This window comes from Acartia tonsa, chromosome 1 (assembly GCF_053477335.1).
Source record: "Acartia tonsa isolate MP-2025a chromosome 1, ASM5347733v1, whole genome shotgun sequence".
NCBI lineage: Eukaryota > Metazoa > Arthropoda > Copepoda > Calanoida > Acartiidae > Acartia > Acartia tonsa.
The window spans coordinates 25,033,299-25,175,890 of NC_137260.1; the positions used below are offsets into that span (position 1 = coordinate 25,033,299).

Consider the following 142,592-nt stretch of genomic DNA (forward strand, 5'->3'; position numbering starts at 1 on the left):
TATTGAAAAAATTGATTTTTTTAAACCCACGAGAATAAAAACTTTGAACTTAATTTTATCATTACACAGGTATAAAAAATATGGGTTCATATATACCTTTAGAATCAGAAAAATATTACGAATCCATTGTAAACAAAATTGAAAAAAAGTAAAAAAATAAAAAATGGCCTAATATATTATTTTGTACAAGCAACACTTTCTTCATCCCCTCTTTACCCCGTCTTTACCCCCTTCCCATTTTTATTCTCAAAATTAGAAATAAGATGGTTGCCTGTATAATATAACATAATATTTTTATATAATTCCTTTTATTGTAGTTTATATACTATAGTGTAAACTTTTTATTTCAATTTTGCTTAGAATGGATTTGTAATATTTTTCTCATTCTAACAGTATATATAACGCCTATTTCTTATGCCTGGGTAATGATAAAATTAAGTTCAAAGTTTTTATTCTTGTGGGTTAAAAAAATCGATTTTTTCAATAATTACCTGACAGAATTTAAAAAGTAAGGTGTCAAATTAAAGATTTTACCATTTTTGTTCATAATGGCCATTTTCTTTTTTTTTTTTTTGTTGCATTTTAGTACCTTAAAATCGACTTAATTTTTATAAAAAAAAATTACATTACTTTAAAAATAAGAGTTCTACAAAAAAAACGATTGCATATCTGAATTCTATGGAAAAATTTACATCTACTACTTACTAAAAGCACCTGCTAGCTATAAAAATAAAAGTAAATACACCTTCTTTGGTGCCACCTAACCGACTTTGACCGGACGCCATGACCGACACAGACTAGATATCCTTATAAGATTAACTCTTGCCGACATATAATTACTAAACTTAAAAAGTCATGAAGTCACAACTCTCTATCTTACCTACAAAAAAATGACATTGAAAAAAATAGAGGGGGGGGGGGTCAATATGACCCCCCCCCCCTGATCTGTAAGGGTTAATAGATAATTATACTTCTTAATATGAGAGTGTTGACAAAAAGTTACTGCTGTATATCTTGAATAGGAGATGAGATAATCATATTCTCTACATTTTTGTCTTTGAAGGACAAAATGACCGATAGACAAACATTTGGATCTAAAGAGTAGCTTCACTACTAAAAATTATTTACCCCTTCATCAAATGTTGGTAAAGATTTTATTGTGAGGGTAATAAATTTTTTTTTTTTTCAAAGCATTTTTAGGAAGATAAACAACCATCCCTCCCCCCCCCCCTTCCCCACATATTTTGACGTCCTCACTTTTGTACAAAAATCTGCACAATTTTTAACCAATAATATGGCCGAATTATTGCTACATTGTTTTCCTATTGGCTGCATTAGAAAATGTGTATCTAAATGTCCTATATCTATTCAATTAAGGCAGGTTCCTAAAATCTAAAATTTTAAAAATAACAATACTAATAAGATTGGGAACATAAATGTAATTACATAACAAATTTAATTGAGAGAATGCAACTTTGTACTTCTCTTTTTAAAAGCGAAGCTTTTCTATAATAAGGGTAAGTCCGTCCATCTGTATCTGATAGCTCATATTATTAATTTAGGCATATAAGAATTATCCTATCAATTTCAAATAATGTTTCCTGTAATAGTTAGATACGATTTAGCAACTCTATAATCGTTATCCAAATGCCCACATGTTCATTTTAAACATACTGATTTTTAAAACTTTTTTTATAAAAACTTTAATTATTTAGTTATCCTATTCATCTTGATCTTATATTTGAAATAATGATTCCTAAAAAATGTGTGTATGTCATTATGCTGCATTTAATCAATTTTACATTATAATTGTTTACAAATTTAGAGCTTCGCTTTTATTGATGTTGTCATTCTTGTTTAGCAACTCTCTAATAAGAAAGGAAAAATGCAAAGAGTACATCCAATAGACAAATTCATGCAAATAGATTGTTAATTTTTTTTCTGTTGTAGTAAAGTTAAATTTAATCTACAATATGTTTTGTTAAAAAAATGTATCAAATTGTCTAGCTAAGAAAGAATTTCATTCATTATTATTTAAATAAAATAAGGAAAGCCTTATTTATTCTTAGGGTATCCTATCTTTTACAGAAAAGATAGGAAGAGTTTTTATAAATCAGCTAAACAAATGTTATCTTTAAAGTATTAAAAACAAGATTAAGGGAGAAAAGAAATAAAATGCTATCTTTAAAGTAGCAAAAACTAGATTAAGATTAATGGGAAAAAAGGAAAAAAACGTAAGATACAAATGTACAGCCTCAATCATGATAACTTTTAAACCCAAAATGAAGAACACTAAGGGGGGGAGGTGGGGGGGAGGATTAGCCTAGTGAGTGTTAACACAAAATTAAGGTACACTTATTGGGGGGAATCGGTTGAAAAGGGTAGATATAAACAATTGGGGGGAAAAGAGAAGCAGTAAGTAAAGTAAAAGAGAGAGGGGAAAAATACATTGGTGGTGCAGCCTTATAATGTCATGAGGAAAACTAATAAGAGTTAAGACAACATCTTTTCCAATATCATTTTTAAGCATATTTTCATTTAATGTTGAAATTAAAATGAAGATAAAAGATAAAATAAATTGTTTTCAAATCAATCAAAACCTTTTCTATTAAAAGCAATTGAACCAAAATGGCTTTCTCAAATATTAAATTTCCCCTAAATGTTCAGATGGACAGACATAAATTCATACTATATAGTAACTTTGCTAATAAAAATCTTTTAAATCCACGATATTAGTAGAAAAAGGTTTAAAATATTTTTTTAACAATTTAATATCAAAATTTTATAACAAAAGTTAATTAATCTTCTTTAAATTCTTTTAGTTTGGAAAGAGGTGCAACAACAATATGGTTTAGCACAGCAAAAATGGCCAGGCCTACTGATTTTGTCCATTCTTAAATTCCCTTGATTCCCCTCTTTTACTTTTTTCTCTTTGCCTTTATGAACTTTTAATCATACAAAGAGTTCATTTCTACAATTCTATTCTTACAAATAATGCAAAGAGAACTGTAATTTATTTATGAAATACTTTTTTTTAAATCCACTTTATTTTACATAAACAAATACATAAAGGATAAGTTAAGAAAGATTTTAAAATATTCCTATTTTTTATTGCAAGTTGATGTAATAAGGAAGGTTTAGTACAGGCTTATGTACACTTGTTTATGAGAGGTTTATGTAAGGCTAAAGTATGCCTATCAAAATCTTTACTTAAGCTTGACATTACTAAATTTAAGGGTAGCCTATCTCCCCCAAACTAAAGTAAAGCTTAAGATACCCTTATTTTTAAAGGGTCCCTAATAAACCGTTTGTGATTAGCTCTAATATTCTTAAGTATCTTTTACTGTCCGGTCAGACTGATACAAAAGCCTGCTTTAGAGTTATATAAAATTTAAGTATTAATTTGAACTTTCTAAATTGAATGAGTAAAATTGTTTGTAGATTAACCTATCCGTATATCCCTGCATAAAATGAAGGTCCTAGGTACACTTGCTGTGAATCTAATGTATATAGATTTTTTTTGTATATATTATCAAGCTACTTTATAATTTTTTAATGTTTTGTTTGAGGTTTGAGAATAAGAAATCAATAACTACATATTTAAAAGCAAGGGTATCCAAGAGTTTTTATCTTTTTATTTTGAAGGGGAGGGGCTTAAAAATCACCCGTATCTTTTTTTTTAGGATGGGGGTTTACGGTTTTTACAGGTACAGGAGAGTAAATTTTAACTTATTTCCAATAATTTGGGGGGTTTAAACCCCTTTATCCCCCTCCGTGTCCTTGTTTACAAGTCTTGTCCTATGCAAAATGCATAACCAAACAGTGTTAATTATTTGTATTAAACGGTTTAAATTAATGGTAATATACTGTGTGATTCAGTTCTGCACGTAATAAAATCACTAGAGCCGAATATTAATACAAGAGCACAATCTTTTTAATTTTGCTACGCTATCCCTTGTATATTATATTCTTGTTTTTCTCTTTAGAAGATTTTGGAAGGCTGACAATTAAAAAATTTTGTTATTTGTAATTCTTACTCATAACAAGGGCTTAAGTGAATCTCTATTTTTTATATCTAATAATTTTTAAAAAACTTATTCTTTTATTTAAAAATCAAATTTTAATGCATTTTTATTTGCTTCTGATATTTTTTAACGAGTATTCTTGAATGCTTTTTTGCAAAGGCAATTCATTTGTATACGGTTCTTATTCAATGTAAATTGTATTTTAAATTATCTGTTTTCTTTATTTTTATTGTATTTATTGTTAACTAAATTGATCTCGAATTTTGAATAATTGTTGTAAATCTTAATATTGTAAGTACCTATTAATAAATATTATTTTCATTACTTTTTAGTTCTTTTTATCATTTCTTAATTACACAGAAACTATCATTATAGTATAGTACTTTTTATTGACAAAACCCGCGGCGGTGCAGTGGCCTAATTGATGTCTGGGAGGTGTCGGGTTCGAGTCTAGTTAATACGTCAAATAAGAGACGTTTAAAACGTACCTACTGCTGTTATATCTGGGACGTGACACTGCTACCTAGAGTAGAATGCCTTGGCCCTTAAACAGACGCAACCCATTACAACGCACAGTTAGGACTTCTAGACAAAGGTCGTGCAATCACAGAGATGATGCTCTTGCTTCTCTAAATGAATGCTATATATCGAAGGAGAAAAACGAGGTATTTGACTTAACAAATAATTCCAATTTTCAAATGTATTTATAATATAATATATCATATATGTACATTTATTACTAGATCAATACAGGGGAAAAATTATAATTATAAAGCAACATTTACTTATATAGAAAAACTCCTCATAAAAAATGTGAGGATAAAGATTGCAATGATCACAGTATTACAATAATAAACAAGAACGATCACGTGCAATAGTAGCTATTACATGGAATTATTCAAATTATTATATAGGATAGTTTCTAAAAAAAAGTCTTTAAGGCAAAACATATTTTTGGAAATGTAAAAATTTAAGTTTTTAAATTTAATCAAATTTGTATTGACTTCAAGGAGGGAGGGGGGGGGGATAAGAAAAGAGGAGGACAAAGGGAAAGGAGTGCAAAAGGAAACTATAATAAAGGATAGGTTATAATTATTTAAACCGACAGACACAACCGACTTGTTGATAAGCTTCGCTTTAAAAAATATTCAACAGTTATATCATAATATTAATAATATATAATATTTAGGTTTTTGGAATACAATACATATATATATAATAATGATTAATTATTATCAGCAAAATGCTAATAGATTGACCAATAATGCTTTCTTGGATTTTTATAATACTTAAATCTTTGGCACTTTGGAATCATGATCATTTAGTAAAAAATTAATTGAATAAAACTAAATAATTTCAGCTTGATGTTATTTTATATGCAGGTATTTCAATTTAATTGGTAACTTAAACATCACTTTTAACAAGTATTAATAGAATGACTTTATCATTGTTAAAATTGAGATTCAGATCTGATTTGTGAAATTATTAGAGAAATGGTAAGATGTTGTGAAAAAAAATATTACAAAAGAATCAAAATATAGTTTAATAATTAGTTTTAAATAGTCTAAATTAATGCATAACAATAATTTAGGTAACATATCTTTATTCAAACAGGGAAAAATTGATAAGTAAATTAGCACATGAAGAACAAATTTTTCAGGATAGAAGGGGACGTTAGACTTTACTTTATCATATTTGTTGACTCAAAAAATTTGGTAACTTTTATTGATTTTTGATTAGTTTATTTCAAAACTTGTCAGTCAATAAGTTTAATCCAAAACGTTGTATTTTTTATCATTGTAAGGGATTGTTAATTATAAGTCCAGTGTCTTATCCCTAAGATCCCAGATTTTTTCAAACTTTTCACCAAACCAAATAACTTTTATCACTAAGGCTACCAAAGACAAGTTTAGCTAATTTAATCATTGATTAATCTCTGATTAAATAAAATACATGAATGTTTTTTGACGTCAATGAAACTAAATACCCTACTTAAAAAGATTAAACTTTTACCTCATTTCTTTCATTTAATAAGAACATTAAAAACTGAATATAATTTATATCTTAAGATACAATTTGCAACTATAACATTTAGTATTGTTTCAAGTTGAATATTTCTATTAGTAAAATTTAGTATACAAGTATGGTGTGTCGATAAATTTTATTATTAAATGTGCGATATGAGGTCATATTTTTCAATCAGTTTATTTTTTTTATTTTATTTATTAGGTTACATTTTAGAGATTACTTTTTTCTATATAATGAGCAAAAATGAGCTTTTTTTTATAAGAAATAATAGTTTTACATCATATTTATGATTTTTTTTATAGATAATGAAAATAAAGAACATATTTTAACAGAATGAATTGATAAGTTGTGCATAATAAATGATACATAATCAATAATTAATGAAAGAACGAAAATTACACTTTAAAAAATATTTTGTTACAAAAGTTTGATTTCCATTTAAATAACAGTGAAATTCAACATATCTACTTTTTCAAAATTTTATTACATTGAACTGAAGCTCATTATAGTGCCTATAAAAATGACGTCATACAATGCAAATGACCAATACACAGACTAAATTAACATTGGCAGGCCAGTATACATCCTAATTGACCGATGGCAGGTCAGTAAAATCATTTTTTAAAGGCAATATAAAAAGCGTCCACTAAACTTAATTCAATGTCTATTTATAAGGAATTAAAAAAACCTGAAAATGTAAAAAATCTCATGTGAGATTAATTTTTATAGTTAACAGATTAAAAGTATTGCTCAAATATTACTTGTTTCATTTGATTAAATTTACAGATACAAATAACAAAGAGCACATGAAACCTATAATTCTACAATTTTATTATTTGATATGTAGAAAAATAAATTTTATTTCATACAATTAAAAATTTTTATGGTCTTTTTTGTCAATAAAATCTGCGAAAAAGGGTTTTCTTAGTAAGAATTCTTTTTCTTAGTTTTCTTTTTTAAATTTGAGACAATAAAGATAAGTTTCCATTTATTCACAAAAAGAGAAATAGGGTTATAGCACAATGTCATACGATTTTTTTTTCATTTCAAAAAATAATTTCAGTCAAAATTAAATATTTTATTAATTTTTGAAAAAAGTAAAGTTTTTTTTCTTCATATTAACAGAAAATATCAAGACATCACGAAATAAATTCTTCGTTTTTTTTATACAGAATGAAAGTTCTTTAAAAAGATTATACTTAGATAAAAAATTTTAAATTAAGAAATATCAGGTGGAGCATATGATTTCTATCATTTATGCACAATAACATATTAAAGCAACAATTTTTATAATACAATAAGCTTAATTATCAATAATGTTTATAATTATGCAATTTTCACAGCTTTAGTAGTTGGGTTTCGTAGTTTATTTTTATGCGATATTTTTGACGTCTGTCAATAATACGTAGGAATGTTAGTTTTGTTTACTTTCTCTGCCGATATGAGAAAGCTTTGTTCTTGTGTTATACCGATATTTCACCAGTTGTGGGCGTGTATACTTCGCCGCCGGCGCCGGTAACTGGACGAATACTCCTTGCGGCGGAACTCATCGACGAGCTTCCGCTCGATGATGCCGAAGAGCCCATTTTACTGCTATTTCCATTTCGATCCCGCACACCGACATTGGCGTAGCTTGACGGCGGCGGTGGTAAGATTGGCGGGGGCGGAGAACACGCCGACATGCGTAGCTGAGCAGGGTTAAGCGGTAGCGCATGATCTTTGTAGGGGTGAGGTGGAGGGGGAATTGGGGGAGGTGGCGGCCCGGGGTAGGGTCGTGGAGGTGGGGGGATACCCTCCATGTCTAGAGTGTCACTCAGTGTGGGAGAGGAGGGGGGAAGCAGTGGCTCCGTGGATTTAGATTCTGTGACAAGTTCAGGTGAATGGTGGCTGCTTCCTTGCGAGCTGCGCCGTCCTACTGGCGGCTTTCCAGAGCACCTTAAAGCACGAAAAATAAAAATCTAGCTTATATGTTTGAGATTCATTTCGATACTAGTCCCGTGATATAATCCATTTTGGAAGGTTTATAGAAAAGAAATAGTCATATTAGATTTTTAGCAGGTAAGGTAAACTTTCCAATAATTAAATTTAGCTGATTTTCAAATTTATGTATCAAACCTTGAAGTAAACCAACTATTGCTGCTAAATAATAAAATTTTGTTTACCTTGCTGAATGTATTCTTCCATTTCTTGCTATTTGTGAGCCACCCTGCATGACATGAGATATGGGCGGGTGGACTCCAATTGTCTGGGGAACAGTAAAGCTTGTCTCCTTCTGTAGGAGAGGCATGGTGAGGGAGTCAGGTGGACAGCGGCCTCCAAGATTACTGGAGCCTCCTGCGGAGCTATTGCTTAGTAAGGTTTGTTCAGGTACGGGGCAAGCACTTGTGTTCGGGACTAAAATGAAATAAATTATATAAATATACAAAAGTTTCAAAGATTTTAAATAAATGTTTAGTAACAAAGCTACTAAGCAAATGGGTAAGTGTCTGTTAACTGGCTACTTATCATTTTACCATATAATGCTCATCGAAAATGTTGTATGATTTTATTTACTCCTCGAGCTAACTATAGATATTATTGTTCTTATTTCTTTTAAATATATTATAACACCCCAATTAAACATAAATTAGAAAAAACTTCATAATTAGCAAATAATAATAAACAAATATTTACAAAAATGATAAATACATATATTTAGTGGCGTGCAGATGGTGTGTCAACACCATTTCAAAACAAGTTCTAAGGAAGAATTTTATTCCTTTTTTTCACCTCTTTAATGTTTAACATCCCCTACTAATTATAATTTTATACACCTAAGTAAGGCATATTAAGAATTTGAATAGGCCCAATAGAGTTAAAAGTTAATGATTATGAAATGTTAATAGAAGAAAGGCTATTGTGAAAATACGACGAAACCCACAACTTCGTTCCTTCCATGATCCTAAAATTTTAACTTCACTTACTCATATAATCTGTGTGACTGAGTGAATTTTGTTGAGTGACCGCAGTGCCTATGCTCACACTTCCACCAGATCCAGAATTTCCAGATGAATTACCTGAAGTACAAAAAAACAGGTAAAATTGGTTGCAGCTAATACTAATACTAATACAGCTATAAGTATTTTGTTGTAAACGTATGGTGCAAACAATTTTAGGAAAGCTTAGAAGTTAGACTAATTAGAGGGACTGGCAGAGGGTGGCCCCCTTGTAATTATTCATACTCAATTTGTTTTCAGTTTCCGATTTTCTGAAATTGAATTGACACTAAGCATAGGTAGGTATCAAATTTATAGAGATGGTAGTTCAATTAAATAGTCTATGACGTGTCTTACCTTCCGCAAGATCCCTTCTAGAAGAAGCAATACTGCTGGAAGTGTCCAGAGGCCTGTGGAATACTGGCAGGGGAGCCATAACCACCTCAGGATCCTGTGAAAATAATATATCAGCTATTCAACTTAAGGATATGGGAAAAGATTAATAATGTCAAATAAAATTGAGGGTCATGGAAAGAAAACGAAGTAGCGGGTTTCGTCATGTTGTCACAGTATCTTTTGATAGGTTATTTAAGATTAGGTTAGGTAAATATTATTTATTGTCCCGCAGGATTAGGAAATAGGCCCCGTAGGGTTATAGCCCCCCGCAGTGGCTAGAAATAGGACTCGAGAAATCCTACTACGAAAATACGACGCAATCCGCTACTCCGTTTTCTTTCCATGATTCAAATAGAAAATTCTGTATATTTATTTAGCCAGTAGATATTTGGAAAATGATTAAATTTCCACCTGAAGACAGTATCCTAGTCTCTCCATGATTGTGTGGAAGTTTGGTCTCTCCTCTGGTATAGGATGCCAACATTGGGACATCAAGCCATATAAGGGACCTGAAATTTTTTAAAAAGTTGACTGAAAGAGGTTTCAAATATCGTCTGCTCAACTTTGGGTCTTTTACTTGTAATTAAAAGTCAAATTAGGAATTTCGTAACATTAAACATAAAACTTAATATGGTTTTTTAAAGTAAAACATTCAAGTTAATGAATAAAATTTTAATCCTTATATAAAGTCCTTTTCAATCTAGCTTTTTATAGATCCTTGGAAGTTTTGTGGCTATTTAAAGGAAGGGTACCACCACCCTCCAAAGAGAAATCTTTTTAATTTTCATTTTTAAAACTAAACTGAAAATAAAGGTGGTCGACATCCCCCCTCACTCACCTCATGTACCCTCTAGGGGGTGTAGCTAGTAACAAATAAGATACCTGGACAATAATTAGGAGGCTCAAGCCTGCCACCATTAGTGACCAGCTGCATCACCTCCTGGTTGCCTCTGCCTGGGTAGGGCATGTAGCCCAGGGACATCACCTCCCACAGCAGGATTCCAAATGACCAGATGTCAGTTTTGGAGGTGAATATTCCGTCCAGGAAAGCTTCTGGAGGCATCCACTTCACTGGCAACATTGCCTTCCCTCCTTTCCTGCAATTAAAAATATATTTAATGAATGAATATAAAGTATACGTGGATATTATGACAGGGGAAAATTGTCGTGGGCATGGACGTGGATATAACTTATTGGTTAGTTCGTTCAATCAGTAGGAGCGGAGGGAATTCGGTAAGGGGATGATGGGGGTTGATCGTTATTTTAGCCAGCTACAAGTTTCACTTCATTAGAGTACATGATAATATGGTGTAAGATCCAAGTAATAATAAATCCTTTATTAAATTTTTAGCAGAAAACTATACTATTAGTATATTTAAAGAATAAGTAGTTAAAAACTCTAGTTTGATTAGTTAATAATCATTTTACTCATTTTATTCATTGTATTTAAACCTTTTAGTACAGATAATTTAAATATTCTAACTGCTAATACTTATGAAGTATTCGACTGTTCATAATTTAAAATAAAATTAATATTCAAACAGTTCTGTAAATAGGTATGATATTTCTCGTATTCATTCGAATCCGGTGGATAGGAACCGGTTCTCATCCATACGAAAAAACTATGTCTAGCATCGTATTATATTCAGCTTTCTACGAATATAAAAAATGTACAATCATAAGATTAAAACCAGTTTTTTTAGCCGGTGCCTTCGGCACCACGGGGCTAAAAAAACTAGTTTTAATCTCATAATTGTACATTCTATATCCGCGGAAAGCCGTTTATAATACGATGCGAGAAATAATTATTACTATATATTTAAACTATTTTAAAAAAATCACTAGAGCGCATTATACGTTCATTCATTCTATTTTTACTCGGCATAATATCTTTCATGTACCAAATATCTTATAAATATATAAAATTCAGGGATAAGACAATGGACAATAAATTGAAACACATGACTAATGATGATAAATAAAATTTCCCCTGTTTATGATTAAAATTATAGTTTGAATTGTTTGTACACTAATAGTTTGGAACCAACCAATCAAAATTCAATGTGGAACCCAAAGATTTTAAGCTAACCATTAGTTATAAAACTTTGGGTACCAGATTAATTTACCGTCCAATGCCCCCCTCCCTCCCTGATATAATTTTTCTTCCTTTCCAAATACTTATGAAAAAAACTTTTCTAAGATATCTTTTGAATATTGTAATTAAAATAATTTATATCCAAAGATCTCTAGAGCATACTGTAGTTGAACAAAAACAAAATATGTGAAGACATGAAATATTATATGTAAATATAAAACTCTCTATTATTTTTATTTATAAAGTAAATTCTCTATATTTATGATATTTATATTTAATGTTTATGTATATTTTATATCTAATAAAATCTATAAATATTAAGATATTCATAAAATATACAATCACACACGAAACAATGAATAAGAAAAAAATATATTTTTTTTGAAATGGAAATTATTCCTTTTTTAAAATATATATGCGATCCTTTCTATTAAAACATGGTAAGACAATTGACGATTAATTGATATACATTATACATTGATAAAAATTAAACGTACTCCTTATGTAGAGGAAAATTATTGGCTAAAAGATTGGACACAACTAGTTGGGAACCAATTAATCAAAATTCAATAAAAAAACCTAAGTTTTTTAGCCAACAAATGAGAATGCATGATAATAAAACTTCGGGTACAATTGTAATTTACAGTTCAATGTCCCCTACCTCCATGAGAAAATCCTATTTGTTATTAAAGTGTAATATAAAAGTTCTTATGTGACTCTTTTTGATCATAAAATAATATAAAACTTTCTTTTAAGACCAACTAATGCAGATTTTAAATTTATAGCTGATTATAGATATTTAGAAAGAATTTAATACATTTAGTTTAGGATTAAATTAGCGTTCTTTGCCCTTTCCCTGTTTGCCTGTGTTTAACTGTATAACTGAGGTATAAGATTACCACGAAATTGACAGAATAATTGATAAATTCACACAAACTTTCAAAGCCAGCACATCACAGGACATCACTAGGGGTTTCACAGAATTCAGTGAAATACACAACTTTATACAAATACAGAGTGACACAGAAAAATTAATTGCAATAGTTGTTTAAATGTTTAGCTGTTAATTTATTTAATCTCAAAAAGCATTTTATTTAAAAATTCCTTTTTATTTTTGGATATTCAAGCAACTAAATTAGTGTGAAAATGTACAGACAATCAAAATTCTATTTTTATTCGCTCTCAAATATCAATATATATTAGAAGCCAAACGAATATTTTGGTGGGTCATACTGTAATTAAGATGAATTTATTTATTTACATATGTTGTTTACGCGAAAATCTAGTTTCAAATGAGATTTATTCATAGGAACTATATTCATTACAAATTATGATATTATTTGACTTCATAATATTTACATTTCTGTGTAAGATAGGAGATTTGTCATCACTTGACCTATCCTTTATTCCTGTATCAACAACAAAAAAACAGTAAAAATATACTGGGTTTTAAAGTAAAAAATAGATTATTTTTTTGTTTGAAGTAGTTTTATATCAATACAATAGTAGCCTAGGTGTATTTATTGATGCCGTAGAGTCGACATAATGCTTATTTAGGCAGACATATTAAACATTTTCAATAAATAATTGAAAACATATGTGAGTGTAACTGTATCGTGTATGTATGGCTGGAATTGAGGATTTATTTGAAAGTTTGAGAGGTATTGAATAGACTGCAGTACAGATGTTTACCAAAAGCCACAGAACAATAAAAATGCATAAAAATAATTTTATTTCTAAACCATCAAAACTATAAAAAGTTGAGCAGGAATTTAATTATGTTTTGTGGGGGGAAATGGTGGTAAATTTACGCCTTATTGCCATAACTCAAGACAAGGTGGTTGTTTGTACCTCTTTAAATAGCCTAAAACATGCTCAGAAATAGCTTTTCAGAAAGTTGCTAAATGATCAGTACACCCTTTTTTGAGATCTTATTGGACTTTCAGATATAAAGCATTCTTAAATGTGGCTCTTTCTCAATAATTATTCAAGCAACTTTTAGAAAATTGTGTGATTTTGATGTTACACCTCAAAACGATCTATTATTTACATACAAAGGATCAAAGGTGGTGGGAAAAGGATAGTTGCAGGCAAATGAGTGGTCACTAGACAATAGCTGTTCCAGATATAATAAAAATAGGAGGAGAGGATATTTGCAGGCAAGTGGTTGGTCACCAGACAATAGTTGTTCCAGATATAATATAAATATAAGAAGAGGGTAGTTGCAGGCAAATGGTTGGTCACTAGACAACAGCTGTTCCAGGTATAATATAAAAATGAGAAGAGGAAAGTTGCAGGCAAGTGTGTGGTCACTTGACAAGAGCTGTTACATGTATAATATGAATATTAGAAGAGGGTAGTTGCAGGCAAGTCGGTGGTCACTAGACAAGAGCTGTTCCAGGTATCATATAAATTGAGAAGAGGGTAGTTGCATGCAAGTGGATGGTCACTAGACAACAGCTGTTCCAGGTGTAATATAAATATGAGAATTGTGAAGATGCAGACAAGTGGGTGGTCACTGAACAAGAGATGTTCCAAGTATAATATGAATATGGCATTCAATAAAAAAAAACTTCGTACCAACAATTATCTGCTGGTCAAAATTAGAAAAACTCAATAACATAGATTGCATGTTATTTGTATCATTCTTGGTAGGCAATCCGCAGCCACGGACACCACAGCCGCAGCCGCGGCTTCCAACCCCTAGAATCCAGCTCAGTATGTATAATGTATATGTATTCAGACATTTAGTTTTATCTCCAGGGGATTTAAACTCATTCTGTTAAGTAATTCTAAACTTTTCCAAAATACATTTAATTTAATATAGGGTGCTACAAAATTTTAAATTAAATTTTTACAATATTTTTAAAAGATATTTGTTTCTTTCTTTGTGTTACCAATTATTTTTTTTTCATTTATCTAAACTAAATTTCAAAGATAATTTTTATTTTACTGAAATCCTTTTTATTATCTTAAAACTTATTACTAACAGATTGCTAATATAATTAAATTTCTATGAATATAACGTGTTAAAACTAAAGTTAATTAAAGCACTAACTATTTAGGAGATTACGATTATAACGTTATTAGGAAAATTATAATATATTAGATTATAAAAGTTTTCTTGTTCAGATCCATAATCTATTTAAAAAGTATGCTTTCTATGAATATAACGTGTTAAAACTAAAGTTAATTAAAGCACTAACTATTTAGGAGATTACGATTATAACGTTATTAGGAAAATTATAATATATTAGATTATAAAAGTTTTCTTGTTCAGATCCATAATCTATTTAAAAAGTATGCTTTAGCTTAAAATGAGGTAATCCTGTAGAGCTTCAGCATATTCAAAAGATCGGAGATTTAATATTATACTATTACCCAAACTTTTATAATCGCAAAGAAAAAAGTCATTAAAATAGACTTCAATTTGTATTAATATTGGCTCAGTATATTAAATGTAATCCTAAAATATTAGTCATTTGCTTTATGTTTGTTAAATTCTTGCATTTAAATTAATCTTAAAGCCTACCTGTAATAATCAGCTCTGTAAATATCCCGTGCCATACCAAAATCGGCTATTTTCACCACTCTTCCAGGACCCTTCGTTGTCAACAAACAATTTCTGAATCAAAAATAATATTTGGTCAACTGGAAGATAATTTATTCTACATCCGAATTTAAAGATAAAGTTCCAAATTTTATTATATTTTAATAAAATTACTCCATTCTGAAAATAAATATTAAAATCCTGACAAAACAGCAATATATTTTTATATCATCTTTAGGAAGACACAGTCCTCTGGCTCTAACTCAAACCAGTCACCTTACTGACAACCAGCCCTTTTGCAGCTTTTGTATTCCAAAAAAATTTTCTGGTTAATTAAAGTATAAAATCCTTACCTAGCTGCTATATCTCTGTGTATAAAATGATTCTCTTCAAGATAACTACAACCCTAAATATAAAAAATATCATTTAGATTAAACAAAATAATATGGGATCATCTTTTTCTTTCGAAAAAATTCATTGACAAATGTACTATTTAATGTCAGAGATAGTTTTAGTCCTCCTAGATGCCAAAGCCGCTTAAATTAGCCACTCAGGCAATCCGCTCGTCGTTGGGGAGGCGATGAGTTCTAATCACGGCTAAACACCGTGTTAAAACTAAAGACGTTAAAAATAGTTTCTAATGTCAAATGCGCGAAATTAATAGACAGAGTAGGGGAAATGCCTTGACCCAAAACAGGCCCAACTTATGCACAGTTAAGACTCTCAGACAAAGGTCGAGCTATCAAAAAGTAGGTTATCTGTTGTAAGTGTTACTTCACCTAATATCCAGGATGTTTAGACAAATAAGGAGAGAATGGCCCTTGGTTGTTGGACCTGACGTTAAAGTGCAACGGACATCAGCTTTGCCCATATGAGGTACTTGATAGAATTTTCATTTATTCTCCAAAAACATTAAGATTATGAATGTAGAATATATATGGATATTATGACGGGGGAAAAATTGTCGTCAATTTAACTTGCTACCATGGATTTATTGGTCAGCTCGTTCATCAAGTTTGAGGGCAGGGGATGGGGTAAGAGGGTGGAATGGAGGAATTGTTATTTTAGCCTGCTGCGTGTTTCACTTGTTTATTAGAGAGGATGAAAATCTGGTGTAATATCCAATTGATAATATATCCATTATTAAAATTTTATTTTACCTTACAAACATCGATGGCAGCAGAAAGTAGGTCTCTCATTGTTAAAGAACTCGGACGATCCTTAAAAATATTTGTTTAGGCATTTACAGGAAAAAATTTAATATCAAATTTAATAAACACCCTCATAAAAATATATGAAAAATGTAATTTAAATGCAATTGATTTTTAACTAACTAAATAAACAATTAGAAATCAAATACTGATAGCTAGAATTTTCTGGTGTCAAACTTTAATCATAATATGCAATTAATTCTGTATGAATAACAATTTATAAGACAGAACCACATAATAAATAAATAAATTCTATTATAACAAAACAAATTAAAAGAATCTTTATTTTGCAGAGCTTTTTGTTCTATTTCATAAAAATACGAGGCAAACAGCCTTATCCAACGTAAGGTTATTTTAGGCGTTTTAACTAAACCTAGATATGAAATGTATTACCGGTTTAGGTCTTGACTCTCTCAAGAAGGTTTTGAGGTCACCTCCGGCTAACAGTTCCAAGATAATATACCTGCAACAAAATAAAGTATTAGAAAGTGTGTGTGTGTAATCAAGATCTCATTGACGGCTCATTTATATTTTATTTATGATTGAGTCTGCAGTTTCACTATTTTTAAGGGGTATAATAATATAAATTGCCCCTCTAAAAAATTTAATCAGAAAATTAATCATATAAAAAAAAAAGAAACTGTAAAATTATTGCTAGGAATATACATTTTTTTCCATTCGTACTTCCTTCCCCTAAGTTTGCTTGCTAATCCTTGTTTTTGCGAATAATATGATGAAACAATATGCCTATTTGTTATCTAATATGACATTAAAGTATGTACAAATTGCAGTTGACCTAAATTAGAAATTCAAAGTTAAAATTTCAACTCATCAAATAAGATTCTATTTGATTTAATTTATTTTATTTCTAAGAACTAAAATGATTTCATCAAGGAAATTTTTAATGCAATGTCACTTATTTAATTATATATTAATATAGAATAAAGTTGAAGCGCTGGAAAGTGTCATGTGTGACGTCATAAAAATACATCTAAAAAGGAGGGAAGAAAGGAGAAGTGGTCTAGGAAACATCTAAAAAATAGATGAATTTAGACGTTTCAGAGCTCGACGAGTCACTTTGATGGAAAATTAGTCAAAAAAGACATAAAGAATTATTTTCTTACAAAGCATAGCTCCTCAATGACTATTACTAACCTTGGATGTTTGTCGAAGCAGACTCCAATGAATTGAACAATATTTGAATGGTTGAATTTACTCATTATCAACGCTTCCATTAGGAAATCCATTTCAGCTAAAAATAAAATATTTTTCAACATAGGTATAAAACATGTGAAATTTTATTAATTTTTGTAAAAGCTTTATCACCAAAAATAGATTAAATATAAAGTTTTAATTTGTTTTATAATTTTATTGAAATTCAATAAAAATATTCTTTTTATTTTTGTCAATGAAATTTAAAAAGACACATAATTAAAAGATTAACTTGATCTACTTCCCCACCCCTTTTATTAGAACTATTACATACTATATTCAATAATAGTTATTTCTCGCATCGTATTATAAACGGCTTTCCGCGGATATAGAATGTACAATTATAAGATTAAAATCAGTTTTTTAGCCCCTAGGTGCCGAAGGCACGGGCTAAAAAAAGCTGGTTTTAATTTTATGATTGTACATTTCTATATTCGTAGAAAGCTGGATATAATACGATGCGAGACATAGTTTTTTCGTATGGATGAGAACCGGTTCCTATCCACCGGATTCGAATGAATACGAGAAATTATATTATAAGCAAATATCTTGAGATCTTTAATGGCACGCATGATAAGCCCATGCGTCAAAGCGCGGTTTCCATTTTTTACTTAAAATATTGTTAGCTTGTTTTTGTTTCTCTACTAAGGACAAGATAGTGTTACGGGCTACCAAAGTATAAATTGTGAAGCAAATGCAAAATTTTCGCCACTATTAAAAGCTTTTGTTATTGTTATTCTTATAAATAGCTCTACCTTGGTTAGTTGAGAGTTCAGTAAGAGTTTTAACGGCCACAGCTGTTTCGCTGGAATCTGTGGAAGATTTCCTGTAATGCCCCTGGTATACTTCACCAAATGCGCCCTGGCCCAGAGCCCTGCAAAATTAACAAGGAAGTTAAAATTCCAGAATCGATTTTTTATACATCATAATATTTTTAAGAACTTAAAATGGCAAAAATAACAGAGAAGAAGGTGCATTGGGCCGTTTATTGAACTAATCCTATTTTTAATATAACTGTTACTTATTCGCTAGCCAATAACTTTAGGCACTATTATTGAATTTAATGGTTGGTTCAACCGTTTCAGCCATCAATTGTAAACTACTGAAATTGTAGTTTTGTGTATCATTATTGGGGATGTACATCAATTTATCAACCATTGTCTTATTCCTTTAGATCCCTGCAAAAACAATCACATAAAGAGTCATAATTTTATGATGAAAAAGTTAATAACAAAAAGTAGCTTTAATTAAATGTATTTGAAATTGTGAATGATCTATGTTATAAAAGTAAATTTAAAGTTTAATTTGATAATTTAATTTGCAATTGTAAAATATAGCATGCTTTACATACAGGGCGAGGGAAACGAAGCTTTATAAAAAAAAACATGTTTTGAGTTTTAAAAATTAAAAATTCTTACTTGACTAATCTTATCTTATCACGTTCAACTTCTTTAAGATCCATAAGGCTACAGGCGCCTCCACCAAACTCGTAGTTGGGATTATATTCAGTCATCATTATCCCGTTACTGTTGCGTAGCATGCTCAGTTGTCCGTCAGGGCCTCGCAGCTTGCTACGCATTAATCTCCTTCGCTGGTACTGGGTGTCTAAACATAAAAAATAGTTTATTGTCAAAACTTTCAAGCTAGTAGAATAACAGGATTTTGTACTCGAAGAGGAATTTAAAAGAAAGATAGTTTAATATTTCTAAAATTGAGACAAATTAATTGTTTTTTCTTTATGCACTGCACAATTGCATTCAGAATAATTAAACTCCTTATGATATATATTTTTATGTTGAATATTCTGCTTATCACATTTTAAATTTGACCAATTAAAAAAACTTACTTTGAAATAGAAAAACTAAAAGTAAAACAATATGAATAAATTTAAATAAATGCAGAAAAATTGAGAAAAATAAGAGACTATGGATTTTATGTACTCAACATTGTAAAGATTTGTCCAAAACAAGTCCAACACACAGAAAAATAATGCAAAACAAGATTTACAATTCTTTTCTTACGAGAATAAAAAACATTTTTTTCTTATTTTACGTAGCGTAGCAACTAGATAAATTTTAAGTGGTGGTTTGTTTAAATGTTGGTTTGTAATTTTTGTTCCACTATAGCCTTCTTTTTTCCCTCTTCCTTTTTCTTTTGGAGAATTGTCTTGACCGCTAAGACCGGTAAACTCAAAGATATATATACAGGGTGTCCCTCGTAAACTGTTTTTTTTAAAACGCTTATTACTCTCTTAATATTTGAGCTTTCATTGTAAAATAAAAAGTATTTGGCAGCCTGCTACTGACCATTTTATGGGATCATGATAAAAAAATCCACAAATAAACAGGAAAAAATCTACGAGGTAGTAAATAAGAGTTTCATTTTATCGAATTTAGACTAACCCAGAAGAAAATATTTGCTTTGTGAACTTTAGGATGAGTTAGGGGCCAAACGGCTGGTCGCTCAAACTTTCTAAGCACACCAATAGAACTGACTTGACATGACAAACCAAAAATTCTCAATATTTAAGAATCTGAAGTGTAATATAAGTGAACAATATGCGAAAATAAGCATAATATTGATCTTCTGCGTAAATTTTTCATGTGAGCTCGCTTAAATGCACACAAGAACCTGAAATATACCAGATTAGTTAATTATACTACAATACCAGTTCTTATAATGTCTGGAGTAAGTCTTTGTGATCCACAGTTTGACCACTAGCTGCTGTAAAAGTTAACTAAGGCATATTTTTAATGTGGATTAGTCTAATATTCACTAAAATCAGCCTTTTACGTATTACCTTGTAGATTTTTTTCTGTTAACTTTGCGGATTTTTCATCACTATATCATAAAATGGTCAATAGTAGGCTGCAAAATACTTTTTATTTTACTAAGATAGCTCAAATATTAAGGGAGTAATAAGCGTTTAAAAAAAACAGTTTACAAGGGACACCCTGTACAACAATGCCAGAAAACAAGTCAAAATTCAAAATTATTTATCAATTATTTAATTTTCTCAAAGGTGATTGCTCCACTACTATCGGATGCAAGCTTTCTTGTTGTTATTCTGTAAATTGAATTTGCTCGAATATAATAAATTTTTGTTTTGAAGAAAAAGTTTAGCTCGGCTTCAACCTACACAATATAATCTACCAGGGATAAAGGGAGAAGATTAAAATTTCAACATAAAATGTGACATGCTCTGAAGTTGTTCTGATGTTCCATCAGGTTTATATTTTAACAATGTGAATAAATGTCATTTAATTAAAAATTATACATATAAGTAACAAGATGTCTGTCTATCTACTTCCATTCCAAAGGTGTATTCCGTCCTCCCAAAAAAATCGACCCCTTTTTTCTTTTTTAAAAATAAAATTGAATGTGGATGGTCGACGCCACCTTCCTCCTTCCCTATATTGTCCGTAGACGCCCATAAAGGAGTAGCCGCAGTCGCTAGTAAGAAATAAAGAAATATCTAAAAAAATGTAAATCTGTTGCAAAATTATTAAAATCTTAATATGAAGGAGCTTATTAATCAAAGAGGCTACGATATAACATTGGTCATAATCCTCCTTCGAATCCCGATTTCCAAAATAAAAATATTTGGACAATTTCATTAATTTTGTTAAATTTAAATCAACCACAATCAAGCTTTTAAGTCCATTGTCTATTCCCCAAAGTTCAGAGCTAACACACTTTTATAAAGATGTATGCACAAAGTTTATAATTAAATTTTATATCTTCTACAATTTTAGAGATGGAGCAAACCAAATTTTATATTTCTTTGGAGCTATTCAAGTTGTGTCTAACAGCAAATATAATCAACCTTTTTAAACTTTAAATAGAAAACTACAGCATTAGGTTAAACTCCCTTGTTTAACCTAACGCAGAGGCACAGTCCCGACCCGATAAGCTAGCACAGAGACAACCATTTGAAGAATCTTGGAAACAAAGGCTATTTCGGAAGTTTATTATGTAGAAGGATCAGTAACTGGTAACCAAAAAAATTGGCCTGTTTGTACGTGAAGTGTTGTTTTTAGGGAAAAGAAAACTATTCATTTTCCTATTTTTAAATTTTAGTAGCTAAAATCCACTGCAAAACAATTAAATAAAGTAGATGGTAATCGAGTTTCATTCTATGTTCTAAACCGATTCAATAACGCTGAGTAATTCAAGCTTTTGACAAACATATTCATGTAGACGTAATCTAATTTAAAGTATATGCTATTAAAATTACACTATAAAGTTTATCCTCTTTCAAAACAACATGTAATCATCATATTTTAACGTCATTAAAAGGAAATTATGAATTAATATGATGCATTTTATGAATGATACAAATATTTGACAAATTTCTAGTGTCTCATTAGAAAGTTTAAATATCATAAATAAGGTTAAATATTTGCTTCTAAGAAAACGATGGTATTAAATTATTATACTTAAGTCATTCTTGTTTATTACAAAATGTGTTTTACTAAGTAATAATACTAAATAAACAGAAAGTCAGTGTGTATGTATATCCGCAAATATATCTCGCAAACGCCTGTACCGATGGTCCCACAATTTTTATGGATGTTTTACAAATTCCAAGGATAGTTTTAGGATTTGAGGCTGTGGGACACCGCTCTAAGGGCAAAGCAAGAAATATATTTTATCGAATTCTTTTTCACGTTTTAATCTAAGTTACGATTAACGATACAGACAAATAGGTAGCAGTGCTACTTTATAACTGATCTTACTTAGTCGCGAATATTAAACAGCCATACAGACATAATACATTATTAAGCTGCAACACTACTCTATAATTAATACTTACATAGGCACATACAGATAAGCCCAGAGATGGCAGCCACCACGATACAACCAATCACAAGCAAAATCATGTAGAAGGTCGGAATTTCTAAACAAAAGAGTACATAGTCCTAGGAATCATCATTTCTAACTGAAAATGACCTCTATAGTAATTCAAATACGTGGGGGATTAAGAATGTTTTCGCAACTAACCCATGCTTTTTATGAAGTTTAATATAGAAAGTAAACTTATTTATGTGTTGAAAAAGATGTATTGGAAAAAAATTCAATTTTCAATACGTTTTATGGAATAGAGAATAGAGCTCGATTAAAAATATTTAAAAACTAACATAAAACATTTAAGTTATAAGAAAGTTGATATTTCTATAGCCCTACGAAATAATTAGGCAAAGAAATAGAGATCTCTAATATCAGTAAAAATATTGCATATTGTAATTATATTTTTAATATTTTAAATCACTGACTAATTATTTTCTGTTCACATTACTACAGTATTACAGTATATTGTACTATTTTCTTATAAGATGCTTATGTCTTAAAATTAATGCGATTATAATGTACATAATTACCGTGTTAATAAAAACAATTATTTTAAAGATAAAAAAATCGCATAATTTTTTAAGAATAACTTTACAATAAAACTCTTACCTTTAACACACGGAACATTAACATCCACAATTTTACCATTTTTACAGTAACAAGTCACTGCTGTAACTCCTGAAAATTATTTCTTTTTTTATATTAAATATCTCTTCAAACCTAGGCTTTACATTTCATGTTTGTTTCTTTTATATATACTAGCATCTATGGGCTCTGTATTCAAAGATTTTAAAAATAGCCTAAAACCACCCTATAATTTAAATCTAAAACCAAAAAGCCTAAAACCATCCATGGACCTTTGTAAAGCTACTCCAAAATTGGCTTCAGACAAAAAAAAAAGTAAGCCTTACTACTTTATGTATAAGGATTTGGCATATATTAAAGACTTTTGTTAAGTCAAACTTACACAAAATTACGAAAATCAGTAAGAGTCATAATTGGGTTGCAAATGGTTATTACATGATTACTAGAATTATACTGTGACAGATGAACGAAAAATAACGACACATTTGTTGTATAATTGTTATTAATCATATGTACCATATTAAGTAACTAGCGGCTACGCTTCTAGAGGTCTCTAGGGGCACATGAGGTGGGAGGGGGGGGGGTGTAGTTTCGACTAACCATTATTTTAAATTTAAAAAGAAAAAGTAAAAAAATTGGGGGTAGGGTAAGGGGGTAGTTGACCACACACCCCATTTTAATTTTCATCTTTAAAAAATTTTGAGGAACCTAGTAATAGTGTCTAACTTTTATCTTAGTGACGTAACAAAAATCGAAGGATGAGAGGGGAGGTGGGAAAGGAAACCCATAAAAAAGAGATGGATTTTTGTTACGTCACAAAGATAAAAAGTTAGACACTATTACTAGGTTCAATTTTGAGGGGGAGGGGTGAATTTTTTCTTGGGGCGATTTCTCTTGGAAGGGTGGTGGTATTTTCCCCAAAATAGTTTTCAACCTTCCTTGGACCTTTGAGAAGCTAACCTTTAAAGAAGAATCATATCGGTTCAGATATTGGCGAGATCATTCGGTAAAAACAGACAGACAAACATACAGACATCTTGATAATTTATTAGAAAGATTAATGCTCGAATTGAGTGAAGCTGAGCTACTCTATAACTAGTGTTACCTTCATTCAATGGCATACAGAGCGAGTCTGGATCATAGCAGCGGCACTGAGATAGGTTCTTCGTATCTCCAAGGTCAGGTATAATAAACACTTCTCCAGGACCTACAAACGATCATACTATTACTTTGGATTTCATTTCCTGTTTTTTTTTCCTGTTTCTTAATTTGAAAAAGAAATAAAAAATAAAATTACTATAATTATCAATATTTAATTTTAAATTATGAACGTAAATTTGAAAGAGTAAAAAGTTGAAATAGTAATTAAATTTATTGATAATCTAATAAAGTTAAAGCTATTATCTAAATTTTTAAAGAATCTAGAATAAAAATTTTCCAATTTTAATAGAAATTTTTTAAAGACTAATAAATTATTAAAATCTTTTTCTTATCTTCAATTTAACAATCAATTTTTTCAGTAAAAATTTAATAAGAGTACCCAAAGTTTTTCAGCCATTTATTGATAGAGCATGTTTATTTTTTGGTACTAGATATTTTACAGTCCCTGTACATTATTAATATAAAAGAAATATGAACACAAACAGAAAATGATAAATATTTAAACAATTCTCACACATATTAGTAAGTATGTCATGTGTGTGGGGGATGAGTAATGCAAGGGCAAAAAAATCAGAGAGAGAGGGAACAATGGGCTGTTTATTACACTAGTCACCAAATTTTTATAATAACGTTTTCTTATTCGTTGACTGAACAACTTTGGGGACTTTTGAATTTTAATTGATGGATTTATTAATTTATGTGTTTAAACGTTCCTACCTCTTATTATTTTATAGCAGGGGTAATTTTGTGTTTCATGATAGGGAATGTACATCAATTTAGCGGCCATTGTCTTATCCCTTTAGATCCCTGCGAATGGTACCTGTATGCTTGCCAAGGCTCTGCTCCAACCAAATAACAGTCTCCGGATCATAATAGGACACTCCGCCGTAACCGTTTTCTGACCCGTTGGTGCCGCCGAGGCCGCCGATAAAGCCGCCACCTCCTCCACCGCCGTTGCAACCGCCTCCACCGCCGCCAAAACCACCGAATCTTGCGATGTTTACATTGCCCTCGGTGAAATTGGTTGCCCTGAAATTAAAGAATTGAATATTCTATTATTTAGAGTTGTAAGTCTAGGTATGGTTTTCAGCCATTTTTCTACCCCTTTAAAATGCAGAAAGTAATCAACTTATCTCTTTTTCTTCTTCCGGATATCTGGGATTGGTTGTAGTCTATTTTATTTCTAAATTAAAGTCTATAAATACTGGTTTTTTTCTAAGTTTTTTCCTTCAAATGAGTAGTCCCTTGATGCTAGGGGCAAAGCAATAAATACAAACATGATTCAATATAATAAATATCTGTCTTCTAAACAATTTTATTCAAATGTATTTTTTAAACTTTAGTTTCTGCAATGAAAAAATAGTTTCTATTGACGTAAACACGTTCACTGAATGGGTAAAATTGATAGGTAATGATTTTCTTTTAATTAAAAATATTCCGGAACCATGAATTTGAAAAGTTTCCTGTAAAATCAAGAATAATTTGAGAAAAAATTTTCCAACACAAAAAAGTTATACGGATAATTTTTACGCTAAGTGATATAAATACTTAATACAAACTTTAAAGTGTAATTATTAAAATTTTTTTCTCATATACCTAACACTTTGCGATCAAAACTGATAAAGCTTTTGGTAAATTGAAAATGAGCTGATACAAGTTTTTTTGGTAAGAATTCACGTCAACAAGTTATTTGGTACAGTCCAATAATATGTACGTAGAACACAAATAACCGCACCACCATTTTAAAATCAAGTTAGAGCCCCTGTGGGTGTGGGGAGCTAAAACAAAGAGATATTTGGTTAACTGCAATCTCTTTCAGGAAGAAACCATTGAAACCATTGGAAAATTGTACATCATATTATATGCAATCTATTTCAGAATTTTTTTTTATTCCAATCTTTTTCAGAAACCTTGAAACTATAATTATTACTAATTGTATTTCATATTAACTAAATATTAAATACTAGCGGCTACGCCCCTAGAGGCCTCTAGTGGCACTTTGAATGTTTTTTTTTATTTAAAATATCTAATTAGAGAAATAATTGGTTTATGTTTCGTTCAAGTCCCTTTTTCGGGAGGGGTAATTTTTTCTAGGGGCGATTTCTCTTGGGAGGGTGGTGGTACCCTCCCCCAAAATAGTTATAAACCTTCCCGGGACCTATGTGAAGCTACCCTGTTAAGGAGAACCCGATCGGTTCAGCGGTTAGCGAGATCCTTCGGTACAAACACACAGACAAACACACAGACATCCTGTTACTTTAGTATAAGGATTAAAAAACCTGTACCTTTTTGGAAAATAAACTATTTCTATTTCTATAAAGCCCTGGGCAAGCCCTAACCTAACTATATTAAAAAGGAATAAACAATATTTTTTTAAATTTCAGTATTTTAGGCTCGGGTTATTAATTATCCAGCTGCATTTTAGTGGATGGTTCCACTTATTTTCTTTGAATCATTAACTAATGGTTTTTTTTTGTGTATATATAAATATTAATATTCCTTTAAGTGTATTCTTAAGTTTATTAGATTATACTTCAGTTAATAACATAAAAAAAATTTATTTTAATTAAACGATTTTCTTCGAGATGGGCATTACTAATGAATTATATTGAACAATTTAAAATGTTCTTAACAGCGTAAATAAGAATACCTTTTAAGGCTGTTATAAATTTGAAAAGAGGAAGTTTTATAAATGGATAAATAAAGGCAAAAATGAAATAAGGAATATTTTGCTGACTAACCTTCTATAGTTGCATGGATATCCACCAAGCCAAGCTTCGATCTCGCTACCACCAGAGGCGGAATGTAATCCCTAAAAAGTAAAATACACGTCAATTCTAATTTAAAACTAATTGTTTAAGTTTAGGAAATTTCTTGGCCCATAAACAGGCGCAACTTACAACAATTCAAAGTTTTGACTTCCAGGCAAAGGTCGTGCAATCAAAAGCCCTCACGATATATATCTCTATAAAGCTAAATTGGATTAAGCATTTCTATGACAGAAACTATTTGGTTCAAGTTTAAAACTGAAAGAAAAGTTTATATTTTGGTTTACTTAACGTACTTTATTTAAAGAGAAAACTCAAAAACTAATTTTGAAGATTCCCATTCATTCGATGTTCTATTTTATTTTGAGATTTGTATGTCTGTTATTTTTTTTCGGGATTAAAAAAACAATTCAAGGTTAGGTAATGTTCATTTGCCAGGCTTTCTGATTTACTAAGCTCCACTGTTTTGAGTGTGTTGTCATCAGGAATTAAAATTGGCTTTTTATTTGGGGTAGGTGGTTTGGGGCATGATAGACATCCCTTAGACAAAGACCTTTCCAACTTAGTTGTAAATAATGAAAAGTTTCAAAATTGTAAAATTTACTTTTACAAAAAAAATATGTTAGAAACTTTATTTCAAATTGTCAATTCAGCACTTTTGTGATTTCGATTATGTGACTTTTTATGAGGCTAATAAAGAACAAACTAAAAGTAATCATTTTTACATTTAATTTTCTTTTTAGTAGCGAATCTAACCTAAGAAACATGATAGTTGTCCGTCCATTTTTTGGTATGTCGGTGAGATAAAAGTTTATTTACTCGGCTATTATGACTATTTTAATTTATTTAATGAATATTTTTCCATTTTGAAATGCCAAAAGTAAAAAAAATATTGTTGGAAAAGTTTAAACAAGGTTTGTACAACCCATCAAGAATTAAATCCCCAAGATTCCAAACCAACGAATGTGAGAACGCGAGAACTAAGAATCAAAAAAGTATTATTTACAGTCAATTTTCCCTCCCCTCCCCGAAGAAAAGTAACAGAGGGGTGTGAACTTTTGGCGGATGTGAATAATAAAAGGCCGTCTAAACAAAATTTCCGCAACCTCTGCCGTTGAAATCTTGTTCAAAAGAATCGAACATCCTTATTTTGTTGTTGTGTGTGGTTGTGTTTGTGTGTTTGTGGTTGTGTGTGTGTGTTTGGTTTTGTGTGTGTGTGTGTTTGTGGTTGTGTGTTGGGTGTACACAGGTGTTTGTCTGCAGGGATTTAAAGGAATAAGACAATGGCCGATAAATTTATGTATATCCCTTAAAATGATTCACAAAATTACCCTTTACATAGATTACAAATTTTGGTTGAAGCGTTAGGACATTCAATTTCCCATTCACATTCAAGTCCCCAAAGTTGTCAAACCAACGAATAACAAAACGTAATTTAAAAACTTTGGGGACTAGTGTAATAAACAGGCCAATGACCTCTCCCTCCCTGGTTTGTGTGTGTATCTGTGTGTGAGCATCCTGATTAGAATATACAAAGCAAAGGAAATTGAGCACAGAATACAAAATAAAAATGTTTTGAGAAAATTTTTTTTAGGGAGGCAGGGATATGCAAATGGCATAAAGTTACAATTTATGGGCGAAGCTACTTTATTACCATTTCAGCGTTTATTATTTCCCTTCCTTAACGTTTAATTTCTCTTTTTTTCTTTCTTTTAATTTAACTATTCATTTTAACCCTGACCTTTCTTTACATTCTAAATTTATTCTATTCCCTTATTTATTAGTTCTATTCTCTTATAAAATAGCGAAGCTACTTTATTTGTGTTTATGTCTTTCTGTCCACTTGTAATGTTTCTTGACTAACCCTCGACTGCAAACAGAGAAAATTGAAAAAATATCTACTCAGATTCTATGTGATTTTTTATCCCCTCTATCATTTTACTTTAATAATAGTTAATATTTATTTAAATTTTAATTTTCTTTTTCTGTTTTCCTTTTCTTCTTTCCATAACTCTCACAATGTTTTGAATTTTTGTATTGCTTATATACTTTCATACAGCTTCGTTAATATTGTATGTTTTCGTTCTTGTTTCTTCTAGAAGTTACTTTTGTACGTAATTATGATTTTGTCTTAGGCTTGTCTCAGGCACCATTTCTTTTACATGTATTCTATTCATATGTTTCATTTACATATCGTTGCATCAACAAATATTTGTTTAAAGAAAAATATGAAGGTAATATCGATATCGTAATGGTTTTGGGTAGGATCATTAGCCAATGACAAAAATTAGGAAATGTTTAAGATTTTAAATAGGTTGGGCAAGACTTTCATTTAGTTGAACTCCACCTTATGTTAAAATTTATTTTTGTAAATGTGTTAATTTATGTATTTTTGCTAAGCAGCTTACCACCTCAATAACATAATGTTTCTTAAACGGCCATCTTTAAATAAATGTATGGTTAGGTTTTCTGCTAGATTTTTGACTTGGAATATGAAGTTATTTTGCTTAGGTTTTTCTTGTGTCCAAATTATTAAGAAATTGGATCATTTGCTGATTGATCAGTTTCTTTGAAAACGTAACGATTACACCTTTGGTGGAAAAAATACACATTTTCATAATCAGAAATAGGTTTGAAGAAAGAAAAAAAATAAAGAAAATGAATATGCTATAACGTCGAGCTGCAAAATTTTGACTCAAATTTGTAGTTAAAAATAAGACACTGTAAAGATCTTTATATTCCGTTCATAAAAAAATATGGATCATGGAAAGAAAACAAAGTAGCGGGTTTCGTCTTTTTCTCACAGTAGCTTTAGGTAGGTTATTTTATGTTAGGTAAATATAAATGATTGCTATGGCCAGAAATAGGAGAAAAGCTATTGTGAAAATACGACGAAACCCGCTACCTTGTTGTTTTGTTTCCATGATACAAAAATATGTTTAGAATATAAAACATGCACTACTGACATACAGACATATTGAGCGGGAGAAACTTTGTAGAATCAAATACTCATCTTACCATATCAATGTAGTAAGACATTCTATCAGATGAGAATGTCGTATTCCATCCGCCTCCATATCCACCTTGGCTGGCTTCCATACTAAAATAAACAAAAGTCAATTTAATCAAATATTTGAGTCAAAATATATTTTTTTCATAAACTTATAACCAACTTTTTACTGTATTATTTTTCATTTATATATAATTCATAAATAGGATCCATGTATTTCGTAGTTTAAAATTATCTAAAGTACAATTATCTAATTTAAAGAAAAAAGAAAGAACATTTTTTTTTATTTCCTAATGTATTTTGACATTAGAAAAGGAATCGATCATATACTACAAAATCAATCAGTTTGTGTAATTTTAATTTTTTGCCCAAAAAAGTTTTAATATAGAATTATTGGGTAAAGTCCCTTTCGTGGCAAGGGATTCGTCGTATTTTCAAAATGGCTTTTAATAGGTTATTTTAGATAAGGTTATGTTATATTGGGTTATGTAATTTCTCCGCAGGGTTTGGCAATTGGCCCCGCAGGTTTAAAGCCCTCCGCAATGGCTAGGAATGGGAGAAAACCTACTGTGAAAATACGAAGAAACGCCCCTTAAGGGGCGTTGCCACGAAAGGAACTAATCCCGAATTTTTTATCATTTATTTTTATAACTACTCTTTATTTCATCATCTGTTCATTAAAATTCGTCTAAAAATGATTATATGACTTTTAAAATTGTCTGAAATGAAAATACAAGCTCTATAAAAATGAATGACTCATTGACTATCTTAAATTTTTTGTTTTTTTGTACTTTTATATTAGACTTTAGCAAAGTATAAAATATACTTTCGGAATAAATTCAATATTCTTTAAAAATTAAACTTTTATGAAACAAACGTAAAACATCTTATTCATATTTTACAGTGTTGTTAATAATTCAAACATTTAAAACTCTTAAAACCACTGAGATCAAAAAAGGACGATAACTTCCAAATATGCCTAAGTTAATTGTTAAACATTTATCCATATATAAAAGTACCAGGATGTTTTTTTCTGTCTGTTTGTACCTCGCTAACCACTGAACCGATATGATTCTTTTTTTAAATGTAGCCTCTCATAGGTCCTGGGTAGGTTTTTAACTATTTTAGGGGAGGGTACAAAATCGCTTGTAACATAGAATAAAAGAAAGAGAAAAAAGCTATTAAAAAAGAAAAGAAAAAATGAAGAAAAAACTAGTAAATGATTGTGTATGTCTGAAGGAAAGCCCCACACCTACTACATATATAATTTTTAGAGTTACTACGCCACTTAAAAAGCCTGAAGATAATTCTGACATCACGCGTGCAAAAGAATATTTAATAGAAAACAGGAAAAATACAATTTCTTTATGTCAAGATAAAATGATTAGATGTGTTGGATTTTATAAAAGCAGGACTTTTCTACAAGATACTATGTCTCACTGTATGTTTTTTTTCTCCCATTAAATTAAATTTTGTCCCCCAGTTACAATAAAACTAATTTTGTTGTGATTTTACAGTTGGGGAGTTGAATCCATTTTTATAGAAGCAGAAATATAATCTATCAAGAGAGGCAAAATTGGAATGGTAGATACAAAAATCATATCGGCGTTGATGATATCATCACCAAGAGAGGGGAAAGTGGAATGGTAGATTACGTTTTTTAGAGGGTCAAAACCGTAATCATAGATTATATTTCTGCTTCTATAAAAATGGATTTAACTCTCCAACTGTTTTAGCATAATTGGTAATCTGTTTGTCCTATTTTTAACTTTTGAGCGTTATCATCCTTGTCTTGTTGTGTGTGTGTGTTTTTGTGTGTGTATTTTTATGTGTGTGTGTGTGTGTGTGAGGGAGTGTGTGTGCGCGTTTAGAGAAGAAACTTACAATTGAAAATAATCTAAAAAGAATTACAAACATCTAATTCTATTTATCTTAAATAAAGTTTATTTCTTCATGTTTTTTTTTTCTTTTATATAGAACAATTTGTATATTTTTTATTAAAAACAAAAATAATTGTATGTTTAAAGTAGAAACTAAAAAATATGTAAGATTTTAAAAGATATAAAGTATCCTCAAAAAGACAGTCACGTAGAGTTGGTTAATGAGTTAATACAGGGTATCTACCATTCCCATCTTTTAGCTCATTTTCTTTAATAGCAGCCAAGAAAATCACTAGAAAACATTATGAGTGGATGGAAGGACAGAGAAGTAATAGATTATAGGTCATAAGAAATCCTTGAAATCAGACAATGATAATCACATTTTTTCCTGAACTGTTACTTAAGGGACTTTTAGTATTTGAAAGTAGTACTTAATCATGAATGTAATTCTTTATATAATAAAATAATTTTAATAGTATAATCAAATCTAAAATGTTACTTTAAATACAATTTTATTGCTACAAAAGCAATAACGAACCAACACAATTTAAAAGAAAAATTTTGGTAATTGCAAAAATTTAACAATATGAATTTGCAATGTTTGGGTGCCAGGGAGTAAGGGGATAGTTAGTGAATTATTAATAGGAAAAATCAATTACAAGAAATGAAATTGTGAATTTTCTATTTATTTAATTCATTTTCTACTATTGGCTTTACTGAAAAGGAGAACCATATAGGTCCAGTGGTTAGCAAGAAACTCAACAGATACACAGGCAAACATCTTGTAAAACGGATGATTGTATGGATTCCATTTAGTTTCCTTAACATTTTTCAACAAATTTAATTATCCATTTATTCTAGTATTGTTACCAGTTTCCTTAGTTGAGATCTGAATTCTTAACTACACTTAATTAGTAGCGTAGCTGCTATTCTATACTAGGGTTTATCTGTCAGTTGAATCGCTTGGGTAATTTAATTGCTGCACTACTTCTAAAGTTGAACATACCAAGGACATCCAAAGGGTTAAGAAGGATTATGAGGGTAATTTTTAACTGCCCCTCCCCCCTCAAAAAAAAATTGGAACATTTTTTTCTTGTTTTCCTTTCTGTTGTAGAATTTAGAATGGTTATTATGTTATTACCAAGCCTTTAATTACGACTTTTATTTACTTTTATTAGCATTACTGGCAAATAATTTTGTAAAAGATTTGTTTTTATTGTTATTTGCTTTTCATAACAAGCATAAAACGAACAAAAAGAAATTTATTGAAGTATTTTGAAAAATTCTAAAAAATGCTTAAAAATATGATTATTTTAAGATCATCTAAACAAGTTTTAAATAGGATAACTTAAAGATGTATTCTAAAAGTGTGTTAAAAGTGTATCTTAATATTATGTTTATATGTATCCTATATTACGAAGTAGTGAGATTTTTGTTTACTTGTTCGTTAATCTCGTAAACCACTGTACTGATTTAATCTAATTGTTAAGGAAGTGTTACATGGTTTGGTGGTTTTAAGCTATCAAAATCTAGGGCTGCAAGATGAATATGGAGCGCCTAGATGCTAGTTGCGAAAACACTAATATCTTAATACAGAAATATATGTTTTTACTATTTTCCTCCTTATCTTATAAATAAATGAGAGAAAATAAAATTAAGTTGTAAAGAAAGTAGTAATCTTGATCGTATTCATGCAACATCGCAAAAATATATTTGACCTTAATCGATTTATAAAAAAGGAAAATTAATAAAAAATAAAATACTTGGTAAAAAAATATTTTTGATAATTTTTTTTGTAAGTCTTGGTCAACTAAAAATGTTTGGAACAAAGTTTAAATAACCTCATAAAAAAAGATAAATTTAGATTGATTAGTGCTGATATGGTATTAGTGACAAATTACCCCTTTTGTAGATTACACTTAGTGCTTGAAACAATTAGACTCTCAACTTTATTAACCAACCAATCAAAATTCATTCCTCAAATTTCTTTAGCCAACGAATAAGAAAACGTTGTTTAAACTTTGTAATGAACAGCCCAATATACCATACCTCTCTAAAAAGTATACTTTGCATCGAAATTCTTAAACACGTATAGAATCATTTATAGTATTATAGTTCACATGGAGATGATTAAATAAACAGAGCATCAGAAACCTTACAGAGATCAATATTTTAAAAATTTTACTTCTATGAGTAAAAAGAATTGTTTAAAACTTTGAAGGATGAAAAAAGTAAAACTATTTTTTTGCGCAGTGAGACTTGTTAATGGTCACCTTTTATGTGTGTTAGAATAGTATATGATAATAGTTATTTCTCGCATCGTATTATAAACAGCTTTCCGTGGATATGAAAATATACAATTATAAGATTAAGACCAGTTTTTTTTTTCAATTTTTCAATTTTTCAAATTTCAATTAAAAAGCTCACCTATAAAGAAGATATAAGCTAGTCTAGTGGTCAGACAGAGATTGTTTGGTACAAACAAACCTCCATAATCTTTTATCTTTTGTGATTAGATTATAAACACATCTTTCTAATTAGTAATACTGTCAAAGAATTTAAAAATAGAAGGATTAAGAATACAATTACAAGCCTTTAAATATTTTATTCAAACAGAAAACGTAAATCGCCCTTTGTTTGGGAGTAAACGTGGGTGTTGGTGTTATTAATTCAGGTGTAATGTGAGAGGAATGTGGATGTAAAGTGCTAATATAAGAACAATCTCTCTGAATGGATTTTTAATCTTTTCTTTCAGATTAAACATAAAATTTTATTTATTACATAAAAAATCATTAAAGCAGCACCTACATGAGAACTCTCATGATATATTTAGTAAATATAATTTTTAAACCTCTAAAGCAAATATTTTAATAATGGAATTAATACTTTTAAATTGTTTCTGTAGTTACCTTAATTATCGAGTAGATGCGCTTCTAAAAATATGTTTTTGAATATACTAATGCTATGTTGAATGCGTATATAAGAAGATTATTATTCTTAAACAGAGATTATATTCTGTTAAGTTGTCTAGGATAGTGAAACTAAATTATTATCTCCTCATAATCTCTCTCTTATCTCTTCTATACAAATGTCATTAATAACTATTTAGTTAGTAATTATCCTATAATATAAAGTTATAAGGTTTTTTTTTGTCTAAAGCTAAAGATCTCTGAAATTGCCGATCCGAATAGGTTGGAAACATTTATAAGTGGCTATTTTTTTTTAGCTTCCCCCACTTTCCCCTAGAGGCTAGAGACGAAGCAGCAATTCGCAGAATTTTGTTTTTTTCTGACAAAGTAACGTTCTGGCATTTTATCAACATAAAATTTTTAGTTTAAAGTGATTATTAGAATAGCAATGTAAAGTAGATAAAGTCTAATACAGTATTAGTAATTTTTACTATTGGTTAAAAAAATAATAGACATATAGTGTTAGATATATTTATGGCAGTTATCTCATATATGAATGAACTTTCGGCAGATGTTAATTCATGTTGCAAAACAACATCCAGTTGAATTTCTGATGGATGAAATTAAATATAAGAAAGTGTAGGTCTTATGACGGTATGATCACTTTGGTGGAATTTCATTTAGTAATGGAATTATTATATCTTACATCAGATTATCATGTGCTCTAATAATTGAAACTTGTAGCAGGCTAAATAACGACCCCTTACCTCATCCACCTCCTTTACCCCACTTCTTCCCCTCCTACTGATGAATGCATTGATCAATAAGTGATGTCCATGTTAGCAATATAATTGACGTCATAAAGAAAGATCATATGATAAAGTAGCTTCGCTAAAAAAAGTATTATTTTGTGAAACAGAACAATCTAATAAATTCTCATATTACAAACCAATTTCATTAAAACAAGTTTGGAAACAAACAATTTTTTCCAAGAAAAAATCTCAGTGCAGTTTCTATAGTTATCATTTTCTTCTATAACAGGCTGTTTAATCTGTAACTTGAGTGTGATTTAAAGTTTTGAGGGAATAGCGCGAAATATAGAATTCCTTGGAAGAACAGATTCTATCTAATCTTTCCATTTTTCTACTTACACGTATTCTTGGTTTAAGGAACAAATAAGATATTATTGAAACTTTGGGTTTGGCAGCCGCGCCTTGAGAAACACAACTGCAGCTGAATTCTAGCAGCTGAGGTGGCTGAAGCTTATTATAATTTAGGCGTGATGCCAGGCGGCTGAATTAGGCTTTCTGATGGCTGCATTTGAAATTTTGTGGTTAAATCTTATTATTTATTTGAGAAAGCGTGGCTATGACTGAAGCTTTATGGGTGGCTGAAAAGCTAGATTTTGATGCTTTCAATAGCCTTGCGGATGATGGTGCATGGCTGAGGCTGTTGAAAGTCATATTGTAAATGAGTTATGCAGAATTTAAAACAGATTTCAATTAAAAAACAATAAAAATGATGATAGTTTAAAGCAATTAAAATAACTTCTTAAAAACGATTAAAAAAATGTTTTTTTTATCTATCCTTATTCCTCTGATTTTGCGTTCACTCTTTTATATCTTCATTTAAAGACCAATTTTCTCTAAATTGAAAAATTGTCAAATTGGTTTCAATTTAAAATCCTCCGTTTACCAAGCTGTTGTAGGAAGGGGGGGGGGGGGGAGGGGTGAATTTAAATATTTTTTAAGCGTGACAGTAAATATTTTTAAAATTCTGATTATCCAAAAATATGCGTACTTTTCCTTATACTCTGATTGAAAAATTAAATTTCATTCAAATTTCAATATTTTCTTCTTATAATTGGTTCAGTGCTTTTCCTTAGCTACACACACACTCAATTGGTATCACAGGTTTTTGAGTGAATATGAATTCTGTTCTTATATGTTAATTTTCAGAAGGCCTAACACTCCAATTTTGGTGTACAAACTGTGTAAAAATAATTTTCTATACAAACAAGTGATGGTATTTTTAAACAAAATGCTGCAAACAACGGTAAATTCCAATAATTTAATCATAGACCAACCATAATTTGGGTATAGTCCTTTTCGTGGCCAAGCCCCTTAAGGGGCGTTTCTTCGTATATTCACAGTAGCTTTTCTCCTATTTCTAGCCCCTGCGGGGGGGCTTTAATCCTGCGGGGGCAATCACCTAACCCAATATAATTTAACCTAACCTTAAATAACCTATCAAAAGCCATTTTAAAAATACGACGAATCGCCTTTTAAGGGACGTTGCCACAAAAGGGGCTATACTCCATAATTCTCCCCGCCTTCATTCTATTTATTAACGAAAATAAAATAAGGAGCCTCAAAGAGAAAGCATCCCGTATGGAATAGGCGGATGCTTTCTCACAAAGTGACTATCAAGCACTGAAAACCAAAATGTTTTTTTTTAAATTGAAAATTATTTTTTATTTCAATGCCTAACCACTGCGGGGGACCGTTATTCTACAGAGCTACCCAGCACCCAATTAAACCTAACTTAACCTGACCTAATGAAGTAATAAACAAATGAAAAACTACCCTCCCTAATTTTCAATTTATTTTGATTTGGCACTTTCAAACCGTCCTCTGGCAAATTACGGGATACTACCCAAACACCTAACTTGAGTGAAGATAATAAATAAAAATACCAATACTTGGACACAAAATAGATAAGGAGTGCAAAATTGTTCTAACATAAAAATCTCTGTGGTATAAAAAGTATGGTTATACAAGCTTTGTATTTAAGATTATAAGATGTACGTCTATGTATCTGTTTATTGAAATAGCCTAAAGGACATATTTTCACACTTATTAATTTATAAAATGGAAAAGACCCCCTGATTTGATCAGGTATGATATTTTTCTTCTTGTAAATTCTATAAATTTTCTTTTATTGAAAAAAAATACATACATGTCTGTTTCTTAGTTTAATAAATATAAGATTATAAAAATGTTAAAAAGTAAAAAAATCCATGAAATGTTATTTAACCAAAAAAATGAGAGAAATGTGATTTAATTGATAAAGTGGTATCAGAAAAATGCACTGAAAAATTAGGAAAGTGACTAAGATTTAGAAAAAATATAAAAAATTAACAAAGTTTTATTTTAATAATTAATGGATTATCAAACGTGATGTAAATAACGAAGCTACACTCAAATTAGCTATTGTCCCTTCTCTAAAAAAAATTAAAGCACCTGTAAATACGCTATATATTTTTAGTACTTTAATGTTACGTTTTAGGAACATACTTTTTATATTGTTTTTATAACATCTTTGTGCCAATCCTGTTTAAGTATCTATACGTGTACAGCTACACTTTTCCCATTAATAAAATTACTTGTCTATATTTAGATGTGTCTCTTTTTTGTATCGACTCCACACAAAAAAAAAGATACATTTGCCATAAAGAAAGGGATACTTATTATTTAAATGATAAAACATGTTTTCCATTTTTCATCCTTATAATAAAGTAAATGAAACTCTGTCTTTGTGTGTATCTGTCTGTCTGTACCGAAGGATCTCGCTAACCGCTGAACCGATATGGTTCTCCTTTACAATGTAGCTACTAATATGTCCTTGGAAGTTTTAAAGCTATAGGGAATGGTACCACCACCCTCACAAAAGAAAAAAATTATATCCCCCAAAATAATAGAGAGGGTCGAATTCAATCCCCTCAAGCGCCTTTAGTAAGTATATATTTTGGCAATTTGCACTAGATTGCAGATGATAATTTAAGTGGTCAGAAAATAACCTAAGACCTAATAAAAATAAGCACAACCAATACGAAGGTTTGATAAGCCAAAAAATATTTTATTACAAAAATTGTCGTTTTCTCTCTTATAAAGTTTTACCCTTTTCTCTAAATAAGCAAAAGCACGAATGCAAAATTTTGATGACAAACGCGTTACTTTAGTCAAAGTGTCTTTAATTGTCATTTTAAATGATTTCTACTACAAAATTTAAAGCACCAAATTTACCCTGATGATGATCAAATGTGAATATGAACCATCTTCAATGTAAACATAAAAAGGTTCAAAACAGTTAAATCTTTAATTTTTTAACTTAAAAAAAAATGTCAAAAACTAACCTTCTATTAGGATAAATAGGGCGTTCTACAAATTCTGGAAGAACTTGACTCAGATTGTCCATTATGTTATTGTACAAAAGCTTCGCGTCTGGGTCATTTGTTCCTAAACAGTTTTAAAAGATTGAAATATTAATCATTAAAATTAGTATGTGAAAACCACAGTGAATGATTATAACGATTAACATAATTGTTTTATCAGATCAAATAAAAAAAATTATTTTCAAACAATTAATAGATTTCAATAAATAATGTAATAAATAGCAAAACCCATTTTAAAATTTTTTAGCTTCTAGAAATAAATTTGAAACATAGAAATTGAAAAATATTTGATATAAAAATTATAATAGAATTTTATTTTTATGTCATATCTTTAACAAAGGGTATGATAATTAAAATTAGAAGAATTAATCTGATAAAATCCTGCTTATAAAATCTACAGAAAGGTTATAAAAAATGAAATATAGAAACGTTAAGATTACAAACTCGAAAGATAGCTAATTCTTTTTTAAGATAAAATTTTTTATTTAAGATATCCAAAAATGCCAAGACTAAATGACAAAGTTTTAGCCTAGAAAATCACTCCAAGATGTTCCCTCAAGACAGACAGACATTTGAATTATAGAGTAACTTTAATTCTAAAAAGTTTTGGCACATTTCAACTCAGGATTACACTGCTTTGCTTTTAGAGTCACTTATTTTATTTACAGGAGCTATGATAAATACTCTATAAAACAAGGGTGATTACTTCCAGTAAAAGCAAGCCGATCAAACAAGTATATAAAGTAAATCTTAAAAAAAAGAGTATTCGTATTAAAAATAAAAAAAATAATATTTTTACTGTATTAATCTTCGAATTTTTAAAGTGGTCTTACAAGAAAGGCTTTTCAAATATCTTAAGGGGGGGGGGGGGCGTTTAAAGATTTTTATACATTGATTTAGTCTACATATCAAAATACAGTTTATATATAATTGCATATTAGATATAGCGGCACTACAAAAAAATATTTGACTAGTAACTAATTTTTAATTCAATTTTTGTGAAGTAAACCAATATTGAGAATTTTCAAATTAATTATTTCCATTTTCATTTCGATGAATCTATATTATTTTTTTTACAAACGATAAGTCACCAAAAATCTTATAAAACGTTATAAATAATTGCACGATTATGCACTAAATTGTTACATAAATCCTATCTCCATCTGTATTAAGATAACATAAATTTGATAAAAATACTATGATAGTTACTTTAATACCGAAATTAAGTTAAACTACTAATAATTAGTTATGTATCAACTATACTCATACAAATTGTATTTTAAAACTGTTTTCTACTAAGATTTAAGACATAAAAAGAACTTTTAAAAGAATTTAACGTAATAGAATTATTGAACAATGCTTCAGATAATGATAATGTTTATATAAATTGATTTTTTCAGAATATATCTTCTTCTATAGACAATATAAAGAAAAATAAAGGAAATAGCATTACATTTGTTTTATATACCAAAATTGTTTTCAAATTATGTTTCTTTTTATTCTTTCTTAACCTTTTTGCTTTTACCTGAGATATCAGCCATACCACCACCACCTCCAACTATCTTACCTGAGATATCCGCCATACCACCACAACCTCCAGCTATCTTACCTGAGATATCAGCCATACCACCACCACCTCCAACTACGTTACCTGAGATATCCGCCATACATCCACTACCTCCAGCTATCTTACCTGAGATATCCGCCATACCACCACAACCTCCAGCTATCTTACCTGAGATATCAGCCATACCACCTCCACCTCCAACTATGTTACCTGAGATATCCGCCATACCACCACTACCTCCAGCTATCTTACCTGAGATATCAGCCATACCACCTCCACCTCCAACTATGTTACCTGAGGTATCCGCCATACCACCACTACCTCCAACTATCTTAACTGAGATATCTGCCATACCACCACTACCTCCAGCTATCTTACCTGAGATATCCGCCATACCACCACAACCTCCAGCTATCTTACCTGAGATATCAGCCATACCACCTCCACCTCCAACTATGTTACCTGAGATATCCGCCATACCACCACTACCTCCAGCTATGTTACCTGAGATATCAGCCATACCACCACCACCTCCAGCTATCTTACCTGAGATATCAGCCATACCACCACCACCTCCAGCTATCTTACCTGAGATATCAGCTTTACCACCACCATCTCCAGCTATCTTACCTGAGATATCAGCTATACCACCACCACCTCCAGCTATCTTACCTGAGATATCAGCCATACCACCACCACCTCCAACTATCTTACCTGAGATATCAGCCATACCACCACCACCTCCAGCTATCTTACCTGAGATATCAGCCATACCACCACCACCTCCAGCTATCAGCAAAGGTTTCAGTTTGTTGTCAGATCCAATCTAAATTTATTGGATAAAATAGTATTTCTTTATTAAAATCGAAAATTTTGTTTTATTGAAAATGAGATTGTTAAATATTGCTAAAAGGTGAAGTTTAATTATAAAATTTGCTTCTTACTATCTCTTTTAACTTAGAATTAAGAACCAATTAAAAATTTCTTTCTGTAAATTCAGTTAAAGGGTTTGATTAACATAAACATAAAAAAAAACAGCACAAAGTAAAATATATACCCATAGAGCATAAACTTCTAGCTATTATTGAATCATACTAACCTTAAAAATGAAGGTGGCACCACCCCCACCGCCCCCACCAATCTGATAACTAGGATGGTAGTTCTTTATCTCATTCTTCCAACTAAAATATAAAAATGTGTTGACACCTTAAAATTTTACCGTAAAATGTTTGTAAAAAGCAAATAGATGAGATTTTATATTGAATTTGTTTGTGATAAAATAAGTCTATCACTATTGTAATGCCTCTATACCTTTCAGAACTAAGAAGGAATTTAAAATGGGTTTATGTTTCTTATAGAACATGAATGCCACAGACTAAAGGAATAAACGGCTAGGAACAACAAATTTCAAAAAGAAGCTTTTTCTGACATTTTCTATTTTCTATTTCCTACTGTTTGTGTGTTTCTAAAAAAAGGTAAGTTTAAGAAAAAAAAAAATAATCCAAACTAGGCTTCTGTAATCTAAAAGTTTACTAGATAAGTAGATATTTAGATAGATATTAATAGATATTTATCGCATCGTATTAGATACAGCTTTCCGCAGATATCAAAATAAAAATAAAAATAAAAAAAAAACATTTTTGTTAGCCCCAAGGACCGAAGGTTTGTGGTAACAAAACTAGTGTTAATTTTATGATTCCTTTTGAGTATTCGTGGAAAATTGTCTGTAATTCGATGCTATAAATGATTTACCAGTATGGCTGAGAACCAGTTTTTATCCACCGGATATTAATCGGTTTCGAAGCCATACTGGAAAATAAATCATAAGCATATTTTTAGGCGTTTTAAAAATCCATAAAACCCTTACCAGACACTAGCAAATCCCTTGAGCAGCTAAAGTAAACATAAACCTAGCAACTGTGCCAAGAAAATGTTCATATTTTGTTGGCAATTTTCTGGTGAAATCAATAGGAGTAATTGTCTCTATGCTTTGAATACAAGAAAATGGAATGGCTTCGAAAAAAAACACTTTTTAAAGTTATACTCAGAAATCAATCCTTAGCATAAAAAATGCAGATTGAAAAAAAGTTGGGCTTAGCATCAGTCTGAATTATGACGCTTACAGGGATAAGAATAAATAAATCTGTCCAGAACTAATTTCTTACTTTGATAGCATAAAATTTCTAGGTTTGAAGAATTTATTTTACCAAAGGAAGATTTTTGTTCATCATTAACAGGGGGAAAATTTATCATGCATTGTCCTATCCTGGTATCCCTGCAAACATTTAATTATAATTGCTACCTCAAACATTCTCTGTCCCCATCACAAGAAGTATTAGTTGGAGCAAGCCTCTCTATCCCCTCAACTATATCATCATCAAAGTCACCAGAAGGACTGTCCGACTGGATCTGATCATCTCCACCCTAAAAATGGTAAAATAATAACGGATGACAACATCTATAAAAAATGAACAAACGAACATTAAACATAGAGTGTCAGCACGTTTAATAGAAAGAAACGGTACATCATTGGAAATATGACAAAATCCAATGTAACTTCGCCAATAACAAAAAAGTTGGAAAAATATGGATTTTTAATGATGACGTCCGTCACACATTTTAACTTGATTATAAAGATGCAATTTGCTTATAACATTATACCTAAACGTATTATAAATAACCTTTCAGAATATTAGGATAATTACATCCAGTTGTGGCTAAAATATCTTCAATTCAATATTACAAATATTGCAAATATAAAAAAATCTATTCGGAAAAATAAAATGTTGAAGTGTATAATATCCATATGGTATTCTTATGCTTCAAATATTTGGTATTATCCAATATTTTGCTAAATAATACCACTCTTCAATCTCTTTCTTTTAATAATACAAATAATACAAAGATTTTGTTTAGGTTGTATTCACCTTTTATGAGCCTTACAGTCGCTCTTTGTCAGTAAGGTAAAAGGTTCGAATCTCGGCTCAGAACCGTTATAACTATAGCTAAAAGTGGTTACTACTGGTTCTATGTGATTCGTTCAATATAAAAAACTAGATTAGGGGGAATGCCTTGCCCAAAAAACAGGCGCAAATAATTAATATTCACAATTAGGACTTCCAAACAATCGTCTTGCAATCAAACGGTTGGTAGTCTGAAAGGCAAGATTTGCTTCAGAGATACATGGAAATAAGATCTCGTGGTGTATCCCATCCTCAAAGGCTATCCGAATTATTATAATGACGATACTGAACCCTGCAGGATCTTTATTTTGCATGACCTAACTTAACAACTTACGGCTTAAGTTCATAGTAATAAAATTAATTCATAAATGCTAAACAAGCCAATCTGATTGGGGAGGGGGGAGGGGTGTATTTTATGGTCAAATTGAAAATCAAGGAAATTAACCAGATATTTATTTTCTTCAATCCAAGAGAAATTTGCAATTTTGCAAAAATTATTGAGATTTAAAAACATAAAACTCGGAAGAGTTTCCTTAAAATTGTTTTTTTCTTTGGCTTTTGTTTTTAAAAGTTGAATATTGATTCAAATATACTATTTCATATTAGTGTTTGGATCTAGTGCAGTTCACCGTAAAATATAGCTGGTAACGAATATTGCCAAAAATCTATGAATTTTAAAGACTGCTAGATGCCAAACGGCTGAATGTAAAGATCATACCCGCACACCATTTTAAGCGGTATAAGAAGGCTTACAAATAATCTGGAATAGCCAAGTTCCAATGATGCACAGGGAAAGCTTCACTGAAGAAAAACGCGTAAATAGGCCTTTTTCGCGCATTTCTCGGCACTGCGAGATAATTATGCATTATTGATTTATGGCTAACTATTCCAGATTAGTTGTAGGCCTTTTTATGCCGCTTAAAACAGTGTGCGGGCATGATCTGTACTTTCAGCCGTTTGGCAGCTAGCAGCCTTTAAAATTCATAGGTTTACGGTAATATTCGTTACCAGCAATATTTTACCGTGAACTGCAGTAGATCCTAGTGTTTAAATATCATAATTGAGTATTTTAGTAAATGTTAACGTTTTAATAAAATGAGTATTTAAACTGTCTCAGTATGATATTCTACGCAAAATCTACCAGTTTGGTGTTAATCATATATTGTTTGTTTTTGCCCTGTGATATTTTATTTTGGCATGGTGTTCCCATTTCTATTGTGGTGTCACCACCAGGCCAGACAGGATTGACTGGGGCCACAATACCTTGCCAAATATCCAATCAATGCGGAACAAAATATTATTTGTTTTATATATTTTTAAAGGCAGAGCTTTTCTATATATAGGTTTTTTATTTTTCTCAATTTTCCGTATAATTGGGACCAAGCTTCCAGTCAAATGCGCTTTTTAGGTCAAACTGTTCTTAATTATGTTTTTAATTATACTATTAGTTCGCTCAAAATTAAGTAGAGTTAGACCTAATAAGCGCATTTGACCGGAAGCTTGCACCCAATTTTCTGGAATATTTAATAGTTATTTCTCGCATCGTATTATAAACGGCTTTCCGCGGATATAGAATGTACAATTATGAGATTAAAACTAGTTTTAATCTTATGATTGTACATTTCTATATTCGTAGAAAGCTGGATATAATACGATGCTAGACATAGTTTTTTCGTATGGATAAGAACCGGTTCCTATCCACCGGATTCGAATGAATACGAGAAAAAAAATTACGATCTTTGTAAACCATTACTCTACATTATATTAATTATCGACCTTCAGAGTAACTTGAAGCTTTGCTATAGTTCTTACAAAAAATATCAACTGAAGATAAAATTCTTCTCTTCATTTAAATTTTGGAATGTTTAGTTAAATTACGGTTTTGCATAATACAGAAGCAAATCAAGTTTTGTTACGTCCTAGGAAAGTAGATTTTACTTACAATTATATGAAACACTGCTAAACATTTGGAAAAATTCTTACCTTTCCATGCCTCCGTTTATTTTCTTTAGATTTTGACCGTTCCAGCCGTTTCCTTTCCTTCCTGCGGCGCCGCTTTTCCTCTTTTGTCATCCTTGCCTCCTCTTCCTCGGCCTTATGGTATCTTCTCATGATATCCTCATAATGAGGACTAAACTCATTGTTCCCCTGACCACTATCTCCGTAGATATGACCATTATCCTGGTAGATATTTCCATTCGTTGGATAAACATGGCTGCTGCGGCGCGCCCGATTCCCTGTGGACGCCGCGTCGTAATTTTTGTTGTTTGGCGCGTAAAATCCACTGGCGTACTCTGGGTGCACAAGGTAGTTGTTGTTGTTGTTGTGCCCCCCTAGGTAGTAGTCACCGCGAACAGGTTGGGTCGCGTCGACGGTCCATGCACTTGGATCATCCACCACCTCGCCACCCTAAAACACAAGAATGTTCTTGTCCAATGGTAAAAAATGTTTATATGTTAAAAAGCATGTTCAAAATGTTATATTACAGACAAATTGAGGTAAATTTTAGGATCATCTTTGTATCTTTGAAAATACTTTTAATTTTATAACGTAAAATTCTGTAACAATAAAAAAGACATTATTCTAAAGAATATAAAAAGACCAATGATAAATTGTGGTCTATTTCTCATCCAATTAAAAGTTTTAAATCCATATTCCATATGCAAAACTTTTTAACTTAAATGTGTGTTTGCTTAGGATAAAATTACAGAAACTTTTTATATAATCTGTACTGTCAGTAATAGAAAACAGTAAAAGTTTCTGACGTCATAGTTAGACACTTTTACTGTTTTCTCAGTAATAAGATATTAATAAAGCTTCTGCCCGTCTGGCTTAGTGAAGTAAACAGATTTTTGGCAGATTTTATTTAATTCTTCGTACTTAATGTTGTTTATGTAAGATAAACCTTTGAAAATTCTGGTAAATATTTGAGAATAATGGTTAAATGCTCTTTAATGATTTAACTAGATAGAGAAAGAAGGAGAGAGAAAGAAAACATAGAGAGAGAGAGAGAGAGAGAGAGAGAGAGAGAGAGAGAGAGAGAGAGAGAGAGAGAGAGAGAGAGAGAGAGAGAGAGTGAGGGAGAGAGAGAGAGAGTGTGAGAGAGAGAGAGAGAGAGACAAGTGAGATAAATCCATCAAAGACAGACACTTATTTATACAGTATATCCATAATCTAAAATTATCCTTTGTGACAAAAAAACTTATTAATATCACAATAAATAAAATTATTTCAATTGACTTATATCTCTGTCTCCTGAGCAAATATACTATTGAAATTCTAAATGACTTCTCCGAATCCATTTTATTGAATGGAATGTATGATTTCAAGTGGAGAAACTTTTTATAATTGTTCTTTTTTTGGAAAATATTAGAGATTTTAATAAGTTTCTATTTAAAATAGTATTTGATTACACAAATCTCATATACTGAAGTAGTAAGTTGTATTAAAAATGATTAAAAAGCTTAGTGTAGATTTGAGACAAAATTACAGTCCAATATTTCCTCCCTGATTTTGTCTACCCCCCCCCCCAAAAAAAAATCCCTTAATAATCTGAATTCAAACGACACGCAAAAGAAAATTTAAATCTGCAATATAAAACCATTTTTAGATTCAGTTCCAATGCCGACAAATTGGCCAAATATTTTTTTTTACTTGATAGACTTTTTAGCTGCTTTGATAAGGTTAAAACTAGATATTTAATTTGAATATTTCTTCTTAATATCCTATGTATTGTTATTTATTTAATTTATTTTTATTATTTGACCAATTATAGAATGTATAAAATGATTGTCCATCCATGTATCCTTATACTAAAGTAACAGGATGTTTGTGTGTCTGTGTGTTTGTTTGTACTTAAGGATCTCGCTAACCGCTGAACCGATCGGGTTCTCCTTAACAGGGTAGCTTCACATAGGTCCCGGGAAGGTTTATAACTATTTTCTTTGGGGTTTGGACACCCCCAACCCCCCCCCCCCCAAAATGAAAACTACCACCCCCCAAAAAAAAAAAATTTTTAACAAAAGTTTTTAACTAAAATTAAAAATGAGTGGAGGGCACTCCCCCCCCCCATAAATTAAAAAAAAAAATTTCCACCCCCGAAAAAATTTTTTTTTACTTTAAAAAAATCTAAAATAAGAAATTCGGTTATCAAATTCGACTCCCCCCTCCTCAAGTGCCCCTAGAGGCTAGGCATCTAGGGAGCGTAGCCACTAGTATTTAATAAAAGTATTAAATTTAGTTTTTTTTTATGAGAATAAAGAGGATCAAAGTTGAGAAACGAGCAGATATTCTGCAAAACAAACAATAGAACAATGAAGAATAAAAATTGATTGCAAATAAACAACATGAAAATAGGATTAGGAGTTGTATATTAATTTTCTCTTACTCAAAACCAGCTGTTTCCTTTGCTGATAAGCATCGGCTAATAAATCTAGTTTAAGTCATACAATTTTTCATTTTAAAACCCGCGGAAAGCTGTCTATAATACGATGCGATAACTTACTATTCCGAGTATTGTTGAGAGGTCTAAAGGGGACAACAATTATTTTCTGGTAACATATCCCTTTCACCGAAGTCTAAATATGGGGCACAATTTTGCTTCAATCAGAATTTAGTCTTCTATTGTTTTTGATAACATTTGTTTCTCCCCAGAGGATTAGTTGTTGGGAAGAATAAAGCAGATTGAGGATCAAATAAAACTTACATTTACTGCCTTTTTATCCAAGAACAAAGAGACAATTAAATGGCCTCAAACTTTTTCACAAATAAAAAAGCTAGTCCCATTGAAATATGAAATGGATTGCAAAAAGTAAAAGCAATAATACAAAATTCTTGCATATAGTGTTGTAATAGAATTACTTTCTATACAACTTTGGTCATGTATATTACAAATTGTTATATCATTAAATTAAGTTTTGTAAAAATGTCATAGATTTTCTTCCACTTATCTAACCCTGTTTCCATGATGGGATTATTTTTTTTTTTTTGGGGGGGGGGGAGCTTAAATAAAAATGGTATTTTGATTTTGTTTTAGGAAAATGCACAATGCTGGCCTTTTAAGAATCGAAGCTTTTCTATAATGTTTCCTGTCAGTACGGTATTTAAATTTATATTTACTATTTATAAAGAGTTTTTCAAGAAATTGCAAAAAAAACCTTTTTTTTTATTAATCAAATTCATAGATGTCTCAATCTTTATAATATCGCCTAATCAAAATTATAAGTCCACTTTTATTATTAGTTTACTAATTATTACTTTTCAATTAAAAGATACTTTCAAGCTTTAGACATTTTTACTCTTGTTCACAACCAAAATTTAAGTTTATTTCAAATTCTTTCAAAATCTGAGTATCCTTATTCTTAAGAAGCCTTTTCATAGATTTTCTATTTAGAGGTAAGATTTAATTTTGATAAAACATATTTTAAAATATAATTTAATTAAAAATATTTTCTACTAAACGGATAAATTGGCAAAAATTAAGTTTGTAGTCAATAAGATATCGTTATGTTGATTAATAAAAGGACAGTGATTACAGGGGGTATTAAGATCTTTATACCTGTAAGGAACAGAGTCCAGATTTACTTTCAACACCTTGGAATACACAGGCACTCTGACCCTCCTGCCCTACCAGGATGTACAGCTCTTCATCTAAAAAATAATTGTATTCAGGGATCTAAAGAGACAATGGCCGATAAATTTATGTACATCCCCAATGATGATACACAAAATTACCCCTTCTGTAGATTGCAATGATAGGTTGAAACGTTTGGTAACTCAACCTAATAAACCAACCAATCAAAATTAAAAGAAAGTACACAACGAAAAAGAAAACGTTAATATAAAACATTGTGGACTAGTGTAATAAACAGCTCAATGTCTCCTCCTTTCCTGTTTATAATGCTATTTTCATTATACATGTTTTTTTGATAATTCTTTAAAATCTTAATGAAACAATAAAGTTAAATAAATCTACAAAACCCTTTCTCCATAATTAATTCGATTATTTTTTAATTTATATTAACTCAATTCCATTTGACAAGAACAAAAATATATCTCATTATTTTTTCAATTTGAAAATGAATTACTTTTAATAATTGAAAATTATATGTGATTCTCTTTTATACTTTCATAATATGCGTTTTATTCTCGTTTGTACTGATATTCTATAAAATTTCAAAATATTTAACTTTTTTGATTATTTCAAAATGGGTCACAAAATCTTTTTAATGCTATTGTCTCAATTTATACAAGTTGCTTCGCAACTAGCATGTAGGCCCGTAGGGCGAAAAGGTTCAGCAAAATAGCCTTAAGACACTACAGAAAAAAATTAAATCTTCCTTGAAAAGTAGAACCCATTCGGGACTGAATTTCCGAGATCTTCAGACATAAAATCCTTACTATTTTATATCATAAGATAGTTTTAATAATAATTTTCTAAAAACACAAAACTCAAAACACTTGATCCCTTTATTATTACCTTTCTCTAGCTTGAGTAGAACAGTAATAACAGCACCATGTGAAGATTTTCTGACCAGCCTCCCATGTCCACCACTGGCGCCTTTGGCTATCACACTAAAACATAATATAATACAAATTTTGTAATTGAATTTTAGTAATGGTTAAATATTAAAGTAAAAGAATAGAGGGGGCAGTGGTTATATCACTGTTTTCACGGGGTAAGAATCATGTGCCAACTTTCAATTGAAAATCAGCCAATAGCTACAAAAGAGTAAAACGCAATTTTATAGCATACGAAAAAGGTTCCCACTAGTAAAACCAGGTACTTTTAAATCCATACTTATACATTTGTTGGTCGATTAGCTTTTTACTATAAAAAAGGCAAACTAGAAGACACATCTTATTTCAGAAGGGTTACCTTTAAAAATACCCAAGGAATTTCAACAGTGCTTATTATTTGCACGAATTTTCATTAATCACAGAGTAGTTGCGATACTTTTTTAAAAAGTAACTGGATACTTACGTAAAAATGCCCGAGTATGGAACCTTCCATTTCTGTATTCCCACGGGACTGTACTGCATGGACCCACCTGACATATATATTAACTAGTATCAGACATGCCCTCTCAAAGATGCAGGGATTGGTGAAAAAATGTGCAGAAAAACTTGCTCAGGATTGCGAAGCTACTTCAAAAGTTTTTTTTGTCTTTCTGTCTCTTCTACTGTCTGTAATGCAAGGGTGACTTATAAAAGAAATCTTTTTTTGTTTCTAAATTCGAGATTATTTTTTTTATCAAAATTAGAATAAGGCCCAAACTATACTGGAAATGACAGAGAACTATAATTACTGTTTTATAAATTAGACTTCAAAGGCTTTATAAAAAAAAGGTTGTTTCATAAAATATGGATTTGTAATAAGCAAGGCTTTATCAAAGCTTTTTTTCGGTGTTTGATATTGGAAGAATAAATTATATTTATGTAATAAATTAAAATACGAAAAGATGTTGAACAAAAATTACGAAAGAAAGGATTTTTTTATATCAATTTCTTTATCTTATATCATTTTTCTTGATAATATAAATCATATATTCTTATATCTATCTTATACGCATTACAAATAATATTAGTATAGATATGAGTTTCATACAATTCATGAAAAAAATACCAAAAAAATGTCAAATATCAGTCTTTTTAGTAACAAACTTAATCTATAAGTGTTTCTGTCATTATGTCTGCCAGCAATGATAACCTGACCAGATATTTAATCAACCTTAATATACTTTTCTTATCTTTTATTCAAGCATTCCCCTCCCCTCTTTAATTCCAAAATAATTTAAAATTTAGCCTTAAACGGAAAAACCTCACCAAAATAGTTTTAAACTTTCTCTGGACCAATAAGAAGCCATTTTAGGGATTGTAATAATCAACTTCAAATAAAATTGTATTTATTCATTAAGAAGAAGTTTATAGCATTATCAATGTCATCTAACAAAAATAGAGATAAAAAGAATGAAAAATCAGTTTATGATTCATTTAATAGACCATAATGAATTTATTTAAATTTACCCAATGATGCTCGTAATTTTACAATTAAGTTATCTTATTATAATTATTAAATTATTAATCTCATTAAACATATACATTAAATTTCATATTAATTATCATAACAAACAACGTGGGTTTTCCACATAAGATATCTTTTCCTAAATTGGCAAATTATGGAAAAATCAAACTAAATTTTATTCATATCTATTTATTCATTTAATTGTTTGTCATAATTTTTACAACTTATAGAGTAGAGTGTTCACCGAGATATTTGAACACAATAAATTGTGCATAACCATGATTTGAGTACCAGATAGGGTTATTATTCAAGGTATTTTTGTCTAAGTCTAAAGATCCAGAAAAATACTAGTTCTAATTGGTTATCCAGATCCTTTTTGGGAAGCTTTATACATGTCTTGGGTTGGTTTTAGGTTATTTTCCTGTCCTTCCCCACTCCCCCTTTCCCATGGACAAAGCAAGTTTTAATACTTAGCTTAAAATTTTAATTTTTTTAAAATCCAAGGGAAGGATGTATATAAAATGCTTTTAACTTTATAAAAAAAAGAAATATTATAACAACTTACCCAGCTGAGTTTTGTTGAGGCCGTAAGATTTACCAAAATCAGATAACATGTCAACAGTCGTGGAATTTCCACCTAAAATCAAAGTGAGTTAATTAATCAAATAAATTGCTTTAGTTTAGAAAAAAGAATTTAATAGCATTAAAACTATTCTTTAGAATAGAATTTATTGGGAATTTGCTACAAAAAAACAGTGTTTTCTATAAAAAGAACAAAAAATTTAAGATTTTTATTTCAAGTGAAATTTTTAAAAGAAAATTCTTTAATAAATTCGAGTCAATGAACAATTATTGTTTATTTTTTATCTAAGAATTTTAAAAATAATTTTATTTAGTACATTCTCAGGGCTAAAAATTATGCAAAAGGATTTTTTTTAAATGGTTGATTGTTCTTCAAATTTTATTTAACCTAATAGTAATACCATGGATTTCCGTTTGAGTGGAAGTGTAACAGTTCCCTTTATCCCTGGACTGGGAGACGGATATAGCCAAAAAAAAAAGATAATACTTAGATTGTAGGTAATAATAACTCGGTTATCAATATGCATACATTTATCACATCGTATTATAGACAGTTAAAATGCTTAAACTTAAACCAAATCTTTTAAAGCGGTAGATTTTTTTTCTAAGTGACTTAAATGTATTATTATAATTTGTGTATGAATGAAAGACCATAATACCCTTTTGCACATTGGTTGTGTGTTGTAAAAAGAGCTCAAACTTTCATTATTTTCCCAAGAGGCATTCAAACTTTTAAACTAACATATGTTATTCGGGCAGTTAGATCAAATTTTAGGATTTGTACAGCTTGTATAATACACTTTCAATCAATTACCAGCCCTTAAAAATCTATAATTTTTCTTTTAAAACTCTTATTATAATGGGATAGTTCATTTATTTTTCATTTCTTCTGTTTTCAATAAAAGAAAAAATTTGTTTTTATAAAATTAATCTGTAATATATACATTAAATGCATGAGTCACAGTATAAATCTTGTAATACCGTCCTAGAAGATGTTTCTTAGCCTCAACCCTAGAAAATTGCTCTTAGGGTTTCTATTGGCTGGCTCCATGGATTAAGGGATAAACAAATTTCTTTAAAAAGGAATGCTAGTAATTATAAACAATAAATATGTATCTAGTATCCACATAATTTTCATCCAGTACAGCTTACCCTTGCCATGATAAACAGTACCCTCATATTTTAATATTTTTTCTGCCGTTTGATAAAACTATATCACTGAATATATGCAATTACTTTTTACAATTCCAACACATTTTTTATGACTGTTTTATTCATTATTTTGTGAATTTTCAAAATATTTCTAAGCCACTTTAAATTTATTATTATAAACATATTTTTTGCATTACCAGTTATCCAGATAATCTAAATTTGATAATTATATTGATAATAAAAGTAAGATTGTTTTACTATAGCTTTAAAATAGTTCAAGGACACCCAATCTTTTTTGAGGGTGGTAAAATGAGTAATTTTGAAGGCTTGAAGAGGGTAATCTAATGTTTTATATATTTTGAGGGGGTAAAATGAGAGGTTTCAAAGTTTAAGGCGGGTAAACCCTCTTGAATGTATCAGCATGTATTGACTTATGGGAATAAACTACAGTGTGCTTCATTGATTGGATGCAGCTTATTTTTAAAAACAAGTTAGACAACATCCATAAGTAGCGAAGCTAAAATTTAAGGATGGACATCCAGAAAAAATAAACTATACAGAGCAGTGTCATAAAAAAAAATTATTAAACTAATCTAAAACACGAAACCTTCAAATTTTATAACTTGAAAATCTAGGATCTAGCACCCAAACCAATAAGCAAATTTTAAAGAAAATTGAAAGAAGTATGCAGAATTAGAACTTATTTAATTCCTGCAAATTTCAAACGTCTATTTTGAAAGGGAGTTGAGAAAATCACGTTTCCCCAAAACGTTTCAGACGGACGGACATTTCATATTATATAGAAGCTTCTCTAATAATAACCAACCTTGATATTCATAGTAGGAAGAGCAAGATTCTTTGTATGGTCCTCTGGGTCCAACATTTTCAGCACAAGTGGTAAATGCGTAGCTAAATACTCCAGATGGCTCCTCAGGGTATGGTACACCTAAAAATTTAGTAATAAACAAGTACAAGAAAATCAAAATAAGGTTAGTGTGCCCTAAATTCAATACTAAGTAAAATATCTTTTATACAAACAGTAATTTTTCTCAATGGCAAATGAATATTGTATTGTGTTATTTGACTATTGTGGAACACTTTGAAGCAAAGACACTTTAGCAAAGGGAATAATTCAATCTACTTTTTCTTAATTGATTTAATGGGAATAATATAAAGATGCTGATTTTTTCCATCTATGATTATGAATCATTTTTGTTGTAATTAATTTAATCAAAAACTAAATTGAACATTTTTCTCAAGAAACCATTTCATATAATTTCTTTAAAATGTACTTTGAAGAGAAAAAATTGACTTAACATCCGATTAAAAACTTTGAATTTATAAAAATATATTCTGAAAATAAATAATTTTTCTTCAATAGTTCTTCCAGAGAAACTCATAAATGTTAAATAAATCTTAACTTTGTTCTGTGAGCAAATTCTAGGTACAGAGTTGAGAAATATAAATGGGATTGTATAGACAGATAGAACAGTGGGTACAAAGGTTGAAAAACCCGCCAAAAAACATTTTAATGGATTTTCTCGCATGCATTCGAAACCGATTTTACAACCGGACCTCATCCATACGAAAAAACTATGTCTAGCATCGTATTATATCCAGTTTTCTACTAATATAAAAACTGGTTTAAATCTTATAGTACGATGCGAGAAATAACTATTACATGTTAGATAGATTTGAAAGCAATATAACTCTTCTATCCTGTTAAATTTATTGTTATTCTTTTCAAAAATTGTCCTAGGGAATTCAAAATAAAAACTTTGCCTCGAAAATAAACTCTAAAGAGGGTCGATTAGAAGTTTTATTAGAAGTAAATCAATAAATTCAATATAGGAGGGAAACAAACTTGTAAGCCTTTGTACATTCTATGTGTACAACTCTTATGTTTGAAGCAAATAAAAAGTTCCATTATAGTTCAATACAGATCGGAAAATATAAGAAAAGGTCATAAATCTATTGTTCTCTTCGTTTCAGAACATAGAAAATTGTAGGTAGAAAATCAACAACCAATTTTTTTTTGTAAATGTAATTATAAAAAGCTGGCATGGGGACTATACTATCGTTTTTACCTTTAAAACAATCACAATTTGTCACTGCTAATATAGGAAAAACAGAGGGTAATGTTAATATATCTAGCAGATATTTCTATAAATATATTTTTGGATGGTACAAACAAATTATAACATTTTATATTTATTGATTCATTGTTACATATTTTTTGTCCCCGTTTATTCACTTTAAATTTTCTTTATACATATGTTGTAATGTACCTTTCGGGTATAGTTCCTTTAGTGGCAACGCCCCTTAAGGAGCGTTTCTTCGTATTTTCACAGTAACTTTTCTCCTATTTCTAGCCCCTGTGGGGGGCTCTAACCCTGCGACGCCAATTGCCTAACCCTGTGGGGCAATGACCTAACCCAATTCAACCCAAGCTAACCTAAAATAACCTATCAAAAGCCATTTTCAAAATACGACGAATCGCCCCTTAAGTGGCGTTGCCACGAAAGGGACTATTCCCTACCTTTCTCTTAATACGATATTTGCCTACTTCATGGACTTTCTACATTTTTTCTTCTTCTGAGTTTTGTTAGGAATCTAACATTATATATTGATTCTTTGCTCCCAAGATTTCATTTATCACCTCTGTGTGAAAGTTTTGAGTCTGTTTTTGTAGCACAAACTGAATCTTAACTCTATATCATATCCTTTAACTTACGTTTGAAACAATGTTTTCTTTTTATAAATATTAATATTATTTAACTTTTTTTATTTTTTTATTAGACATATTTTCTAAAATATACTGCTTACTGTTTCTATATAGTTTTGCTTCCCTCACTTTGTATGTCTGTCTGTATGTATGTCTTAATAAATCTTACCCATGCATTCCGCCAGATCCCGAGGATTCCTGATCAGATCATGTCGCCAGCACCCGAGGTCTACGTGCTCGACACCGAGACCAAAACATTGTGGACTCAAGCTGATGTTTGCCATGGACATGTTGTAGTAGGACGGCCCAGAGGCATCTGGACCTTTAACAGCATTCAGCTGGATGTAGTACCTAAACAGAGATGTGAATTAACAAAGGATAAATCGGGTTAATCCTTTAAAGTAACAGCATGTTTGTAGTTTTGTCTGTAGAGAGATCGTCAAAGAAAAGATTTAGCATATCCCAAAACTTTTTCTTTGAAAAACTAAAATTTTAGGGTTGACTTCACATAACCCCCTTGTCCACAAGTGTTCAGAGAGGCCTCTATGGGCGTAGCTGCTAGTGATAGATTATTTAGATGGATAACATTGTTGTCATTAAGACGTCTAAAAGAATCATGCATAAAAAAAGAGATAAAAATCGTCAATATTTAGCATTGCACTTCTTGATATTATTTTTCAAAAATATTTTTAAAAATCATATATAAATCATATGTTGAAAGCATTGCAAGATTTTAAAATTGACGGTTTATATTGAATATTTATAAAACTAATCTTTCCAATGGTGTTTTATTCATAGAAAGTACGATAGTACATTTTTAAAAGGGAATTCATGTAAAATTGTTTGTATGACATCATATAGATAAGCCATTAAAATAACTTTTCGCAAGTTTCGTTAATGCCATTTAGTCAACAAAAATATGATGGATAAATGCTATTTAAAATTTTTACCCATATTTCAAGCCGCGCGGGATGACTGCTTCAATTTTGGTCCACTCGTCGGCGTGTGTTTGTGCGAATGACTTCATCTTGTTGGAAACTGGCTTGATTACTCGACTTCCACGAGAAACCTACAATTAATAACAAAATCAGGGTCAGGTTACCGTTTATTAACCTTAATAACGGGACAGTAGAAAGTGCCATGTGTGACGTCATAAAATACATATAAAAAAAGGATGAAGTGGGAAGGGAAACCCCTAAAAAAAGAGATGGATAATTGACGTATTATTATGACGTCACACAAGACACTTTCGTCTGTCCCTTTAATAACCAGGGACATGTTATGTTATCGCCTATTAAAAACTAAGAAAAAACCCACTAGATTTCTTAAACGCAGCTTTAGCCAAAACTTAGTTTTTTTTTGATTATTCAATGTTGTTCATGTACGTACATTGTCCTACTTGTTTATTAGGCAGTATGAAACTTTAACAATTATACACACTTTGATATAAGCAAAGCGTTTGATGGTGTTTAATTAACAAGACAAAGAATAGAAAGATAGAAAATTAGAAGAAATCACGAAACCTTTAAAAAGTGAGGTTTATATCTTTTGAAGCATGACTGACAGACAGTCAAAACAATGCATAGAAAAGATGTACATGTGTGAAAGGAATCTTCACTAAGGACTTTAGCTGTCTATCTTCAAAAGCAGCCGAGAATATTACATTTCCCCTTTAGAGTTACGGACGGAAAGAAAAAGTGAATTAGAGGTAGCTTCTAAAATACTAAAAAACTAATTTTGTTTTTTTATTGACAACGAAAAAATCTTCCGTCTTTTGTTATTATGTATTTTAATATTATAAATCTGTTAAAATTTGAATTAAGAGTAAATATTAACTCGAATAATGATAGTTTCATTAAATGAAATGTATGTGTTGACTTTAAATTCTAATATATTAACAGGTGCATGGGATATGTTAAAAGATCTTAATTTTAGGGTTTTTTACTTCTTAGTAGATACCAAAAGTAGATTATAATCATTATCAACACCAGGTAAAAATTTATTTTTACCAGAAACCTGCATGTTATCTGCCATAGTATTTAGGACGTCAAAGCTCTCTTTTATAGGAGAGTAAATTAGGGGTTTCAAAAGTTTAAGTGAGGTAATCTATTGTACCTTTAAAAAATTCTATGGGGTTAAAAAAGGGTTTCAAAGTTTGAGGTGGGTGAATACCTCTTTAACTCACCCCCCCATAGACGTCTCTGAATAGTATTCAACCATTTGCAATATAAGCTTAAGCTGCAAAAATGTCAGCCGTAGCCACTTTTATTCAGATAAACCATTGATATATTCCATTAAAGCTTACTTTAATCTAAAAAATAGTAATTTCAAAAAATTATTCTTATTTGTTAAACCTTTCCTTTTATCCCTGGTGGCAAGTTCAATATTTACCTTAGTCAATGGAGTTTTCTCAATGATTTCAACTTCAAAGAAATCAATTTTCGCGGTCTTTGTCGCTTTGAAGAATAATCTCAACTGAAAATAAGAAAATTTTGTTATACAATAGGTAGTGTAACATATATGAGTTAAAATAATGTTTCAAATTTTCAAAAAGAAGGATTTAATTAATATGCTTTTTTAAAACTTAAAGATATATAGCAGTAATTTTTCCGTATTCTATTGTCACGGAAATTGAAGTAGAAGGATAAAACACAACAGAAGCTTTGCTATAAAAAGTGTCTTTAAAAAAATATTTTCCCCAATTAATAAAAGAGTTGAAAACATAATCAATCATTTTAATATTAAGAATACATCAATTAATCAAACAAAAAACGTTTTAAAAACAAATTTTATAAATACTCTGCTAATTATTACTGATAAACAAACATGTTTTCATAAAATGTGAATTGTAATTTTATTTAGACACGATAAAAATATTTTTTCACAAACAATGCACGTTTTTAATTGCGTCTTTGTATGTTTAAGTGAACTTACAGCGGGCTAAAAAAACGATTACCCGCTTTCACCACCTTCACACCACCCCCTGAACTAATTGAACTGACCAATAAACGAGTTCCATTTTCCATAAAAAAAAACATAAAAAACATTTATTCAGTGACAGATTACGCCCCGTCTTACGAAGCAGTACATACAATAGTACACCAAGCTACTGCTTAGTACCAGGTGTACTTTACAATTTTTCATAATATTTATAAAATTTAAATTGCATGACTAACACTATATGTTATGTGTGGCACTGATTAGGCTTCCCTAAAAGTAGGAGTATGCGTATCCGAGATGTTTGCATTGCCTTTTTTAGGTTGGCATTAAGTTAACAAGTCATTTATCATACATTCATTATACCAAAAGTGGGGGAAATTAAGTTTTATGATTACCTAACCTAGATAACCTCTAGCAGGATTATCTAACCTAGATAACCTCTAGCAGGATTACCTAACCTAGATAACCTCTAGCAGGATTACCTAACCTAGATAACCTCTAGCAGGATTACCTAACCTAGATAAGAAATTGTCGTCAATTTATGTAGGTAACATGGACATCACTTATTGACCAAGCTTACTTTGATTGATTCATTTCACTAATAGAGGTGCCTAAAATGGTGGTGAGATCTCACGATGACTTATTGGTTATTTCGTTCATCAGTAGGAGGGAAGGGATTTATAAAGCGGTCATCGTTATCGACTTTATTATCATAAAGGCATAAATAAAATACCAAACTATAGTGTATAAAAAGTACATATCTTAGAATGGTTTGTTATTGGTTATGAAATAAAGCTTTATATTGTTAATATAAACATTATTAAAGCTCCTACTACATATAAATCCCAGAATAATAATGTTGTAAATTAGCTAAATACATAATATACACAATGTATATTATTTATATATATGTATATGTGTATAACTAATTTATACTAATACAAACATCTATGATAGCAAATGACAGGGACAAATGCTGTGAAAAGTCAATGAAATGAATCAGTGGTTAGCGCTAAATGAGGTGTCAGCAGCATCCCCCCCAAAAAAATACGAAAGGCCCCCTTACTCTTTTTTACCATGTTATCACACCTTCATGGCAAATCGCTGTGCACGCCACTGCAAAGAATATAGCAGACAAAAAACAACAGGTTTAATATATAAATCATGTTTCACACAAAGTTTTATGAAATATTGTTCATAGAATCATGGTTTTTGCTACAGGATATGAAAAAATATGACTAAGAAGCCAAACAATGAAAATATTTTTTGTATTTGTTTTTATATATTATGTTCTCTGTTACTACATACAGAGATGTAATGTTAATATCACATAATATGTAAATTATATTCATTATATGTAATTAACAATTTGGTCATCATGTCCCCCACCCCCCATCTCTCATCCAAATGGTTTTTATCTATTTGAGGGGTTGGGATTTATTTGGGTAATGTCTACCTTTATTTATTAGAGACAGTAAAAATAAGATTATTTTCCTTAATATGCAGTAGTATATTTTAGTTTGTCTGATGAATCATAGAGCTAATTTTTAAAAGCAAAGGTTTTCTATGATTAGGGTCCTTTAACAGTACCCTGTATTTACGCAATTTTAAAACAAATGTATAAACAATTTTGTTTAGACTTATCAAATAATATTCTGCTTATTAAGTTCTGACACTCTAGAAGTGTAACCTATGTTTTTCCTAACTGTTTGACTTCAGAGCTTCGCTTTCATGGATGTTGTTATCCTTGTTTTTGTAAACTCAATACAAGTGCAAGAGAAATAATTCTCACCTCACAAGATTGGAAGGTTGCAGGGTTGGTATCATTTTCATTATACTCCGGGGGTGGAGTAAACAAGGGACTCCTAAAATAATTAGTTGTGTCACATAAATGTTAGATATACCTATCTACTATGCCCTATTAATCCAATAAATTTACATTCATAGCTTACCAGTTTATGAGATAGGTATGAGAAGTTAAGAAATGTTAAATATTTTTTGTTATTTTAGCCCCCCAAAAAGTAAAAAATATGTATAATAGTTATCAATCACATCGTATAATAAACAGCTTTATTTGTTCATTTTAATATTTTTAGAAACTGGATATAATACGATACGATAAATGATTTTTTCGTATTAATTTCTTTTGAAGCCACACTGGAATAATTGGTCCACAATTAAACCAACTTGTTTAACTTATTTGAATGAAAATCCGTTTGAGTGGTTAAAAATATTTCTGAAGTAATATATTGCCATGCTAGTAATAGGATTAGACTAATAGACATCCAGCTCATTTTCTGAGTAATTAAATGTTGAAGTTCTAAGGTTGATGACGTGCCATAGCTGCCATACTATCCACATTTGCTAATTTGTTTGATCTATGATCTAATCTAAATACCTTAAAATTCCCAGGGTGACAAGATTTTCATTCATGTATTGTGACACGTCTATATTCAGAAAGTGGGATCCGTCGTCAGCCTAATATAATATATATTACTAGCGGCTACGCCCCTAGAAGCCTCTAGGGACCCTGGTAAGAGGGGGAAAAGTCGACCTCAGTGCCTATTTTAAATTTGAGTTAAAGAAATATTTTTTTGAGGGGGAGGGGGGAGAAGACGCACTCTCCAAAAATAATTTAAAACCTTCCCAGGACCTTTAAGAAGCTTCACTGTAATGGAGAACAATATCGGTTCATCGGTTAGCGAGATCCTTCGGGACAGACAAAAAAGGCTTACTACTTTATATAATAGGATATATACAGATTTAAGTAAAGATTCGATAAGATAAAACTGAGAAAATAAGCTCACCGCTGTGGAGGTGATTGGTTCGAATCTCAACCATAACCGACTTATGAATAAAGATGTTAAGAGTTGTTCCTAATGCTGCTATGTCAGATACTCAGCGATACTAATAGTAATAGTAGGGGATATGCCTTGGCCCAAAATAGTAACAAGCATTGTTAATACACACAGACAAAGGTCGGGCAAACAAAGGGTTGGTTGTCTACAATAGTTGCTTACTGTAAAAGTCTGGCCCTACTGTTATTAACCGTCCCCAGAGGTGTTAATCAGGTATATTTAGGAAAAAAATTTTTGAAGCTTTGTTGATATAAAAGTTCTCCTTTTTATTTTTTTAAATAAAAAAAGTTGGTAAGATGTGAAAGGAGGTTAATATACTACGGCAATAAAGTCATTCATAAAGACATAAAGAGTCAATTACTTGGTACAAAATTGAGGTATAAAGCGGTGCAGGTACACCAGATGTGTAGGGTAATAAAAGTTGTCTTTTTATTTTTGTTAGAAACTTTACTTTCATCTTTTACATAAAAATAAAAAAAATAAAAATTGTCAATTATGAAAATACTTTAATTAATTTGTCAGGTTTTTATTATAATAAATCCCTCCCTTCTCTCTATTTGGTCTAAAATGTGACTAATTACAGCTGTTTAATTTTAGAAGATATTTTTTAGTTATCACCTGGATTATCTCCCATTTCATTGGTCCAGAGAGAGACCAATCACAGCTGGTAATTTTAGAAGATTTTTAATCTATTACCTTGATTCTCTCCCATTTCATTGGTCCAGAGAGTGACCAATCACAGTAGTCCTCTGAGAAATCACACCGATAACCACCATTATATCTATCCATATCAGCTAAAAATAAATAATTCAATTTCTCAATGATTATTGTATTATAGCGTATTAAAAATTTCATTTTAAAGAAAAATCTAAGTATAACGCTTATTAATAGCTTAGTTCTTAAAGCAAGCAAAAACAAATGGAAGCAGAAAAAAACTTGAAGAAAACCTTAAATCAAATTAAAATCATAATATATCACGCTTAGATGTTTGGATGTTTTTTTAATCTTTTAATAGTACCAAAAACTAGGATGACAGAATTATTTCAAATATAGATGAATTGACAAACTTTTGAAAAAGGAGTAGCTCTGCTACTGTTAGTGTACTTACCACAAATCGCTATATCTTCATCGTCATTGAGAGCACAGTCTGACCGATAATCACACAGGTCACCAGATCTTGACACACACAATCCAGTTCTAAATAATAGGATAGTCATTGAGAGCACAGTCTGACCGATAATCACACAGGTCACCAGATCTTGACACACACAATCCAGTTCTAAATAATATGATAGTCATTGAGGGCACAGTCTGACCTATAATCACACAGGTCACCAGATCTTGACACACACAATCCAGTTCTAAATAATAGGATTGTCATAGAGGGCACAGTCTGACCGATAATCACACAGGTCACCAGATCTTGACACACACAATCCAGTTCTAAATAATAGGATAGTCATTGAGGGCACAGTCTGACCGATAATCACACAGGTCACCAGATCTTGACACACACAATCCAGTTCTAAATAATAGGATAGTCATTGAGGGCACAGTCTGACCGATAATCACACAGGTCACCAGATCTTGACACACACAATCCAGTTCTAAATAATAGGATAATCTATAATACAAAGTAGAATGATGTCTGTCCGTCCGTCCGCTGAAGCTTAAGATCTTGGTAACCACTGAACCAATCAGATTCTACTCTTCAGGGAATATGCCTACTGGTCCTGTGGTGGTTCTAGGCTATTTTCTTGGGGGTGGGACACCCCCAACCCCCCCCCCTAAAAACAAAAAAAAAAAAACCCCATTTTTTTTTGGTTTTTTTTTTGAAGATTTCCTTTGTTCTTCCTTTTTTTTTTACGAATTTCACTTTTTTCTATCATCTCTTGGGGCAAAGCCCCTAGAGGCTAGGGGCAAAGCCGCTAGTATTAGTAAAAGCATTTAGATTTGGTTACAAACGCATTAAAAAATCTAATAAAATAATAGTCAGACATCCTAGTTCATTTCAAACATATTAATTTAAAAGCAATTGAAATATATAAAAGTATAATTAGCCTTTCCTATAATACCTATAAAGTAAATAAGTATACACAGTTTAATTAGTAAATAAAATTTATAGTACAAATAATTTTGGATATTTAAGATTTCTTGAGATAAGTGCTTAATGTACTCTTATTCACAATAAACAATAATAACGTCATCCATAAATTAAATAAGAATCAAAAATTGACTTTCCGTAGCTTCCAAAAATATAAAAACGTCAAACTTGAAAAGTACGCATAGACTATTTCGTTATAATTGTAGATAAAATTTGCATCACAACATTTGGAATGGACTGATGAACAGACATTGATTACAAAAAGCTTCGCTATTATTTTCTAAAAATTACTTAAATTATTTTTGACAAAAACAAAATTTTGATACGTAAAATACTAGGTATACAAATTTGTTCAAATATTTTAAATACAAATAATAGGAAGCAATCTAAATAATGAATATAAAATAAACTATTATTTATTTCAGATATAAAAATCATTATTATAGAAAAAATCGTCTAATGTTTTTTAAATAGCCAAAAGTAAAAGATCTCTAAAATGTTATGGCATAATATGGTAGGTTTCATGTTATATTCTAAACTTTCAAAGGAATTGTGAAGTTGGAAGGATATTTAATGCATATTCTTATCATCAAAAAACATAAATAACAATTTGACATAAATTTTCATCTCTCTCTCTCTCATTTTTCTCTCTTTTTCTCCATCTCTCCACTATCTTTTTCTTATTTAAAAATATAGGTCACGTCAAGATAATTCATGAAATATGGTTCAGCTCACAAGTGGAGGGACAATGATAGCAAATACATTTTATCAAAATAAAGTTTTTGTTATTTTCTGTCAAGAATAATTAAAGGAATTGTTCTTAATTATTTGTTTGCTAAAAAAACTTTGACTGAAAAATCTTGTGATAACAATGTGTAAATAGACATTTTAATATGTCCAAAAGTTTGAATCAATTTATTACTAAATATCTTATCATAATCTGTGTACCTATCGCATTGTATCTCAGAGTTATGGAAGGACAAATAAGAATGGAAATTTTAGAGATAATCTAATCATGCATGTCACAGATTTTATGGAAATACAAACTATAAGAAATTGTAATAATATTTTTTAACTAGCGGCTACGCTCCCAGAGACCCAAAGGGGCACGTAAAATGTTTTCATTTCAATCAATTTTACCAAAATATCTGCTAGGTCTCATTTTCTATTTATTTTTATTTTAGAAGATTTTTCATAGAAGGGTGGAGGCATCCTCCCACAAAATAGTTGTAATATTTCCCAGGACTTTTTGAGAAGCTACCCTGTAAAGGAGAATTGTATCGGTTCATTGGTTAGCGAGATCCTTCGGTACAAACAAACAAACATCCTAATACTTGATTATAATGATTACCTAATTTTGAATAACCTATATTCTAAATTTTATTTAATAAATTGCATCAATTAACATTAAATCATAAATCGTAAGAGAACAATTAAATGTAAAATTAAAATTTTTAGTTAAATCGTAATTTTGAACAGTTTGACTTTTGAAAAATATTTAATGCAACCAGCTCAATTGTGTAATCTACAGTACTATCATGCTAAACTTGGTGTAGTTATTTTATTAAATCAAAAAGTTAAATCTTAATTGTTATTAGAATACTATTAGCCTAACAACGTATTATATAAAGTAATAAGAATTTTCTTTGCCTTGTCTTAAGATTTCTATAATTACAGAACCAATTGCGTTTTATTATCTTAGGGAATGGTTTAAAGTTATCTAAATTTTAAATTGTACATTTAAGATGGGTTTAAGCTTTTTTGTCCCCTTCTTATACATTTCAAAGCAGAGCCCCTAAATGGTAGGGGAGCAGCTAAAAGATGAAAGTAGTGATTCTTATTGTTGGTCATAATAACAAGATGTCTCTAATAAAAGTCAAATAGTTGAATATACCATCAAAATTTTGTGTCAACCAAATTCTTCCATGTTACAGTGTGTGTTCTGTATTAGTTAATTTAATTTGTATGAGGATTAATATTGACAGTAATTGGCTAAGCCTACTAAATGTCTCATATATTCTCTTCGGAGAATATAGTTATCTAATTTCAATATGTACATTACTGAAGCCTAAAATTTAAAAAAAAATATTACCCCATGAAGTGATCAAGAAAATAATGACATTTCTTTGAAAGAAATTCAAGTCTATCATGCTTTATTAATAGATCGTTAGATATGAATTTGTTGCTGGAAGTTTCAATTGATATAAACAATTTCAGATTTAATAAAAACACAAGTTTATTAATTATTCTTTTGACATATTGATTACAGTTGTTTGTTAGAGAGTAAAATTAATATTTTTGTTATTCAGGGATCTTAGGATAGAACAATGAATGAAAATTAATACTTTTTCTTTAAGGTCAAGAATAATTTAACCGTCATTATCCCGTCCCTTCCTATATATATCATTTTGGGGTAAAAATAATACCATCCAATCCTTATCCCTTTATTTTCGTATCTAGAATAGTAATCAGTATCTCAGTATGCCTCTCCTGTCTTTTACTAGATGGATTACCAAGTCTTTACAGCAATCAGACAGTCATATTATCAGGACTTCTGTGCATTCATATTTACAAATTCTGATCGTCTATTATTTTGTGAACCATGTTTTTGACTTTTTGCTGCAATAACTTCTTAATCCAAAATTCAAACTAAGATACCTTCTTGTAGAAACACATTTAGACAAAAATATCCTTGATTGCATGACCTTTGTGTTGAAGTTATAACTGTTCATTTTAGGTAATAATAATGATGTCACATGCATGATAAAGCAGCATAAATTTTATTTTGAACGTCTCTTATTACGATTCATGGTTAATAGTTAATTGTACATTTTTATATTCGTAGAAAGCTGGATATAATTCGATGCTGGACATAGTTTTTTCGTATGGATGAGAACCGGTTCCTATCCACCGGATTCGAATGAATACGAGAAAGTTAATGAAAATATCTTCCTATCCCTGAACATTATTATACTATTTCACAGACTAATAGCACTATAATGTTCTTTTCTATCAGATATCAATATGTTTTTTTTATCAATGCGTTGCTACTTTAATAATTGGGTTTAATTGACCGTCCGTCTGTCTGATAATCTTTCTGAGATAGTAACGTAGGCAAATAAACTATATTTTTACTTTCCTTCTAACTCTAATTTCAAATTTCGTAAATAAATGATCAAAAAAATTATTGCTGGCTTTGCCCAAAGATTTTCCTTAACATATAATTTATGTGTACTTTATACTTTATTTTCTTGTTAAATCATTTATAGATTAAAATTATCAAAGGGGGTAAAATATGGAATAGATATTAGTTCCTTATTGATCTTACGGATAAAAATAAAAAAATAACATATCTGTTTATGAAAGATTAATTAACGCTGTATTAATGATTAACTTTTTTAAATAACAAAATATTATGAAAAAGAAAACATGAATACTAAACACCGGGACAAAAATAATTTATCGCATCGAATTATAAACAGCTTAATATAAAAAATATACAATCAGAAGATAAAAAACAGTTTTTTATTGATGCCAAAGACTCGTAAAAACTGGTTTTAATTGTATGATTGTACATTTCTATATTAGTAGAAAACTGGATATAATACGATGCTTTACACAATTTTTCAGTATGGCTGGGAACCGGTTCTAATACACCGGATATTAATCGGTTTGGAAGCAATACTGGAAAGCATCTTAGGTTGCTTTTTGTACAATAAGATCTTATAAACCAGTGGGCTGGTGTGTCTATAATTTTCGAGCATTCTTCTTATAATTCCTTGTAATGTTTAGTATTAAAAAATTCTCATTCACTTGATTTAAACCATGGCGCAAAGCGATCAAAATCTTTTTGTTGGGTTTGAAAGCTTTTGGGAGGATAATACCCCTACAATTTTTTTTTCGGAGGGGGAAGGGGAGAATATAACTTCTATAACCCCTCCCCTCCTTGGCCGTGCTTGGTCTTTTTTCAACTGTACCACTTATGGACATAATTGTCCTTGTTAATTTTAATCTAGATCTCTGACACTGAACATGAAAGGTTTTTAGTAATTATAAACTTCAATACAAATTCAAAACAAATATTTCTGTTTGAGTAATTATATACAAAAGAATAAATGGATTTGGGATTAGGGATATTAACAAGAATAATTAAGTTTTTTTTACAGAACAAAGAAATGTATTGTAATATGTACAAACTTATTTTATAAAGTCGTAAGTTTTTTTGTTTGTAGCTTAATAAATATATAAATAACTACTAAACCAGTTTATTTTACCATTTTGTGTCTGGAATGGTTTTAGTCTATTTTATTTTTTGTATTCAAGTCTTAAAATGTTTTTAGGCTATTTAGGCTCAGCCTCTATCATTTTATAAGGTAATTGGGCTAATATAATCAGACTGTTACTAGATAAAACAGCCATTAGATAATTTCAAAATATAACAATTCGGTACTATTTAGAAATAGTTACATATCTATAATACAAAGTAGAACGATGTTTGTCTGTCTGTCTGTCTGTTTGTAGCGAAGGATCTCGCTAACCGCTGAACAGATCGGGTTCTCCTTTACAGATAACAAGACATACACATAAAAAAAACTGTACAGTAGCTGCACAATCACCAACATAAATCTGAAATACGTTGCGCATAATTTCCGCACATATACTCAATTATCAAATCATCAGAACCATAATTTGTTTCATTTTGAACATTTACTTTAACTGTTGTTCTGCACTTTTACCAGTAAGCAGCCTGTTTTTATAATGATTTTGTGAATATTGAACACATGCGCAGATATAATGAAATGCGGATGTGAAGTGACACCATGAAAGAAATATGTTTGTAAAGAGAATAATGAGACGCATTGGATATATTGAGTCAGAGAAAGGGATAAGTAAAATGATAGAAATTTAATGACATACTTCCTTGAGAGTTACTAAATAGTCTTTTTACATTAAATTCATGTGCACAGTAGGATATATAAGTTGGAAAGAATAATAATGTTAGAGGGAGATTTGAAATCTGCATCAAATTTTAAGGATTATTTTTTATAAAATTCGTTTTTTGTATAATTATTTATCTAAAAGCGGAAATACAATTTAAGTTCATAAGTTTTGACCAATAGGATAGGTGGATTGGAAACTACCTGCTCTCTAATTGGTTGAATGATGTGCGACACTTAAGCTTCTCCTACCAGAGCAAAGATATTTTTCAATCCACCAATCACAAATGTCAAAATTTATTAACTTAAATTGTATTGCCGCTTTTAGATAAAGAATTATACAAAAAAACGAATTTTATAATAAATCCTTAAAATTTGATGCAGATTTCAAATCTCCCTCTAACATTTAAATTCCTTCCAACTTATATATCCTAGTGCACAGCAAATCTATGAAGTATTAAAGAGGTACAAAATAGTTTATGTCTTTAAACAAACCTATCCTCCCCTTTCTTTACAAAAATTCGAAGCAGCTTAAAGTGACAAATGGTACAACGCTTTGAACACAGTAATAGTGTCTGACTGATTATGACATAACAAAAAAAAATTTACCATTGGTCAATAACGGCCTCTCATTGGCAAATTTTTTTTTGTTCCGTCATAATCAGTCAGACACTATTACTGTGTTCCAACGCTTTGCAGTACTATCCTGATAGCGTCATATTAAAAGAGAATATAAAGTTAATTGGCATTTGCTGCTTCCAAACTTTCTATGTTAAATTTGTCTCATATTGTGTCTTTTTTCTGTTATTTCAATCTGATTGATAATTCTCTGTATACGGAGAAAGAGGAAAGTAGCTAAAATAACCTAAAACCATCAAAAGACCTTAATATAAAATTGAATAGCCTTAAATTATTCCAGGAGCTATAAGAAGCTGGAAAACTCAATCACTTTCATTGTTTTAGAGATTTTTAATTTCAGTCAAGAAACCTTACTACTTCAATGTCTTAAAATAGAGTTGTAAGACTAAAAACTTTATTTATTTTTTTATTGATAACTTTAGCCATAATTATTCTTTTTTCACCTGAAATTTTAATAAACACTTAACTAATTCAAAAATAGAAAGAAGATTGTAAAATAGCCCTTTTACTTTACTTATCCTACAATGATGCTTAGATATTGAAGATATACATAAATCTATATGCATCCACTGATACAAAGCTGTTTCTAGCGTCGTTAAATAACAAATATATGACTATGTACTTTTGGACAATCCCAGAGTTTATTTAGTGTGATTTTCTGTATTAAAACTCTGTAGAAACTTAATATATCACTTCATGGTAACAGTGATATGTTAGTGAGACTTTAGGAGTGCTTATTACATCCCCTAATGGGGGGGGGGGCGTGGTAATAAAATTTACCTTTTATAAAAGAAGCAAATGGGATCTTAATGCATTGATAAAACTAGTTTGAACCCCTTTACCCCCCCCCCCCCATCTGAATCTCATTCCTAATAAATAAAATTTTAAATTTTCAGGGTTTTTTTTGGTTAGGGGGGACCCTGTATATCCTTGAATCTATTTACATATCCCTGTAATCCTGATTTCTATTCCTATGGTAATGAGAGAACAAGGTTATCAAGTTTCAGATTAAATGAAAATGTTTGCAATCAAACAAAAAAAGAAACTACATCAAGTAAACAAGAATAACAATATGACTCATTAGCGAAGAACTGTATAAAAATGTATCCTTAAACTAAATAAAAAACGGACAAAGAGACGGACAAACAAAGTAAATAATAAAATATATGCTCGTTAGCCAGGGGAAAAATTACAAGAAATTTTAGAACCTTATCACATGTAGTAAATCCCATTTTTTTCATGACTTTATGGATGGAAAGACCAGCGGACATTTTAAGTTTTAAAATATATGCTCATGGGAAATGTTACAGACGGATGGATGGACATAGTGAGTTAAACAAAAAATTATTATTAGCGGGAAATCAAAGTAAAAAATCGCTGTTTTAATGACAGCTAAGGAGGCTCCGAAAATAGGGTTATTTAGGCTACTTCGCCATTGGTCGGAAAATTTATACTTTCCTAAAGTTGAACGCGAGAAAAAAAATAAAAAGAAGATAACAGTTAGTAAAAATTCCGAAAGAATATATTATTAATTTAACGAAAATTTGATGTTTTCCCTTCACTTTCCCATCGAGACCTGAAATTCACCCGCCCCCCTAATTTTCAAAAAAAAAAAGGAAAGGCTACTTTTTAGCAAATCCTAATCCCCCCTGCTTAGCCTGAACCTGGTTTTCAGTGTAGGCACTAAATACCCAATATGAAATAACCTAGCCTGCCTGCCCTAAAATGATACTACATTAGAGTATAGATCTGTTGATACTACCCCTCAACCTTAATTTCAATTTATTTCAAATAAGGTAGAGGGTTTCTGTGTCTGACATTCCCTTTGAAGGAAATCGATGAAAATTTTCCTATTGAATCAAATTAATTGTAAATGTAGAGCTAAAGAGTCATTGGACCATTGTTAAAAAAACAATTTCAAAATAACAAAGAAAAGTATTTTATCATTATCTGATAAAAATACAAGTGTATAGGTTCAAAAGAACAATACCTTTAAAAATTGTGATCTAACTGTAATTTAATGACGACTTTAACAAAAACGTTAACGAAGTGAATTATCTATGTACAAATTAGAAGCTGTGTTTAGTGCCCAAGGATCATGGGAATTGATTTCACCGCTTTTAGCCTACATATTCTATTGACGTTATAGTAGAGGCAAAGAGAAAGGGAAGAGGACAACCTCCTAGAAAAGAGACCGTTGTAAATAAAAACATTTTAGTTATTTTATTGGACAAAACTGTAAAAAAAATTCTTTATTTTTTGGGGATAAACTATGAATGAGTATAATGAGTAACTTAAGTAGTACATATTTACTTTTTATAGAACTCTTTCAAGGATAAAAAGAATAGCAGTGACATTTTAAAGCAAAGATTTTCTAAAATTATTTCAGAAGCGAAGCTTTTTCTATAATTAGGGTCGGTCAATTGCACAAAACTACTTACAATTTTGTTAAGACTCATGCATTAATATTCTGCTTATTCTGTTTTGACACTCTACAAATTTTAATTTTTGTCATTTCTACCGTTTCAGAGCTTTGCTTTTATTCATGTGGTCATCCTTGTTCATCAAATATTATATAGTCGACAAAAACTATTAAAATTAAATACTAATCCAAATTATGTCTCTAAAATAGTGGCTTTTATATATTTAAAGTGAAGTCAACATAGCTTTATTCTTGGGGGAAAAACTCATATAGACTATACACTTATACCAATCCATAACATTAAAAGTCAGAGACAAACACACAAACTCACCCACACCCGCGCCATACACACACACACACACACACGCATATAAAAACACAAACATACACATACTTATTACACTTATTACTTTTATGTATTTTTGGTATGTAGTCATTAACTAAAGTAAAACATTCATTTTTGGGATAAATGAACACATTTTTATAACCCTAATTATAAAATAAAATAAATAAGGAAGATTAATTTTATGATGATTTAGTTACATAGATAAAATCAACTTTATAGACGGCTGACTATAATACTATGGATATTTTGTATTCAAATATGTAGAGACATGATGATTTCTAGTTAAACATTTAGTGCTTTTTAACAGCCTATGAATTTCTTTTATCAAGAATCACAACAACCATAAAAGCGAAGGTCTACAATCATACGGCAGGACGAACAAACATTTTATAGAACTTATAAGCTCAAAATTAATTAAAATTTATAAGTCTAAACAGAAAAAATACTTAAACTTTTAACTGAAGGGGTAGAGAGGGGCTTTAAAATAGCCATCCCAAGACGTAAATATTAAAAGAAAATAGCCCATAACCATCCATGGACCTATGTTAAGCTAATATAAGTTAAATGAACCAATAAACTTAATAAAAAATAACCAGCAGAATAAAGTCATTTTTAAGCTAAATATTTTACAGAATTTCTGATCCTGTGAGTTGTAACAACCTTTATAATGTTGTTCCATTATATGTGAAATAGGTAGCATTATTTCAGTCACAATTCAGGGAAAGGAATATGCTTTCTCAAGAAATAATATTCTGCCTCCATTTTTTTTACATAATATAAAGTTATCTAAAATCTTCTTTTTGATATTTTTCCTCATAATGTCATTATCAGAGTTGTTTTTTGTGGTTTTAATAGAATGTTATAAGTAATACTAATAATACTAATAGTAAAAAATAATGTAATCATTTTAAAGTAAGCTGTCATACACTGCTAGTTTGACCATTTTATTATAATTCTAATAATAAAAATATGTTAAAATACATTATTGAAATTAAAGCTTCCATAATTGTTTCTCTCAGATTGTAAAAGATTTTTTTTATGAGATAAACTTTTCCTCTTGGGTGACAAATAAGTAATTGAGTCGCGTATTACTTTTCTTGGCAAAAATGGAAATGTTTTTATTAGAAAATCTTACTCAAATATCATGTAAATTCTGTAATACATTTTATTTTGTAATGTTAAAGTATTAACAAAATGTGTACAGTTTTAAAATGAAATAAGATAGAAATGTAGCGGCTGAAATATTATACAGTTATCTCATAAAGGTAGATAGATCTATCTTCACATAGGCTTCTTAAAGACTTTCACTACATAATAAATATATCATAGTAAACAGATAATCCTAACTTAACCTTTGTATTAAGCAACTTTGACCAATGATAGGCAAATGCACAGACTAAATTACCAAATCAACTTTGAATATTTGGATCTCTTAAATAGCAAATGAATTTTCTCTTCAGAAGAAAATAACAAAAAAAGAGAATAATTATTTCTCGCATCGTATTATAAACAGCTATCCGCGGATACAAAATGTACAATTATAAGATTAAAACTAGTTTTTTTAACCCCGAGGTGCCGAAGGCGCGGGATGAAAAACTGGTTTTAAACTTATGATTGTACATTTTTATATTCGTAGAAAGCTGAATGTAATATGATGCTAGACATAGTTTTTGGATGAGAACCGGTTCCTATCCACCGGATTCGAATGAATACGAGAAAACAATTAGATAGAAATGGAATGATAAAAAAGGTGTGTTCAAGGTGAAATAGAATCTCTAGAGATGGATAGAGCTGTGTAGATACACAACATAGTTGAGAAAGTCAGAAGGATGATAATATTCATATACTCTTCAAAACATTAACCAAGATCATTGCCAAGGATGTTCTACTATTGATGATTTCTAAAACAAATAAAAGCCTTTGTGGATTTAATTCTAGTAAATGACGGAGGACAAATGGAAAAACATTAATCCTACTAATCTAATAAATCCAGAGAAAAAGGCAGCTTTAAACCAACAACGAAATTAATTTTTTTTAAATCACGATAACTATACATGATTTTCAGCTGTTGTTGGGGGGCAACATATAGTAAAATTGACGAAATTTTTATCTGCCCCCCAAAAATTATTTTAGATTTATTTTGCTTTAATACTTTAATATGGAATTTGTTGTCTACCCTTTAAAACATCTGACATATTTAACTGCTTTAACCTACTTAAATTGCAAAGTATTTTACATTTGAAATGTAAATATAAGTGTCTAAATTTTAAGATGGTTTCCAACTTGCAAGAAATATTTTCATCCTTCCCACTGAGAAATGTAATTCTATGGCTCATCGAATTCAATTTGTTTTGATACTATTTTCCTCATGAATAACTCTACTCTTGGTCAAAATATCACTGCACTGTAAAAAAAAAAGAGAATGGCTTTTTTATGTATTATGATCATTTTATAAAAATTAAATTTCATTGCTGTCTTGGGATTTGGAACATTGCCTGTGTAAATTAATCTTATCAACTCTTTAGTTTAGATAAAATTATAGGAATAGAGATTATAATTCACAAAAAAACAAAGGGCATTGGTTGATAGATTATTATTGAAACAGGTTAATATTGAGTGAAAATCAAATGCTTTGCCCCAAAAGAAGGGGTGGGGTTTTCCGCTCCATTTTTTTTGCTGCTATAAAGAAAAAAATGGCATTTTGGGCGGGAAAGGAGATTTTTTTAGCCTTAGCTCTTAAAGGGTTAACACATATCACCACAAAATTGCATTAAACCTGCCCTAAAGGAATATTAAACTTCTCTGAAAATCCAGTCGATTAAAAGATCTTAACAGGTATACACACAAAAGTTACTTCCTAATAATCTTTTATAAACAATAATATTTCTTATTTCTAAGAGTGAATGTGGATGCTATTTTTATCAGAAATGTATCGACTTCTTTTATCTGTAAATAATTGGGTTGATGGTGTATTGTGACAGTACAACTATATCACAATCAAATGTTCTTTTGTTATTGTGTATTGGTGACAAAAAATGTATCAAGTACAAAAAGTCTCACAGACTTAGTGTTAATGACATGATACCATTATTTGGAAGCTTTTTATAGTGCCTATAAAAAATGACATAATACTAGCCTACCATTGGTCAATTAAAATATACTGCTGGCATGCTATTAGTAATTTATTCTGTATATTAGCCTATCATTGGTCATTTGTATTATAAAGCGCTTTCGTTATTAGTCAAGGGGTTTAACATATAAGCCCTTTTCGATGAGGGCTTTGCTTAGCATATTATTCAATTTGAATTTAATGATCAAAAGACAATTTGACATGAGTAATTCAGCATTGCATTTCCATAGATACAATTCAACTCTTTAAATCATTTCAACATAAGAATATTAGGAAATAGTCCCTTTCGTAATATTGCCCCATAAGGGGCGATTCGTCGTATTTTTAAAATGGCTTTTTACAGGTTATTTTAGGTTAGGTTAGGTTATATTGGGTTATGTGAATGCCCCACAGGGTTAGGTAATTGGCCCCGCAGGGTCTAGAAATAGGAGAAAAGGTACTGTGAAAAATACGAAGAATCGCCCCATAAGGTGCGATGTTACGAAAGAGACTATACCCGAATATTATTTTGAATGGTGATCATCCAAGGCCTCAATGTTTTAAAAAGCTTGCATATCTCTTAATTTAATTTATTGTTTTGGCGGTGAGCCATATATATGTTATAGTTCTTATATTTGGAGACTCAATAATACAAGTTTAAAACTCAATAATAACTATTTGAACTAAAGATATTTCATCATCATAGTATGACAGAATAGAACCCCATGACTTAGATATATGTATAATACATATTATACTGCAATGGTAATAGATAAAGGTTGATGTGTTGTTATTATAGTAAGACAAAGTGTGTAAGACCTTATCTGTAGTTGCAAATGGAATATCACAGTAAGATTGTTGCATATTTTGGCCTAAAACCTTTTGTAATTTTATATGACTGTGGGCCTTTAAAATCAACCTTAGAGTAAAGGATTCTTAAACTCTAAAATTTATTTCTGCAAAATAATCTATCAATTCTATTAATTTACTTTATTTGAATGAATAATTAAACTCTTCAAAAAAAGCTTAAAAATAAGCACAAAGATTTTTAATTATCTAGTCAATAAAAAATGTATAGATGTATAACCCAAACAACTACCTGGCTTTTTTGTTTGCTAGCAAATTGTTTTTTGCTCTTTTGTAGCGACTTGGATGTCTTTATATTTCCGTCGCTATTGGCTAATATTCAAAGACCCAATTAAAAGTTGGAACATGGTCCCCAACCCATGGGAAGAGTTACAATAAGCTCATGACTCCCCTATTCTTAATTTTACTTTCATTAGTCTATCAAGAAAAAACGTAAATATTATAAACAAATAAACAGTAATAACTATTTATCTTCTTTTCTGCAGTGTAAAGATGAACCCTTTTGCTTTTTTTGGTTACTAGCGGCTTCGCCCCTAGCCTCTAGGGGCTTTGCCCCATGAGGTAATTTAAAAAAAAAATTCGGGTGCTCCGACCCATAGTTTCCCCCATTTTTTTGAGGGGGGGGGGAATTTCATTTTTGGGTGGGGTTGGGGGTGTCCTACCCCCCAAGAAAATAGCTTAAAACCACTACAGGACCAATAGGTATATACCCTTAAGTGTAGAATCCGATCGGTTTAGTGGTTACCGAGATCTTAAGGGACAGACGGACAGACGGACGGACAGACAGACATCGTTCTACTTTGTATTATAGATTATAGATAGTGTAGAAATGGACTGAGGAAAGTTTAATATTAAAGTAATTAAGATTATAGAACAAAAAAAACACATTTTGAGTTTCAAAACATATTTTTTACAGTATAGAATATATGTAAGATAAATATGGGCAGGGGAAGGTATAAACAGTTAAGGTAAGGCTCGGGTAGGAAGATATTACAAAGTGGGCGTGGGGAGAAATAAATAGTCATGATAGGGATTGTCTCAACATTGTTTCCACGTCATAACCTCCAAGTGTTTTAGATGTCTTATGTATATAAGGCAGATTTTACTATCTAGCAGGTCAATGAATATAAAGTAGGGAGGGAAAGGATATTGACAGATAAATTAACATAATCTCACTAACTAAATGCTTTTAAAGGCAGTATTTTACACAATAATATTGCAGGATATACTAATTAATATAAGTTGTCCTATCCCTTAGGAATTTTTGTAAAAGTTATGAATTAACTAATCTTAATCTGAATAAAGATGGTCTTAGGATGATTACTAAAATAATTACGCAGCATTTGAACACATTAAGTATAAAAGAAAACAAATAACAAACAGATTTTGAAAGCAGTTAGAAAGACTCAGAAATTTGCTTAAATCAAAAGTACTATTAACAACAAATTATAAAAATTACTTAATTTGATTTTATTTCTAATAGTACTATGTACCACTATCTATAAATTATTTTGTATGCAAGCATCTTATTTTAGTGCTTATGTAAAACGGCAAAATATCTTTTTTTCAATATCTGGATTTTCATTTAGCTTTGTTGGTTTGATTTAAATTTTAGTGTGTTGTCGTCTTTTGTGTGTGCGTGTGTGCCTTTAGTTATCTCTTAATAATCTACCTCTCTTTTAGTCTGACTTCCTTTTTTTCCTGTTTCTAGCCCTTCCGTTTACCCTAACCCTGTGGGGCCTGTACCTAAGGTGCTCTAACTCGGCTACACAGTAACCAATATAAGCTAACCTAACAAGACAAGTAATAAACAAACAAATGAAAAACTACCACCCATTCTTTCCCCGCCTTATTTTCAATTCATCAAAATCAAGTGCTAAACAAGGTACGTTGAGTGAAAGCACCGAAAAACTTTATTTTTTAATCACAAGATTTTTATGAATTTATTTTTTGTATGGCAAATACTTGCACATGGTATATTTATGCTTGTATGAAGTATTTAGGAAAAATATAATTCTATACATATTTGTTTGTATCAAGAACAGGCATAAGAATTCGTCCAAACAAGTCATAGCAACTTATGCAAATATATAAAAATATTTAGTTGTATAACAAGTTAAATGGTGTAAAAAGATTTTGACTGTATCTCAAATTGTATCAAAACATAATCAAATATTTACATAGAAAGTAAATTATTAGATGGAAATTTTAAAAGAATTTTATAAATAAGCCCAGTACTAAGAATACTAGATCCTTTATGATCTGCAAATCTTATTTTCAAAACTTATGTTTATCTCTGATCAGAATGCATTTAATTGTACTATTACAATTTACATACATTTTTTCCAGATATTTTACGTATTTTGAAAGTGCAAAACAGACATAAACTATTGATTTGTTATTTACTTTACCATAGTTAGGTTAGGTTAAGCAAGGGTTGGAAGAGCCAGCTGCATTAAGGCCTTGCAGGCAGTAGCTAAAAACGTGGCTTTTAAGTAAATTAAAATAAGATGGGGTTATTAAGGTGGTCTACTCGTTTTCTCAAGGGATTATACCATTTTTCTTTCTTACAATTATTTACATATTTAAATTGCACAATAAAAAAACTTATAGAACAAGAAAGACAGTATTCCTTAGCAATAAATAAATAAAAATTTTAAGATTATGTTAGTATTAGGTTTGAATGTTTAGTAAAAATACTTGGGATTAATTGTTCTTTAAAAAATTCGTTCTTGGGTGATTTTATTCAACATATTTGCCTTAATTATAAATAGAACCGATAATGAACTTCCATTAAAAGACACACAAACCAACACTAACAAAAACAGTATTACTAACTTTTATATAAGGTATGTATATAAATTCAAAATGGAATATAATTTTTTTACTACCTATATTAGAGAGTTTATCGCGTGTGAATAAGAAATAATTATTTTCAAGGGTTATAATTATTTGCCTAAAAGTTTCACAAAAGTAGTTCTAATAACATGTTGTTTTATGTTAAACACAGTAAAAGGTACACATACATTTCCTAACTGTAGAAATTAATTTACTGGCGGAAAACTTTGAGGCAATTAGTTTTGCTTCGTATGGAATTATTCTCCTGTGATGATACTTCACGAACTTTAATACAAGAAGATGATATGACGTTTACATAAGAGTCTTTATGATACTAACACAATGACGTCATGAATATTATATTAGTAAGTGTAACTAAGTAAATTGATATTATGTACTGTAAAAAAGCATGATGGTTTTAGGTTAAATAAATATTAAATATGATTCGATTTGTTTTCATATACATATAGTACCCTATAGTTATATTCATTATTTAACTGTTTACTATCAAATGCTTTACTAAAGTTAAACTGTCTCTAATATATTATAATTAAAGAGTTACATACTAGGGAGGGAGAGGACACTAGACTGTAAAACGTACTAGTACCCAAAGTTATATAAACGTACTCTCTCATTAAGTTGGCTTAAAAACTTTGGGTAATTTTACTAATCTATTTAATAGTATATTAAAGAATTATTACTAATTTGGAAGTATCTTTCAGTGCCTATAAAAAAACATTACGTCATACAATACAATACAATGCTTCGGTAATTTTGTTTATCATCGCTTGGGGCGTGCACATCTTTTTTATCTTCCATTATCTTATCCCTTGAGATCCCTGGTTACTTACCCTTTGCACTTGTATTCCTTGTCAAGGTTGCATTCTTGGGGTTTATCTTCAGCTAACTTCAGACAATTCGATAACTGAAAAAAAAAACATTAGTTTTATTAGGATATCATTTATATAAAAAGCTTCCATGAGAAGCTAACATGGTTATTTTTCAACCTGTGCAAATTTTACATCATAGTATCGTTAGATGAAGATAATTTTTTTGGCCAATTATCATAATCTCGTTAAAATGAATTTAATTTGGCTAATTGGGTTTCTTAAAGAATTAATTATGAAGAAAATTTTAATTTATTCCAAATATAATATGGAAAAATTTAATGTCAATTAAATATAAATAATCTCTTCAATTATGAAAATTATGTTTAATTGAATAAAGTTTAAAAACAATTTCATTCTCCCAGAAGAATAAAATTACATGATCGTATTACAATCGTATCGATGCCAATCAGACCCACAAACATTGACACAGAGGTGTGCAGAAGTGGAGGGGGGGGGGGGGTGTAAAACTTACGTGGTCCCCCTACACCACACTTAATACTCTACTCCTCTATGATACACCACCCTTATACAGTCAAGTGGGGTGTAAAGGTAAAAAGATATAGGCGTGTCAAATTATCAATTCAGGGACGCTTGTTTGACTTTTTAGAGGGTGAGTGGACACCTAAAGGACCTAAAGGTGTATCCACCTCTGACACTAAAAATGCAACCAACTTGTTTTTTTGTACACCCCTTAAATTCATAACCCATTACACCCCCTCGATTTAATTTAAGGGGCGACAAGTCTGGTGATGATTTTAATGTTTTAACTTTAGATTATATTGGAAATTCTTAAATGGATCTACTTTAAGAACCTGCTATTTTTAGATTTTAACACACATTGAAAATTGTATAAAATCTACTCTATTAAGAATTTTAGGCATTTAAAAATATTATATTTTTAAATGTCAAGACAATACAGATTTACAAAATTTCAAGAGTTATTTGAGTAAAATTTAAATTTTAGAAGATTGTATAATTTGGAAATTACGTATTTTTAAGAAATCACGTTTCTTATCATCCTAAACTAGAATAATAGGACGAAATTTAAAAAAAGGACCATTTTACTAAACATTAGCATAAACAAATGATTTTCTAACTGATCTGAAAAGCACCAGCTAATTTTGTTTTTTATCTTTTACAGTCATCATAATAACTCAACAATATTATATTTCATCCAAAAAAGTTATCTTTCTAAAAGTCAAAGAAATTCAAAGATAGGCTGCACTCCAAAAAATCAATCTTGTATAAAAATGATATGTGTTTCCATTTAGTCAAGGGTTGTTTTGTTACCAAGTGGATGTAAACATGTATTTTCACTATTTGTAAATATGCAATGTTCCTCCGAATAAAGAGAAAAAAGATTAATTGTTGTAAATTTAAATAAGATCTATTTTAAAAGTAACTTTGGGGGGGGGGGGAATACTCTTTCTTAAGATAAAATACCTCTCACTGTAGAAAGTCAATAATTTTTTCTTAAAAATACACTTTAAATGATGTACACTTTTGGCAAATAAATCTAGTTGTCCGTGATTGTGGTATATATTGTTTACCTTAATATTGTCGATACCAAATATTGATTTTCTAGTCTCGTTGATCCCTTTGAAGAACACAATCTCAATCCTGGGCACAACAATATCACAAATTTGATTTTCAAAATATTAGGGTTTTAGGGATATAAAATAATCCTGTACAAAAGTAACAGGATGTCTGTCTCTACCGAATGATCTCGCTAACCGCTGAATCGTTACGTTTTTTTTTACATTGTAGCTTGAAGGATTATAACTATTTTATAGGAGAGTACCGCCACCCTTCGAAGAGAAATCGCACCTAGAACAAAAAATACCTTTAAAAATTTTTCTTATTTCTTTCTTTCTTAAACTAAATTTGAAAATGAGGGCGGCGATTTCCCCCCTTCCCCCTACCTTAAGTGCTTTTAGAGGTCTCTAGGGGGGAAACCGCTAGTGACTGATAAATGAATATACCATCGGAAAATCTAAATCTCGCTTCAAATCATAGGTGAGGTTTTAAGAAAAATAGAACAAATACGTAAAAAAATCGGCTATATCTGTAAAGCTAAATATTTAAGTTGCGAAAACAAAAAAATGCGAAAGAACAAACACAGCAACAATATATTCAAGAGAAGCTTCGCTAGTTAACAATTGTAAAGGCTGCTTCTTAGATTTTGAAAATATAAAAAATATAGTCTCTGTTCTATGTTGATTTGCCATGTTACATCCCAACACATTTATCCCATAATCCTTTTCACATTATCTTGTTATTTAAGATTACATTTGGCGTTAACAGGAAAGGAATTTCCATCAATATAATTCCACACTTGACATTTTTAAAATATTAGTTCTTCTCCCATAGCCCCTAGTCAACCTAAATGGTAAAAATTTTTGGTAGCAATTCTTTAGGGGGTTGTAATCCTAATATCTGATGAAATTGTGATATAAATATATATTAAGAATGTGTAAACATGAAACAAATGATCCATTTTTATTATTTTGCTTTGTAATTGCAACCCTATCATAAAAGTACATATGTTAGTGAGTTGTTGTCCAACTTTCTTATCTGTAGAGCTTCTCTTTTATAAATGTTGTCATCCTTGTTTCCTTACAAGATCTTATAAAATTAAAAAAACACTTAGCTTCTAAGAACATAGATCAATTAAGTATTTACTATCAAATATTTTGTAAAACGACGAACACAAATAACCAAGAAAATTTTATAAATGTATCGGAAGTAAAACGAAAATTTTTTATAGGTATTTTAGAAAAGTATGAAGAATAAAATTGGAGCAAGAATAAAATTTGTATATTCCTGAATTTATTGTAGCTTCCAACTGCATACTCTAGCTTTGTCCAGGGGTAAGGTCGACTGAAACATAAAAAAATATTAGTAAAGGATCAATATTTAAAAGTAAATAACTATCAGCAAAAATATCCAACATTAAAACTAGTACATATTGTTGATTTTGAACATCTTAAAAAGGCATGAAGGTAAAATCGTAAACAGTCTAAATTGTTTTTGTTGCCAAGGCTTATTTGTGTGTTACGTTTTCTCCATGTTTTATCTTGTTTGGAGGGGGGGGGGGGGGGTTGATCAACAATCGACTCCCATTTTGTGGGGAAAGTGGGGGGGGGGGGCAAATTTTGATATAAAACTCAGAGGTTTTTGCTTATGAATTTGCTAATACTTTTAACTAAAACAAAAACACTTTAAGTAATAAAATTTCGTATAATTCATTCATTTTCATATAAACTGTATGAACAAAAATTGTTCCATTAATATTATTATATTTGTGGTAATTTTTACTTTATACGTAAATTGTTTTTAATAAAGTTAAAAGTTTTGAAACCATGAAAACATTTATGACACACAGGTATAGATGGATAGTGCATTTGAATGTAAATTTTGGGTGAAAGCATACGTTTGCGGAGGGGTGTACAGGGTTTCAACACCACCCTAAGATAATGGGAAGAGTTTCATCCTCTTTTCACCCCCTTATGGTTTTACACCTGACCTCCCGAACAAAACCCTTTGCACGCAATGGGTTAGAAAGATTTTGTTGGCATACAATTTCAATGACTTACATTGACGCTATAGCAAGTTATTTTAAGAGCTGCTTGCCTTATATTTTCGTTAACATTCTATCGAACATATAGCTTTAAACGAGAAGCCTATATCCACAATATATCACCATCACGAAAAAAAAAAACGTTTTTAAGAATGCAAAAATGTAAATTCCTAAAACTATAATAATTTTTTCACTCCCTATAAAACATTAAACAAATTTAGTACAAACAATTAAAAAAAAACATTGCCTGACTTTCATACTAAATTATTACATTGAAAAATTTACCGCAAAATTTTCATAAAAATAAACAACATTAATTTATAGCATTTTCACAAATTCAAATATAACAATAATTTACAATTTTAGCGACCTAAGTTATTTGATTTGATAGTTTTCCGCGTATATTCAAATAAAAAATCATAAAATCAAAACCAATTTTTGTAGATCCGAGAAGCCGAACTGGCGTTGGTTTTGTGGGTTTTTTTTTAAATTCAATATTCGCTAATAATGTCTGTAATACGATGCTATCGTGATTTTTCAGTATGACTGAGAACCAGTTCTAATCCTCTGGATATTAAACGGTTTCGAAGCCATAATAGAAAAGACTTACTTTTCTTGAATGTTGGGCTGTAGGGGCACGGCAGCATTTGAATCATCGACTATCATAACTTCAAAGTAGGCATGGTCGTTAGAGTTGGGTTTGTAAAATTCAACAGTACCTGAAAATGAATAATTTTCGTTATAGTAGAAAGTACCTAGCTTTTGTAATTGTCTTGAAAAAGAATTATTTTGAAATACATTATTATTTTTATCGAGCGGAAATGCTACCGGAAAACTAACTTTTACACATATTTAAATTCATATCATAAATCTTATATATATTTATTCTTTTTATGTATTTTATAATCTGAGTAATAAAATTTGAAAAATATAAAGAAAAATACATATTTTAAAATTCTATAACAAAACATCACTTTCTTCCACAGATAGAGCCACTCTTGGTACAATATAATTTAGGACAGATATTATCAATAAATCACTAAATATGACAATACGCAGTAAGTCTAAATCAATCATAATGCCCTTAAATAGATGTACTGCTTTACAGACATAGTTATAGCGTAGCTATGCTATTTAAAATTGTCCTTACTCATAACATAGAAAGATAGTGTGCACTCGGACAAAGATTTTTCTATCCGCGGACTCTCAATGTAGGAATGGTTGGATTCCGCAGACAGGCCGTTGGTGTAACCAGCTTTAAACATCAATAAGTGACCTAAAATAACAAAAAAATCTAAAAGCAGAAAGATCAAATCTCTATATAAAAAAGTAACAGGATGTCTCTCGGTGTGTCAGTCTTTGTGTTTGTTCCAAAGAATTCCACTTACCGCTGGACCGATATGGTTCTCCTTTTAAGTGAAGCTTCTCATGTTTAAAAATAATTTGGGGTTCACCAAAACTGGTATTAATTTTATGATTTTTATTTTATCATTCGTGGAAAATTATTTAATAAGGGTAAGATGTAAACACCTTTTACCTTTTTGAAGGACAAAATAGAAAGTTTTCATCTAAAATGTAAAACTGGTTCCAGCCTCACAACTATGTGTATGTATAATATCAATGGATTTATTATAACTTGAATCTTACATCAGATTAAGTGAAACTTGTAGCTGGCTAAAATAACGATCCCGCCATTACCCTTCTTTACCCCACACCCTCTCCTTCTACTAGATTAACAAATTGACCAATAAATAATGTCTATGTTAGCAACCTAAATTGACGACATTTTTCCCCTGTCATAATATCCACGTATATTCTATTATCCATTAATATATCAAAGGAAACGATTGATTGTCGGAATAAACTAGGTTTCAAATTCCTCATGTAAAATGTGAAGAAAGATTATGCAGTGTAAATTATTCATAGGTACGTTGATTTTCTTTCATCTTGCCCTGTCATAGTTGATTTAAACAAGTAGAAAAAAATATTTAGAAACTTTCCCTGTACCTAGAGGACGCTTCCCTGTAAAGAAGAATAATATCATTTAATGTAGGGGTTGAATCGAATCTAAAATGTATTTTACTTTCAGAATACCAGATATAACTTGCTAACTGCAGCGCTTTTATTAAAACTAGTCGATTCGCCCCTAGTCTCTAGGGGATGACGGGAAAAGTTGGAGAAATAGACTAAAACCACGTCAAGATAGTTATAAATCTTTTCTGAGAACCTATTTTCGAGATCTTAAGCTACAGACAAAGGAAATATTAGTACTTTTTATAAAGTTTTACCTAGTTGATTTTCGTCAGCGTCATATTTATATCTTGGGTCAACCATGTTGTTCAGATCTATACCTTTTACGCGGGTCAACCCATGCGAGCCTTTTCCCTAGATAGATAGATAGATAGATAGATAGATAGATAGATAGATAGATAGATAGATAGATAGATAGATAGATAGATAGATAGATAGATAGATAGATAGATAGATAGATAGATAGATAGATAGATAGATAGATAGATAGATAGATAGATAGATAGATAGATAGATAGATAGATAGATAGATAGATAGATATATAAGGTTCCAAAATACAGGAAAGCTAAATAAAACATCAGAGAAAAAAGTAAAATACACAAATACAATAAAAGATTGATTTGATTATAGAAAAGAAAAGAAAAAGAACAAAAAGGTTTAATGGAATAAAGAGATACTAAGATATAGAGAGGGTGAGAGAGAGCACTTAAAGTAAATCAATTATTGTGAGAAAAGCATTATCTCAAATTTTATTGGTAAAATAAATTCTTTTATTTTTTATATTTGGCGTTTAGAATATTTCATTATATTTAAGTACCAAATAAAATATGTTATTATTTTAGCCGCGAAGCTACTCTATAAATTTAAAATGTTGAACTCTTAAGCAGGCTTTCAACAAGAGATTGGGCTGAAATTTTAACAAAGTAATATAAAAAAATCTGTTTATAAAACTATAATAATAGACAATTTTATGGTGAATTAAATAAAAGCAACCTGAATCAAAAACTATTTTGACTTAAATATTATTGGAAAAAAGTTGATTATTGAACAAAATACATCCAAATGTTAGATATAGATTTGCAATTTGATATAAAACTGATGGATGTATGAATTCAAGTTTTAGATGTATTTATAGCAGTCATTGTAAACATTTTTTGTAGAGGTTTCTGCATTTCCATACACAAATCAAATTGAATTTTTTTAGGTTATCCTCCCAATTATTTCTTAAGCAAGTGAGAAATACTAAATTATTCTGTGGTGCTATATCCCTGAATCTTGAAGTAATCGTCCTTATTCATAAGTTACACAAAAGGAAAATTTAATTTCTCGTATTCATTTGAATCCGGTGGATAGAAACCGGTTCTGATCCATACGAAAAAACTATGTCTAGCATCGTATTATATCCAGTTTTATACGAATATAGAAATGTACAATCATAAGATTAAAACTAGTTTTTTTAGCCCCGAGGTGCCGAAGGCACTGGCTAAAAAACTGGTTTTAATCTTATGATTTAATCTTATAATTGTACATTCTATATCCGCGGAAAGCTGTTTATAATACGAAACGAGTAATAACTATTAACAATTATGTACTCCAAAATTTGCACAAAGTGATATTTAATATTTTAATTAATTTTGTTTTCTTAATTCTTTTGTTAATTTTTAGGAGCGCGGCTACTCTGTAAATGTTGTGTTACTAAAATATCATGATTTCGGACAAACACAAGTGACCACAGAGCATAGACGTCCAAGGGGGGGGGGGTAATGGGGTGATTACCCCCCCCCCCCTAAAATTTTGGATTTTCAATTGTTACCCCCCCCCAAATGAGCTTGAAGGTGCCGTAGGCATCCCCAAAATTTTTATTTTCAAAATTTTACCCCCCCCCCAAATAAAAAAGCTTGGACGCCCCTGCAGATGTTGTTTAGTTTTAATTCAATACACTTGGCTTAAGAAAATATTTTTTCTGGCTCCCACTAATTATCTTAGACTTGACGATTCTCTAGCATGAACTCGCTCTACAAAATCAAGAAAAATGAAATTAGTATAGAATTAAAAGTTCATCTTACATTTTCCAGTATCGCTTCGAAACCGATTATTATCCGGTGAATTAGAATCGGTTCTCAGCCACACTGAAAAATCCTGTATCAGTTTTACTATATCCAGTTTTTTACGAATATAGAAATGTACAATCATAATATCAAAAGCAGTTTTGTTAGCCCGTGCCTTCAGCATCCCTGGTTTAACAAAAACTGGTTTTCATATCCGAGGAAAGCTGTTCATAATACGATGCGATAAATAACTATTCCTAGCTCTGTTTCTGAAAAAGAACAAAATAGCTGAGATAATGGAAAATAAATAACTAATCTTTCATAAAAAACAATAACTTATTTTCTCTGCAAGCTGGTAAAATTGTCTCACAAATTGTAAACTTCTGTCCGTAGTTTCTCGATTGACGTCATATTAGACGTCATATTAGAATTGGAATAGATTAGCCAAACATTGAAGCAGCTTATAGTGTCTTTAAAAATGGACAAATGTTACAACACTTGGCCGAACTATCACTATAGAGGTCATATTAGAAGGAAATATAACGTCCAGCCAAATGTTGGAACATTTGTCTCCTTTTCGGTGGGCCAATATGAGCTAATTTCCAAATATTGTAAAAAGGACTCTTTCTTAGGAGACAATTTCACCAGCTTATTTTCTTTGCCCAACTTAATTATTGAAAAATTATTAGCTTAAGTCACAAAACCTCTACATTTCTTTTAGTTCTATGTTTTTTTAGTAGCGAAGCTACTCTCTAATTCACGTTGTCCGAAACGACACGAGGGAACTATGATGTGAAGTTTGAGTAAATACAAGGTTAATAAATGAGCCAGGTTAATTTTTCCATATGAATTGTAACCCGAGCTTTTTGTTTTATAACTTTTAATCTAAAAGTGAATTACATGAAAATTACAAAAATAATTAAACTAAAAATTCTCAAGATTATATTTGTAATTGGATTAAGAAAGAATGATGTAAAATATCTGTTTTAGAGAATGATATTAAAAAAGATATTTTCTAATAAAAACTTTTAAAAATTAAGTATTCTTATATCTTAATTAAATCATGAATATGTACCCTATTTTTTAGAATTGTAACTAAATTTAGAAATTACGATGAAAAATAATTTTAGTAAAAGTTCATAAGTAGTTCAGCATTTTAGAAAAAAAAACTAAATTAATAAACGAAACACCTTTAAAACAAACACAATTTTTGAGTAGTTGGGACTTACAAACAGACCCCCCAACTGGTTTTATAGCAGCTCTTCTGGTAAAAACTGAATCTTACCTTATTTTGATTTGGTTTGGGAAATAACTCCCAGACACAGTCATCCGTCTCAAAATTACAATTCATCCCTGGTTGGAATATGGTCTCGTATTTTGGTGGCCTGAGAAAAAATCAAGAATTTGAAAATAAGTAAAACAATAGAGGGGGAAGGGGGTAAATGACTGTTTGTCCCTTACCCGAGGACCCCGTGCCGACTTTCAAGAATTTGAAAAATAAAGTAAAACAATAGAGGAGGATGGGTTAAATAATTGTATGTCCCCTTCCCGATGACACTGTGCTGACTTTCAAGAATTGGAAAAATAAAGTAAAGCATTAGAGGGGGAAGTGGGTAAATGACTGTTTGTCCCTTACCCGAGGACCCCGTGCCGACTTTCAAGAATTTGAAAAATAAAGTAAAACAATAGAGGAGGATGGGTTAAATAATTGTATGTCCCCTTCCCGATGACACTGTGCTGACTTTCAAGAATTTGAAAAATAAAGTAAAACAATAGAGGGGGAAGGTGGTAAATAACTGTTTGTCCCCGCCTTCCCGAAGACCATCTACCGACTTTTAATTGGGTCTTTAAAGTCAACCAATAGCGTAGCGTCGGAAATATTAACACATCCAAGTCTCTACAACAGAGTAGAAAGTAATTTGCAAGCAGACGAAAAAGGTCCCCAACAGGGTGATCCAGGTAGTTTACACTGTACATTATATTATATGAAATGTGCCTGATGGAAGTTTTGTAGAAAAATAATAAATATTTTTTTTTTAAATTACAGACTGCTACTTTTTTATGTTTTAGGTCTTTTTTCTTCATAAAATTTTATTATATTCAACTTTCAAATACTTACTTTAAATACTCATAGTAATATAGAGAATCATCATAGTCAACACTACGCTCCACTCGTTCAACACTCCTCCCATCTTTAAGGCCACTCCTCCCATCTTTATGGCCACTACGCTGATAATTCCAAGTTCTTTGTCTATGTTGCCTGGCGACTTCAGGGGGCACTAGGGAATAGTTAAAAACTGCAATTTTTACTAAAAAATAGGAAGTCTAACTGTCTATTTGTGTCTAACGGTTATTGTTAACTGATTTTCTTATTTACAGTGAAGTTTCTGATAGATTACATTAAGGTTTAGTTTAATTTCTTGGAAGATACCACTACATCTTTATTGAAATCGCCCCTAGAAAGAATCAAAAAAACATTTTAACAATCCATTTTTAAGCGCTTTTTCCCCTTCTTTCAGAAATACAGGTAAGTACAAAGTGATTATTTTAGTTTTATTGAATATTCTTTTTTGGTTTTTGAAATAATGAGAGAAGAGTGCTTTTCTCAATTACAATGATACAAAACATTTATATAATTAAAATTTAACTTCTAATGCAGTTTTTACCCTGAAAATTATTTGTATAAATGGCACCAGATGTCAGCACAGATGCATAACTACTATAACTTAAACCAGGTGGCAGCACTGCTGTGTAATTACTGTAACTAATACCAGGTGGCAGCACTGATGTGTAATTACTCCATTGCTGGGTAGAACCATTGGCATTAAAATCACTTGAGTTAATAGGATTGCTAGCTATGTTATTACTATTAATATTATTGCTTGACAATGTGTCTTTTATCACACTTCGCAACGATGCAGGTTGTAAATTAGAGTTGTCTTTGTGACCACTTTGTCTGTGCCGTGTGGCTGTCAGGTTGAACTGGCCGGCCTCCAGGTGAGTTGACCTGGAGTCATGGGTTATTCCAGGTACAAAGGTGACCGCCAGAATGACTGTTATGAAAAGCATCACGATTCTGAAAAGGGAGTATTTATTATTTGTCTTATAAACATATTTCATAACAGCATTATAGAAAACATATTTTTGAATGGGGGTTATTTGGGCAATACATTTTAAGGGGATCGCAACCCCCTTCCCCCAACCCCTAAACAAATGGTTCATGCCTTAATCTTTCCTAAAAGCCATTTATAACATCTTACATCTTACTACTGTTTTGCATAGGATTGTTAAAACCCGGAAAAATATCATCTTGATGTTAGATAAAGGAGCTTAAAACAAATTTATGCAATATTTGTAAATATGAAAAGAATAGATATCAAATATAAACAGTAGGGATTTGAAATGAGCTTTATTTTATCTCTCCGGAAAATCACTATTGTGTGTGTCTTTTTAGAATTTTAGTAAATATGTAGAGCAAGTAAACTTTAGTCAATTGAAAGTCATACTGTTGTTTGTATGTTATTCATAGAATTGCACGTTTTTAGTAAAGAGAGAGTAAGTAAACTGGAGTCAATTGAAATGCCTGACTGTTATGTGTATTTTGTTCATAGCATTGTCAGTTTTTAGTAAAGAGAGAGTAAGTAAACTGGAGTCAATTGAAGTGCCTTACTGTTGTGTGTATGTTATTCATAGAATTGTCAGTTTTAAGTAAAGAGAGAGTAAGTAAACTAGAGTCAATTGAAATGCTCTACTGTTGTGTGTATGTTATTTATAGCATTGTCAGTTTTTAGTAAAGAGAGAGTGAGTAAACTAGAGTCATTTGAAGTGCTTTACTGTTGTGTGTATGTTATTCATAAGAATGTCAGTTTTGACACCTAACTATAAACCAGGGAACGCTCATATTGCATAATTCTAAAATTTCAAATATCATACAAATAAAATAACAGAAGCAAACACAGCGCAGCTTTAAAAAAAAGATTTCTTTTTCAATTCAGTTACTTTTTGTCTAACCAGATAAACGATTGCAATTATAAATCTTTTTCATTACCAAATTTTAATTAAAATAGTGATTCTATATTATGCCTAAAACAGATTTTGTGATAGACGGACTAACAAACAAAATAATGGAATCTTTCTAAAAATATATTATAAAAGATATGTGCATTTATTTTGTAAACAAGATTGACACCATCTATTAGTAGCGAAGCATAAAAAAATATTGATGTTCAAACTGACAAAGTCAGTTATAGAGCAGATGTTCAGTGTCATACAAAAACGAATTTATACGTAGAAAGTAAAATATCATGAGACCCGTTTAAATAAAAATATGTAACAGTATTTTCTAGCATGACCGACATACTGACGGTCCATAGAAATAGTATTCTGGAGCTTTTTGGTAAATTAAAATTTGTCTCGTTTAGCCAAAGAATTCACGTTGCTCCGATTCCGTTTCTTACAGAAGGACGGGAATTTCTTATTATAGAGTAGCTTTGCCAATAAAAAAATATTTAAGTTGAATTAGTTAACTAGGTAGATAAGCTTACAAAATTTTATTATCTCAAAGAAGAAGAAAAATTTGCGGAAATAACACTTTTTAAATTTTATTCTAGAAATTTTCTTTTATTCATTCTAAGCAACTATTTAAGTTGATTTTGCAATATATATCCCTAGTAGTTTTTACCCCTTTTCGGTCAGATTAGAAATCCACAGTCACTAGATTTCAGATTTAAATCTGTCTCAATATGACTCTTTGTTACCAAAGTTCAGATATGACAAAATTTGACCAAAGTTCAGATTTCAATCTGAAATTTAGTGACATTATGTCAGGTTATTTTCTAATTTTTGGCAATGCAAACAAATCTGACACAATATCACCAAAAGTCATATATGACATTTAGTGACATAGAGTCAGAGTTGAGAAAATTACCTAATCTGACACATTATTGCCAAAAGTCATATATGACATTTAGTGACATAGAGTCAGAGTTGGGGAAATTACCTAATCTGACACAATATCACTAAAAGTCATATATGACATTTAGTGACATAGAGTCAGAGTTGGGGAAATTACATAATCTGACACAATATCACTAAAAGTCATATATGACATTTAGTGACATAGAGTCAGAGTTGGGGAAATTACCTAATCTGACACATTATTGCCAAAAGTCATATATGACATTTAGTGACATAGAGTCAGAGTTGGGGAAATTACCTAATCTGACAAATATCACTAAAAGTCATATATGACATTTAGTGACATAGAGTCAGAGTTGGGGAAATTACCTAATCTGACACAATATCACTAAAAGTCATATATGACATTTAGTGACATAGAGTCAGAGTTGGGGAAATTACATAATCTGACACAATGTTACTAAAAGTCATATATGACATTTAGTGAAATAGAGTCAGAGTTGAGAAAATTACCTAATCTGACACATTGTTGCTAAAAGTCAGATATGACATTTAGTGACATAGAGTCAGAGTTGAGAAAATTACCTAATCTGACACAATATCACCAAAAGTCATATATGATATTTAGTAACATAGAGTCAGAGTTGAGGAAATTATATATCTGACACATTGTTACCAAATGTCATATATGACTTTTAGTGACATAGAGTCAGAGTTGGGGCAATTACCATATCTGACACATTGTTAACAAAAGTCAGATATGACATTTAATGACATAGAGTCAGAGTTGGGGCAATCACCATATCTGACACATTGTTACCAAAAGTCATATATGACATTTGTTGTGACATAAAGTCAGAGTCTGGGCAATTACCAAATCTGAAACATTGTTAACCCTTACAGATTGGCCCCAATTCTCACCTTAAAAGGCCCCCCCCTCCTCCTCTATCTTGGCTTCTGTTACAGATAGAGACATAAAAAAAAATTTCTGGTGGTTCATGTGCATTTTTAAAGAAAATTACTTTTTCTAGTTATAGCGGTATGACCACTCCATAGCTGCTTTTTAGCAGCCAGCAGCTAAATATTAAAACAGCTGTAGAGCTGCCAATTTTAAAGCTAGGATTACCAAATTTTAGGTGGAATTTTAATTTTTTTAACAAACAATTAACTTTTTTTACAATGGCCGAAAAACAGCAAATAATGTACCCGCGACCGTGGCTCAACACGTAGCGCATCCGCTCGTCGTCGGGAAGGTGATAGGTTCGAATCTCGGGCCGACACCACGTCATAACTAAAGACGTTAAAAATGGTTCCTACTGCTGCTATGTCAGATGCGCGACATAAATAGTTAGAGTAGGGGGAATGCCTTGGCCCAAAACAGGCGCAACTCGTTACCATGCACAGTTGGGACTTCTCAGACAAAGGTCGTGCATCACAGAGAGTTGGTTGTCTGATGGATGTTACTTAGCCTAATATCCTTGGGTGTTTGGACAGAGAAGGGTGCGTTAGTCATCCTTAGTTCTCCTGGATTGCTGGACCAGGACCTGGACAGTACATCAAGTGGATAAGGTCCGGTACTGCAATCCCGCCCGTACGAGGTAATCTAGGTAAACAGCAAATAATGGAAACTGCCATATTTGGTGGTTACAGCGGTTTGACGGCACCTATTATTATTTTTTTCTGTATCTTATCACAACAAAAGACTAGTTTAAAAAAATGGGCTGGTCTAAGGGTATTTTGAAATATGGCACCTGGCAGCTTACAAACAGCAAAATTACAGGTAGGAAATTGAAAAATGATCAAGAAGTGGTCAAATAATAATGACCTTACTATTCACAGAATTTTATTATTACTCAAGAATTTACCATAAAAATTTTTTGGTCTCTAGCTGTAATAGAAGCCATGATATTTATGATATATGTCTATAGTAAAAGCTGGACAAAAACCGGTCCTACAAAACAGTCATGGAGCGGTCAAACAGTCAAAACACCATTTTTCTCAGATGCTCATTGATATCTAAGTGTTTGCCAAAAAAAAAAATTAGGTGACTACCTTACACACCACTTTTCTCAGATGCTCATTGATATCTAAGTGTTTGCCAAAAAAAAAAAAATTAGGTGACTACATTATACACAAAAGACATATTGTATAAATTAAGATTTATTTACAATTTTATCTAATTTTGAAGCCACGTAATCAACCCGAGGGGTGGGTGATGAATGCCTCCCCCCCCCCCCCCAACTGTTAAGGGTTAAAAATAAGTATTTTTTGACTTTTCAAGCATGAGTGACAGACAGACAAAAATAAAATGTATATGAATACAGATGGGCACAGGCCTTGGAATCTTCACTAAAAATTTTAGCTGTCTACCTTAAATAACAGCCGAGAAAATCACAGTGTTCCCATAGTGACTGTTACATAATGACTTAATGATGGACAGGACAACAGACAAATAAAGTGAATTTTACAGTAGCCTTGCTACTAAAAAGGGTATTTTGTCAGTTTGTTTGATCAAGATTTTTAGCTTTGTGTCTTTATTCTAGCTATTGTATCTCATTTATAGAAATGAAGCTACTCAGTAATTCATCCGTATGGAAGCTACTCTATTATTCACTTTTTATAACTGTACACCAGTTGAACAGTGAGGAAATGTGATTTTCTCGGCTGTTATTAAATGAAGACAGCTGAAATTTCAGTGATAATTCATATGAAAATTTGTACATCTAAACACTGTTTATTCGTCTTTTCTGTCATTGATACCATAAAAAAAAATTGTCTAAAATTCTTAAATGGACAATTGCTTGTCACTAAATAGGATATGACATTCTTGATTTTTAACATTAATAAGGAGGGAGTTAGATGTGAATCTTGCCCAAAACCTCACTGTCGTATTACACCTTTCAACAGATATAAACATTGAAAATTATAAGATTTAAACCAGTTTCCATCTGTCTGTGCGTCTGTCTGTCCATCTGTATGTTCTTTTGTATGTCTGTCCTTCTGTATGTCTGTCTGTTTGTCTGTCTGTCCATTTATCTGTCTGTTCATCTATCTGTCCATCCATCTGTCCGTACGTTTGTCTGTCTGTCCATCTGTCTGTCTGTCCGTCCATATGTTTGTAAATTTTAAGATTGAAACTAGTTTCTGTCTATTTCTTCGTCAGTCTCTCCGTCTGTATGTTCGTCTATCTGTCCATATGTTTGTAAATTATAAGATTTAAAACAGTTTCTATCTCTCTCTTCTTCTGTCTGTCCGTCTGTCTGTCCATCTGTTTGTCTGCCTGTCATTCTGTTTGTCTGTCTGTCAATCTGTCTGTCTTTCTGTTTGTCTGTCTGTCCATCTATTTTTCTGTCTGTTCATCTCTCTGTTTGTACGTCTCTCTGTCCATCTGTTTTCTGTCAGTCTGTCTGTCTGTCCATCATTATGTCCGTCTGTCGGTCTGTCTATCCGTCTGTCATTCCATTTATCTGTCTGTCTGTCTGTCTATCTATCTGTATGTCTGTCTGTCTCTCCATCTGTATGTCCGTCTGTATGTCCGTCTGTATGTCCGTCTGTCTGTCTGTCCGTCTGTCTGTCCATCTGTTCGTTTTTTGGAAGGACCGTGGACCTACGTGAAGCCATATTTTAAGTGGCCAGCTAGATTCTTTGGTACAAACAGAAAATCATCTTGTTACTTTTATGTAAGGATTAACTCAGGCCCAAACGCAAAAAAAGAACATGATACATCCACTTGTTGTTAGTGAGGAAATGGGTTTGATTTGCTCAATATTTAAAAAATGTACGACGTTTGTTTATTGTATTTACGTGCTTTGTCAACTATTGATGATGTCATTCTTATCTAATTTAAATCCAAGTATAATAATTCATAGAGGGAGTGTACATTGGGATGTTTATTACACTAGTCCCCAAAGTCATTAAAAATGTTTTCTTATTCGTTGGCTACACAACCTTAGGGATTTTTATTAAATTTTGATTGGTTGGTTCATTTAGTTGAGTGTCCAAAGGTTTCAAACACTAATTGTAATCTACAGAAAGAGTATTTTGTATATCTTCATTGGGGATGTACATCAATTTATCAGCCATTGTCTTGTCCCTGTTGATTATAAAACTTTGAGAAAAGTACCGAAAGCGAATAAGAAAAAATTGAATATACAGGGTGGGGCAAATAAAACCGGACATTTATCACACGGCCATAGCTCCTAAACTACTTGACCAGTCAGGACGTTTGACCCCACTTTAAAAAGCTTAGGTAATGACCTTTATGCCAATAAAAATTTTTGGACGATGTAGGACATGTACTCCGAGCTGGCCGCGCACATGTTTAACAAGGGGGATTATTGAACTGGGCTTTAGAGTCTGTATGTTCGTTCATACATTATTGTTAATTTAGGCATGTTAGAATTGTCCTATAAATTTCAAAGGTTTCACGGTTTTAGTGCTCAAGGTATCCTGAGTGAAGCGCCACTTTTTACAATTTTTATTGGGAGAAGACAATGTAGTTTAATTGATATATATCCCAAACGATACTAAAATTTATTTATTGCAGCGTATTATAGACATCATTCTGCGGAAAGTAAATTTGAAAATTATAGGATTAATTTCGGTTTTGTTAACCCTGAGGAGCCGAAGTCCTAGGCTAACAATTCTGAAATTGTTATTATAATTTTTTATTTTAATATTCATATGAAATTGTCTAATTCATAATAATATACATATTTTTCCAGTATGGCTTTGAACCGGTTTTATTCCAGCGGATATTAATTGGTTTCGAAGACATACTTAAGATAAACTTATCCCTGTTGTAGATTAAAATTATTGGTTGGGCACTACTTGTTCGGAACCAACCAATCAAAATTACATAAAAGTACCCAAAGCTAACTATTGAGCGTTGGTGGTAATGAAACATTGAGTACCTGTATGTGTATAAATGTATAAATGTGATTTACTTTTTTATGATCCCTACATCTATATGGGTATGGTTGGTCTACAAATTGTAACATTAAATAAAAAAATGTTTTGATTTATAAGCAAAGCTTTCTACATGAAGAGTTGGAAGGGATTAAATTTCACTGGTACCTAAAATTGTATAACCTTTGGATGCCTTATTATATATATTTGGTTAATTTTATTTAATCTGAATTGGTTGGTACAAACATGTAGTGTCAAAACTTTTCCACTGATTATTTTAATCTACAAAAAATGTTCTGTTTTTAAAAGCGAAGCTTTTCTATAATTAGGGTCGGTCCGTCCGTACGTCCGTCCGTCCGTCCGTGACGGATAGCTATTTTCGTTAATTTAGACATGTTAGAATTGTCCTATCGATTTCAAATTTTGCATGGTGATTCCTTTAGTAGTTAGGTACGATTTAGAAAGCGTAGCAACTCTATAATCATTACCAAAATGTCCGTACGTCCATTTTAAACCTGTTGATTTTTTAAATTTTTTAAATAGCTTTTTTCGTTAATTTATGCATGTTAGAATTGTCCTATCGATTTCAAATTTTGCATGGTGATTCCTTTAGTAGTTAGGTACGATTTAGAAAGCGTAGCAACTCTATAATCATTACCAAAATGTCCGTACGTCCATTTTAAACCTGTTGATTTTTTAAATTTTTTAAATAGCTTTTTTCGTTAATTTATGCATGTTAGAATTGTCCTATCGATTTCAAATTTTGCATGGTGATTCCTGTAATAGTTAGGTACAAGTTAGAAAGCGTAGCAACTCTATAATCATTATCAGAATGTCCGTACGTTCATTTTAAACATGTTGATTTTTTTTTTACATTTTTAACAACAAATTTGTATGTGACCTAGGTATCCGATTGGTCTGATTTTTGGTATACTGATTCCTGAGACAACAAAGTACAATATTTTAAGCGAAGAAACTCTATAATCAAGTCCTAAAAATGTCTAATGTCTATAATCATTATCCTGTATCAAGCAGTTTTTCAACAAATTTACTTGCAATTTTGCTTTGACTCTTATTCATTCGCATTCTGATTATTCAGTTCTGACATTATACAAGTGTTAATGTCCGTTTGTCCTACCGTTTCAGAGCTTTGCTTTAATGGATGTTGTCATCCTTGTTTTCAACAAATTTACTTACATTTTTGCTTTGACCCCTATACATTTATATTATAATTATTCAGTTATGACACTATACAAGCGTTAATGTCCGTTTGTCCTACCGTTTCAGTGCTTCGCTTTTATTGATGTTGTCATCCTTGTTTTTTTTCTATAATTGGCTACAATATGATACATTTTTTTCCAGTATTAAATCAAGAGGGAAAAATTAGATTCGTATCCACACTGAAATAGTTATTTATCGCATCGTATTATAGACAGCTTTCCGCGGATTTAGAAATGTTTAATTGTAAAATTAAAAATAATGCAGAATACTAGTTATAATATGATACATGATTTTTCAGTATGATTTAGAACTGATTCTAATCCAGCGGATATTAATCGGTTTCGAATCCATACTGAAAAGTATTTTACTAGTCCTACTATACAACTATCTTATATATACACAATAAGTTTGCCTGATATTGTATCATTTGTTGATATGTTTATTTCTTAAACAAGGATGACAACATCCATAAAAGCGAAGCTCTGAAATGGAAGGACAAACGACAATTAACACTTGTAGATTGTCAGAACTAAATTAGCAGAATATTAATGAATCAGTACAAACAATATTGTAAGTAAATTTGTTGCAAAACTGCATAAATAGATGAGACTGTTTAAGGACATTGTTACATTTTTGGGACTTGTTTATAGAGATGCTTTGCTCATAACATTTTACCTTGTTGTATTAGAAATCAGTTTTTAAAAAATCAAAAGAATCGGATAATTTTAGCATACAAAAATTTGTTGTCAAAAAGTTAAAAATCGACATGTTTCAAATGGACGTACGGACATTCTGGTATTGATTATAGAGTTGCTACGCTTTCTAAATTGTACCTAACTACTACAGGAATCATCATGCAAAGTTTGGAATCGATAGGACAATTCTAACCTGTTTAAATTAACGAAAAGATCTAGCTCTCTGTGACGGACGGACGGACTGACCCTAATTATAGAAAAGCTTCGCTATTTATTATGTGTTTTTATCATCATTGTAGTCCTATTATCTAAGTAGTAAGCGTTTTTTGTCTGTCCCAAAGGATCTTGCTAACCGCTGAACCGATATTGTTTTCCTTTACAGTGAAGCTTCTAGAGGCTTCTAGGGGCGTAACCGCTAGTGTAATAATAAATTAATAATAAAACTGAAACAACATATAATATTTGAATTTTAAATTGACTTATCCCTTTAGACATTTTCTCTCTGATTATGATATACCTTTGTTCCTAAATGGGGGTTGGGACTGAAAAAAGGGAGGACTAAGACTTTAGTATATATGTGACCTTCGTCGCATGAACTACGAAGCGAGCCGTGTGATATGTGTTTGTGTTAAAAGTAAATGTTATATAAATGTTAAACAAAAATATGAAAACAAAGTTATCAATTGATTTTTTTTGCAGTTACATGAAAGATATTTTAGCAATAATAATCTCGACATTGTATGATCAATATAATGAATATTTTTTGAATATAAAAATGTCGTGGTTTTTAATGCTAAATCATAAATCACCATTTTACCAAAGATCAAAAATAATAATAAACAAACAAACTAAAAAGAAATCAAAGTGCAATTTTTGAAAGAATCCTAAGGTTAGAATTTTATTACTTTGTTTTATTTTATTAATTTAATATTTATATTTGCGGGAATTTTTATATAATAATATGATATCAACCCAAACATTTAGTAGGGTATAGTTATGAGGAAATGGGACGAGTATTACAAGATTAAATTCGTAACCATGGAGAAGTGGGGAGGGGGGGGGGGCTTGTTAAGGACCTGGTATTATAAGAAATAGATATAAAGCTGGTTCTACAATGCATTTGAACGCATTATATGATTAAAACTAGCTCTGAGATGCCAAACACGTCGGCTAACAAAACTGGTTTTAATATTATGATTATACATTTTTATATTCGTAGAAAACTGGATATAATACGCTATGATACATGATTTTTAAGTATGGTTGAGAACCGGTTCTAATCCACTGGATATTAATCGGTTATGAAACCATACTGGAATAGTTATTTCTCGTATCGTATTATAAACGGCTTTCCGCGGATATAGAATGTACAATAATTATAAGATTAAAACTAGTTTTTTTAGCCCCGAGGTGCCGGAGGCACCGGCTAAAAAAACTGATTTTAATCTTATGATTGTACATTTCTATATTCGTAGAAAACTGGATATAATACGATGCTAGACATAGTTTTTTCGTATGGACGAGAACCGGTTCCTATCCACCGGATTCGAATGAATACGAGAAAATAATTTATAATTTTATATGCCATTGTCTTTCCCCTACCTTAAACATAAACTATTAGAAACGTTTTAGAGTAAATTAGATAAAGTCACAAATCTTAATTTTAAATCAAACCTTTTCTATATTGAAGGTAGATCCTTTCGACTGTAACATTTTACTCTGATAATTTTTAGGCAAATTAAAATAGCAATATTGATTTAATTAAAAATAGTCTAAAATCATGATTAAACAAAGATCGTTTTTCTGGCTTTATGCTTAAAACTTACATGATGCATATCTATGAGCAAAGCTTTAACATTAAAAAAAATTTCTATCTGCTCATGTACTTTTCATGGGTTAATTTTATTATCATCATTGGGTATGTAAATCAATATATCGTCTATTGTCTTATCCCGTAAGATCCTTGATTTATTACCATCCCTAAACAAATAAAATATAAAGGTTAGTTTAGAGTATCTGCAGTAAATGTGTCAGCTCCCATATTATTACCATAATCTAAGTTAAATATTTTTGATTATGTTTTAATAACATGTTTTGTTATAATTAGCTGTTTCAATACTAGGCTAGGTTTTCACATTATTTGTGACCATTTGACAATATGCATTTATTGTAATTATTTATGCAGAGACAAACATTCTAAAAACTAAAATTTAAACTTTAAATAAGAATATATATTATTAACAAGTTTGATAATGTTATGTAAAGGTAACAAGATGTCTATGTATCTGACTTTGTGTACCAAAGGATCTCCCAAACCACTTCACTGATATGATTTTCCTTTAAAGTGTAGCTTCTCATAGGTCCTATTTCTGACTACACCCTCCCTCTTCTGGGGACGTAACCTATTATATAAAGAAGTAATGTTTTTTTTTTATCCGTAGCTTAAGACTTCTAAAGCTATTAACCCATCGAGTCATTTATTTTTGGAAAGCTTTATATTAGTCCTGCGATGGTTTTATACTATTTTCTTCCCTTCCCTAGCTCCTAAATGTTAGGGGCGCAACCGCTGGTATATTTTGAAGTTTAAAGTAATTAAAAGAGAAGAAAATAAGTTTGTTTCTTAATATGCATATACCTAAAATATATATAAATATCAAACAATTTATTACAAATATTATTTTTTTCTTCTCATTAATCTATCCCTACCCAACTTAGATTTTCTATGAAAACAAATCCAACTAAGAGCAAAGTACGCATTTAACAAGAAAAACATTTTCTATCAATAATTTTAATCTACAGAAGGGGTAACTTTGTCAGGGATCTTAAGGGATAAGACGAACACAATTAATTGATAAACAAAATTACCATTTCTTAAGATTAACTTTTAGTTGAAACATTTGAAGCTTTTAAAGAACTAACCAATCAAAATTAAATAAAAGTACCTAAAGTTTTAATCCAACGAATAGATAAACGTGATTTTAAAACTTTGAGTACTTGTATAATTGACAGTCTAAATTTCCCTCTAATATCATAATAGACCGGCCATTGTCTTATCCCATATGATCCGTGGATAAACATAAAGTAATAATATTTAGTTTTTGGAAAAGGAATTTAAATTTAATCTCTAATATCCCTGGCAAATAGATTGTTGATAATATATCAGCCAAGAGTATCATTTAAAGAGTTATATAGTCGACGACATTAATCATTGAAATCGTAAGGAGAAAAGTTTAAATCGATAGGACAATTATATCATGACTAAACTATCCTAAAGAGCTATCCGTTATGGAAGTTCAGACGCACGTGCCTGAATTATAGAAAAGCTTCCCTTTAAAATTTTTTATTAATGCAAAGATACTCTATTATTTAGTGAGGGAGGGGACATTGTGCTAGTCCCCAAAGTTTAACAATAACGTTTTTTTTATTGCTTGACTTAACAGATTTGGGGACTTTTATAGATTTTTATTGTAATCTAATTGTAATTCTAATCTACAGAAGGGGTAATTTTGTGTATCATCATTGGTGATTTACACTAATTTATCTAACATTGTCTTATCCTTTTAGATCCCTGGCAATTATTACTGTTTTTTTAAGGCGAAGCTTTTGTATAATTGGGGTTGGTTCAGCCGTCCATAGTATAATCCTATGGATCTACATTCAATTTTTTCTAGATCTTTACAAGTGGTAATGTTCGTTTTAGGGTTGGGCCGGATATCCGGTGTGGCCGGATATCCGGCAGTATAATCTTTTATATTTTACAACAAAAATCTCTGTTTTTTTAAAATCTTAAATGGCTGTAATTTTCTTATTATTGAAGCTAGAAGAAATTTTTTTTCTGAATATGTTTATCTTTATATAAATTTTATATTAAAAATCTCAAAACATAAATTTTGGCGGTGGCAGCAGTACTTGGCAGCTGCCAGCCTCAAACCGACGGTTGGCAGGTAAACGGCAACGGATTTTATGAAATTGTAATAAGTCATGAAGATATATAAAAAAGCTTAAGTTTAAAATTTGAAATCTTCAAGTAAAAAGTTGCGGTCACAGAAACCATTTAAAGATTTCTGGAGACCTGGAGGTTCAGAACTTGCAGGATTATACCTGGAACCTGAAATTGACTTGAACATCTATATTACATATGAGGATGTACGACTATAGGATATTTTAGTATTAGATAACATGAAATGCTTTGTTTAAGTAAAAAAATATTTTTACTTTTTACCTGAATGACCTTACCAGATTTGCTGGCATCCTGTGCCCGCCAGGAAGGAGGTATTACAAATTTTCAACTCTTAGTTATGTTTTATACCCATATTTCGAAAGTCACTCAGTTGTAGCCCTCTACCTTTTATACACAGAAAATGGGATAGAAAAAAACGCATTTAACCCCACCTCCCCGCACATCCTCCAACTGTTAGGGGTTGATATTACAACATATTGAGGGTAGTAATAGTTAATTAGATTTATTTGCTATGGAGATTTAATAGTTACTTAATTTTTAAGTTTTAACCTTAATTTTATCCTATTATATAAAGTAGTAAGCTTTTTTTTTGTCTGTAGCGAAGGATCTCGCTAACTGATGAACCGATATGGTTCGATATGGTTCTCCTTTTTAGGTCCCAGGGTGGTTTTAGTCCGTTTATTTTTTATAAAAAAAGTCGTTGTAAGGTTTTAAGTTATTTTTCTGCATTTTCATGTCTTTTCTAATATCCCTAGATACTAAGGACGCAGCCGCTAGTATAATATAAAACACCAGTTTATGAAGAATTTTTTTTGCGGGTATAGTCCCTTTCGTGGCAACGCCCCTTAAGGAGCGATTATTCGTATTTTCACAGTAGCTTTCCTCCTATTTCTAGCCCCTCGCAGGGGACTCTAACCTTGCGGGGCCAATTGCCTAGCCCTGCGGGGCAATCACCTAACCAAATATAACCTAACCTAACCTAAAATAACCTATTAAAAGCAATTTTAAAAATACAACGAATCGCCCCTTAAGGTGCGTTGCTACGAAAGGGACTATATCCTTTTTTGATACTTTAATGTGTAGTAATTTGGCCAGATATCCGGTAATTTGGCCGGATAACTGGATATTTGCCGGATATCCGGCGTTGGCCGGATATCCGGTATCCGGCCAAAAAACTATCCGGCCCAACCCTAGTTCGTTTGTCCTGTCACTTTAAAGCTTCACTTTTTGTATGTTACCATCCTTTTTTTCTCGTTAAAAACAAAGCTTCTTATAGAATTGGGGTATGTATGTCCATACATAAATGATAGGTTTTATAAAACACACACAACAAAAATAAGAAAAGAAGTCCTTTTTAAATGTTGAGGTGAAAAAAAAAGGGGAGGGGCTGATTTTTAAAGGATGCTCTTACTTGTAGAAGAAAAGCTAAACAAATATCCTTGGTAAACTGTCTATAATTAATACTATAACCCTTAACGGTCGGGGGGGGGGGGGGGGCGTTAATCGCCCCCCCCCCCCCCCCATCCGGTTTTTTCTATCTCATTTTCTGTGTGTGAAAGATAAAGAGCCCAAACTGCGTGACTTTTTAAGTTTGGGTATGACACATAACTGAGAGTTTGAAATTTTTTAATATCTACATCCTGGCGGGCACAGGATGCCAGCAAACCTGGCAGGGTCATCCAGGTAAAGAGCAAAAATATTTTTTTGACTTAAACAAAGCATTGTATCTTACCAAAATACTAAAATATCCACTAGTAGTACATACTTATATGAAATATATGTGTTCAAGTCAATTTCAGGTTTCAAATTTTAAACTCAAGCTTTTCTTACATCATATATACAAAGTAGAACGATGTGTGTCTGTCCGTCTGTCTGTCTGTCCCTTAAGATCTCGGTAACCACTGAACCGATCGGATTCTACTCTTCAGGGTATCTACCTATTGGTCCTGTGGTGGTTTTAAGCTATTTTCTTGGGGGGTGGGACACCCCTAACCCCCCCAAAAACAAAAAAATCCCCCCCCCCAATTTTTTTTTTTTTTTTTTTTTTTTGAAGGATATTTCCATGGTTCTTTACGATTTTCGCCATATTTTTTTTTTCACCTCTTGGGGCAAAGCCCCTAGAGGCTAGGGGCGAAGCCGCTAGTGTCTACATAACGTATTAAAATTTCATAAAGATCCGCCGCTGTTTTCCTGCTGACCGCCGACAGCGGCGGATGGCAGCTGCCAAGTACAGCTGCGGCCGCTGAAATTAGTACTTTTTAATATAAAATTTACATAAAGATAAACATTTTCTGCAAAAAAATTGTTCTTCTAGCTTCAAAAATAAGAAAATTACAGCTGTTTGAAAGTTTTAAGTAAAAAAGGACCTAAAAACAAAGGTTGTTAAATAAAAGGGTGAAGGAAGCGAAAATTGACTTTGACTTACTAAAGGTCGGAAATTCATTATCAAACAGGGGACTTGCACAAAAAAATTTAGCCCTGTAGCTCTAATAGGAACTAGGATAATAGGTGGGGGAGGGGGGGGGGCGTTGAACGCCCCCCTTCCTGACCGATTAAGGTGCAGCAAGGGGCCCGACTGTTAAGGGATAAATAATCCCTCACAGCTTAGAATCAACCTATTTTCTAAACATTTAAAATGACCTTTTTTATACGAGGTCATCTGTAAATATATGTATTAAGGAATAGGACAATGGATGATACATTAATATACCCATTTTAAATTATATAATTATTGGTTAAAACGTTTGGACACTGCTAGTATATTACTTGACTAATCAAAGTTTAATAAAAGTGTTGAGGAAACGAATAGAAATAGTGCTATGAAATTTTGATATTGTTGAAACAAGGAGGGAGGGGACATTGGGCTAAAAATTATGCTGGTATCCAAAGTTATTTTTGTTGACTCAGACTTTTGAATTTTTTTCTTTCTTAACTAGCAGAGTCTAAACTTTTCAACCAATAATTTTATTCTTAAGTAGGGTTGAAATGTTTGGACATTGCTAGTATATTAATTGACTAATCATAATTTAATAAAAGTGCCCAAAGTGTTGAGCTAATGAATAAGAAATCGTACTACAAAATTTTGGTATTATGGTAATAAAGAGGGTGGGGACATTGGGCTTTAAATTATGTTGGTAACCAAAGTATTCTACCGTTGGCTCAAACACTTGAATTTGGATGTTTTTTTTCATCATTGGGGAAATGAATAAATGTATTATCATTGACCTATCCCTTGAATTCCTGTTTAAACTTTATGAGATGTATACAAGGGTAGGAGGGGACATTTAACTGTTTATTACAAAGGTTTTTGATAATGTTTTCTCATTCATTGGCACTACAACTTTGGGGACTTTTATTAATTAGTAATTGGTTGGTTTATTGTTCGAGTGTCCTAATGTTTTAACCACTAATTATAATGTACAGAAGGGGTAATTTTGTGTATCATCATTTGGGATTTATGTACATCAATTTTTTGGCCATTGTCTTATCCCTGAAAAAATACATTAAAATTCGTAAAATCAAAGGCGACAGTATTGGATCAATACTAGTTAAATTATTCTGTCTTTCTGCAATAACAATATAATAGCAGCTATGCCACTAGAGGCCAGCGGAAGTTAACCCTCTCACTTTAAGTTATAGTTTTAAAAAAATGGGGGGGGGGGTTTATATGGGCATTTCTCTTGAGATGGTGTTGGTACCCTCCCCCAAATTAGTTATAAACACTTTCAGGACCTCTGAGAATCTACACTGTAACAAACAGACTGAAAGATACATATAGTTAGAGATCCTTTTACTTTAATACTAGCAACTACATCCCTATAAGACTCTAAAATATCATTCTTCTTTTTTTTTTGGGGGGGGGGGGTCTTTTTTTATTTAAAGTGGGGAGATACCCTCCACCCAAATATTTAAAATTCTTCCCTAGACCTAAATTTATTCACTGCAAAGTGGAACCAGTTAGGCAGTTTTTTTTTAGATCCTTCGCTACACATCCTAGTGTAAAAGTGTACTTTACAGTCAAATATCCTCTCCCTCCCCAAATATAAAGTTTTTTTCCCCTGTCTACAATATCTTTAATTTGTTGGCTTAAAATCTTTGGATATTCTTTTAAAATACCAGTAGTAAAGTAGGTTGCTCTAAAAATCCATAAAGGTTATGAGTTTTAAGTAAAACACAGTAGTATAACAATATAAAAATTTATGTTAACTTAAAAAAATTTGTCTATAGTTCTTTTCAATAAGAAATGCACATATTTAGGGAATATTATCAGTTTTCTACTACTATTTTAAGCCTAAAACTCACACTTATACGGATTTTCAGCGCAACCTATTCCTCCCTTTATCATCCATTGTCTGATCCTGGTTCCTAGTGAAACGAAAATTTAATTCATACAGAAAAGAAGCATATATAATCCAATAAAGATGGACACCAGGACAAATAGACAGATGGAAAGACAAACAGACAGACAAATGTACAAACAGACAGATAGTTTGACTTACAGAAATACAGACAGACAGACATAAATATAGACAGAAAACTTTTAAACAAACAGACAGATAATCAAATGGACAGATAGATGCACAGATAGACAGACAGCCATAATAAAGATGGATAATCAAATAGACAGACAGGTTTTAAGTCAGACAGGTTGTAAGACAGACAGTCAGACATATGAAGAAATAGACAGACTTACATCAGACAGATGGTAAGACAAACAGACTGACTGACATGCATATGGTCAGATAGCTGGTAAGACAGACAGACAGATTGACCTACATATGGACAGACAGACAGACATATGAACAAACAAACATATGCAGAGGCAGATAAAGGGACAGAAAAAGTGAACATACAGACTAAAAGTTAACAAAATTTCAATTAAAAAAATTTATAAATACAGAAAAATATGATAGACAGACAGATATAGATGGACGGAAAGATATACATACAATTGGACAGACAAACATGCAGAGAGACAAACTAACAGCCAGATGAGCTGACAGATTTAAAGAAAGGGAAAAGACAGATTGATAGACAACCAGACCATTGACAGACAGACAGAGTGACATACATATAATTCTACAGATGTACAGACTGACAGAAAGACAGATATATATAGATGGACATAAGACAGTCAGAGGGACAGATATGATGGACAGGCAGATATAAAGACATACTTATATAGGCAGACATGAGACAGTCACAGGGACATAAGAAAACATACAGATTGAAAGTTTTAAAAATTTTCATAAAAAATGTAGGTTTATGTACAATTAAAGTTAGCAGTACACAGACTGTAACTACTTAGGCTTTTAAAATATATATACAGATTTTTAGCACAACCTATTCCTCCCTTTATAATCAGACAGTCAGACAGACAGACGCAAAGATAGACAGAGAACTTTTAAACAGACAGACAGGTTTTAAGTCAGACAGGTTTTAAGACAGACAGTCAGACATATGAAGAAATAGACAGACTTACATCAGACAGATGGTAAGACAAACAGACTGACTGACATGCATATGGTCAGATAGCTGGTAAGACAAACAGACTGACTGACATCCATATGGTCAGATAGCTGGTAAGACAGACAGACAGATTGTCATACATATGGTCAGACAGACAGACATAAGAACAAACTTACAGATAAAGAGACAAAAGGGACAGAAAAAGTGAACATACAGACTGAAAGTATAAAAAAATTTCAATTTGAAAAAGTTATAAATACAGAAAAACAAGACAGACAGACAGTTATAGATGGACAGAAAGATATACAGACAAACAGACATATGGACAGAAAAACATATAGATAGACATATTGACAGACAAACAGGCAGAGAGACAAACTGACAACCAGATGAGCTGACAGATTTAAAGAAAGGGGAAAAGACAGATTGATAGACAACCAGACCATTGACAGACAGACAGAGTGACATACATATAATTATACAGATGTACAGACTGACAGAAAGACAGTCATATATAGATGGACATAAGACAGTCAGAGGGACAGATATGATGGACAGGCAGGGGGCGGGGGGGGGGGGGGTTAGCATTAAAAAGATAGAGAAACTACTTCAAAATATAGCACTAAATATTAATCTTTTCTACATTTACAAAAACAAACAAAAAAATGGTGTATTTTCTTTGTTGGTTAGTTTTCTAATTTCAGATATATTATTATTATTTAGTTTAATAAATTGTTTAGTTAATGTTAGCTAATATTCATAGATGTCTAATTAATAGTATTTAATTTTTCCTTAATTTTTTGCATCAAAGGTGTAGTTGCACTAATTGCATTTAAACTTGGATTTTGTGAACTGCTTATTTATGTTTAATAGTTCATTTATAGGACATATATTCAATTTTCTACCATGTAGTTTTAAAAATATCAAGACTTGAAAATCATATTTTTTGGATATATGCAACATAAATGGCTGTCCTGCTTTCACAAAAACAGTATTTGGGTGGTGCCTAATTGATTGTTATTCATTTTAATACAAAATTATACATGTTAGATGGTATTTTTGTTAGTTATGCTAGCCATCATACTTTTTAAATGCACTTCATGCAACTATCCCTTTAGATTTTATTTAATGTAATTATTTCTAATTAGTTTTTCTATTGCCAAAAAATAATTTACCACAAAATTTTAGAATCACTTCAATGTCAGGTTGTTGATAATTTGTTTTGTCTGTTGTTGAAGTGGTTTTGAAAATCATAAAAACTACATTAAAACTCATTTTTAGATTATTGATGAACTATTTTTGATGCAGTCAGCACACAAACAAAGAAATGAGAAACCAAGAAAGAGACAACTTTAACAATTTTCAATAGAATAACTTAATTAAAAGATTGTCCCATAAAAAAATCTTATATGATAGTTACTTCTGTTGACCCATTTACACAACTAGAAAAACCAGAATTTTTTGAAAAGTACCATCACTTAATTTTATAGTTGTTATATATATTGTGTAATTAATATTGTATTTTGTAGAATTTATTGCTATCATTATCTTTATAAAGAGTATGACTATTTATCATTATGAGTCAGATTAGAGTATGAACTTTAATGACAAACTGTCATATTCTAACCTGTCTTTTGATAATCTGAAATTTAGTAACAAACAGTAATACTCTAACCTGCCTGTTTGTCACTAAAAGTCAGTTTAGAGTATGCATCTTTGTCACTAAAAGTCAGTTTAGAGTATGAATGTTTGTCACTAAAAGTCAGTATAGAGTATGACTGTTTGTCATCAAATGTCAGATTAGAGTATGACTGTTTGTCATCAAATGTCAGATTAGAGTATGACTGTTTGTCTTCAAATGTCAGATTAGAGTATGACTGTTTGTCATCAAATGTCAGATTAGAGTATGACTGTTTGTCATCAAATGTCAGATTAGAATATGACTGTTTGTCATCAAATATCAGATTAGAGTATGACTGTTTGTCTTCACATGTCAGATTAGAGTATGACTGTTTGTCATCAAATGTCAGATTAGAGTATGACTGTTTGTCATCAAAAGTCAGGTTAGAGTATGACCGTTTGTCATCAAATTTCAGATTAGAGTATGACTGTTTGTCATCAAATGTCAGATTTTAGTATGACTGTTTGTCATCAAATATCAGATTAGAGTATGACTGTTTGTCTTCACATGTCAGATAAGAGTATGACTGTTTGTCATCAAATGTCAGATTAGAGTATGACTGTTTGTCACCAAATTTCAGATTAGAGTATGACTGTTTGTCATCAAATGTCAGATTAGAGTATGACTGTTTGTCACTAAAAGTCAGTTAGGAGTATGACTGTTTATCATCAAATATCAGATTAGAGTATGACTGTTTGTCATCAAATGTCAGATTAGAGTATGACTGTTTGTCACTAAAAGTCAGTTAGGAGTATGACTGTTTATCATCAAATATCAGATTAGAGTATGACTGTTTGTTCTCACATGTCAGATTATAGTATGACTGTTTGTCATCAAATATCAGATTAGAGTATGACTGTTTGTCTTCACATGTCAGATTAGAGTATGACTGTTTGTCATCAAATGTCAGATTAGAGTATGACTGTTTGTCATCAAATGTCAGATTAGAGTATGACTGTTTGTCATCAAATGTCAGATAAGAGTATGACTGTTTGACATCAAATGTCAGATTAGAGTATGACTGTTTGTCATCAAATGTCAGATTAGAGTATGACTGTTTGTCACTAAAAGTCAGTTAGGAGTATGACTGTTTGTCATCAAATGTCAGATTAGATTATGACTGTTTGTCATCAAATGTCAGATTAGAGTATGACTGTTTGTCATCAAATGTCAGATTAGAGTATGACTGTTTGTCATCAAATGTCAGATTAGAGTATGACTGTTTGTCATCAATTGTCAGATTAGAGTATGACTGTTTGTCATCAAATGTCAGGTTAGAGTATGACTGTTTGTCATCAAATGTCAGGTTAGAGTATGACTGTTTGTCATCAAATGTCAGATAAGGGATTAACTGGGCAAATTTTGAGGGTCAATTTAATCACAGATTACATTCTTAATCACCTGAACTTTGCTCACATTGAGTCAGATTCGTCAGATTATAATCTGAAATCCCCCCTGACAGATTAAAAATTTGGCGGCAAATCCTGAGTAATCTGAGTTTTAGTACCTTTTTGCGCAAAAACACAGGTTTCGTCAGATTACAATCTGACAAAATGTAATCAAATGTCAGAGTTGATTGATGAGGGGCGGGCAGATTAAAACCTGAGGAAAACCTGTCAAAACTCAGATTAGACAAGGTTTTGTCACTACTTGTCAGATTTAAAAACTACTAGGGTAACTGTACAATATGCAGGGCGGGAGGGGACATTTGGCTGCTTATTATACTAGTCCCAAAAGTTTTATAATATTATTTTCCTATTCGTTAGTTTGACAACACTGAGGACTTCTATTGAATTTTGTTTGTTTGAGTGTTTAAACGTTTCAACCTTTAATTGTAATCTAAAGGAGGGCAATTTTGTGTATCATCATTTGAGATGTGATTTTTTGTGATATTCTTATTATTTTCCATTGGACCTTCATTGTATATTTCTTCTTTAGAATATCTTTAGAATTGTAATAAATTTCTCCTCTGACGTTATTAATCTGCAGTTTTTTTTAATTAATAGAATAAATTTCCTAATTGACAGATAAATTAGATTAAAAAATATTTTCAATTGATTTTTAGATTATCCTTTAAAAAAAAACATTTTGAAAGAAAGAATTAATCACATTCATGAAGGAAACTTTTTTTTGCAAATTTCTCCCTGTTTTTTTACTACATGGTGTAAGAAAACTTGACTTTATAAAAACAAGGATAATAAAATCAGTGCAGGGGAACTTAGGTGATAGTATAATATTCATAATTAGATCAAAATTGGTCATTGAAGTAAAATAACAAGTTTGGTAATATAATATACAGGTATAGCTTTAGATTTAGATTTAGAGATGATCGCTTAAAATAAGACCAATTGGGTGTTTTTAAAAGTAAGAAATGGGTTAATTAGAAGCTTTAAAAGATAACTGTAATTCAGGATCATAAGTTTTATAGAACACTCGTTGTATTTTTTAAAGGTAAAGAAAGAGTTAAGCGAGAGCGTTGTATGAATTTGGCCGGCTGCCAAATCTAAAATCTGCTGCTGCAAATATGAAAAAACAATTCAAGTTGTAGACGCAAAAACATTAAGAAATGTCAGAGATAATTTAAATAAAGAGTGGTGAGCCCTTGACTGACCAAAAGTTTTTTTTTCATCGCTGTCGAGAAAAATAACATTTGTTGGGTTTATTCTATTTTTTTTTGTTTTTCTTTTTATTTGTTTGTATTTGTCTATAAATAATATAGTATTTTAGAATTTTAAAATAGAATAAAAATATTACAAGAAAAAGATGCAGCCATGATTACTAGTTGATTCGTCCATAGCCTCTAGGGGAGGGCGGGGAAGGTTAAGAAAATAGCATAAAACCTTCATAAGATAAATCTAAAGCTTCTCTGAAAGTATAGTCAATTAAGAACAGCATCTTTTGAGTTCTTTAGCTTTAGACAATAAACCTAACTACTATGTATCATAGGATAGATTAGCTTCACAATACACAAATGTATCCTAAGAAGAACTGACATACACTTAAAGTAAATTTTGGAGTGACGACATTATATTACTCGTAGAGTCATGGATTTAAAGACAGAATTGGCATCAAAGAATCTCTAAGTTGTCATGGAACAAAGTTATTTTTTAGAATGACAGTCATACTAACCAAATAAATAATAGAGTAGCTACTCTATGAAACTGTACAACTTTATTCTTAGAATGATCTCCATTAAAACACAATAATCCTTGAAAACTTTGGTATGACGCAAATCTTTACAAACATGAAAATTCATTTAACCCATAAAGTTATAAGCTGCGAAACTTCTTTACAAGGCTTGAACGGTCGTTTGATGGTCTGTCAGATTGTAATAAACTTGTGCTTTGTGTAAGGATACATATTAGAGTAAAACAAAAGAGGGGGAAGGGGTTAAATAACTGTATGTCCCCTTCCCGAGGACCCTGAGCTGACTTGCATTTGGGTCTTTAAAAATCAACCAATATCGTCGGAAATATTAACACAGCAAAGACGATACAAAAGAGGAGAAAGCAATTTGCTAGCAGACGAAAAATGTCCTTAACATGGGAATTCAGATAGTTGTCTGGTTATACATTTATACTATAAATTTATTAAGGATACACATTATACGCACACGCAAAGAGAAATAAATGTATTCGATTTTATCCTAATTTTACTCATGTGATTTTTCGGACATTTTTACAGTGCTTAAAAGTACCTAAATAAAACTTTTAAACGTAACTAAAATCTAAAGTTTGATTTTTATTTGAGTTGATTTTTAGTTGAAATCTAGAGCCAAATCTTAGGAAAAGTAAAACTTTTAAAGATGTAATATAATGTTTGCAATGAAGTAGGTACAGTACATCTATTTCATTTTTATACACGCAAAATTTGTCATACACAGCTTATATTCCAACTTCGCAGTTAAATTTCTTTGTTATTTTCTCATAAATATTAAATACCGATTATCTTTTCATTTTAATACTTGTATGAGGGGATTAGTTTAGGATTTTGAAATTTCATTTCTTAACAGAAATTGAAAAAGGTTGTGGACTGTTGTACTTTTGTTTGTTTGGTTATTTCTTTTGATTAGTTTAGGTTAAATTTGTGTCTAGGTTGTCCCGCAGGGTTAGGGCACCCCTTTATTTTCAATTTTTTTCAACATAGGAATAGTTTCAGTAATCGATATTCACTTTGTGGGAAAGCACCCAAACTTTTAGTGAAATACGCTGTGTATAACTAATGTATGTGTACTTGTTTTTTAGTGGCGAAGCTATTCTATAATTCACTTTGTCCGTCAGTCCGTCCTTAACACTATGGGGGAAACGGGATTTTCTCGGCTCCTATTTAAGATAGACAGCTGAAATTTTTAGTAAAGATTCCTATTACATATGCCCATTTAATCTATACATTGTTTTGTCCATCTGTCTGTAACTTGGGGTGCTAGATCGATTCCTAGATTTTCAAGTTTTTGTGATTTTCTCAATTTCTAGTCATGATACAAGGCTGAAACTTTGAGAGATTAATTTATTTTACATTCCGAGTATTTTCACCAAGTTTTATTAAGATTTGTTTATTATTTGGGGTGCTAGATCGATTCCTAGATTTTTAGGTTTTTGTCATTTTCTCTATTCCTATTCAGGATTGATGGCTGAAATTATCAGGGATTGAATATGCTTATATTATACAATACATATTTCTATTCAGTTTTTTTAAGATTTGTATATTAATTGCGGTGCTAGATCGATTTCGTGATTCAAAGGTTGCGTGATTTTAAAGGCTTCGTGATTTCCCTATTTTATTAGGTTTAATGATTATTGTATGACACTGCTATATAGTAAATTTTTCCAGATATTCATTCAAAAGTTTTGAGCTTCGCTACCTATGGATGTTGTCATCCTTGTTTGTATAATTTTAGTGGTCAGTAGCGGTAAGATTTATGCACAAGTAAAATTTTCGTTGCATATATTTTCAAGCAAGGAGATATATACTGAAGAAAAAAAAGGAATTGGTATCGTAGGAAAACTCTATAATTTCACTAGAAGTCAACAACCCTGGTCCCTTGGTCTTGAATTGTTATGCTATCTCAATTTCTTTTAAAAGGTATATTCTTTATTACTTTTTGGGGGGAAGGGGGGCAGGGGGGGGGGGGTATTTCATCAATTGGTAAATTACCATTGAGAGCAACAATTTATTTAATATATTTGATATCTAAGTTTATTTGTAGTCAAAAATTGTAATAATTACCAAATCAATTAAAAGAAAATGTAAAAATTTCTTTGCTTTTGGTATATTATTAGGGCTCTAATACAGGGAGGGAGGGGACATTAGGTTGTTTATCACACTAGTCCCCAAAGTACTGTAATAAAGATTTCTTGTTCGTTAGGTTAAAAACTTTTGTTTAGATTTTGGTTGGTTGGTTCAATAAATTAAGTGTTCAAACGTTTCAACCACAAACTGTAATCTACAGAAGGGGTATATAATTTAGTGTATTGACATTGGGGAGTTACATCAATTTATCGGCCATTGTTTTATCTCTCTAGATGCCTGGCTCTAATATCATTATTCATTCAATATCTAAAAGTTATTTGCTGCCAATAATCTTTAAGAATAGTTGTCAAGGTTGCTGTGCTTACATATTTGTGGTCATTTGTATGCATAACCTCAACAGGTAGATTCACAGGGACAGGGATATGGTAATGGAGAAAAACTATTTTAAAGTTATTTTGCCAGTTTATTTGGATAAGATTTATAGCTTCTTTGTTGTATAATGGTTACTATTGGCTATTAACATTTTCTATAAACATTTACAGCATTTTATTGGTCAAAAAGTTGTTAAAAATAATAAATTTGTTCAGAGCATTATCCCTATCATCCTGGTATCTAAGTATATTCAGGATTAAAGTTGTTAGCCGATGGATTTATCCTAACAGCATGCCCACACTTTTTATGTTAAAAACTGTCATTTTGCTATTTTTTGCAAAGCTACTTTATAACTCTAATTGGAATGAAAAAGTATAGTTTTATGTTAAATCATTTATAGTACATAAAACTTTCCATAAAAGCAAAAGAATTTAGCTTTGATATACATACCATATATTTTTTTGTAATTTTTCCAACATTTAACTTTCATAAAAGTAAAGAAATCACACAAAAAAGTGTTTGAGGATATTTTTAGAGAGATATAAGATAAATTGCCAGTATATATCACCACGTTAGAACAAAAAATACTTCTCATACAGAATATCATGTAGAGAACTGCATTTAAGATCTATTCATACTATTTTTAACGTGTTTCCAATAGATATAGAATATTAACTGTCATAAATATAAAAGCGTAGGGACGTGTGGTTTATTTATGTTTAAGTGGTCAACATCAAGGAAAGGGAATGGTTAATGAGTCAATGATATAGTAGCTTCGCTACTAACGATTATAATCTTACCTTACGTCAAAGTTCTGAATTTGAATTAAGATTTTCCTCTATCTACTAGCCGATACATATTTTAGCTATTTACATTTTTCTCTGAAAATAAAATACATTATTGGAATCAATTCTTTAATACAAGAATGGAAACATTCATAAGTAGAGAATCATTAAAATTTGAAAAGGTTTAAGTCTCCACTTTCTATTTTGATTTTAAAGATAAATTTTTTAATGTTTTTTTTTTCTTGGTGCGATTTCTTTTTGGATGGTGAAGTTGCCCTTCCCTAAAATAGTTTTAAACCTTCCCTGGAGAAGCTTCACTATAAAAGAGAACCATATCGGTCCAGAGGTTAGCAAGATCTTAAGCTACAGACACACAGGTACACGGACAAACAGCATCCTGTTAATTTCCTTTAAGAATAACAAGCGATCTTATTTATGTCATTTTACTAACAAAAACAAATATGAAAATGTTAACCTTAAATTTAAACAGTTATTGTCAATACAAACACAATTAAAACTGTTGTAAAACTACGCTAGTTTCTAGGCGTATATATTTTTACATGTGCAAAAAAAAACATTTATTTAAAATAGAAAGTATTAAAGAGACACTCTTAAACTTTAGATTTAATCTTATTTATAAAAGTAGTTCAAAGTTGTCAAAATAGATCCCTTAATTCCACCCCACCCTTTCCTTAAAAATGCCATGAGAGGGTACAATATTATCCCCATTCCCCTCCCAACTTACCCCAGCCAATGAGATGTACTCGCCCATGCCCAGTAGAGGAAAGATACTCCCAAGGGCAAGGAACGATATTTGAATTAAAAGATGGTGTTGAGTTTTCAATAATTCTTCAACAGGTGCAGTCGATTTTTGACAAAAGCGAAGCATCTACATTTTTTTTTCAGGGAACATGGATAGGCAATTGGAAGATAAATATGTTATCTTTTTCTATATTTACCACCTATAAAACTATGAATTATGTACAACTATATCTTGAAAAAAATTGGAGTGTGCATGTTTCTTGTACCCTGTACCCTTAGATTTTTTTAATATACATAATATTTTTTTTGATTTATCTTATTAATGATAAAATCAAAATAGACTTAATCCTGAAATACATAAATCCTGTTCAACTTTAAATATTGTGATAAAAAATATTTTCAGTGAACTTAAGGATAAGTCAATGGACAATAACTTATTAAAACCATAAATCAGATAAACAAAATTACCCATTCTGTAGTTTGGAGAACCCAGAAGCTTTTGAGCCAACAAATAACAGAATATGTTTTTAAAGAACATTATTATTTACAGGTCAATGTCCCCAGCTCCTGGCAATTCAACTTTTTTGTTGTTTTTTCATAGGAGGGCAAGGACGTCCAATGGGGGGGTGGGGTGGTAAAGGGGTGACTATCCCCCGCCTTCAAATGAATTTGGGGCACCCCCAAAATTTTGAATTTTAAATTTTTACACTCCCAAAAAAAAAAAAGCTCGGATGTCCTTGCCTACATGATATAAAGATTACCCCTCCCCCCTAAAAGAAAAAGCTTTGACGCCCTTGTAAGAGAGGATTGATTCAATCCTTCATTAACTCATATCTCCTTCAATTCATTTATTAAAGTTGTAAATATTAAAATCTAAAAAATATTCTTATATAAAAATTTGAATACAAAGCTAATGAAATGATATGCAAAAAAATCAACAACTTAACGTCATATCATAACGAGTTAGAAATCAAATAATATAGAAAATAGTAAAAATGCCAATCATTACAGCTATTTCAGGCGCATGACATTTACAGCATTTGCCAATTATCAGACGAACAAAAGTATCCCCAACAAAGATTTTCTTTAGGCTAACAATCATTTTTGCAGATTTTTATAAATTACATATCCCTTTATTTAACAGAGAGAAAAAACATGTACCTTTAGTATACATTTACATGAATATAAATAACAAACATTGGTCTAATTGGAGATTATAAAATTATTCTTACAGTCAGACTTACACATTAATTAGGAACAAATCTGAGAATAAGTTTTTTTTTACTTAAATAAAACCAATTAGATCTTTTTCATATTTAATATAAAACTTTTTATTTACAAAATTTCATAATTCGTTTATAAAATATTTATTGATGTTGATTTTTATTAATAAAAAGTACATATTAAACACTGGTTGATAGAGTTGCCCTTTCTTCATAAAACCTTAATTCAACTTTGCATTTAGTTATGCTTTAAAGCAGATCCTATGTAAACCTGTTCATTATTAAATCATATAAATATATGGCATTATGTTCATCATCATCATTTGTTTTTGGTGAAATAAATTAATATAAATGTTTTTATGTAAATTACTTGTGACAAATTAATTATACAGGGTTTTTTAATAAAGGATCAAAGGTATTGCTTTATTTAACCCATTTACCATTTTCAGAAGTTAATAATAAATATCTTATTTTTTCATTGACGTGGGGAGTTTTTTATCATAAAAAAATATTTCATAGTTTTCAACAAATTATGCCTTAAAAAACCGGTTTTTTCAAAGTGCATTTTTAGTGCCAATTTAAAGGGCTTGTGCCAATAGTAGAAAAATGTTATGTATATCATTATAACCGTCATAAGCTCTAGTTTTTGGATATATAGGAACAGCTGAAATCATGATATATTTCTTTCTTTAATTGTGCTTATTTATTATACTTATTTTGAATGCAGTGCAAATGTCGAAATTGATTTTAGAAGTTCTGCAGTCTTGACATTGAAATAAATCAGTTGTGTATAACATCAGGCATTTAGAAATAGGCAAAAAGGATGATAACATCCATCAAATCAAAACTCAAAAATCAAGTTATTGGCAAAGTTGAAGACAAAAATCTAGTTTATTTATCTCATCTTTAAACCCTGAAAAACCTGTAAAAAAACTATTGGAGTGTTGCAACAGCAAACATATTAAAACATGTCTAGAGAAACATTTGGGTGAAAAATAGAAACTTATTTAAACAAACTTTAACACTAAGGGAAAGAGTTTGCATTTTTTTTCTCAGGGATTTGGCACTGGCAAATAAAATTTTTAAATCCTAAATTTCTAAAGGTATAGTATTATTTTCTTTATCTAAAATATTTTGGGTAAGGGAAGAAAGGAAAGGAAAGGAAAGGGAAATGAAGGGGTAGGAAGGATAGAATAATGGGAGAAAAATGGGCCTTCCTTGGAAGGACAGAAGGGTAGCAAGACAGACGGAAACAAACAACTACGGAATAGCTAAAATACTAAAAATTACACGAAAAATATATATTGAAATAGTTACTTTTTTAAATTTTTATACTTTTTGCTTAATCCCTGCAATTTCCCCTAGAATGTAATGCGAATAGGTAACAGTTTAATAGCATAAAAGAAACAACGCAAATTTTGGTAATTTGTTTACATAATAAAATTATGTTTTCTCCAGGTTTATATGCAAATATTTTGCGATTTTTTTCATAGCATGTTTAATTGTATGTTAGATAAGATTGTAGTTCTAACGTTTTAACTAGAAATAGTTACATGATTATATTTCCTGTATTTATTCGAAACCGATCAATATCCGCTGGATTAGAACCGGTGCTAAGCCATACTGAAAAATCATGTAAAGCATCGTATTACAGACATCTTTCCATTAAAATGAAAAATCATAACATTTTAAAAAGTTTTTTTAGCCCCATTGGGCCTAAGGTCCTGGCTAACAAAAAGTGTTTTAATTTTAAGATTTTTATTTTAATATTTGTGGAAAATTGTCTGTGGAGTTTGATGGTGATTAGGGTAATCTCATTTTGAAATAACTTGTCAACTAGTTCATTTCAAATATCTTCATAAACTTAAATCATGGTGCGTATTTAACAAACGTTTTTAAATATAAAAAAATATATTCTCTTTTCAAAATGAAAACAGTCACAAGACGTAATTTTGTTAATGAGCCTTAGAAATTATAATTTACCAGTGTAAAGCATGTCTCAGGGTCTCTAAAAGTATGAATGAAGTTCTTTACGTATTTTAGAGAAGTATAGAGCTACTCTATAATTTGTGTACGTTTGTCTGTCAGTCACTCAATAAGGTAGCCTAAAGATTAAAGTAAAATAGTAGAGGGAGCACGAGCTATATGTAACTTTACCCAAAGGGTGGGGACTCTGTATCGACTATCAATTGGTTCTTTGCATATCAGCCAATGGCGTCTGAAATATAAAAACAGCCAGGTCACTACAAGAGAGCCCTAAGCGATTTTCTAGAGAAAGAAAAGGTACCCACCTCTTGGGCCATGTTGTTGTCCAAGTTATGCGTCTATACCTTATTTAATTAATTAAACCATGGTTTTAAATGTAATCAATATTATCAAGAGTTTGTGTTAAAAAAAACTTTTAACAAGAGTAGTTAGACAATTTGGCTAATAAGATTATTATTGGTTTTTCATCCTATTTACAATTAAATTGTTTTCTACTTGTCAATCACACATTGCATAATTAATATGAGCATAAATGTCCTTGTTACATCTCAGTATACAAAATACTTTCTATGAAAAAGCTAATTTTTGAACGTCACTATTATTGTCTGAGGCTTAATAGTTTGTTTAACATGTCAAAATATGGGACATTCCTACAGGTCCTTAAGGGTTACAGTTACAATTCATTTTGAGCCTTGTTCAGCTTAATGAAGTATTGTCAAACACCATGATCAGATGAAACCTGAAATCAATATTTAAATGTCTTAATAAAAGTAGCCTTAAGTTAAAATCAGGTAGTAAATGCAAAGTTAAAGTACAGCTATCCAGAATTATTCTAAATACATTAAATTTACAAAACTGGAAATATTAAACGTTTTAATGTTTTAACATACTTAAAACATGCTTAAAAGGTGCTTCGCTATTCCTTATTGAAATAGTTTTCCAGTATCCCAACTTCTATCTACGAACTTTTCTGTTTTTTCCTAGTAAATAAAAGAGTTATATAATCTATCATTGTATGTTAAGGTAAACTAGAACTCGTTCTACTTCTAGGCAAATGAGTAATAGTGCTTAGTATAAGTTATCATATTAAACTGCAAATTATTTGAAACGATTATATGAAATAAATTTACAGTACTAATGATAACCACAAGAATGACAACATCCATTAAGCGAAGTTAAATAAATTGGTCAAACAGTCAATCGAACAAATATAGTAACAGAGCATTTAATTTTCAACATTATTTAGAAATCTTAACAAAAAAATCCCGAATGATAGAATTATTTAATTATAGAATGCTTAAAATGGGCATACTTACATTTGTTGTTTAGTGTTATAGAGATGCATTGTGCCTAACTATACTAGGTAATCAATATTTAAATGATTAAGTGGATAAACTTCTTTGTTGATAACAATGTTAAATGGCAAGAATACAAATTTTCTCTATATTGAAGGAACACTGCAGAACTCAAAGTTATACGGAGTGGGCGGAGAAAGAATTTTAGGTAAATAGGAGGGAAGGGAGCTGATGAGTAATGAGCTTCAAGAGAGAAAAAGAATTGGAAAAATCCTTCAAATCACAAGTAGATCATCTGTAAACACCATCTTATATTATTTTTTTCATTTTTTATATGTCATTTATAAGGAGAGATTCATTCAACTAAACTTTTTGAAAATTTGTCTGTTTTAATTTTAAAAAAATATTTAATTCAACCTTTGCTAAAAAAATCTATTTGTCTTAAAATACATCAATTACTGCTTGTAAAAACCTATATCTATTATCTACCATAGTATGATAATTTATGATATAGTGCCCCAGAATTTTTTTTTTCTGTTTTAAACAAAAATTTAAACTTGCCGCCCTCTCTCCTACCATTGCCCCTAAAGGCCTCTAGGGGAGTAACCGCAAGAATATATATAATAACAAAGCTCCTTGAAGTTGTATGAATATTAAAAAAATTTGGGGGGGGGGGGGGTGGGGAATGTGCCGCTATAATAATATGGGTTTCAACCCAAAAAGAATTTATTTTCTGTCGAGGAAAAATATATAAAAATATGAATATTTGTTAGTTATCTTGTCAAGGTTAAACAGGGAGGGACAGAACAATTGCAGTATATTTAATATTTCCTTAATATTTTAGCTACTACGTGTCCCATCCCCTATGAAAATTTGAGGTATAATTTTTCCTCCATTGTCCTATACCTGAATCCCTGAGCTTACACACTGTTGCAAGAAACCACTTAATAAATTCAACATTTTACAAATTACAGCGAGGAATTTATGTAAATTATTTTTTTTAAATGTTTAAATCTCTTTTTAATGGCAATCCTTTGCGATGATTATACTACTATGATTTTGAAATATCTGTAAGTCTTAATTAGTGTTTTACTCTGAGCTATTTAAATTTGCATATAAAAATGTATTGAAGATTTATCTCACCAACAAGCATCAAGCCTTGTCCCTCGGTTTTATAATATTCAAATATTTTAAGACTATACTATATAGAATCTTAGTAGATTGTCCCCTTTACTTTACTGTAACCTATTAAGAATCCTCACTAGTATTTGTGAATAACAGAGTATGAAAACAAGTTTGTTAAAGTACACCATGTAAATTACACTCATATATGTATATTAAATAATAATTCATCAAAGGCTTTGCTTAAGTCTAAGTACGTTTAATTAAACACATTAGAATTGAATTTTCAGTATTAGTTTATAGAGGTTTGCCACATATTCAGAAAAAGTCTCAAATTTAGTTGGTCAAGTTTTTAGTTGCAAAGCCTATTGAAGACGTTTTAAATGTGAGTCTCAGTTTGTCGTACAATCTAGTTTCCCTAATTACAGAGTGGTTACACTGTAAAAAAAATATTAATTGAAAACCCAATAAAATAATCATTAATTGTTATTCATTAAAATAATTTTCCAATAGCAATAAATCATAATGTGTTTGACTAGCTTGACAGAAAATAAAATATAATTATACACGCATGTGTTTTTATGATGGATGCTACGAGAATATGATAATGTGTATATAATTGAGATGGATAATACACACCGTAATATACAACATGCAAAATCCATTCGAGATAATAAAATTTTACAGCATTTTTTCCTCAGATTTCTCAAAACTTTTTTCTTTTTAACATATTAAACTATGATATAAAAAATATTTTGTATGTACATAAAAGTTTACTTTTATGACTTAATATTAAAGTGATCTATTTTAATAGCGTAAGCGAAGCTACTCTATAATCAAGATTACATGAAAATTGCTATTGCCTTTAAAATTAAAATTTATATTATGTAAAAAGGCCATCCAACAAAAACAGAAACACTTAACACAAATAAAAAGTTTTCTAACATAATCTATAATGTTTTATTTCATCAAAACTATTGTTAGGTTTTAATTTAGTAGCTCCCCAAAAATAGTTATGAACCTCCCTTTGAAGCTTCGCTGTAAATAAGAAACATATCAATACAGCAGTTTGTGAGATCCTTTGTTACAAACTCATATACATTCTGTTACTTTTTTTTAAGGATTATTGATTATATAGTTTTCGACTGAATTGACCCTGTTTTCTTTCATGATATTATTTTTTATTTAGAAAATGTTGTACGTAAGTGTTTTACTAAGAATTAGACAAGTTATATCAGCATCAATCAAATAAGAATGTCAATTTGAAATGCTAGCTTCAACACTGTCAACTATTTTACAAGTTTTGCCAAGATATCAAGTGTATTACATCTTACATGCATACAGTATGTGTGAAGAAAAATATCTCTAAAATGTCTCAAACATTACTAATGAACAAGATATGTATCTTTGAAGAGAATATTTAGGATTAATTTGATTTAGTAAAAAAATATTAATTTTTAGGAAGTTTAGGAACCTTTATTAATTTAAAAAAATCTTTTTATGGTTTTATTACAACAATTTATAATAATAATTTTACATACCAACAAAAAATATATTGATCTTTTATATCCTATACAAATACAAACAAAAATCTTTAATTTAATAGTGTTTAAGTGCAAGAAATAAAACATTAATAAGCAAGATTCCATTATTTTCAGCAAAACAGAATTTTGTTGAACTATACTCCATAGAACACAATTAACCATAAGGTATACATGGAAGAAGAAAAATTGGAGAGGAGGAAATTCTGGCAACAAGAAAATAAATGTCCACTTTATCACATTACAATTCCAGAGAGTGGTTGAACCTGGAAAGTGTCCAATTTTCAGCTAAATTAGAGTTAAGAGAAGGCAAGAGCACATAAGTCTGCACGATGTGTTTATATATTAGATAAATTAAAGTTAGGATTAGAGCAAAAAATAGAAGCTCCTCATAAAGCATATAGAAAACAGGTATAAATTTTAAAACTGTTGGCTGAAGAACCCAGAATGACCTCATATTAGGATAGTGAAATATTCTAACGTGACGTCATTCAGGATACTTCGGCCAAAGTTTTGTTTAATTTATCCCCTTTTTATGGGCACCTTATTGAGCTTTAAAATATAAGCATGTTTTAATAGATTTTTTTACCGTTTTTAATCGTAGAGCTTGAAAGAGTAATACAATTTAAAAAATTTTTTGCAATCTACATAAAGAGCAGAAAAACGCAAAAATCATCTAATGTGAAAAAAGTTTTAATGTAAGAGAATTTTTATCAAGAGTCAAGTTAATTTTTCTTTTTTTTATCAAACTGAGCTATTATTTTAGAGTTAATGTTACATTTAACTTATTTGGTATTGTAGCATAGTGTGTCCAGAGCCACTCGATGCACACAATAAAATAGAAGAAAAGGTTCTCACAGTTCAAGGAGACAAGTGTTGTGATGGGTAAAACCACATTTGAATAAAATTATATCAAATCATTTAGAGTATTTCAGATTAAGAAGCAGCATATAGTGCCTAATAAAAAATGACGTCATACATAAAAATAAACAATGATAGGCCAGTAAGCATAGTAATTGACCTATGGTGAAATGTATACTGGCCTAACATTGGTCATTGCATTTAGTGACGTAATTTTTTATTAGGCAGTATAAGCTGCTTTGAAGATTAAATCACTTTTCACTTAACTAATCCTAAACTATAAAAAATACTTAAAAGCTGTGATTTAGAATTTTGTCTGACATAAAAAAATCATGTCGGGAGAGCTTTTCCAATTTTGGTCGAACCATTGAAAAGTTTTTCTCGCCCGCCATATTGCATTCAAATTTATTAGGTGCGTGACAGGAATCCTTACAGTGTACACTATACACATTAGACAGGCTCAAAATTTTTAAAATTTAAATTTTTTATTCAGTTTGCTAGACGAAAAAAATATATGGATTTATGCTATGTATCTTAATGACACTTGAAGACATCCCGCTCATTTTTATAAAAATATAAATTTTCATAAAACGACTGGACGTCGGACAAATTAATACTTTGGAGGTCCATATTTAATGGTCTTCGATTACAAATAACAAAACGATGTTTTTTCAAATTAATGAAAAAGTTCATAAAGCACAGAAGACGTAAAAGCTGTAAAAAGATATAAACAGGTCTATTCTACATTCAAAGTTATTTGAAAAAAACTTTACAAAGTCATATTACACAGGACAAATCTTTTCTAAGAAGGAAATGTACTGTGATATTCAGGAAGCAAAATTCAAAGGAAACTTGGTCGCATACGGACGGTGGGTCAACATACAAATATTGAAAACTCATGTTTTATTATTAAAGAAATAACTGTATTTGTATTGCAAAAACAAAGCAAATGTTGGCTTTGAGTTTTTAGTCGTGTTAACAATACTAAAAAGGCCTTTCATTAGTTATAGCCGCTCAAAATTATTCGGAACATGCTAACCGCTAGACTGGTATGGTTATCCTTTACATCAAAGCTTCTCATAGGTCTGGGGAAAGTTAGAACTAAATATTTTTAGAAAGGTTATCTCGACCCTCCCGAGAGAAATCATCCCGGAAAGAATTACCCCCAAAGAAAGTTTTATTGACTTATTCTTTTCAAACTAAATGTAAAGTTGATGGTCTCAAGGGGCATATTTTTCTTTTTTCCAATCTTAAGTGGATGGTCGACTTACTCAACCTCCTCCCCCCCCCCCCTCTCCAATTAAGAGCCCCTAGAGGTATATAAGGGCGTAGCCGAAAGTGCATACAAATAGCAGAAATTGGATATATTATTGAATAATAATAAAAGTCAAATGTAGATGGTATGATAAATTGATTATATCTAATACATTACTCAGCCAAAAAAATGTAATTCATTTATATGGGTCATTAACATTCAACTACTTAGTATTAAGGAATAACAAAGATAAATATGTTTAGATGTAGCGAAACAGTAAAACGCTAAAAGAATATGGATACCAATCTTTACAAAATAACACAATTAGCGTCTAAGACCCTTAACATTGGTTGATGGGGAGGGGGGGGGGGTTAAATTTTTCTGGGAGTTATTTTTCTTGGGAGGGTTGTGCTTGCTGTCCTCCCACAAAATAGTTATAAACCATTTCTGGACATATGAGAAGCATCATTGTAAATGGAAACCAAATCGGTTCAGTGGTTAGCAAAATCCTTCAGTACAAACAGACAGACAGACATTGGCATTAGAGTCAAGACTATTCCTATTAACATGTCAATTCTTTACCCCCACGTAATTTTACTTATTGCAAATATTTTTTTGCGTAGCTTTGAAATATGTACTGGAAAATGCAGTCATCTTACTTTTAGTTGCTTTTACAGGGATTAAGAAACTTGTAAATTAATCAAAATATGTGACAAATAAGAATTATTTTGAACAGTTTAGTGAAAAAAGCGCGGCTGATATAATACAGAAGCCACAGTTGCGCGGCTATCGACCTCTATAAAATACATATTCAGACAATTATTAGAAGAAGAAAAAAAACATATTCAAGTATATCAAACTAATAATCAGGTAATGTTTCTATTTATGTACAAAAACATTTTTAAGTTTTTCAGTGTTTTTTAGTTTGTAATGTTTTTTTTATCACTGTTTCCCTTTGTTTTTTTAATGATTTTAAAAACATTATAAGAAAAAATATCTCCGAACTGAAAAAAAATTGTGAAAAACATCCTCCGATGAAAACATCCAATAATATTATGATGATTTTTCTAGTGCTCCGTGTAACAATAAAATTTTAATCCGAGTTGCCTATCCCTTTAGTTTCTTAGCTGTACTTCATATTTATTGTATTATATCAGAAAAGTGTTGACAAAAGTTTTCAACAAAACTTTTCCACTCTGCAAAAATAAACTTAAACCTGACAGTTATATTTATAATTAACCATAATATTGTTTTCAATAATTTTATTTTCTTAAGGGTAAAGCTGCTATAAAAGTCAAAATTTTAGTTGGTTGTTTGGTAAGTATAGTAGTACGATGTCTGTCTGGCTGTCAGATGCTTAGGATCTCGGTAGCACGGAAACGACGGGGACATACCCATTTCCCCCCCCCCCCAAAAAAAAAAATCAAACCTCCCCCACCCCCTCACAAAATTTCTTGGAAACAAAACAAATAAAGAGTAACGTAGGGAGAAACAGGGGCCCTTTGAGGCTAAGGGCTAAGCCACTAATATTGAATATGAGAACAAAATGTAAATATATCATTTTTAGTTTATCATTTACATCATTATATATGTAATAACAAAATACAACTTGATGAAAGTATTTAAATAATGAAATAAAAGATTATCAATAAATTCGACTTAAAACAAACTTGTTGTACTTAATATTTAAAGATTTATTCAGAATTTTTATTTTATTATTGTACTATTCTATATGCTCGTCCTTGTTAAAATAATGAATTATGAAAATTTGTACTATCTTGTACTATTAGATGAATTAGAGAATACGGACTTTTTTGGTAATGATTATTGATTATAGAGTTTCTACCCTTTCTAAATCGTATCTAATTGTTACAAGAATCATCATCAACGAAAAGAACTTACCGTTACGGACGGACGGAAGAACATGCCCTAATTATAGAATAAAGGAAACACACTAATGTACCTTTTAGCGATTGACTTTAATCATTCAACGATGTTTTTATAAAAACAATACAACAGTTATGATAAATTTCATTTTTTGCCATATGTATTATGGAATGGGCAAAGTAATTTTGCTAATCTGTAGATAAAGTTTGCAAAAGTTTTGTCTAAGTTATGGATTGTTTGGAACAATATATCTGTCTAATAAGAGTTTAATAATAACTTTTTATATTTTCTTTTAGAATATACAATCAAAAAAGCCTGACTTTACTACAAATTTTGGGTATTGTAGGTTTCGTGACATCGCCTCTTATGGGGTGATTTGTCGTATTTCCACTTCAGCTTTTCTCCTATTTCTAGCCCCTGCAGGGGGCTCTAACCCTGCGGGACCAATTGCCTAATCCTGCGGAGCATTAATTAACATTTACCTAACAAATCAAAATCTACTGTGAAAATACAATGAAACGAAACCGATAATACCCTAAATTTTTAAACAGATTTAACTGAATTCACAGAGTAAAAAAAATGTCAATCATATTTTCGGGAGAATTAATTTTAGTTTTAAAAGTGTTAAAATATACATTTTTTTGCGTTAAGTAATCTTATCAATAATACAAAGTAGAACGATGTCTGTCCGTCTGTCCGTCCGTCCCTTAAGATCTCGGTAACCACTGAACCGATTGGATTCTACTCTTCAGGGTATATACCTATTGGTCCTGTGGTGGTTTTAAGCTATTTTCTTGGGGGGTGGGACACCCTCAACCCCCCCAAAAACAAAAAAAAATCCCCCCATTTTTTTTTTTTTTTTTTTGATGATATACAGTTTGAAGAAGATGATGATCCAATTTTTTTTTTTTTTTTTATGTATTATTGATATACAGTTTGAAGAAGATGAGGATCCAAATTTTTTTTTTTGGATGTATAATTATAATATGATGAAGATGAAGATCCACCACATGTACTACCTTATTTTTTTAATTACCTCTTGGGGCAAAGCCCCTAGAGGCTAGGGGCGAAGCCGCTAGTTGCAAATAAAGGAACACCAAAGAAATAAAGTACCTTAACAAAATATCATTAGAATAATGATAATAAAACATTATATAGGTTGAACAAATACCTAAGAGATACTCTAAAATAATCTTTGAGAATAACAGAAAGAAAAAATCTTTGAGTATATTAGTTAATATTGTTAGGCATTGGAAAATAACCCACTAATTTTCTTATCATTTTAAAATAAAGGGTTGGGTAGGTCAGTGCTTAACAGGCAATATGAGGGAAAGCACATAAAATTTATTATAAAGCCTCTTAGTTTTGAAATTCATATTGACATATTTCTTGAATGTTGTTGTTATATTCCTATTTTTAGAGTGTCCACTGATGCGAATATAATGAAAATAAATATACAAAGTTGGTGTTTGGATTCTCAGACCTATTCCCAATATGTGTTTAGTTTATACAATAAACTTAACAAAAAGTAAACGACACTGGTTAAAAGTTAAAAGAAAAGGTATTAAAGTTAATACAGTTTATCAAACCAAACTGAGTATAGGCTGTGCCTATCAAACACGTTACTTAAGTCAAAGATACTGAAATTAAATATGGTTCTAATACATGATGACAGGAAGAAATATTAATTTTTTTTTTATATTGAATTAAAAATATAGGAAAAATACATTAAACTAACATATCAAATAATATAAAAATGCTGTTTTATGAATTTAGTATTTTTATCAATAAATCTTCATACTTTTTTTCTAAACCATCTGTATAATTATTGTAAATAAATATTGGCAATTATACGGTTAATATTGGAAATATTCATATCTATACTTTTAATATCATTCAACATTCCACGTATGAATAACACTGTAAAAAAAACTCCATTTGTACGTATTCTTTTTTAATTTTTTACAGTCTTCATTTTAAATTCCGACTAAAAGGGATCTTGCAAAACAAAACTTTGTTAATTGTGTTAAAATTTATATTTACAAAATCGAATCTATATTAACTTTTTTAAATTATGTTTATGGGATAATTTTTTGAGAGTGTACCATTACATATATGAGAATAATTAATATTCCTTTAAGTACTTTTGAGTTTTGACTAAGGAATGCTGCGCAGTAGTCTTCATTGATTTGGCATATGAAGGACAACTATTATGACTGTGAAATCAGTGAATCATAATATAGGGATTGCTTAGTTTTGTCAAACCTGTATTTTAAAGTAGTAAGCTTCTTTTTGTCTGTAACGAAGGATATCGCTACCGCTAAACCGATATGGTTCTCCTTCACAGTGATGTTAGTATATTCTGGGGGGTGGTATCTCCACCTTATAAAGAGAAATAGCCCCAAAAAAATAACCCATCCCCCCTTCCATTTTTTTTCTTCAAGACTTCCTTTCCAATCCCCACCTTTATTGTCCCTAGAAGCTTCTGGGGGGCGTAGCCCCTAGTATACTATAATAGAAGTAATTAGTTTCTATTTGGGTTTAATTTCCTCATCTGCTACTGTAACCTACAGATATTGACAATGAACTATGTATATATCTCTCCTAATACACAATTTCATATTATTTAAGCTTGTAATAAATGATTAAAGTTTATCTAAATATAAAAGGGAATCATATTCTACTGTAAATTACTTTGTATTAAGTAAGGATAAATTGTAGATTTTTATTATATGGAAACCTATCTTATTCACAGTTTAAAACTAAAACATATATTTACTTAAATTTTAGAATGTACTCAAATTTATTTTTTATGCAATATTTACGTATGTGTATATGCTTTCAAAATATTAGCATAATATTTACATGTATAAGAATATGTATTGTATATCCTTATAATAAAGTAACAGGATGTTTGTGTGTCTGTGTGTTTGTGTGTCTGTGTGTTTGTACCGAAGGATCTCGCTAACCGCTGAACTGATCGGGTTCTTCTTAACAGGGTATATTCCCATATGTCCTGGGAAGGTTTATAACTATTTTGGGGGAGGGTACCACCACCCTCCCTAGAGAAATTAAATTTTTTTTTAAATTTATCGATTTTAGAAAGAGAGTTCAACGAAAAATAAACGTCAAACGTTAAATAGCTATATTTTGAATATAAAAAAAAACAATTAAGTGCCACTAGAGGCCTCTAGGGGCGTAGCCGCTAGTAAAAGATAAAGCGATGGATGAAATTGATTTAAGAATAGAAATAGAAGAGTAGAAGAATATTCTGAACCCTTTTTTCGTCAAATCTAAGAGAGAACATTCCTAGCAGACAAAAGTATTGTTTACTTTCGACTCAAGCTGATGTGGATTCTTAAAAAATGATAGACTCGCTATTCGATAGTGAGGCAAAATTATTTTTGTGAAAAATCATCCAAAAGCACATTAAAAATCTACAAAAATTAAACAAAATCATATGTTAATAACCCTCTTAAGATTTTATTTCATTTTTGTAAATTTTTTTATTCGATTTTGGAGGATTTTTCACAAAAATAATTTTGCCTCACCAGCGAGTTGCCAGCCTAACTTTTTTTTAAGAATCCAACTTTGTTTCAAGCTTTCAAATTGTAAACGAAATTTTTGGGCAATTAATTCTGATTCCGCAAAGCTTTCTACTAAGAAAATATACTGTTAACAGCTGACTTTTATGTATGTATGAAATGAAAAAAAACATGCCTTCGTAGGAAAATGTGTACATAATTTCAACCAATGAGATCCAATGTAAATTCCGATGCGATTCTCCTATTGGCTCAATCAGACATTCCCTCTCTTTCTTAGTACCTTTATTGATTTAAGTAAACTGGTGGAAAAGTTGAAATAGATTTGTTTCTCTTAAAAAGTTTCAAGAGCCGCCAAAAAATGACGGTCGCTCCACCATTTCTTACATCTACATAGAGCCAGAGGTTATATACTATTTTTGCCAGTTTGGCAATATTATTTTTCGTTGGAGCCGGGGTCTCCCCAATAAAATAAAAATTGAATAAAAATAAAGAAAAATAGGTGTTTCGGTTGTTAAAAATACATATATTTAAATGAAAGTACCATAGGCTTCTTAACATAGCTGTTCAGTTTCAGTTTAAGAGAAATATTGGCCCTCGTTATAATTTAAAGAAAAGTATGATTGACTTCCCATCTGTAGAAGGAGACATGAAAGTGTAAAGTGTTTATGAACATGATAAATGATATACAAGAAAATAAGTCATTTTTTTCTTTTCTGGGGCATAGTTAGACTTTTTAAACGATTGGACGTTTAAGTTTAATCTAGAAAAATGAATCGGGTTCGAAGCCATACTTGAAAAATCTTTATTGGAAAAGAATTTAGATTCATGTATATAATTTTGAAAGATTTTTTTACTTAAGTTTTTTTTCAACTTTTGTCGATGAATTTCCAATTTTACATGTTGGGTGTTTCTGAGGTTCAAAGTTGAGACATCAAATATGTCATTAGAGTTTGACCAAGAATAAGTAATTATGTTTTAATAAATTTTTTGGGGAATAAAAGTTTCGTAAATTTTGGCGGATAAACGCAAATTAAATCTGAATTTTAAGATAATATTGAATATTAGCTCATGTTACAATAATTCTAATATTAAATATAAGACATTTAATTAATTAATGAAATTTTGTTAAATTATCCATTTCAGTGTCTCAGCTAGGACTCTTCTTCCAAAAAGATTTTAGTTTCTTTAACAATTTGATAAAATTTGACTGGTACATTTCTGGTGCACGAATGAGAAGCCCTGTGCATTTCTACCAAAAAATATAGAAACATAATCATAAAACAAGGATGACCATATTCATTTTTAACAAAGGACTTGGGAAAAAATACAGGAAGAACCACACAGACGCTTGGTCACTCATCACAATAAATTTTACCCATCGGTGTATAAAACAACTCTGAAAATCCCATTCTTGCAATAGAAAAAAATCTTCTTCATAGACTTAAAGTCGGACAGACTGACAAATAATATCACATAGTAGACGCTTATTAGCCAAAGAAGTCTTTACCGTCTATTAGTAAATGTAAAGTTTTCCTCATATCTGTATGGGGACATTGAATTAAAGAAAAGTTTTGCTTCTAAAAAAAGGTATGTAAAATTCATAAAAAATAAAAGGCAACCTACATAGAATTACACAATACATATTACACATAGATACAAGCAACTTACATTAAGTAATCTTTTACTCAACCAAGCGCATCAATTAAATTTTGAAAGAGGAATAATGAATCTAAAAAAAAGTAAAAGCCAACAACTAAGATTTTTGTATTGAAAGGATATTTTAAAGATAACAGCTGAAATATTATTCTAATTCTGAATATTCATTTTTTTCCAAGTTAATAATACAGATTTTGAAAAACACTTGAATGATGGGAAATTGGACCATAAACTTTCAACTTTGTAAAAAGTAAAAAATATTTGGGTTGCATTTTTCTAGGGGCAATTTAGTCTTGGGAGTTTTAAACCTTCCCTAGACCTATGATAAGCTCTACTGTAAAGGAGAACCATATTGGTTCAGTGGTTAGTGAGACATCATGTTACTTTTGTATATGGATTTAGCATAGCATATTGTATTGTACAAAAAGTTGCATAAGAATTGTGGTCAATAGTTTGCAGTAACTTTATACCTGTCACTGGATTAAATTAAAGGCAATAAAAAGTAAATCTAGGTTTTATAAAACTATGTCAATGTGGTGCTCCCAGTCTTTTGCGGTAATAAAAGCGACAATTTTGGGCATTAACGTGAACTAAATCAAATTTTGTCAGGATAATTTAAGAATTTGAAATGTTGGAATGAGAGAAAGAGTCAAACTTTATTCTATATGCAAATTTTAATAAGCGAAGCTTTTCTATAATAATGTTAAGTTCTTCTTTCATTCAGTAGAAAATTTTATTGGGATGAAGCATGAGCATTAAAACTACAACAAAGATTATCTTTATCATTTTTTAACATTTTTGACTATTTATGACATTCATTTTTTACTAGAGGCTTCGACCCCAAGACGCATCTAGGGGCACTTAAAGTGGAAGGAGGATAAGTCGCCCCCCTCTTCTCCATTTTAAATTTAAGTTTTAAGAAATAGTTAAAAACCTTCCCGTGACCTATACGAAGATTCACTGTAAAGAAGAACCATATCGGTTCAGCGATTGCTACCGACAAAAAAAGCTTGGTTAGATGAGTTGTTAATTTTTAAAGGGCATCTATATTTTAGTTTACATTTTATACACTTTCCTCTAAATTAAGTATAATGTTTGGCATTTGTTTTAATGAAAATTATCATCCTTGTTCTGTAGAAAAGTTGAGAGTTTGAGCAAATTTTGTGATATGCCTGATATCACAAAATATAAAGAGTAAATGAGAGAAATGAATTTTCAAACTGTAGATTGAGTTCCATTCATTTTAAAAATTTAGATTTTATTTCATCTTTTTATCATTCACATTAAGCATTATTATTAGAATCTTTTAAATGGATTATTATCCTAAGATGGTACTAACTTTAAATATTGTTTTGTAAAAGATTTTCAATAATAAAGGTTAGTAGGTATGTCAGTTAGTCAACACATGAACATATTTAATTTTGCTTTAAACGAGGTTAATATAAGAGATCTTAAGGGATAATACAATGGACGATAAAGTGATTAACATCTCTAATGATGATAAACAAAATAACGTCTTCAGTAGATTAATGCTATTGGTTGAAATGTTTGGTCACTGAACTGACTGACCAACCAATCAAAATTTGATAAAGTATTTGAAATTTCTAAGCCAACGAATAAGAAAACGTCATTATAAAACTTTGGTTACTAATCTAATTTACAGTTCAATATCCCCTTCCTCACTGGTTAATACAGAAAATGTTTCAACTCTTTTCTTTTAGAAATTTTTTAAGAGCGTAATTAGTGTAAATGGTATTGTTAAAAGTAAAGCCTACAGGGTAGATTAAATTATATTTCCAAAGCTAAATAGAGCAAAGGATGTCCTTTCTTTAAATTGTATTAAAAATATTTTTCTTAATTCAGTATTTGACATTCCCATTTTTAATCTTCAGCCTTATGGATCAAAACAGTTTTAATTGGTTTGTAATAACTATTGCATTGTATATTAATAGTGGAAACGCCGCTAGAGGCATCTAGGGACAATTGAGGGTGGGTTTTGTATTCGATAACTTATTGTTTTTATTTCAGATTAAAAAGAAAATGTAAAGGTGCGATTTCTCTTGGGAGGGTGGTGGAACCATCACCCAAAATAGTTATTAACCTTCCCAGGACCTAGAGAAGCTACACTTCAAGGGAGGACCGTATCCGTGTAAATGGATATTGATAACTTTGTCCTGCCTGTGGGACATAACATATGTTGCTGCTTTCTAAACAAATACTGCTTATTGTCTGCCTTAAAAGTGGACTTCAGACAATAAAAGATCTGTAACTTCACTGAAAAAGATACTTATACAATACATTCTGTTAATATTCAGAAATAAGAGATACTTTTTTAAGTAATAGGAATTATATATATCTTATTCTTAACTTCCAGGGAGATTAGTAATTCGATTTTAGTTAAATTTTAGTGTTTCCTTATACTTTTCAGTTCTACTATTTACTCATTTTTAACAACTTCAATGGATCTACTAACAATATTTGTCTCTAAAAATAAATCTGTATAGGAAGTAAAAAAAATCTGCCTCATTTAAAAATTCATGATTAAAATAAAACACAGTTGTAAGTTCCTAAATTCCTGATGAAAAAAGTAGACATATGTACATTTTCATGTACGCTGATTAGACACAAATTTCTCGCTAAAATTGACATAACAAAAACTATAAGTATAATTAATTATTTTTATATCATTAAATATATTTATAAAGCTAAGGGATGTTTAAGATTAATTATTCGTAACTAGTACATGGCACGAGAATGATTGAGGTACCTCACACCCCTTTAATTCTTGTTTGTAAAAAATTATCTAATAAAAATATTTTTTTATCTGAAGCTTAATTTGTTTGAGCTGATCTCAATTTACAGTTAATTCTATTATACATATTATAGAAGATGAAAATTGTACCTAGCTGCTAAAAGTTCAAAACTAAGCAAAATGTAAATCTTATGCACAAAATAAGTTTCCTCTTACATAAAGTAGTAAGGTTTCTTTCACTAAAGTATGTTTTTAGCGATTTTTTTTCAGATTTAATGCTCTGGATTTTTAAGCTATTTTGTACTCGCTTCTTACCCCTTTGATAAAGAGTCTTCTTGATTCAGATTAGATAAAGGTAAAAAAAATATGTACTTTTTTCCATTATAAGTTAATTTGATAAAATTCATATTAATTTTGCTATTACAATACATTTTTGAATTAAGGAAAATAATTGACATTTTTTTTACATTCATTGTATATTATGAAATAAGATTGTTTATTAATAACAAAAAAAATTGCTGAATTCTTTTTAGTAAAATAAAAATAGATTGATTTTATTTTCTTCGATCGCAATGGTTGTTAATATACCCCCACTCCCCCCTTTCCCTTTCTATAAAAAAATGTCATCTATACCCAATATTTATATAAAACTTACGAGGGGTCTATAGGGAAAAGACAATGGATGATAAATTGATGTACATCCCCTATGATGATACACAAAATTACCCCTTCTGTAGATTGAAATTAGTGGTTGCAACGTTTGAACACTTAACTTAATGAAACAATTGACTAAAGTCCCCAACGAATTAAGAATTATTATAAAACTTTGGGGACTAGTGTACTAAACAGACCATTGTTCCCTCTCTCTCTTTGCAAGCTTACCCTTTAAGCAAAATATCATTAAAATTAGCCCTTTTTTTACAGCATTCGTTTAGAATTAATAGCATCTTGACATCAACAAAACATTTGTTTTTATTTCCTTTTATATTAGAGAAAAGGGAATAATTAAATATTAAGTAGGAGGTACCCAAAGTTTTATAACAACATTATCTTATCTGTTGACTCCAAAACTTATGAATTTGATTGGTTTGTTTCAAATTATGAGTTTCCAAACTTTTTAACCAATAATTTTTTTGTCTTACATCATTGGTATCCATATCAATTTATCGATCATTGCTTATATTCTGGGATCCCTAATTAATTTTGAGTAAATAAAATTTTCTAAAACGGTTAAAATTTTAGGTAATCTTTTTACACATTTTTTCGATATTTTACTATTTCTTTATTTCTGCTTGATATAGTTTGTATAGTCATATCTTAAATATAAAAATCAATTAGTAGCCCAAAAGGTCCAATAATTATTTTTTTTCACAACTCTTACAATCTCTCTTTCTCATTTGCTCAGCCCTTCAAATATCACTCCCTTTCGTCTCTATCTGTTTATGATTGTTTGTAATTCTAACTATCTTTTTTATTTCTCTATTTTCTCAAAAAAAGGGAAGAATGGACTTCTTATTATACTAGTCCCCAAAGTTTTATTTTATCGTTTTCTTATTTGTTGACGTAACAAGTTTAGGAAGTTATTGAATTTGATTCATTAGTTCATTAAGTTGAGTGTCCAAACGTTTTAACCGTTAATTATAATCTACAGAAGCGGTAATTATGTGTATAATCGTTGGAGATATAACTTATTGGCCAAAGTCTTATCCCTTAAGATCTCTGCTATTTTCTAGTAGATCTATTTTACTGTCTATCCATTCATCTTATAAAACTCTTTCCTATAATATTTTTCCTTATATCCATATTGTAGAATACTATTGGTAAACAACCCATAATTTCAGCCGCTTTTGTCCTTTTAAAAGGCTCAGCAGCGAGAGTCCTGTGAGGCTAAAATCTACCTTAACCTTATCTAACCTAAACCTTAACCATTATTATATATTTAATTGATTAAGAGAGGGGTTAGCTATCACTGGCAATAACTGAGATTTTGCAACTTCTTTTTTTTCAATCATGAATATATTACTACAATCAATACCAGAAAAAAATAAAGTGTTCTCATGTAAAATAATTATAAAACTCAATAATGATATTTCATAGGGATATAAGAATAGGACCTTAAAGGATAAAATTGTCCTATTCATAATTCTTACTTATAACCTACCCCCCACCATTATACTATTCTAATCTACAAACAGAGAAATTTAGTCCATTTTAATTAGGGGCAAGATTTATTATTCGTGATATAGCCTAAATTAAACGTCATTGCCATCTCCCTTCTTGCCTTTGACCCCCTTTCCTGATTGGAAGTATCTGAAATGAATGCTGTTTGATCTTTTTCTAATTCATTTGTATTCAGGAAGAATTCTTACTTTGGTATAAAGAATAAAAATAGATCAATCACTGGATTAAGGTATAGCAACAACAAAATTTTATTTGGAACCCACAAAAAAGAGAGGGGAGGGGGGGGTGGATATCTGGTATATTTGCAAAAAAAAAAGTTTGAAAAAGGCTATTCCGCTGTTTTCATATATCTTGGTTAAGATAAATTTTCCTTTTTGAGTTTCTTCATGTAAACCCCTCAAAACAGCCTGTTTCAGCCCTTCTTATTCAATTACATGAAAAAGAAACAGGTAATATCATATCATTTTGAAAAGAAAACCTTATGGCAATTCTTTCTTCTTAAACTGCATTATCCTCTTCCCCTGAGATCAATGATAGTGAGGGTCAGATTTACTTTACAGATGGAAAATTCAAAAACCTTTCCTCCATCTTTGTATCTTCAGTTATACTCTAATTGTTTCTATAAAGAAAATAATATGTATATCTACAGCTAGCCTTTTATTTTTACCCCAGAAATAAGTTTTTCTCAAGTGAAATATCTCTCTCTCTCTCTTTAATGTTTATTAAAGGTATCAAATTAAAAATCTATTTGAAAATTTTTTTCCAATTAAAAGTATGTATCAAGTTATGAAAGTGAAGCAAAACTGCTATTAGGCAAAAATGTTTATTGATAATATGCACATAGTTTTCCTTGCTAATTTTAATTGCGTACTATTCATTATTGCATAATTTTCCTCGCTCAAATATTTCCTGTTAAATAATAATATTCCCTTGATGTCATTTTTAATGTAAACATTACATTTTTTAGTTCAATTAGTGGCTTCAATTTGTTTACTATACAAAAATGTATTCAAGCATAATTCATAATTCATAATTCATAATTGATTAAATGAAACAAAATTGGTTTTTAAGTACAACATCTTTTGAGCAGTAAAATCTTAGGCAATATATGAAATGAGTTTAATAAGTTAGAAACGGGTTTAAGCATGAGAAAGATTGAGAGAGATGGAGAAAGAGAAGGAGGGAGAGGCTGAGAGTGAATAAAAACAAAAATAAAAGTTTACAGTAAATCCCAAGATATATATTTTCCTGCTGAAAAAACAACACTTTCTTTTTTCTTAAACACACATTAGTAATCTCAACACAATTAGACTTTTTTTCTCCACAAATTTTATTATCTTTTCACTTTATGTTGTTTGTGTTAACTTAGGTTTCACATTTCTCTTGTACACAAAAAAAAATGTATTCATATGTTTGGGTAGGTGGGGGGTTGGGACTTGAAAGGGAAGTGGGCATATTACATAGAGGGCAGAGTGTATAGAATATTAGTGTATGTGTGTGTTTGTATGAACGATTAGTCACAAGTGTTCCTTCTCTCCGGGAACCTCAAGTCACACTGAGGCCAATATAACTAAACTAACTCCAGCAAAGAAAGAGAGAGAGAGAGAGAAATAGATTGAGAAGAGAGTGAAGTAAATGTATGAATAAGAAAGAAAGAGAGAGAGAGAGATAGAGAGAGAGAGTATGTCTGTACATATATCCATACATAATACACTCCCAGCCTCTTTGCCCCCCCCCCCCTTCACTCGCCACCCACTAACATAACATAATATATTTCTCTCTCTTTAATTTTCTCATTCAATGCCCATCCCTTTCTCTGTCACTCCCTAGGGAACTTCCTAATTTTTGGGCGCTATTGCTCTCAGTGTACACCCCCCATCCCCAGAAAATTTGCCTGATATTGCAGACCACGACGGACACATAAAACCTTTAACACCAGGATATTCTTTTGGCAGGAACTATAAAAGGATTCTTGGATCATTAACTAAGGAATATACAAATTAATCGGTTCTACCATATAATTGTAATCCATATAAGACATACAATATGCAAATGCTTGCGCGATATTTTGTGTGTGTATGTGTGTGTGTGAGTGTGTGTGTATGGGAAGACAAACTATGTAAAACATATGTAAACACGATAATGTGTGCTATTGTTGTTATGTGTATCTTGAATAGTCCAGGTTTTAACAGATTCTACTATCTATAGTCTAGACATTAGAAAATCATGATTACACTAACTATTCTTTATCCAAACTCCTTCTAGCCTAAAGATGAACTCAGAAATCTTCACTTGAGGGCGTGGATTATCGAATAAGTTACCGATAGGTCAACGGATAAAATTTAATTATACAAAAGATTTGCTTTTAAAAATGCAACAGAGCCAGTAACCAGTAAGTTAAGTATCTATAATAAAAAGTAAAACGATGTCTGACCATCTCTCTGTCTTTACAACTGTCCATCCGTCCATCACTTAGTTTAAAAATTACAAATGAGTACCTTGGTATTAATACTTTTTTAGAGCTTTTCTAAAGTTAGAACATGCACGTCTCTATGCCAAGGACAGTTATATAAGACTTTATCTTCTTACTTTAAAAAACTTACATTTTTGTAGATTATATTGGTCATTAATGGCCCTAATTCTAAAAGCTTTTTGCTTCGCTTTTAGGTATGTAATCATCCTTGTTAATCATTGGTAATTACAAAGTAATCAGAAGCTAAGAGGTAAATAAAAAAGTTTCTTTTCTTTCCTTATTTTATGATTGCACAATACATAGGTACACTATTGTATTATACATATATGTGTATGTTTACAGGGTTATTCACAAAAAATCCATAATAATCAACAATTACAATCCTTTTTCTACAATAATCTTTGCTATAAGCGTAAGTATTTCCAATAAAAACACGACCAATTGTAATCTTTGTATATGTCAAAATTATTTTTTTTTGCAGGATGAAGGAAGTTTGACTACAATTATTGAATAAAAAAATATATTCTTTTTTCTGAAACACACTGTATGTAGAAGTGTCTCTCAGTATATGTGTGCTTTTTTACAATTATGCAATGTTTGAGGAAGGGTTAAATGAAAAAAATATCAAATGATTTTATTCTGGGACACACTGTACTCTTGTCATACATAGCCAGGGGAAGGGTTAAATAAAACACGTAGCAAAATATTTTTAATCTGGATTACACTGTATGCCTAGGTGTTTATGTGAGGGTGTTCTTTTATTACTCAAAGATTGAGAAAGGTGTTGAATAAATCAAATACCAAAATATATTTTGGAACACACAGTATGTGTGTGTGAGTGTGTACTTTTATTACACAATGGTTAAGGAAGGGTTGAATGAAAATTAATTCTCCTGCAGCAAACTTTATTGCCTTGGTTCTCTTTTATCTCAGGCAGATAGTCATAGGATTACAAACTTTGGATTAACAAGGACGTTTATGCCTAAAGAAAACAGCAGAAATGGAATTAGAAAAATAAAAAAGTGAAAATCTTTTTAATGATTTCAGTTTCAGATTTGATTAAAGAATTATAAAAAAAATTAATGACAGTTAACCATTTTTATTTTCATTGGGGTGTACATGGAAGTACTGCCTTCCCCTCCTCATCCCATAATGGTTTCAACCCCCCCCCCCCTCGTAACGAATCGCTGTGCACGCCACTGCTTTTATTTCAGTTTTATTGGAGTTGAGGTTCTTACAAGTTTGATAAACCTTGATATATTTTTAATTAAAAATTTTATTTTACCCATCCATTTATTTTTGTGTTTTTACGTGATATCTGAAGCCAAGTTTATGAAGGTCC

The 142,592-nt window shown here is 30.6% G+C and overlaps 1 protein-coding gene across 1 annotated transcript; it reads right to left on the reverse strand.

Moving 5' to 3' along the window:
* Positions 1-4,710: 4,710 nt before the first annotated feature.
* Positions 4,711-116,809, reverse strand: LOC145315782 (tyrosine-protein kinase receptor-like). Its single transcript, XM_080155870.1, has 46 exons — positions 116,727-116,809; positions 90,119-90,528; positions 89,572-89,731; positions 88,738-88,837; positions 85,661-85,757; positions 84,523-84,648; positions 83,983-84,091; positions 82,614-82,672; positions 81,343-81,410; positions 79,754-79,827; positions 62,749-62,837; positions 62,337-62,434; positions 61,181-61,260; positions 60,575-60,647; positions 58,234-58,317; positions 56,793-56,911; positions 56,012-56,193; positions 53,944-54,063; positions 51,949-52,020; positions 50,343-50,409; positions 49,839-49,933; positions 48,918-49,009; positions 45,344-45,769; positions 42,700-42,821; positions 41,497-41,578; positions 41,154-41,223; positions 38,792-38,894; positions 29,876-29,957; positions 26,831-26,901; positions 24,910-25,118; positions 24,034-24,135; positions 22,953-23,021; positions 22,309-22,392; positions 18,911-19,097; positions 18,248-18,366; positions 17,436-17,532; positions 16,674-16,743; positions 16,230-16,289; positions 15,423-15,475; positions 15,052-15,144; positions 10,307-10,521; positions 9,836-9,933; positions 9,386-9,479; positions 9,017-9,109; positions 8,216-8,447; positions 4,711-7,988 (listed from the first exon to the last, which is right to left on the reverse strand). Exons 2-46 carry the CDS (start codon positions 90,519-90,521, stop codon positions 7,517-7,519), a joined length of 5,670 nt encoding a protein of 1,889 aa, XP_080011996.1. The 5' UTR covers positions 90,522-90,528; positions 116,727-116,809; the 3' UTR covers positions 4,711-7,516.
* Between the last annotated feature and the right edge of the window lie 25,783 nt (positions 116,810-142,592).

What these genes read in the sequence shown, in the direction of transcription:
- LOC145315782 (XM_080155870.1), bottom strand. Translation starts at nt 90,521, where the DNA reads ATGCTTTTCATAACAGTCATTCTGGCGGTCACCTTTGTACCTGGAATA. An exon ending in CGCTGACGAAAATCAACTAG is followed by an intron (nt 84,649 to 85,660) that starts GTAAAACTTTAT and finishes TTGTTATTTTAG; the next exon opens with GTCACTTATTGATGTTTAAA. An exon ending in GTCACCCTGGGAATTTTAAG is followed by an intron (nt 60,648 to 61,180) that starts GTATTTAGATTA and finishes TAATTATTTTAG; the next exon opens with GAGTCCCTTGTTTACTCCAC.